Source organism: Melanerpes formicivorus, unplaced genomic scaffold, assembly GCF_026170545.1.
Source record: "Melanerpes formicivorus ecotype bairdi unplaced genomic scaffold, bMelFor1.0.p_v2 SCAF_17, whole genome shotgun sequence".
NCBI classification, from domain to species: Eukaryota; Metazoa; Chordata; class Aves; order Piciformes; family Picidae; genus Melanerpes; species Melanerpes formicivorus.
Genome location: NW_027142369.1, coordinates 14976266 through 15115994, shown reverse-complemented (window position 1 = coordinate 15115994; position 139729 = coordinate 14976266). Strand labels below are relative to the sequence as shown.

Here is a 139729-nt window from a genome sequence, read left to right as displayed (position 1 = left end):
CCGGTCGAGATGCAAAGCAAGGTCAAAAATGCACCAGCAAGGCTCTTACGTCAGAGGCAGCCAAGCATCCCCAGGGTTCTTCCCACTGTTTGCAAGAAGTCCTCACTCTGTGCAAGCAGCAATAGCCAAATAAGGTGTTGGAATGGACGTCTGCTTCCATCAGGACAAGGATGATACCTACCAGATCTGCCCCTGCTCCGTGGAAACTGGGATGCTTTTTCAATGGAATCCCTCAACAGGCATCTTTAGGAAATCCATGAAGATGAGTGGTGCCTTCCTTGCTATAGGGTGGGGGTTTTTTTGTTTGTTTGTTTGTTTTTTTCCTTGTGAATTTTTCTATTGATTTCCTTTTTTTCTTCTTTGTTTCTTTCTTTCTTTCTTTTTTTTTTTTTTTATCTATTAGGGCAGTGGTTGAAACCAGCTGCCTTTGCTCTGGGCAAGCCGGTCAGACTGGCTCTTCCCAGGGTGATTGGCCATGGAAATCTGCCCTGTGCATTTGGGTGCCTTGGCTGGGTGACCGGAGCAGGAAAAGCAGTGCCCAGCCCTCTGCCTCCCTACACAGAGGCTGAGAAATTCTCCAAACCTCCATGTAAACAAAAGCTCCTTATCCTCAAACGCTCCGGCATGGCTGAGTGCAATATGCTCTCAGCTGCTGGCCGGCAACCCCTGCTTGGCCCCTGTCACCCCTCTGCTTCACTGTGGTCTCGATATTCCCCATCTGCAGCTTCTTCCTTAACAAGGGTGAAGTTCAAAAGAAAACCCAAAAAAGGAGAAATGCAGATGCTTGCTTTTCCCCCGGCACTTTTTGTGTCTCTAGCACCTCCCTGCCCATGTCCTCCCTTGCAATCCAGTGCTGCTGGTCCCACTTCTCTTCACACAGGGTTTGCAAGCTTTTTAGTTCTCCCTGAGTTCTTCACAGACATCCCTTAAGTAACCAGGGACTTGGAACATTCCTTGAGTCCCTCTGAATAAATGCATCACTAGAAATAAACTTGGGCAGTGACCAAACACTAGCACAAAGCACTTATTGCCTGCTCCTGCATCTCCGGCATCACATCACAGAATGGGTGGGGGTTCGAAGGGACTTCTGGAGATCATCTAGTTCAATGCCCCCTGCTAAAGCAGGGTTACCCACATCAGGTTGCTCAGGATCATCTCTAGGAAGGTTTGGAATATCTCCAGAGAAGGAGACTCCACAACCTCTCTGGGCAGCCTGCTCCAGGGCTCCAGCACCCTCACAGCAAAGAATTTTCTCCTCATGTTCAGATGGAACCTCTTGGGTTCCAGTTTGTTCTCAGGCACCACTGAAAAGAGTCTGGCTCCCTCCTCTTTCCCCCTGCAACCTTTAGATATTGATCAGCATTGAGAAGATCCCCATGAACATTGATAAGATCCCCACACAGCAGGTCAGAGGAGTTCAAACCACCTGGGTGGTTTTATCTGTGTGTCACTTCATCTTCTTCCACCTCTAAGCACCTTTTGGATGTAGCCAAGATTCACTTCTCACAAATGACCATTTCCCTGCAGAGAGAAGGCCATGCTCCTGGCAAAGGAAACATGCTGGGTAACTGCTTCCTTATTCATTCCAGCCACATTCATTCTTCCCTGATTTTGTCATTTTGGAAATGTCCATGTTCCTTGGCTTTTTCCTCTTCCTGGATGTATGTGCAGAGTCATAACACTGTCAGAGATGTGGAGTGTACCTGTGTGCAGTCACCTGGTATACACATGGAGTTGCTCAGCATCCTCGTAATGAAAGGATGGATAATATTTGGGATTAAGGTCTTGAAGAAGCACCTGAGATGTAGGAGTTTATTATTCGAGGTTGTATTTCCTTCTCGTGATCTTGCAAAGATTATCCAGCACCTCCACACCATGCTGCCCAGCAGCAAAATATTTGCTTAGGACACAACTCCAGAGATGCAGTTCTAACCGCTTTGCTCATGCATAGCTTTCCTCCAGGGCTCATCTCATCTCTGGCTGTAATGTTTTCTTCTGATGAATGAAGTCAGAAGAATTCCCAGGAGCTTGGCTCATCTTTGGACCTGTTTGTAACAGAGCTCAGCACTCTTTTCTGGGCAGGTTCATAGCTGGTTAGGTATCTTTGGGTTTTTCCACCAGCTGGGGGGAAGAACAAAGATGACAGCAGGCATTGGGAGCTGGAGGGGTAAGTGGAGCCCAGGGTTGAACACACTGGGCAGTGCTGTGTGTCTTCACAAAGCTTGAGGGCCAGAGTAGTCTGTAGACTCAGGTTCTCACCTTTCAGATGGGACATTTGTTGTTCCAAAAAAAGTTTGGGCAACCTGTTGTGGAAATGCAGCTCGGTGCTCTGGGCAAGGATTACTGATGCCAAGATCAACTGCACAGAGAGGTGGTGGAATCTCCACCTCTGGATACATTCAAAGCCTACCTGGATGTGTTCCTGTGTGACCTTCTCTAGGTGAAACTGCCTTGGCAGTGGGGTTGGACTCTATGATCTCTGGAGGCCCCTTACAATCCCTACTATTCTGTGATTTTGTGGTATCCTTACTAAGACCAAAAAACATTAATCTTGGAAGGATTATGAGGCCACACCTCTCATTCTGATGGCTAAGGACACATGGGATGAAGCCAGAGACCAAGATTTGGGACTCTCACAACCACCCAGCTAGGTCCTTCGTACCCAAAGGTTACCAAATACATCCCTGCAGCTAGAATAAATCCTAGCTTGCAGGAGAGAGCTACACTGAGATAAGAGACATTGAGCCTGTCTCAGCTACCTCCTTGTTTGGTAAGTCAAGCCAAGCTCCCCTACAGCTACAAAGTCTCATCTCGTTTCCATCATGCATATGTCTAACATGGTGCACCAAAGCTTGCTGGGCTTGTGCCACAGACCAAATCCTGCTGCACAGCTCTTCTCTGTCCCCTCTTCATCTTCTTTACAGGAACCGGGGTCAATTAAGCTTGCAAAGCCTCAGGCTGAGAGGTCTGTTTCTCAGCCTCTTCCTCTGCAGTCAGCTCTTCATAACAGAGAACTCCACTGGATCCCCTGACCTGGAGTGTGTCAGACATTGGTTTCCTAATGACAGTAATCCCTCTGCCATCATTTATCCTTCATATTTCTTCTATCATGTGGTCCTGTCCTTACGATGCTTCCAGCTGCCAGGAGCAGCCTCCACCAAGTGTGACTCTTGCCTTGGCCCAGAAAGGAGACAACATGTCTCCAATAATTCTCCAGCTGTCCCCATGGCCAGGAGGGTCTGTGAGCTTTGTGTCTCTCCAAAAGAGCTGGTGGGTCCTGCAGCACTTCCTTGACATCTGTTTTAGCCAAAGGGAGTTGTTAGCAGAACACTTGAATCCATGTGATGGAGAAATTGAATAAATCCCAGGTACTCAGGCTCTGAACAACCTGATCTAGCTGAAGATATCCTTGCTGATCACAGTGGGGCTGGACTAGATGACCTTTACAGGTCCCTTCCAACCCAAACCATTCCATGATTCTATAGATTTTACCAAACATTGATTCATCCCAGGGCTGAAAATGTCCCTCCTGCTCCTTGCCCAGAGCCTGAGTGTCTCACAACAGCAGTGCCAAGGACCTCACTCCCATCACTGATCTTCCTCTGCATTGCCTGTGTATGGCTCATAGTTTTGGTACAACTCATTATCCTCAGCTTGGACTCTTGATGTCATCTCATGACTTGCACAGCAAACCACCATTCCTTGCACCACTCATGTTCTAGTAAAGGATGAGGCAGAAATGCTGCATGAGGAGGCAGGAATGTGTCTCTCTCGGCCTTTGCTATCCCCAACAGTCTTTCAACCAGCTCCAGGACCTCCAGGGACCTTGAACCATTGCCTCTAGCCAGCCCACTGTCAAGGCTTCCAAATTATTTCAGCAAAACCTGTCCCAAACATAGCTTACCTTGGCCACTTGCACTGCTTCCTGGAGGGTGCTCTCCTGTGCTTGCTGCAGGTGCTTTGTATGGTGCTGTCAGCAAGCAGTTGGTGTAACTAATCTTCTAGAGACCCAGGATGGAAAATGCTGGTTTTGATGAGGTCACCCCACAACATGATCAGTCTGTAGAGGATTTTTTTGCTGAAAGAGACTTCAAAAGGTACTTTACCACACTAATGATTTGCACTTACCCAAGAGAAAAGAGGTAACTCCAGCCCAAAGGTTTAAATATCTCAACAACCCACCCCCTGCCCCCCTTTTCTCCTGCAATAGACAGCATATTAAACCAATTTCTATTGCCCATCAGAGTTTTTGAGCCTTTGCCACTCTCATCCTGGCTCTTCTCCACCTCCAGAAGGCCTCCTATTCATTGCTTTTACAAATACAAAGTACAGGCTGGAAGGCTGAAGCTCTCCCATGGAGCTGAAGCTCAAAGAAACCCCACATGTCACGCAATGCTCAGTCACCATCCCTGGAGCTGGTGACTGCGGGGTGTTAGAAGAAACACCCAGTGTCACCCGCTGCTAGTCAGCAAGAAGGAAAAAACCCAAATCCCTAATAATTCATCTAATGGCTCTGACACCATCATCTGCAGAGCTGGCCAGATAGTGGGAAGTGCCTATTTGGAAGTGATTTACTGAGAAGCAGTGGGGAAAGAAAGAAAAAAATCCGTAATTCACACCACCAGTTATTCCCAGCTGCTTCTCAGGCTCTTTGGGGGCATGATGGGAAGCAGAACTGTGGGAAAGCACCTTGTGCTGGGACCCAGAATCCTGCAGATCCATGCAGGTCATGAAGAAGGGAGGAAAAGTGCCCCCAGCACTCTATATGTTTGCAGAGCAGTGAATCCACGACCATCACCAAGTTCTACAGCATAAACTCCCCACCCTGAGCCCTGGCACTGATGTTTGCTGTTATCTCTCCAGCCCCAGCTCTCCCCTCCCCAACGGTCTGGAGAAACTGGCTCCCAGCCCGTGGGTTTTCCCTCTATCAGCGCAGGGAGCAGCGAGGTGAAGCTCATCCCTCATGCTTCATTGGGGGTCTGAGGCCTGTGGAGGCATGGGGCATCCTTGAGCCAGTCCCAACATTTTCCACCCCTATGGATGCACTCTGCAGTGGGGTCAAAATCATCTCAAGACATGTATGGGTCAAAGACAAAGGCCAGCAAGACTGGATCCATGCTCTGGGCAGGTCTGAGTAGTAAGTCCAGCCATGGGGACTGGCTGCCCAGAGGTCCTCAAGGGACAGGAGGACTGGGAGGAACTGGGATGCTTTTTTTCACCGTGGAAACCCCAGAAATTCCACCCTGGGCTATTTGTCCCATTTGGCTGGCAGCAGCATGCTCATGCAACACTGACCTGCTTGGTGCTGGTATCCTAGTCCTCACCCTGCAGCCCTTAAAACATGTTCTGAGGTAGGTTTATGCTCCATCTCCCATGGCTACAACAGCAGCAGCCTGAAGAGTGGAATGGAGAAACTCAAACCCTGTCCCATGATGTGGAGAGCAGACACTAGTGGTTGGCTGGGGCATACTCATGGACCAGTTATCCCCCAAAACCTCACACCTCCTGAGAGTCATAGAATCAGCATAGAATTGTTTTGGTTAGAAAAGACCTCCAAGATCATAAAGTCCAGCCATCAGCCTAAGACCACCACGGCCACTAGAATCATTGAATCATTAGTGTTGGAACCTCAAGGATCATCTAGTTCCAACCCCCCTGCCATGGGCAGGGACACCTTACACTAGGTCAGGTTGCTCACAGCCACATCCAGCCTGGCCTTAAAAACTGCCAGGGATGAGGCTTCTACCACCTCCCTGGGCAACCTGTTCCAGTGTCTCACCATCCTCATGCTGAAGAGCTTCTTCCTAACATCCAGTCTGAATCTACCCATTTCTATTTTTGTTCCATTCCCCCTAGTCCCATCGCTACCTGACACCTTAAAAAGTCCCTCCCCAGCTTTCTTGCAGGCCCCCTTGAGATACTGGAAGGCCAAAATTAGGTCTCCTTGGAGCCTTTTCTTCTCCAGACTCAATAGCCCCAGCTCTCTCAGTCTAAACCATGTCCACACATTTCCTGAACACCTCCAGAGACGGTGACTCCACCACCTTCCTGGGCAGCCTGTTCCAATGCCTGACCAAAGGAGCCATGTGGCCCTGTCCTAAGAGAGGAGCAGCCTGTCTCCCCCAACCCAACAAGAAGGAATGTGAGGCCAGCAGTCCTGGTCCTACAGAAACATCACCACTTTGTTCCCATTGTCTAATCCCAGAGGCTTCCAAAGCCTTGGGAATAAGGGATTTGAAGGAACCCACAATGGCACAGGCAGCCAGGAGTTCTCCAAGGCTGCAAAAGCTCCATAAATCACACTCGTCCTATAAATCACACCCTCCTGAGAAATCCCACCTCTGTGGCTGGAAGCATCAAAGGCTGGAGGAGGAGGGCACTGAGGACAGAGCTGCTGGGGGCTGGCTGCCTTTGCTGGAGAACACAAAAGCACGTCAGAGCTCTGCGAGCAGGGCTGATAACGCAGCCCCGAGCAAAGGCACCGGCGTCACACGGGCACCAGGATACATGTGCCTCAGGGCAGCGTTTGGCCACTCAGCCCTGATGGAACCATCCTGCTGGCTACCTTCCCCCTGTGTGAATCATCCCCATTTGCCCCAGACTCCAGGTTGTGGGTGCAGGCGGAGTGACCCAGCGCTGTACCCTGTGACGGCACCCATGGGGCTCCCCACAGTGCCTCATGGTGCCCTTCTGCCTTTTTTGTTTATTTTAAAGCAAACACAAGCACTGACCTGGGCAGGTTGGGAAGTTGGGTGGAGGGGAAGCTCATGAAGTTCAACAAGAGCAAGTGTAGAGTCCTGCACCAGTACAGGTGAGGAGGTGACCTGCTGGAAGCGAGCTCCTTGGGGAAAAACCTGAGAGTGCTGGTGGATATCAAGCTCACCGTGAGCCAGCAATGTGTTCTTGTGGCCAAGAAGGCAAATAGTCTCCTGGGGTTCATGAAGAAGTGTATGGCCAGCAGGTCAAGGGAGGTTCTGTTCCACCTCTGCTCTGCCCTAGTGAGGCCATAGCTGCAGTACCGTGTCCAGTTGTGGGCTCCCCAGTTCAAGTGAGACAGGGACCTGCTGGAGAGAGTCCATCAGAGGCTACAAAGATGCTGAGGGGACTGAAGAATCACTGTGAGGAGGAAGGGCTGAGAAAGCTGAGACTAGCCTGGAGAAGAGGAGCCTGAGAAGGGATCTTTCAATGCTGATCAATAGCTAATCAAGAGTGTGGGGACAGTGGTAGGACAAGGGGCAATGGGCACAAACTGGAACCCAGGACATTCCCTTTCAACATGAGGAACAGCTTCTTTTCTGTGAGGATGCTGGAGCCATCTGTCCAGAGAGGTTGTGGAGGCTCCTCTGAAGAGATTCCAAACCTACCTGGACATGGTGATCCTGGGCAGGCTACTGTGGGTGACCCTGCTTCAGCAGGGGGGGTGGACTGGATGCTCTCCAGAGGTCTTTTCGTAACCTGATGTTCTAGAATTCTGTGATATCTTTGCTACTGTTGCTGGAAGTCTCTGGCCAAATCCAGGTAAGGGAGCTGCAGCAATTTTCTCCCCATTTTGCAGATGGAGATGCTGAGGCTGGACACACAGTGGTGACTTCCAGCCACTGAGAATGTAGCTCCCTGCTAGGGCCGGGATCATGTTGCTTGGGGTGACTGGGGTGGTTTGTATGGTGAAAAAAGGCACAACAACCCCTGTATGCAGGTTTGGGGCAAACCAACACCAAACTGTTTCCTTTTTGAGTGAAAACAGGACCAGGAGGCTGCAGAGAAACCAGAGGGTTTAGTGAACTGGTGGACACTGGGCTCAGATTTCCCAGCCACATCCACATCTCTTGCTTTGGCTCTCAGTGCTATGCTGAAGTTTTCTGAGATAAATAAAGGGATTTGGGAACATCAACCAGAAAATAAATACATCTCAGATACCTGAGATGCTTCATGTGGCTGCAGTGGCCAAGCATGTTTGGGAGCTTATTGCTCTGAAGGAAGTTGGAGATGGATGATGCCCAGACAGCTGGATGAGTTTGTGTTTCTTTGGCTTCAGTCTTCAGCAGAAAGGTCAGATGCAAGAGGGATGTTAATGTAGTTAGTGCTGGAAAAAAATAGAGACAGAGCAGAGTGGAGTGGTTTAGTAAGGGAGATGTTGTTGAATCATCTGGGTGGGATGAACTTTACCTCCAAGCAGAGAGGTCTGAGCAATGGGCAGCTCCCAAAGAAAGGGTCCAAGCAGGAATGGGTGATGTGGGGAGGTGTTTGGCATTCCCTAAACCCCACTGAAGCAGGAGTGGGGTGGTGCAAGGCTGGTGAGACACTGTGGGTACCCCTTCCCTGGAAGTGTTCAAGGCCAGGTTGGATGAAGCCTTAAGCAACCTGATCTAGTGAAGGTGTCCCTGCCTGTGGTGGCAAGGCTGGAACTAGATGATCTTCAAGTCACTTGCAATGTTGGGTTGGAAGGGACCTTTTGAGCTCCTAGCAGACACAGCCAAAGGAGCTGTTGTGCACCTCCAGCCTCTGCTGCAGCCCTGCATCTCCTGCAGACTAGGGACAGGCAGGCTCCATGAGGTCCTCACTGGGGACACCCACTCCCAATTCATCTGTGGATCATGGTGAGATTGGAGGATGACTGATGAAGAAAGGTTAGAAGAATTCAGGCTGTTTACTCGAGAAAGAAAGATGCTGATAACATCTTCATGTAGATAAAAGAGGGTTTATTGGAAGAGGGAGGGATGGAATAGGGAGGAAATGCACTTTTCCCAGTTCTCACAATGAACAGGCAAAAAACAATGGGCAGGTCACCTGGAGAAAGGTTCAGGTTAGCTTTTGGGGGAGACTGTATATATGTGAGAGAGTGAAAGACTACAGCTTAAACTGCAGTGTGCTGGAGCTGCTGCCTGATTTAAAGAGCAACATCTTGATTGTAGCCAGGAAGGGGTTGGTCTCTTCTCCCAGGCAACCAGCACCAGAACAAGGGGACACAGTCTCAAGCTGCGCCAGGGGAAGTTTAGGCTCGAGGTCAGGAGGAAGTTTTACACAGAGAAAGTAATTGCCCATTGGAATGGGCTGCCCGGGGAGGTGGTGGAGTTGCCATCCCTGGAGGTGTTCAAGAGGGGTTCGGACATGGCACTTAGTGCCATGGTCTAGTCATGAGGTCTGTGGTGACAGATTGGACTCGATGATCTTTGAGGTCTCTTCCAACCTTGGTGATACTGTGATACTGTGATCATCATTCTCTCCAATGATGGGCTTGAAATTAATGCCATGCTCAGACTTGGTCCAGTCCCTGCTTGCAGGTAAGTCTTTGTGCTCTCCTGCCTGCTGTTCTCAGCACTGAGGATGCCCCAACACCACCATGTGCTGGAAGAATGACTGTCCACTTGTGTTATTGCAGCTATGTGTGGCTAAGAGCTCAGGATGGGGAGCACTTTGATTCTAGATCATCCCATGGTCCAACAAAAATACCAGCAGCACAGAATCACAGAAATACATCCCAGGTGGGAGTGGAGAGGTGGCAAGCACTGAGGGACCAGGATCCTTCATCCCTGCTGCCAGTTAGAACTATTAGAGGCTGGTTTGAGATTGCATCCTGAGATGCAGTAGGATGATTCTCGTGGGATCATGAGGGATCACAATCAGCAGTAATGGAAGGCTGGACACATCTTGAACCTGCTGCTCTCTGGGGAGCAGAAGAAGCAAGCAGGAGGTTGTGTTGCATGTTTTGCAGCCTGGTTGATGCTGCAGCTCTCATGCAGCAGACACAATGAAGAGTCAAGGCCAGTCACTAGGGTAAGAAAGTGCAGGAACCAGCTGGGTCCTGGGAAAGAACAGAAAAAACATCCAGAAAAGAAGTGGCTGTGCCGAGAGCCGAGCGTAAGCGACGGTTGTTTAAACGTGGCAGAGTATCAGAGCACTCGAGGAGCTGGATGTGTGTACGAGAAGAAGGTAGCTGGAGGTGGGTGCCAGCATTTTCTGGCAGCATTGGGCTGGAAATATCCTTGAACTCCTTAGATAGCAAGCTGGAGATTACAATGTGAAGGAATGCACTGCCAACCGCTGCTGCGCACAGCCCTGGGAGGGTGGGAGGAGAAGCCAAGCCCCATGGCAGAGTGATAGGAAACAGCCTGGGAGGAAAAAATCAGGTCAATGTTCTGAAGTGGTTTAACAAGCCATCAGGAAGTGCTTGGGAAGGAGACCAGTGCAGGGGAGGATATGTTGGGTGGGAGGAGGTCTCCATGGCAGATAGATCATGGAATCATAGTGGTTTGGGTTGGAAGGGACCTTTAAAGGTCACCTAGTCCAATCCCCCTGCAGTCAGCAGGGACATCTGCAACTAGAGCACGTTGCTGACAGCCCCAAACTACTTGTCTTGGAATGGTTCCAGGGATGTGACATCTTCCATGTCTCTGGACATCCTGGGCCAGTGTTCCACCACCCTTGGCAAAAAAAATTCTTCCTTGTATCTAGTTCAAATCTCCTCTCTTAGTTTGAACCCATCACTTCTTGTCCTATCAAGATGGGGTGATGGTTATTCCCCATGATGGATGTCATGGTTTCAGCTGGGGTATGGGTGGCATTAACAGAGCCTTCGGGAGCAGGAGGGAGGTTTAGTGCCACCTTCTGGGGGATGAATGGGGATACCAGGCAGGTTTGGAATCCCAACCCAGGCCCCTGCCACCCTCCCATCTTGGCCTGAAAGTGATGAACAGGACCAGGACATACAGACCTGGGGTTCCCCATGAGCTCCCTTATGCAAATGTGCTATTTTCACCTGCTGACCCACTACTGGAGAGCACAGGAAAGCATCTGTCACCTTGTTTGGCTCCCCCAAGCTCTCTACTGCAAGCACCAGCTGCTTTTAGGAAATGCCATCTCAATCTGGCAGCCCAAATCCTGACACATCTGCCCAGATCCTTGGAGGACCATGGTACCCTGCATCCAGCACTGTCCCCCACATTGGTGGTAATGCAGATGGGGAAGGACAAGTTCTGCAGGCTTCTCCATGGCAGGGAATTAGAGGGAGGGAAGGTGATACAGGAAAATATCTCAACTGCATGTTTGACCACAGAGCCAGAAAAATGATATTCCCAAGACCTCATCTGTTTTCCCAACTACATGGAAACACGGCTGGAGAGGAGGAGAGACCTATTTTGGCTGTCCAATGTGCTTTTCTTCCCCAGGGGCCTCTAATCAAGGTCCTGAGAGGCCACTGCAGCTTATGCTGAGCTCGAAATCTCCAGGTCTTTATTTTGACCAGTTTTAAATAACACCAATGTCGGTCTCCATCAGTTCCTTTGGGATCTCTCCAGGAGACTGTGCTGCCAGAGTATTTTTTCCAAGCATCAAGTCCCAAGTCCCCACAGTAGTTTGGGCACTGGAGATAACTGCCAGCTGAGCAAAGATGGGTTATTCCAACATTTGTTCCTTGCAAGGAAACACCTCTGCCTTCTCCTCTGTCTTCTGAGTGATGACATTGGATGATGACAACACCAGGCCAGGAAGGAACAGTGATAGCAGCACTGGAAGGAATAAGGAAAAATGAAATTCCTCCATGTGTCAGTTCACATGGAAATTAGGAGCAAGGAATCATAGAAGTGTGGAGGTTGGAAGAGAGCTTTGAGATCATGACATCCAACTACTTGCCTAGAGCTCAAAATCCCACCACTAATGCTAAGTCACAATCACTAAACCATGTCTCTCAGCTCCCCTTTCACACGTCTTTTAAACACCTCCAGGATGGTGACTCCACCACCTTCCTGGGAAGCCTGTTCCAATGCCTGAAAACCCTTGCTGTGAAGAAATTGTTCCTATGTCCAGCCTAAACCTCCCTGGTGCGACGTGAGGCCATTTCCTCTTCTCCTGTCTCTTGTGTGTGAGGAAAGACCCCTTTTGCCTCACTCCAACCTCCTTTGAGCGAGTTACAGAGGGAGATGAGGTCTCCCCTCAGCCCTTCACCAACTTTGTTGCCCTTCTCTGGACATGCTGCAGCACTTCAATGTTCCTCATGGAGTGAGTGGTCCAAAACTGAGCCCAGTATTCAAGGTGTGGCCTCACCAGTGCTGAGTACATGAGGACAATCAAATCCCTAGACCTACTGTCTACACCATTCCTGATGCAAGCCAGGATGCCATTGGCCTTCTTGGCCACCTGAGCACACTGCTGCCAGATGCTCATCCTGCATTTTGCTTGAGTCACTCCTGGAACTCAAAGGAGATGTTACCAAGGCCGTGTGGGTAACTGGCATGTGAAGGTTGGGTCTAAATTCTGTGTCCTTCCTGGAAAGGACCCCAGTGTAAAAATGGGACCTGCTCTCCAACAGATCAAGCCCCATCTTATGAGAACCTGAGTCCTGGGAACACAGTTGGCATCTCAGGTGGTTTTGGCACATGACATCAAGATTGTCACCTTCTGGACCCAGACAACTTGTGGTCATGGCACTGAGAAGAGCAGCTCTCAGGCTTTGAGGAGGAGCAGGAAGGATACAACTCCTAATTTTTTTTCCTCTGGAAGAGGTGCCAGGATCAAGCAGGGCCACCCTGAAGTGCCAGCTCATGGTGCCCTTACATGTCTTCTGCTGTCAACCAACCACCCAGGGATAGCTCAGATGGAATAACTCTCTCTGCAGCGTCATGCTAGCAGAGTGGCCACTGAGTAAGCCTGGAGTTAATGTCCCAGGCAAAGTTGTAGGAAATGAAAAGTCCTACAAGGGACAGCACAAAGCCTGGTGTGTTTCTGCTCTCCTGCATCCCAGATCACACAAATGGGGATTGTCCAGTGAGGCAGAGCCATTTAATTTGGGGGGGGGTAAAATAAAATAATTAAAAACAAAATAGAAGGAGCTGGTTCTTTGCAGAATAGCTGCTCCAGAGATCATGGGTGACATTTCCAGCAGGGCAAGGCATGCTACATGGTCACGTCCCAGCTAATACGAGGAAGATATGGGCTCGTTTCCAAGCACTCTGGCTTCGGGCCAGTCACTTAACTCTCAGCATCTCAGTTTCTTGAGCTGGAAAAGAGGCAGGTTGTTATTCCTGGCTTCTCTGGCACTGGGAGGTTCTGAGTTTGGGAGGTGAGGATGTGGTGCATACCTACAGCCCCACCACAGTGAGCTGTCCGTGGGATGACACTGGTTTTCAGGAACCCGGTCCCATGCTCACAGGTGCAAACCCATTTTCTGCAAGGTCAGGTTCAGGAAGCATCATTTGAATGATTGATGGTCTGCTTCTGGGGGGAGTTGTTTCCTTCTGTTGGCCAGTTGGAAACTACCCACTGCTAAGGGCAGGATGTCAGGAGCACAGTGTTGGCTCTGACAAAAGCCCCATGCCCTTATCTCGCCCTCTCCAAGGAAATTTGGCAGCAGCAGTGAAGGTCACTGCACTAAAAGCTCTCAGGGACAGCAAAAAGAGACCTGAGTGCAATGATTTAAATTAATTCAGGAAGGGGACATGTCTGTCTGTCCATCCCTCTGAGCTATTTTGCAGCCAGCATCTCCAGTGATTCTAAAAGCACTGTGCTGCAAACAGATCAAATGCCAAGTTTACCAAATCCAGAAGGAACATCTGTCTGAGATTCCCCCAGGCTCTTCATAAACTGTCCAGGCACACTAATCCATGTGCAGAGTGAGCATGGGAGCTTCTGCACAACCTGGCCCCATGTTTCACCACCCTCAGCATAAAAGATTTCTTCCTTAGATCTAGAATCACAGAATCATTTCAGTTGGAAAAGACCTTTAAGATGCTTGAGGCCAACCATTCTCTAATTACCAAGTATGGTGCTAAACCATGTCCCTCAGCACCACATCTCCATCTCTGCATCTTTTAAACACCTCTGAGGATGGGGATTCAACCACCTCACTGGGCAGCCTGTTCAGGTGTTTGAGAACTCTTTCAGTGAAGAAACATCTAGTATCCAACCTAAACCTCCTCTGGTGCAACTTGAGGCCATTTCCTCTTGTTCTGTCACTTATTAAATATCCACCTGCAGATTCTAGTCTGAACCTCTGTCTTTTAGTTTAAACACATAACCCCTTGTCCTGTCATGACAGGCCTTGCTAAAAAACCTGTCCTCATCTTTAAGTACTGAAAGGCCACCAGAAGGTCTCCCTGGAGCACTCTCTTCTCTAGGCTGAATAACCCAAACTCTCTCAGCACATCCTCATAGAGAAGGTCCTATCAAGATCTCTCCTAGGATGAAGAGATTAAACGATTCAGTGCTGCCCAACTGACAATGTAAATGGCAAAGCACCCAAGACCCAGATAAGAATCTTGCTGCTCTCTCTGCCCTCCAGGACACCTAGTCGAGCATCACTTGATGACAAACTCAGCATGAGCCAGCAATGGTCACTTGCAGCCCAGAAGGCCAACTGTGTCCTGGGCTACATCAAAAGAATGTGACGAGCAGGAGGAGAGAGGTGATTCTGCTCCTCTGGTCTGCACCTGTGAGACCCACCTGGAGTACTGCATCCAGTTCTGGTGTCCACAGCATGAGAAGGACATCAAACTGCTGGAGAGGGTCCACAGGAGGCCACAAAGATGACCAGAGGGCTGGAACACCTCCAGGGGACAGGATGAGAGAGTTTGGGCTGTTCAGCCTGGAGAAGTCTCCATGGAGATCTCATAGCAGACTTCTAGTACCTGAATGGGGGTACAAGAAAGCTGGAGAGGGACTTTTCACAAGGGCCTGTTGTGATAGGACAAGAGGGAATGGATTGAAGCTGGAGGAGGGCAGATTTAGACTGGAGATTAGGAAGGAATTGTGTACAGTGAGGGTGGTGGGACACTGGAGCAGGTTGCCCAGGGGGGTTGTGGATGTCCCCTCCCTGGAGGTGTTCAAGATCAGACTGGATGAAGCCTTGAGCAACCTGGTCTAGTAGAAGGTGTCCCTGCCCATGGCAGGGAGGTTGGAACTTTAAGTTCCCTTCCAACCCAAACCATCCTTTGAATCCATGGATCTTGCTGCTCCCTCTGCTCTCCAGGGCACATAGTCCTCCCTTCCCAGGAGCAGAGATGTTTCAGAGCTCACAAAGGCGATTCACAAAGCTGACTGCAAACTAGAAAACCTTATGTCAGGAATAAGTCACAAGGCATCCTAACCAGAAACATATTTGAGGAGTGAGTCAGGGGAAGGGGGAGGGGGGGAAGCAAAAAAGAAAGTTGCACCCTTTAACTTGATGAAAAAAGCAGATGGCAACAGCCAGCATTGTGAACAACATTCCCCACTGCAGCAGCCGAGCCAGAAAGAAAATTCATGACTCAACTCTTGCATTTCATCCAAATATAAAGAAAAAAAATGTCTCCTCCAGGAGGGGTATCTTTGGGGAGAGTCAGCAAGAATGGATTTAGCTGGTTAATTAACTAAATGGCTTGGGGAGGGTGAAATTATTTTGCAGAAGCTTTTAGGCTCCTTTCAAAGCTCTGATTTAAACCCAGCAGAGTGTGGCGAAACAAGTGTACTCTGCAGATGGATGTAAGGCCTGAAATATATTCCTCCACACTCTCATAGAGTCATAGAATGTTAGGGGTTGGAAAGGACCTCCAGAGATCCTCCAGTCCTGCCAAAGCAGAATCACTTAGAGCAGACCACACAGGAATGTGTCCCGATGGGTCTTGAAAGTCTCCAGAGAAGGAGACTCCACAGCCTCTCTGGGCAGCCTGCTCCAGGGCTCCATCACCCTCACCATAAAGAAGCTTCTCCTCACACTGAAGTGGAACTTCCTGTGTTCCAGTTTATACACATTGTTCCTTGTCTTATCACTGGGCACCACCAAAACCAGACTGGCATCTTCACCTTGACACCCACCCCTCAGATATTTATAGACATTAACAGATCCCCTCTCAGCCTTCTCTTCTCAAGACTAAACAGCCCCAGGTCTCTCAGACGTAGTTCCTCCTGGTGCCACAGAATAAACTCGGGAGGACTTCAATGCTTACACGAAACAGCTTGCATCCAGAGCTTCTTCCCCCAAAAGGCTGTGGAGATGTCGCCATAAATCATTGAGCTGAGGAGGCCAAGAATGCCATCATGATTATGAAACATGAGGAGGAATTGGCAAAGCATTTGCTGAAAGAAAATAATAAAAAAATAATAAATCCATAGAGGTCTGATTGTCTGTGAGCAGCTGGAATCAAAGGCCAGGACGCACTGCGGAATGCGGGACCAACTCGTTCTGCAGATGTTTTTCAGGTGCTGGCACTCACTAAGGCTGTTCAGAATCAAAATCCACTGCAGGGAGACACTTGTCTGAAGCAGCCAGTCCTCAACATTTTTCTCCCCCCTCCAAGACTCTGTGGTTGCAGATGTCAAAGCTGCAATGCTCGGTCAGCACTGTGACTTGGGAAAGAAAGTGAAAAATCCCTGGAAAGCAGCTTGGCGATATTGGGTGGGAACTTACTGCCTCCAGGAGATCAGACAAGATGCATTGGTCCCTCCTGACTTGAGCCACCCATCAGTGTCTGAGTTTAGGTGGCTCTTGGTAAGGAAGTGAAGGCTCCTGTTGCAGCTGCTCCTTAGAGGCTGCTCACTGAAAATGGGCTGGAGACCATGCACCAGAAAACCCCCATAATGGGGACAAGCTCAGCAAGGGGTTTCAGTTCCCTGGGAACATATGTGTATGTTACCTAGAGACACAGCTCCCCTAGTTCTGGGAGGTCCCACCTATGCAGACAGGACACAGGCTGCTTTGCAGGACTGTCCCCAGGTCACTAGAACAATGAAATACCACCAGAAGCCTTGTGATAGTCATGCTTTAGGTAAACAGCAGTACCTTATCTGAGGTGCTCTCATGGTGAGCAGGAAGGGATCACTCAACCCTGATGTCCAAGAGGGTGCTGGAGACAGGCAGAGGACTAAGCCCTCATGGGAGGAGAATCACAGAACTGTTGAGGTTAGAAAAGACCTTTGAGATCAGCAAGTCCAACTGCTCACCTAGAGCACCACAATTACTGCTAAGCTACTACTACTAAACCATGTCCCTCAGTACCACATCCACACACTTTTTGAACCCCTCCAGGGATGGTGATTCCACCACCTCCCTGGGTGGCCTGTTCCAGTGCCTGAGAATCCCTGCTGTGAAGAAAATCTTCCCAGTATTGTACCTGAACCTCCCCTGGCACAACCTGAGGCCATTTCCTCTTGTCCTGTCACTTGTTGCATGTGAGAAGAGACTGACTCCCACCTGGCTCCAATCAAGGTTGACATAGTTGTAGTGAGTGATGAGGTCCCCCTCCAGTCTCCTCTTCTAAAGACTAAACAACCCCAGTTCCCTCTGCTGTTCTTCAAAACACTTGTGTTCAGGGCCCTTCACCAGCTTAATTGCTCTTCCAAAGCACAACTTCTAACTTCAGAGCTCTCCTCCTGCTTGCTGCCATCCGCCTTGCACCCACATCTCCTGATGGGAGCATCAAGCTACAACATGTGTTGAACACATGCTGGCTGATATGCATCAGGCTGTTCCATAAGGCTGCCAAGCTTTGCCTTGATTTAATCAGCACTTCTCCTGCATGTTTCTTTCCCCCCCTTTCTTCGCCGCCAACCAAAATGCAGATGTGGTCTCTCCAACACCAAGGAGATGTCAGGTTTCTTTCATAACAGCAGAGCATGCAGTGTTGGAAGGAACATCTCTACCTTCTTCCCTTTTCTGCAGACACCACAAAGCAGCTTCATCTTCCTTCCTTCCCCCTGCTGTATCTTAATACTTTGGTTTAGACAGAAATGTAAAATACCCCTCCCCACACTCAACTGCATGATAGATTCACACAGGGCAGGTCACACAGGAACACATCCAGGGAAGGAGACTCCACAACCTCTCTGGGCAGCTTGTTCCAGTGCTCTGTCACCCTCACAGTAATGAAGTCTTTCCTCATGTTGAAGTTGAACTTCCTGTGTTCCAGTTTGTATCCATTGCCCTTTGTCCTATCACAGGACACCACTGAAAAGAGACTGACCCCTTCTTGACAACCACCCTTCAGATATTTATATATATAAGATCCTCCCTCACTCTTCTCTAGACTGGATTTCAGCTGCTGTTTCAGTACAAGCTCTTCCAGCCATGGACACCAGTGCCACAGCCAAGCTGTTTAGAGATTCCAGTTGAATCTCTCCTTATGGAAACCACAGAGATTGACTGAAGGACCCTTCACAATCCAGCAGATGTAAAACAAAATGGCAAAGTACTGGTGAAATGTAGTGGTGGCATCGCTTGGACCCACTCCTGTAAGACAGTAACTGGGAGATAGATTCATAAAATTATTTGAGTTGGAAGGGACCTTAAAGACCATCTAGTTCCAAGCTCCTGCCATGGGCAGGGACACCTCCCATTAGATCAGACTGGTCAAGGCCTCATCCAACCTGGCCTAAAATGCCTCCAGGGAGGGGGCATTCACAACTTCCTTGGGCAACCTCTTCAAGTGTCTCCCCATCCTTACTGGACAGAATTTCTTCCTAATCTCCAGTCTAAATCTGCCCTCCTCCAGCTTCAATCCATTCCTTCTTGACCTATCACTACAAGCCCTTGTGAAAAGTCCCTCCCCAGCTTTCTTGTCGCCCCATTCAGGTACTGGAAGGCTGGTATAAGGTCTCTCTGGAGCTTTCGCTTGTCCAGGTTCAACAGCCCCAACTCTCACAGCCTGTTTGTTGTGGAAGTGGTTTGTCCTTCTTCGCAAATATTCTTGAGCATTTCCTAACTGAAAGCATACCTAGCAACATTGAAAGTACAGCAAGCTATTTTTAAACCTAAGTATTGGTTGCTTAAAAGTCATTCTGAGTGTGAAAAATACTGACAAATCCTGAAATATGAAACATTCTGGAAAGGTTCTCAGACCTGAGCACGGGCATTTTCAGACCGAACAGGTGTTTGCTCCTCATTTGGCCCTTCAGCACAACAGCAGGGGTTGAAAAGCAGGGAAGAAAATAATATGTGTACATTTCATAGAAACAGAATGGTTTGGGTTGGAAGGCACCTCAAAGATCACCTTGTTCCTACCCACCCCCTACCATGGGCGGAGGTACCTTCCACTAGGACCAGGTTCCTCAAAGCCCCATCCAACCTGACTTTGAACAATTCCAGGGTTGGGGCATCCACAGTTCATCTAGGCAACCAGTTCCAGTGTCTCACCACCCTCACAAGGAAGAGTTTCTTCATTTTATCTCATCTAAATCTCCCCTCTTTCAGTTTCAAGCCATGAACCCTTGCCCCATCACTATGCTCCCTGATGAAAAGTCCCTCCTCATCTTTCAGCTTCTCTTTAAGTACTGATAGGCCACATAAGGTCTCCCTGGAGCCTTCTCTCTCTTCAGGCTGAACAACCCCAAATTTTAAAATCTCAGAGGGTTCTCTTCATCTTGCAGAGGCTTTTCCCATTTTGCATTTCTACACCAATTCACAACAGGGAAACACCGACCCCTGGAGCTAGTGGGGAGCCTGTTCCTGCCCAGCTGGACTTGGAGTGACGAAGCACAGGGCAGGTGGCAAACTCAGGCTGGTTTTTGCAGCATGGCCAACTCAGCATGCCATCTGCTCATGGTTTCATGAGCTCTACAGCCCTGAGACCACAACCATTTACCTCAACTCACCCACCTTTGCTCAATCATTCACAAGTGACTTTTCCACTTACGAGGGCCACTCAAAATTATCTCCATCCCCAGCCTGCTGGGTCCTTACCCTGCAAAACCTGAATAATTGGAGTCCAGAAACCCCAGTGTGTGTTGGTGACTCAGTTCTGAAAACAAAAAGCTGTGAAAAGACACCAGAGATGATGCGGTCTGTCAGCCTCCTTCTGCTGGTAGCACAAACTCCTTTTCAGTTTTGGGTAGGTGTGAGAGGTAGCAGTAGATGGAGAGATATCACAAATTCACAATTAGCAGAGCTGCTCTCCATTCCCCCTTCCTGTGGCTTTGGTTTCCAACCAGTTTGGGCTTGGCAGGCAGAGGAATATGAACAGAAAACCAGCATTCAACCCTCTGCTTGCTGAGAGGCTGCTGGGTGTAAAACAAGCATGGAGCAGCTCATGGAGGCTAAGACAGATCTCAGGGTATCATAGAATGTTTTGGGTTGAAAAGGACCTTGAAAATCATCCCCCCTTACTATGGACAATGGCACTTTTTCACTAGACAAGGTCACTTAAGGCCCCATCCAACCTGGTTTTGAACACTTCCACTTTCATTGGAAAAGACCTTTGAGTCCAACCTTCTCTAACTCTTCCAAGGCTGGTGCTAAACCATGTTCCTCAGCACCACATCTCTGCATCTTTTAAACACCTCCAGGGATGGGGATTCAATCACCTCCCTGGGGAGCCTGTTGCAGTGTTTGAGAAGCTTTTCAGTGAAGAAGTTTCTTTTAACGTCCAACCTAACCCTCCTTTGGTGCAACGTGAGGCCATTTCCTTTTATTCTACCACTTGTTACCAGGGAGAAGAGAAAGACCTCCCACCTTGCTCCAACCTCCTTTCAGGCAATGGTAGAGAGTGAGAAGGTCCCCCTCAGCCTCTTTTACTGCAGGCTGAACAACCCCAGGTTCCCTCAGCTGATCCTCACCAGACCTGTTCTCCAGACACTTCACCAGCTTCATTGCCCTTCTCTGGGCATGCTCCAACACCTCTGTGTCTTTCTTCTAGTAAGGGTAAACATGCATGAAACTCCTGATTCAAACTGGAAGCCAAAGATCTTCTCTATCAAGGGGTATGGTGAAAGGGTAAGACCCTTTAAGAACAGAGTATGTGACCAGTCTGAGATGACATACTGACCTTCAAGGAGATATTGAAAAAGTCATAAAGCCAGCAAGAACAACAAATTTGACCTGGGGTCCTTGTAACTTGCGTGTCTAGACAGGGCTAGAGTCTGTAGAGAAGTTTGCACTTTTCCTGTCCTGTGTCCATGCTCCCAATCAATGAGTCACCAGGGAATGGGCAGAGTAGCTGCAAGAAACAGAGAGAGAAGTTAATCTGTGGCAGATGTCTACAGAATTGTCAAATGGAAACCCTCCCTTTGGATAAATCAATATGGATTTCAAAACCACAAGAGATTGCTTCTGGGACATCTCAAGTTTGCAAGGGGAATCATTGACTTTTCACTCTTGAAGAGAAAGGATTGGCCAAGGGCTGCTAGTCAGGAGCAGTTGCCACAGAAGCTGAGGAGACAGGGCACTTTTTGGGGGGAAAAGGCTGATGTTGGAATTTGCTTTCTAACAGAACCAGGGAGCACTGACCTCTGGGGTGAACTGAAACACTATAGCAAAGTGTGGGTCAAATGGACCTTAAGGGATGCAGGGGAAATCCAAAGAGCAAGGAGCCAGTCTTGGGAGATGCCAGCTTGGATCCACTGCTCGCTAACAGTATAACTTAGGTTGGAAAGGACCTCGAGGATCATCGAGTCCAACCTATCTACGCAGACCCCGTGACTAGACCATGGCACCAAGTGCCACGTCCAGTCTCCTCTTGAACGCCTCCAGGGACGATGACTCAACCACCTCCCTGGGCAGCCAGTTCCAATGATGAATGACTCGCTCAGTGGAGAACTTCCTCCTCACCTTGAGTCTAAACCTCCCCTGGCGCAGCTTGAGACTGTGTGCTGGTTCTGGTGCTGGTTGCCTGGGAGAAGAGACCAACCCCCTCCCGGCCACAACCACCCCTGAGGTAGTTGTAGAGGGCAATGAAGTCACCCCTGAGCCTCCTCTTCTCCAGGCTAAACAATCCCAGCTCCCTCAGCCTCTCCTCATAGGGCTTGTGTTCAAGGCCTCTCCCCAGCCTTGTTGCCCTTCTCTGGACACGTTCAAGTGTTTCGATGTCCTTCTTAAACTGAGGGGCCCAGAACTGGACACAGGACTCAAGGTGTGGCCTAACCAATGCAGAGTACAGGGGCACAATGACCTCCCTGCTCCTGCTGGCCACACTATTCTTAATGCAAGCCAGGATGCCATTGGCCCTCTTGGCCACCTGGGCACACTGCTGGCTCATATTCAGGCGGCTGTCAATCAGCACCCCCAGGTCCTTCTCTGTTTGGGAGCTCTCCAGCCACTCCAACCCCAGCCTGTAGCTCTGCATGGGATTGCCGTAGCCAAAGTGCAGCACTCGGCACTTGGACTTGTTGAAAGCCATCCCATTGGACTCTGCCCATCTGACCAGTCAGTCGAGGTCCCTCTGCAGAGCCTTTCTACCTTCTAACTGACTAACATCTGCCCCTAACTTTGTGTCATCTGCAAACTTGCTGATGACTGACTCGACCCCCTCATCCAGATCATCAGTGAAGATGTTAAAGAGGATGGGGCCCAGCACTGATCCCTGGAGGACACCACTGGTGACTGGCCACCAGCTGGATGTGGCACCATTCACCACCACTCTCTGGGCTCAGCCCTACAGCCAGTTCCTAACCCAGCACAGAGTGCTGCTGTCCAAGCCACGAGCTGACAGCTTAGACAGCAGTTTGCTGTGGGGGATGGTGTCAAAGGCCTTGCTGAAGTCCAGGTAGACCACATCCACAGGCCTCCCCACGTCCACCAGATGGGTCACCTGATAATAGAAGGAGATCAGGTTGGGGAGGCAGGACCTGCCCCTCCTAAATGCATGTTGGCTGGACCTGAGCCCTTGGCCATCCTTCAGGTGCGCAGTTATTGCCGCCAGGATAATCTGCTCCATCACTTTCCCTGGCACTGAGGTCAGGCTGACTGGCCTGGAGTTTCCAGGTTCCTCCATCCTACCTTTCTTATGGATGGGGACCACATTGGCCACACACTACAATTATTTGCCAGTGACAGAAAATGCTCTGTCAGTCACAGGGTTAAGCCGACTGAGGGAAGGCATTAAAAATAAAAGGTGAGGAAAGAACATGCAAACCCTTCCTGAAAGCTAAAGGCATCCAGCTGGGCTTTGCTGATGCTAAGCTTTCTGGAGAAGTCTCAAAGATCACAATGGCAATATGTCTCTTGGGTTTCAAGTGGGTTTAAAAGTTTTTACTTTAGGTCTTGAGTGTGCACAGGTCTTAGAATCATTGAATGGTTTGGGTTGGAAGGAACCTTTAGAGGTCATTTAGTCTAACCCCCTACAGCCAGCAGGGACAGCTGTAATTAGAGTAGGTTTCCCAGAGCTCCAAACAACCTGACATGAAATGGTTACATGGATAGGGCATCTACCACATCTCTGGGCAACTTGGAACAGGGTTTCACCACCCTCAGCACCAACATTTTCTTCCTTCTATCTTGTCTGAATCTCTCATTTTTTAGTTTAACTCCATCACTCCTTGTCCTGTAAAACAGGCCCTGCTCAGAAGTCTGGCCCCAGCTTTCTTACCAGCCCTCTTTAAGCACTGAAAGGCCACCAGTAAGTCTCCCTGGGGCTTTCTCTTCTCCAGGATGAACGACTCCAACTCTCTCAGCCTGTCATCATAGAAGAAGCATGAAGCAAACTTCAATTTCAGCAAAGTGAAAGCAGAAAAGAAACCCAAATAGTTCAGAAGAACTTGAAAGCAACATGTAAGAGAGAAGCCATAATAAAAAATACCTGTGGAAGAGAGAGGAAAAAACAAACCCATGAGAATTAAATGGAGAGCAAACATGGATGTCAAGAGAAGGGAGACAGACTCTTTCCGGTGACAGGACAAGGGGCAAAGGACACAAACTGGAACCCAGAAACTTCTATATGGAGATAAACTTCTTTGCTGTGAGGGTGCTGGAGCCCTGAACAAGCTGCCCAGAGGGGTTGTGGAGTCTCCTTCTCTGGGGAGATTCCAAACCCACCAGGACACTGAGATCCTTGGCAGCCTGCTGTGTATGACTCTGATTTAGCAGGGGGTTGGACTGGATGACTCCAAGATCCCTTCCAACCCCTACCAGTCTGTGATTCTGTGAAAAACATAAGGCTGGAAGCCATCTGATAAACTTGAAAATTGGATTGCCCCACAGGTGACATTTTGAAGAAGATTTAAAAGCTTTTCACAAGCTCAGCAAAGCCAATATAGAGGGACTCCAGGGAAGCAATGAAGACTTGCCACTGTGATTGCAGATGGAGAACAACCAGTAGCATAATACTTGGAAAAGTGAAAATAACTCAGTGGGAGCCTGTCATTGGGACCTGGTGTCTAAAAGCTCACTGAACCACTGATGGTCCTTGAAGACTAGGGACATTCATAGATTCATAGATTGGTTTGGGTTGGAAGGGTCCTTCAAGATCATCCATGGGCATGGATCCACTAGATCAGGCTGCTCAAGGCCTCATCCAACCTGGCCTTGAAGACTCCAGGGAGGGGGCATCCACAGCCTCCCTGGACAACCTGTTCCAGTGTCTCACCCTCCTCACTAAAGAATTTCTTCCTAATCTCCAGTCTAATTCTGCCCTCCTCAAGCTTCAATCCATTCCTTCTTGACCTATCACTACAAGCCCTTGTAAAAAGTCCCTCCCCAGCTTTCTTGTGGGCTCCCTTCAGGTTCTGGAAGGCTACTAGAGTAGGTCTCCCCAGAGCCTTCTCTTCTCCAGGCTGAACAGCCCCACCTGCCTTGGCCTGTCCTCACAGAGGGGGTGCTTCAGCCCTCTGATCATCTTTGTGGTCTCCTCTGGACCCACCCCAGCAGTTTAGTGGCTTTCTTATGCTGGGGTACCGGAACTGGATGCAGTACTCCAGGTGGGGTCTCATAAGAGCAGAAGGGCAGAATCACCTCTCTTGTCCTGCTAGTCACACTTTTGATGCAGGCCAGGGCATGGTTGGCCTTCTGAGCTGCAGGCGCATATGGATGGCATCATGAGATGACCTTGTAAACACCATGGGTCAATAACCTGCAGTCCAATCTCAGCAGAAGAATGATGTGTGGAGGTAGAAAGCTCATTTCCAAGCTAATAACAGAAAAATGAGAACAAGGAATTTCAAATAAACTCGCTGGGCAGAGGGCACGCAAACAGACACCAACTAACTGCAAACAGTTGACACAGTGATTCATGAACTCCACTCGAAAAAAATCAATCCCCACTGCTCAACTGACAAGCAGCATAAAAGAAAACTCTGAAGGAGGAAGAGGTGGCAATCCAGCCCAATACACACAACTGAGAATGTGAAATATTTCAGATCAGCCTAATAATACCAATTAGGAAAGGAGATACAATAATTGAACTTGGCCACCTAGATTATCATGGTGAATGGAAATCTGAGCCCAGTGCCCATCAGTGCACTAAACTCTGGTTTCTCTGCAGCCTCCCAGTGTTATTTTCCCTCATAAAGAAAGCAGCTTGGGGGTTATTTTTGCCCCATATCTGTATACAAGGCTTGTTGTGCTTTTTTCCACCATACAATGCCACCCCCCCCCACCCCCACCCCGTGCCCAGCCATCCTGAGCAACATGATCCTGACCCCAGCAGGGAGCTGCATCCTCGGTGGTTGGAAGTCACCACTGTGTGTCCAGCCTCAGCATCTCCATCTGCAAAATGGGGAGAAAATTGCTGCAGTTTCCTTGGCTGCAGCTGTTTATACCTGGATTTGGTCAAGGACATCCAGCAAACACCCTAAAGCCAATAAGAGTAGCCAGGATATCATAGAATTCTAGAGTGGTAGGGGTAGGAAGGGATCTCTGGAGGTCGTCTGGTCCAACCCCCACGGTAAAGCAGGGTCACCTACAGCAGGTTGCCCAGGATCAGAATGTCCAGGTGGGTTTGGAATCTCTCCAGAGGAGACTCAATGGCTCTGGCCAGTCTGCTCCAGGGCTCCAGCACCCTCACACCAAAGGAATTACTCCTTATGTTCAGATGGATCCTCCTGGGTTCCACTTCGTGCTTTTTGCCCCTTGTTCTGTTGCTTGGAACCACTGAAAAGAGTTTGGCTCCATCCTCTTGCCCCTCACTCTTTAGCATGGAAAAGATTTCTTCTCAAGTCTGCTATTCTCCAGGGTGAACAGCCCCTGCTTTCCAGCCCTCAGCATCGCTTTTGTGGCCGTCCTTTGGACCACCTCCAGCCCCCTAATCATCTTTACATATACAAAGGAAGAGAGGTTGTAGTAAAACCATGACAGAATAATTAGGAGGGAAGTGATAGAATTCAGAGAAAAAGAAAAAAACCAAACAACCCACAAAACAAATACAAATACCCACCCCACAGCCATAATTAATGCTGATTATCTGCCAAAATGACCTTGTAGCAAAAAAACTGTAAGCATGAAATTTGGGCTAAGTTCTCAAGTTTCTCTTCAGAAAACAGCTCAGTATCGGTCAAAGACTGACAACAGTGCAGCGTGTTCCCCTTATCTTGGTTTCTCAAGAGAAACCACCAGTCAACACAGCTTGTAAAGCTAAACATCATTCTTGCAGAAGAAAACAAGTTGGTAATTGGAAGCCAGGACATTCCATCTCTATATTATGCCACAAACCATCTGACCAGAAAGTTTCAAGCGTGAAATTTAGACTGCAGCATGCAGAGACGTGACCCACTCGAGTTTGTGCAGAAGGGAAATGGGGCAGCCCTTTTCCTAACAACTTCAGAGTTTCATTTTCAAATGGTGTTTCATCTTTGCAGGAAGACAAGAGATCTTTTTTGAGGATTAAAATGATGAAAGCCTGCCCACAGCATGCTTGACACCTCTGCATACACTGTAGAATAAATCTGCATTTATTGTTCTGAGGTATGTTTTAACTTTGTGATTAAGAGTGGAGATTTGCAGATGTTCTATGACGCTACAAATCAGAACAGAACCATAGAATCAGAGAATAGTTTGGGTTGGAAGGGACCTTAAAGTCATCCAGTTCTAACCCCTGTGCCATGGGCAGTATCTTCCACTAGACCAGGTTGCTCGAGGCCTTGTCCAACCTGACCTTGAACACCTCCAGGGAGGCGGCATCCATGACCCCCCTGGGCAGCCTGTTCCAGTGTCTCACCGCCCTCACTGCAAAGAATTTCTTCCTAATCTCCAATCTAAATATCCCCTCCTCCAGCTTCAATCCCCTTCCTCTTATCACTACAAGCCCTTGTAAAAAGTTCCTCCCCATCTTTTTTGGAGCCTTCTCCAAGCTGAACAACCCCAACTCTTGTAGCCTGTTCCCATATGGGAAGTGCTCCTGCCCTCTGACCATCTTTGTGGCCTCCTCTGGACCTGCTCCAGCAGTTCAATGTCCTTCTTGTGCTGAGGGCACCAGAACTGGACACACTACACTAGATGGACATGAATACATGTCCATTAACTCGGGAGAAATGTAAAGCAATGAACAGGTATTGATCCTTCTTATCCCTTCTCCTCACAGAATATAATTTACTTCTCAGCTCTGTCTTGTCCCTGATTCACCAAGGTTTAAGTACATAACAGTAGGATCCCATCCCTTATATGGACAGGAGTCAGCAAGTACTAGCACGTTCTGAGGAGAGGGGAACAGCTAGTCCATAAATCTGAACCACACTCTGGACACCAGCAGTTTACACAGACCACAAGAATGACAGGAATTAACCCCCATCTGTTTACAACCTTTAAACTGGGATCTAGTGTAGATCCAGTAGTGGATGGGGATAACACAGCAGCGACGCGATCCAACTCCAGGCACTGAAAACACAAACCATGCACATTTGGAAATGGTTTGTGTCTCTTACTTACAAAAGGGGATTCTCCCTTTTTATGTTGCAGCTCTCCTAATTAGGAAGGGCTGATTAAACAACTTATCTAGGAAGCCAGCAATGTAAACAGAAGCCTGTTTTCTGGAGCAGAGACATCAAGCTTCCACCTCTCACAGGGTTGCTTTAATTTTTTTGTTGTTTATCAACCGAGATAAATACATCAAGCAGGAGAATCACAATTCACTGAGGCCAGAAGGATTTCTTTGCAGAGAGCCACAGTGAAGTGTGGTGCTTTACACTGTCTCAACATCTTTGTTCACTGCATTTATAAATGTAGTTATACTACAGTATAAACGTAGAATGGTTTAGGTTGGAAGGGGCCATTAAAGGTCATGTAGTCCAACCCTGCTGCAGTCAGCAGGGACATCTGCAACTAGAGCAGGTTGCTCACAGTCCCAGACAACCTGATCTGGAATGGTTCTAGGGATGGGACATTTACCACCTGTCTGAGCAGCCTAGGCCAGTGTTTCACCACCCTCACAGTGAAGAGCTTTTGTTCTATCTAGTCTAAATCTCCCCTGTTTTGGTTTAAAACCATCACCCCTTATCCTCTTGCAACAGGGGACAATAGAGTTTGTCCCTATCTTTCTTACTGACCCCTTCAAGTACTTAAAGGCCACCAGAAGGTCTCCCTGGAGTCCTCTCTTCTCCAGGCTGAACAACCTCAATTCTCTCAGCATGGCCTCACAGCAGAGGGCTTCCTGCCTCTGAATCATTGCTTTGACCTCCTCCGGCCCCACTCCAACAGGTCCATGTCCCTCCTGTGCTGAGGACTCCAGAGCTCGCCCCGGTGCTGCAGGTGGGATGTCAGCAGAGCAGAGGGGCAGAATCCCCTCCCTCCACTTGCAGCCCACATGCATTTACAATGGCCATGTAAATTTAACAACGCACATGGCAACTGGATCCCCTGCAAACAAAGTTTGAAGTGAAGTCAAAAGCTGAGAAACACTTGGGACCTAAAAAGCAAGGGCAGTTACTCACCTTTGAGAAGAACGTGACTGGTGTCATTTGTGTGAAACCACAAATATTTATTTTTAATGAAAAAATACTTAAAGTGTGCCACAGTGTCCATAGATTCATTTGAATAGTAGTACAAAGATATGTATTTCTGAGAAAAAGTCTTAACACTGTAGAAAATAAACGTGGTTCTTAAATTATGCCAAAAGAAACCAGTAAAAAAGTAATGTTTTATACACTGGAATAAACCAAAACAATTATTAGAGATAAGAATAAATTATAATTACAGTATTTCAAATATTTGCTCCATGCTTTTGTTTTTTTGTCTTTTTTTTTTGTTTGTTTTTTTTTGTCTTCAGCATTCATTTCTAAACAGGTCAATGTGGAATAATACACCCTCAAAAGCCAGCAGTCAGATGGTCTTTCAATGGAGAAGAGGACGTGGACCTGAATGAAGTCCTGGAGAAATGACACAAGCAAGTTGTTACTGACTGATACAGAAAACATCAGAATATGGCAGTTTTAGGTTTGTCTCTTAACATGTATTTTTGTTAATGGAAATTGATTTAGATTTGATTTGTGTGGGTTTTTTTTTTTAAATCAACTCATCTTTTATACTTCAATGAACTAAACAGTCATTATGCTCATTAACAAGGATGTCACCCAAGCACACCGTACCACTGTGCTTACAGGATGCTACACATTGTATCAGCTTTTTATACAGTCAAACAAGAATTTGGGGTCATTTCAGGGCTAATTAAGCACTGCAAAAACAAAAAAAAAACGTTTAGAACTATAAAGTGCTTCAAAATACAAATTCAGTTTTGCTCTTCAGAAATAGGAAAAAAACCCACACCCAAACATGCACTTAAACCTGAAACCTCCATGCCATACATTACTGCAGTTCCACAGTAAACCATCTGGGTTTGTGCCATTTGCTTTACAACCTTCTTCCCCAGCCCCAGCCAAAAATTCAGCTCAAGTCCAAATTGGATTTGTCAGGCTCTTCTTGGTCCTGTTTGTACATGAAGGTGAGGAGGAAAAGCGCGATGTCTAGAGATGACCAGTAGGCAGTGTGCGATGTGACGGCAGACCAGTATCTGCTCTCCACGAGACCTTCCCTGAGCTCAAAATCAATCCTGTGCTCCAGTTCCACTGGAAAAGGAACAAGAAACAAAAGCATCATTAGAGTTGCACATCAGCAGAATCAAAAAACCCATCAGATTTGGGTTCTGACTCTTCTTGTCAGAAGAGCAACAAAGCTGGCCAACGGTCTGGAGAGGGAACTGGAGTGGTTTAGCCTGGAGAAAAGGAGGCCGAGGGGAGACCCTGCTGCTGTCAACAACTCCCCGAAAGGAGATTGGAGCCAGGTGGGGGTCAATCTCTTCTCCCAAGTAACAAGTGAGAGAACAAGAAGCAATGGCCTCACATTGTGCCAGACAAGGCTTAGGTTGGACACTAGAAAAAATTTCTTCCCTGAATAGGTTGTTAAACCCTGGAATGGGCTGCCCAGGGCAGTGGTAAAGTCCCCATTCCTAGAGGGATTTAAAGGCCATGTAGATGTGGTGCTGAGGGACGTGGTTTAGCAGTGACTTGGCAGTGACCATGTAGATGTGGTGCTGAGGGACGTGGTTTAGTGGTGACTTGGCAGTGTTGGGTTCATGATTGGACTTGATCTTAAAGGTCTTTTCCAATTAAATTGATCTTATGATTCTAAAACTTAAAGCTTGCAGAAAGCTGGCATTTTTAAGCATCTGTTTTCCTTTTAATAGCTACATAAATACACTTAATTTATGCTCCTGATAAGTACAGAGACGTGTCCAGCTAATGTTGAGGCCCTGCTGGGAAGCACTGACGTTCAGAAGCTGGACGCTCAGATCTTTCTAAAACAAATGAACTTCTCACTTCTTCAGTGGCTCCACAAGGAGACTACACCCAACATTAGGAGCCCTTTCTGAAAACCAGCAGTCCCCATGCAGCACCAGCCCTTTTAATTTCCAGATCATTGCAAAGCTCTTTCAGCAGCTATCCTTTCAAGCTCAATGGCTGCTTTGATTAATTCCACATTCAAGGCAATTTTCACTGCATCTTTAGCGGGGCCAATGGTTAACCTATTGTTAAAGGCACTTCGGTGGTTAGAAAAAAACAGTAAGAAAAAAATCTCTACAAGGAGCAATAGAATGAAAAAGGACAAAACAAAAAGCCTGCTCAGCTCCAAAAGCCAAAACCCCATATTGAGTAAAAAATGCAGCCATTTATCAAAGCCAGTTTGAAGGAATGTTAGTTCTTGGCTGGAAGAGCGCAGAGAGGGAGCATGGTGCTTGGGGAACCACATCCCTGCGCCTCTGCACAGGAGCATCGCACACGCAGTGAGGAGAGGAGGTCAGAGCCTTCAAACACCAGGAGATGACCAGACAGAGTCATTTCCACCAAGAGCCATCTGTCCATAAAAGCCAGCCGCTTGGCAGGAAGGACGCCCTGAACGACTCCGTCTGAGAGGCCGTTACGGCAGCTTGGGAGGCAGCCAAGCCCCACCACAAGCCCAGCGGCCGCCCTCTCAGAAGCAAATACTTGGGTTGTGGATTGCATCATTCAGCTCACAGCCTCCCTGGCCTCTGCTCCACGCTCTCCTTCTATGGAGCAGGGACAGGCTTTCAGCAGAGAGGGAGGCAGGAACCACGTAGGCGTGCCTACCCCCCTTCCACTCCCCAAAAGGACCTCATGGCAGCTCCACCATATTTGCTCTCATGCTGCTCTGTTTTCCTCAAGTTTCAAACCAAATCTCTGTCCTCAGCTACAGACTCAGACAGGTTGCCTGCTGAAATGAGCAGTGAAGAACTCGTAGCAATGCATCATGCGGACACTATCACAGGGTACAACATACTTGTGACTCCTCAGATTGCAAAAACCACCCCTCGCCTTGCATCAGTGCCAAGGAGAAGTGTGGAAATAAAACCCACCCAGTATGAATTCCTGCAAAGGAAGTACCTATATTTTTCCATAAAAAGCCAGCTGCAAAAATTGCACATTCTGTTCTGGGAGGTTCACATCAGGACAAGGGCAGCTTCTGTTTCCAGTCATACGTGCCTGTAGATTCAGATTGCTTCAGAATCGTACATGCGTGGGGAAATGTAAATAAATCCACTAATGATGAATAGTGACCCGAATTCTCTGCAGGAATTACTTTGTTTTTCCTAGCAGAGGAGCTATTGATATGCAGAGTCTAGGAACTACTGATATGCAGACCTCAGTAACCACAGTTCATACATGCATACACATACACGACTGGGGTACATGTATGGACAAAACGTAAGATAAGGTAGATTGGAGAGAAGGAAGAAATTTTCTATGCGAGGATGGTGAAACACTGTTCCAGGTTGCCCAGAGAGGTGATAGAAGCCCCATCGCTGTAACCATTCCAGGCCAGGTTGTCTGGGGCTGTGAGCAACTTGCTGTAGTTGCAGATGTCCCTGGTGACTGCAGCAGGGCTGGACTAGATGACCTTTAAAGGTCCCTTTCAATCCACATCATAGAATCATTTTGATTGGAAGAGGCCTTTAAAATCATGATCTTCAACTGTTAACACTATCATGTCACTGCTAGACCACGTCCTTCAGCACCACATCTACATGGTGTTTAAATACCTCCAGGGATAGGGACTCCACCACTTCCCAGGGCAGCCTCTTCCAGGGCTTTATGGTCCTCCAACTTTAACCTGCCTTGGCACAATTTGTGGTTGTTTCCTCTCATCCTGTTTCTTGTTACCTGGGAGAAAAGACCAACTCCCACCTCACTCCAACCTCCTTTCAGGGAGCTACAGGGAGTGAGAAGGCCTCCCCTTAGCCTCTTTTTATCTTGGCTAAATAACCCCAGTTCCCTCAGCAGCTCCTCATAAGCATTGTGCTCTAGACCTTTCACCAGCTTCAGTTGCTCTTTGGACATGCTCCAGTACCTCAATATTCTTCTTAGGAAACAAACAAAAAAAAAACCAGTAAAGCCAGAACAAAGAGTCAGTCTTTGGACAGTCTTAAGATAGGGAAGAAGCAAGCTCAGGTTCAGTATTTATCATGCTAGAGCAAACCAACCTAACCCAATAGTGACAACATTTTATTATAGCATTTTTGGCCTCTCAAACATACAGATGGAGCCCCCCCAAGCTCTCGTTTCCACACGGTTTGTAAGGCAGCCTCAGCACTAACCTGTGGGTTCAAGAAACCCCGAGCTGCTGTGTGGTAAAGGCGGTGACCCAGCAGTTGTGGCCTTTTTATCATCTCCCTCAGCTCCATCTTTTCCTGCCTCCAGTGTCTGTGGGGTGGTTGTGCTAGACCTTCCAAACCTGGAGAAAAGCATCCCACCGAGGCCCTTCCCGATGCTCGCAGCTCCTGCAGTTGGCATGGAGGAAAAAAAAAACCCAAACACAAACAGAAGGGCAGCTAAATCAAACAGCAAATTAAAGTCACTGTGGCACCCATGAATTAGAGTTGAGTGACAGATGAGGGAAAACACCATTCATGCTTTTCTAGGGTGGGAACAGCTTATCTGACTTCAGCGTTCACTGTTTATCATGAGGCTAATCTAGCATAGAAGCAAAGGCTGTAATTTGGAAGCTGTAGTTAGAGGAGCAAAAATACATGAGAAGACTCTTGCAGCAAGAAATGTGGGACTTCTACAGAGAAGAGTAATTCTAGTCTAAGGCTAAGATCAAAATGCTCTATAACAATGTTAGTACCTTCTGCACTTAAGAATCCCATCCCATTTAAGATACTCCTCTCCTTAAGGATCGTTCTGCTGGCATCACCCTACAGACACTGGAAAATGTGCTGCACAGGGACTTTTTTTGGTTGCTCACTAAGAGGGGTATAAAAGTCAAGAACAGATCTAGGATGTTTTCTCCCGACTTTGCTGCCACCTTATGGACAAGCCATTAAAGTTACTACAGTAACAGCAAAAAGCAACCCTGCTTTGAAACATAACCTACTTCTACTTAAGGACTTGACTTGTTTGATTGGGAAGAATCCTGGCACCAGCTTTCCTTCAAATCCCACAGAGAGGGCTAAAGAAACGCCTTGAGTCAACAACTGCAATCGTGTTCTCAAATGTGAGCTCCAGTAAAAGTGAATTTAAGCTCACTTAAACCAGGGCTCTTTTTGAAACAGAAAGCCAGGAGGGGACAGACTTGACATTAAGCCAGCCTGAATGTCCTGTGGTGAAATCATTAGGTAAATGTAATAGCTCACAAAAAGTGATTTTTTTCTTCTATTTGCCAAACCCCAAAAATGCAGTCACAAACCAGACTTCAATTTACCTTTTCCCCCCATAGAGTGGAAATTATTAATTCACCAGGATGTTGCTTCCTTAAGGCAGGCAACAATCATAAATTCATAGAACGGTTTGGGTTGGAAGGACCTTCCAGACCATCTAGTGCCAACCCCTGTGCCATGGGCAGGAATACCTTCCACTGGACCAGGTTGCTCAAGGCCTCATCCAACCTGGCCTTGAACATCTGCAGGCAGGGGCATCCATGACCTCCTTTGGCAACCTGTTTCAGTGTCTCACCATCCTCACTCTAAAGAATTTCAGCCTAATCTCCAGCCTAATACTGCCCTCCTCAAGATTTGATTCATTGCCTCTCATCCTTTCACTACAAGCCCTTGTAGAAAGTCCCTCCCCAGCTTTCTTGCAGGCCCTTTCAGGTACTGGAAGTCTGCTACAAGGTCTCCGTGGAGACTTCTTCTCTCCAGGCTGAACAGCCCCCAATTCTTTCAGCCTGTCCCCATAGCAGAGGTGCCCCAGCCCTCTGATCATTTTTGTGGCTTCCTCTGGACCTGCTCCAGCAGTCTGATGTGCTTGTGCTGGGGTACCAGAGCTGAATGAAGTACTCTAGGTGTGGTCTCACAAGAGCAGAGAAGAGGGGGAAAATGTCCCACTGGTCACACTTCTTTTGATGCAGCCCAGGATATGGTTTGCCTTCTGGGCTCAAAGCGCACATTGCCAGCACACAGTACAGCAGCTAGAACAAACTCCCTGATCTACATCCTCTCCTCACAAGCTTTGACTCCAGCATACATAAACTGTCTTTTCTGCAAAGGAACTATCAGCTGGGAGTTAAACAAGCCATAAACCCGCACATGACCTTTATAGGTACAACCAAGGAGGTTTGAAGTGCTTGTGGTTGCACCTCGACCATCACACCACAAAGCACTGAAGCCCTACAAGAAAGTCCTACACATTCTTTCCAGTAAGGGTAGTGAGACACTGGCACAGGTTGCCCAGGGAAGTTGTGGATGCCCCCTCTGTAGAAGTGTTCAAGGCCAGGTTGGGTGAGGCCTTGAGCAATCTGGTCTAGTGGAAGGTGACAGGGAGGCATTAAGGTCCCTTCCAACTCAAACCATTCTATGAATCTACAAAACAAAGGAGATAAAGCAGAGTTACCTAATATACTTGCTTTGCCTATATTTGTTATAGACTCCCCATAGTGCCGTCGAACCATGACTGGAGAAGTAGTTGGGCTTGGTACAGCCGAAACGCTCTCGCTCTCTGTAACTGAGGTAGTTTCTTTTGTTGGGTTGAGGAAACTTGGCTTCATATGCTCGTAAGGTAGAGGGTTTGCAGTGTTGTACCAGTGGATCTGGACAGGCGAAATGTTGCTGTAGTGTTTCAGAATTAAAGGTTCTAACCTATAGGCCTGCAAGAGTAATTCAGGAAAGAACATCATGACTGGCAAGACTGAAAAACATCCCTCCCCATACAGAGTCCTATCCAACTTCAAACCCAAAACATCTAAGGGGTGGAGCCCAGAATTTGTCAGAATGGTGGTGTTATGTTCCATTTCACTTTTATTTTCCCAGTCTGGAAGATACATTAGCTGTCCAGTTGCTTGTGCATTTACTGTTGCACATTGCCCTGCAACACTGCTTCTACTGCAGCGTGTTTGGAGCACACAAGTTACCATCAACAGATGTTGGTCATCGTGGATGGATAGTGCACACTTTAAAGAGTTCAGCTGCTTCTGCACAATGCAACAGAGAGGGAGGGACTGGCCATGTAAACGTCTTGTCTGATGACTCTTTACATGGTGTGCTTATTAAAACCAATCATTTTCTACTGATTTACCATTTTTAATTTGTTTCATGTAGGAAACCATTCTGCAGTCTTTTCTCTTAAAACTGAGTAAAGTTACTATTTGCAGAGTGGGATCACAGACTGCAGCCTGACTAACCATCCTGAGTGTCCCAGGGGAACTCAGGTTTTGGAGTAGATGGAGCTGAACAAGATCTTGATGGGCAGATCAAGCATGTCTGGATGGAAGTCTGAAGATACTCAGATTCAGGCAGAGTTTAAACACAAAATTACCCCAAATTTATTATTCTAAGATAAACATGAAGTCCCCAATCAAGCTTGCATCAAAGCAGTTGCTAAGGTGATGCAGACCAAAGGCTCCTTGATAACAGCAAACACTGGCTATCTATAGAAGAGTATAAAGACAGGGTTGAACCTCTTCCAATTCTGTCCTTCCAAATATGGTCCCATCCTCTACCAACCTGTTACTCTGGACCCTTTGCAGAAGACAAAAAGCCCCAACACAGTATCAGTGGTTTTGTTTTTCTATAGCATCTTGTAAACTGCTTGTGAAACCTGTTTTTTAACAGCAGTAGTATCTTTGAACAGCTGATGTTTAACAGAAGTCACTAAGTTAAATACAAGCTGGAACTTGACTGAGAAAGATTATTTCTTATGTCTTTGGGGACTAAAAAAGGCAGAGTAATCTTTAATCTTATGCTTATTAATCTGCAAAGGCAAGCAAAGTATCTGGTACTTAAGGCAATTCTCTGCAGGAACTGCTATTGTACAGGTACAATCCCCAAGCCAGTGCATGATAATCATTAACATCATTAAGTCCTGTGCCAGAACATCCTTGTGTTGATTCACACCTTTGAACAGCACACATTAGCACACAGCTGTTGCTTAAAAACAGTCAAGGTAAAAGCCTGCAGCTGCAATTAAAACTCACCACTGGATCTGTTGGATGAAAAATATTCAGCAAGCGGTTACAAATTGTCCTGGGCAGAATGTGGTCTTGACTGCCACTGTTCCCTGGACGGATGCCGCGCAATGCCAAAAACACTGCTAGCGGAGATCCCATGCAGAAGAAATTCTCAACCTGATGAGAGATTTGATCCACGTTAACAAGGATGGAAACGATGTTTTAAACATGGCTGGGCTTGAGCTCTCAACTGATTTCTCCATTTCAACTGAGGGATTTGCACAGTATTGTTAAGTCAGAACGGGGAAGACCACTATCACATAGATATAACATGAGGGTCAAGTTTCCCATTTTCCATTGCTGTGAGGATAGAGATACATGTTGTGGTGCTACAGCAGTGGTAAAGCTGAAAAGCAAGTCAGATACTGGAAGTGGAAGAGGTCAACCAACACTGGAAAGGCTGGAGCAAGAAGAATTTGGAAGACACTAAGGAAATGCGGCAAGTTTTACAAGACTGATTTATCTTGAAACATCCCAAAGCTTACCACATCTCTTTTGTCTTATCCTAACCAAGTATTCCATAGTTTGTTTTGCTGCACCCAACCACTGAGGAAGTAGAAATGCAAGCCACACTGAGCATTAAAGGTGACCTAGAGAATTCTAGTAGCAGTCACAGGCATACAGGCTGGTGCCGTTAACAGAATGGTGCTTGTCAAAGAGTCACCACGTCAGGAGCTGCTGCCAAGGGGCAAGTACAGCACACTGACAGACTATGTGTGCTACTCTCATGTCATGTAAAGCTACTATAACTTTGCTCTAAAAAGACTGCCTCTAGCTCTGAGGCAACTGAGTAAACCTGACCTGCAACTGCTAACCCATCTGACAGAGATGACCATAGGTGAACATAGAACCACAGGATTCCTTTGGTTAGAAAAGACCTTTAAGATTGAGTTCAACCATTCTCTACTTCTACCAAGGCTGCTGCTAAGCCATATCCCTCAGCACTGAATCCCTGCATCTCTGAAGCACCTCCAGGGATGGGGATTTAACCACCTTCCTTGGGAGCCTGTTCCAGTGTTTGAGAACCTTAACACTGGAAGGTGAGAACCCTAATGTAGACTGGGACTCAACAGGGACCTAGAGGTGAATGGGTCTGTATCCCATTACTAACCCTCAGCCATCATCTCCTAGAAACACCAGATGTAAAACTCTGTAGTTATAACATAGAATCATAGAATTGAAGGGACCTTTAAAGGTCAAGTCCAGGGACATCTGCAGCAAGATCAGGTTGCTCAGAGCCCTAAACAACCTGACACGGAATGATGCCAGGAAGGGGGCATCTACCACCTGTCTGGGCAACCTGGGCCAACATTCCACACTTTTGTAAGTCAAAATTATTTTTTAACCTTTAAAGTATTTCCTTCTATGAAAAATAAACTTCACCATTATGAGACCTTCACTGCAGCTTGCCCAGTTTGCAAGGCACTACAACCAAGCGACTCCTAGTGTGCTGCTACTAAGCCAGCAAGAGCAAAAGCTGCATTCTTGCTAAGTGCATGTGGAGGACGCTTGGATTCCCATGTGCCTTCTCTATACATCAGCACATGGAGTGAGGGTGTAGAAATAATAGTCTGTTTCATCTATCAGATTCCAGCACTGCACAAAACATTCCTCCTCCTCTGTCTTGGCTCTGGCACCCCACCTCTTCCTTCCAAAAGAATGGAAACAACCATCTCGGTCTTCAGCAAAGCTATTCAGTGTCATATGCTGCAAAGTTCTGCTCTGTCATCTCCATTGTTACTTCAGTCTAGACAAAGCTTCTCTCCTTTCTTAGAATGAAGCTTTACACAGACCCTTCCATCCTTGCACTTTGGACATCTGAAGATGAGAAAGCTTTTTATAACAGAAGCGGATATTCACCATGCAATCCTTTAAAGTGAATAAGCAACCTTTGGCCCTTTAGTCCATCTGATACTCCTGTATCCACCACCTGGAGCACACAACTATGGTCTTTCTGCTTCAGAAAGAAATCTGAAAGCCATTAGCAGCTTACACTTGCTAGCAGGTTCTTGAAAGATGTTTTCATGATTTCCCCTTAGCCAACTGCAGACCAGGCTAAAATCTTACAAGGTAAATAGTTTTGGTGGTTACAGGGTGCATGGCTTTTGCCCTGTTGTTTCTGTTCCTAGACACAAGATTAACAGTGTCAATGGACACAAGCTTTCTTCTTGGAGAGTGCTCTTCTTTGCTATGTATTTTCTTACACACACCAGCCTTTCAGTGTGGTTTCCCAGCTCTGGAAATGCTTACAAAGTACCAAGAGGTGGGGGCACCTTAATGGGTAGCACCAGACCAACACCAAAGCAGTGAATACTAGAAATCACAATTAAATCTTCCAAAAATAAAGTCCTCTAAATTGCAGCCATTAGACTCTCAGCGCTGTTGCAGAGGGGCTGATGAGAAGATTGCCATAAGATGAAACCCATTGGGAACTAAGGACTAAAATCCTTCTATAAAACATTCATTTTTGTGTTTCTCCTAGAAGCAGGAATGGAGCACTTCACATATAGCCCTGTAAATGTTTAATCACAAGGAAGAAAGGTTTAATACTCAGGCAAGCACTTTTCTTCTGGGTATGATTCATAAACAGAAGACTTAATGAATTTATTTGTATTTTAAGCAGAAGCTGAGCCAAAGAGTCATCCATTCACCTTCAGACTGCAGGATTTTCCAAAGTAAATAACCAAAATCAGCTGAATGAGCTCACATAATTGAGGCAGCACAGCTCTTCTGTGCACAGGTGAATGTGGGGGAGAAATAAATGTTGTTTAGTGGTGATGTTAAAACAGTTACGATTTATGGCTCTGTGTTGTCTTTCAGCCTGAAGTATCCCAAATATCCTCCCAGAATGAGGAAGTAAAGATCTCTGCACCAGCCTCTACCTGTTTCTGCACCCAGAAATGCCCTGCAGCTATGACAGACAAAGGGAACAAAAACCTCTACAAGTGTAACACACAGAGAACTGAACTGGGCAGTGTGTGATGAACTCTATGGCACATTCCTGAATTGGATTTAAAGGCTTCCTCGTCTCAGATAAGGCTGCACATCAGCATCCATTAAGCTCTTGTAATTCTTGTACACATGCTAAATCACTAGTAATAAAAGTAATTTGTGATAGTTATCAACACTGATATCACTGTCAGATGATGCTACATAGAAACCACAAGGTTAAGCACTTGAGCTTCTTTCAGAAGAGTGTCTTTAAGCCTGGGTGAATGAGAAGTGCTAAGAAATCCTCAAGCACCTTGGGCCAGCACACTGACGAGTCCAGATTGCAATGGATTTCCATGTTAGTCCTAGGGAGCAGTGTGTCTTGTTCTGCTCTTCTCAACTGTGACTGAAAATCAACTTTTGACAGTTATTTTCATGCACCACAGAGTCATAAAGGGACAGGTATCACATCATCCTTCATGTTTTCATGTTCTTCAGCCCCTTTAACCTTTCCCTCCAACTTCTCTCGCACAGCTGGTGGGGAGAAGGCTGTGCTTCTACAAAGAGTGTTTGCTTTGCTCCTAACACACGCAGTTCCCATTGATGTAAGTGCATTCAATTATAGCATCTGAGAAGCAGAGGAAGAGAGAAAGATACCTCACCCTCAAGTTCTTGTTCTGGTGCCTTGTGCAATATATTATTACAGTACAAGACACTTCGTATCTTCAGGCTTGGTGGTTTTGTTTCTGCCCCAAAGGCTCAGTCAATTGCAAAGATCATTTCAACACTGGCCAAGTTAGCTGCTGAATTTATTCTTGCGCTTGCCTTGCCAGAAGCAACCTCTGTGCTTGCTCAACCTCAGCAAGCTTAACTTTTCTTAATGTAGGACTAGAGACTCTCTCTCATCCTGGGAAGCTTAATTTGTTGAAGTCCATAAAAGAGGCAACACATCAACACTGCTGAGCCTTTTTCATGACAGTTGTACATGCCCATTAGAGCCTAAGGAGATCAGTGACCAGAGTCCAGTCTCCTCCATCACACAGACTGAAGTAATTGGTCAATCAAGCATTTGTGGTGAATGGCAACTCATGATCAAAGCAGAGCTTTGGTCTGCCATGAAGAGTCAAGGTGCAGGTACCCACAAAGCAGTTGTTGTTGGTACCTACAAAGCAGTTCATTCTCTTTCAACAAGCTTGTCACACTCAGTAAGCTGGACTGGGTTGCTAATGAGCAACTATCTTTCAATCAGCCTGCTGAAACCCTCTTTTGGCAGAAGCACTTTGCCCTCATGTTCATGGAAGGCCTCTCTCTTTCCCTGGAGCTCTGTCTCAGGCATGGTAATTGAACAATTACAGAATCACAGAATGGCAAGGGTTGGAAGGGACCTCTGGAGACCCTCCAGTCCAACCCACCTGCTAAGGCAGGGGCACCCACAGCAGCTTGCCCTGGATCACAATGTCCAGGTGGGTTTTGAATCTCTCCAGAGAAGGAGACTCCACACTCCACAACCTCTCAGAGCAGCCTTTTCAATGAAAGTCACTAGTGTAAAGTTTCCCAGAAACAAAACATCTTCCTCTCAGTCAGGGCAACAGAAGGGATGTACTGCAGTGGAAAACTACCTAGCAGTAATCCTCCCTTTCTCTTCCCCTCCTTTCCTGCTCCCCCTGAAAAACAACTGTTCAAAACCTCTTCAGTTTAAGCACAACTTAGCAGGGAAAATTTTTCACAGAGCTGGAGGAATATTGGTCTGACTCCAGCTTCCTTGATGGTAGAGATAATAGCATGATACACACTTCTGAGCAGTGATGAAAAGGAGAAGGCTATGACAAACTGAATTATGGTTAGCTTTCTCTTTTTTATAGCTCAAGATTGACCTTGGCTTCTGGGAGTCCTTCTGAACTCAGATGGAAAGAAAGAGGGCAGATACAGACACAATAATCTATTTTGTTCTCATCTATCATGTCACATCTTTATGATTTAAAATGTCAGGATAGTTGAGCAACTAGAAAATGGTGTACATCCCACCAAAAAGCTAGCAAAAGTCTTCTCCCCAATACTAAAAAGTTCTGGCAAATTTGTACAGCTGATTAGCAAGCCATTTCTTTCATGAGACTAGAAGTGACTTGTATTAACTGTCAGAGCAGAATAATTTGGGAGGAAAATCCACCACTGGAGGAAAATTCAATCAGGTTTGCTGAGAGCTGTGACATGCTAAAAGTAATCCCCGAGGGAAATGGATTAGTCAACACAGTAGAAGTGAAATTGTTTAAGGTGCATGATGAATGTCATTTGGCAAATGGCTTTTATCTTTCCACACAGTTGTCTTGTGTGTGTAGCAATAACAACTTCTATAAAGGTTTATGTATTTACATATAAATATTTGTAACAAATAATAGATGAATCTAGGAATGTATTTACATTGACACATGGACACAGACTTCAACCAACACACTGGAATGATTCTACCAACATCAACTCTAGGGACATGGAATAACCCCACCCAACCCAGTAAACAGGATCATTCCTATTGCAGATGTGTTTTTACAGCAAGGAGAACATTCAGGAGAAACCTCTCAAATATACATACCTTAAATTTTAAGACAGGTGGTTTTGATATGGTGGATGCCTTTAACCCATATAACCTCTCTTCTATTTCTCTCAACCTAGAAAATAGAGATCTTTCTGAGATCCAATAAAAAATGCAGCCTTAACCTCTCTGATCCAAACAGGCATTCCTGTGGGGTCCAACAGTTTTGTCTGCTGGGAAGAGAGAGTGATGGTGTCAGTATTTCTTGGAGGCAGTTCAATTGATTAAGAATCAGTATATGTGAAATCCTCTTTCTCTGGCCACAGAAGAAATCAATCAACACTTGACAGTTTCCTTGTTCAGCACCCCAAGCATCTGCCTACCCTATTTCCTCAGGAGCAGGTGATTCACCTCCTGTTTCCTCAGTGTTTTTGCAGCTAAATCATCTGGTTTGGTTTGTTTTTCTTATTAAATAAAAAAAAAACCCACCAAAGCCAGAGAAAACTCTGTGGCCCAAGCACTATGGAGGTCTGTATTATGGGGGAATAGCTGGAGATAAGTGTCCCACCCTTTCAACTGGCATTAAAAAGGTTGGGCACCCTCAGTTAGCTTGAGTTTAAAAAGCAGCCACAATAAAAAGCACTCAGATGGAGTGGCAAAACTGTCACCGGTCTCAGAACATAATACCCTTCAGAGATGGGAGACTCCATCTCATAACATTCATAGGTTCATACAATGGGTTGGGTTGGATTGGAAGGGACCTTAAAAATCATCTAGTTCTAACCCTCCCTTACTCAAGTTCCTGCTGCTGCTCAAGTTCCATGTAAGTGTTACAGAAACATTCAGTAAAAAAACAAACATTCAGTATTCCTAAGGTTGGAAAGGACCTCAAAGATCATCAATTCCAACCTGTCACCCCAGACCTCATGACTAGAGTAGGGAGGACACTACTGCCCACTGCAAGCTTTGAACTCACAACCTTCCCATTAAGGGTCTGATGCACTACCAACTGAGCCACTTGAAGGACCCAACAAGTACCTTAAGATTAACCTCTGCCACCCTGGTTAAAAAGAATCAAGTCTGGAGCTAAAACTTCCCAATGATTTCCCAGTACTGTCAAAAAATGGTTGTGTGGTTCAGTCTTTAAAAAGGAAGGCATGAAGAATATTTGACTCTTGTGAACTGTTGTTGAAGGTTTCCAATGCCTGACCTCACACCCTGTGTGTGATTCTACAGTGTAGAATATTTGTAGGTGCTACAACATATCTTGCATAAGCACGTCCAGAAATCCACTCTGTGTTTGCCAACCTTACAGCACCAGAAATCCAGAAGTTACAGGATGTTAGCAGATGTTACAGGATGTTAGTAGGTGCCTCAGGAGCTGGAACATGGTATATCTTCTCTGATGATATGCTAGGGGTAAGCCTGAAGGATGTGCCTGGACAATTTCATTAGAATCACAGAATGGTTTGGGTTGGAAGGGACCTTAAATGTCATCTAGTTCCAACCCCCCTGCTATGGGCAGGGACACCTTCCACTAGAGCAGATTGTTCCAAGACCCATCCAGTGTGGCTCTGAACACTTCCAGGGATGCAACATCCACAAATTCTCTGGGTAACATGTTCCAGTGCCTCACCACCCTTGTAATGAACAGTTCCTTCCTTACATCTAATCTAAATCTCCCCTCTTTCAATTTGAAATCTTCACTCCTCTGTTACCACACTGCCTGATGAAGAGTCTCTCATCTTTCCTGTAGGCCCCGCTTAAGTACTGGAAGGCAGCTAGGAAGTCTCCCCACAGCCCTTTCCTCCTCCATCCTGAACAACCATCAAGAACTACATTTCATGGTTTCCTTCTCTCACAAAGACTGCACTTTATCCAGCCTTGCAGCTGACAAGAGATGTCCTGTACCAATCCATAATTACATAGAATCACAGAATACAAGATTGGAAGGAACCTCAAGGATCATCTGGTCCAACCTTTGATGTACTGATTTCAAGCAGAGCAGGAGATCTGAAGCTGTATTAATGCTTCCAAGGTACCACCAATACTACAACAGGTTTCAAGAAGGAACCAAAAAGAACTGTGACCATGACTGACCCTCAGTTCCACTGGCAAAACTGAAGCTCAGGCTTCATCTATGGGTGTCTTAATAGTACCTCAATACCCAGGTTAGGACAGCTAAGACACCTTAACACTGTGGATACATCATGATGATCTGCAATGTCCTCTAACACCTAGAGTCCCTATGAACACTTGCAAGTTGCCAAAACTAAGACTCTGTCACAGTGGGCAGCGCTGCTTCACACTCCCAATAGGACCAACATTTCTAGATGTGAGCAGGAAGAAGCTGGTAGGTGATCTGCAGGCCAGCAGCAACCCCATAAGCCAAATCCCAGCAATTACATCTGTATCCAGTTGGTGGAGCTCAATTTCTTAGGCTCAGCTTGGAAAACTTATTTTGCTCTAGCAACTTGGGAATTTCACTGCTCAGGCTCTGCTCAGCAGTACAGCTCACTGCCCACCTGTAAGCTACTTTGTTGTGCTTCTCAAGTATCTGAAGGGCTAATGGCCTGACCTTCTCCTTTCTTCTTGGCTATGATCTGCTCCCACTGCATCTAGTCAGTGAGCAGCAGCTACTTGCTTGGTTCTGGTACAGCCCATAGGATGTAGATTTAGAGCTCCTACTGTAGTGCCAGCTCCCTTTGCCTGCTCAGTCCTGCGTTTAGCTTTCACCACAGCCACTCAGGGGAAGAACATCAGCCACAAAAGATAACAGCCATGGTTAAGTTCTGGTAACACTCAAAGAGCACCATCTTGAGATGTGGTTTTCTCCTTTGATAATCAGAAGTGGGTGCATTACCGTTGTTTAGTTACATAAAGCTCTTCAAGCAAACGTTGCTCCTCATAGCTCATCCAACGGTCTTCAAGCTCCTCCTCTTCCTTCTGCAGCAACTGTTCATAAAGCCTGACTGGGTTCCAGCCAGTCATGATGTCGTAGGTGATGACGCAGCCCAAGGAGTGGGACACAATGGAGACTTTCCCTCCTTTCTCCTCGAACTCAGGATTCCGGGAGCAGAAGAGCGTGTACAGCCGGTTCAGCTCCTGCTGCAGCCCTTTCACCAGCTGTTTTGACAGGGTAAGGAAAGGAAGCTTAATATCAACATCTTATCACTCTTGTTCATGCATGCTCACGTACTACACTGACCAGCTTCCCAAGCATGCATCTAGGGTGTCTCTTCACATACATTTGGAAGATGAGTAAAATCTAATGGTTAGCAGCAGCAGCTCCCCTGACTGTCACTGGCTTCAGCAGTTCATCTCTCCCCTCCACACCCAGCAGCAATAGTCACAGAGGACACCTGGTGACCCTACACTACATATCCCACCGCACTGCATTGAAAGAAACCCTTTAACAAATAACATGTCTGCTTAAATTACTTCACAGCAACCTGTGAGGTGAGCAACAGCAAGGTACTTGGTTGTCACTAGTGGTCCATTAGCACAACAGTGACTAATTAACACCACTGTATTTCCCTTATTGGTTGTTTTGCTAGTTTTTCACAGCACTGAACATTTCTCCTGTGTCAGAGGTTTAGCTCTTTTTTTTAACCTAAGGAAGCTGAGCCATACATGGTCTAGAATCGACTCACATCACAACATACTCTCTCTTCTCCACTTACTCAAGTAAGCATCAGCATTCATAGAACCATACAATGGTTTGGGTCAGAATGGACCTTTCAAGGTCATCTAGTCCAATCCCCCCTGCACCAAGCAGGGACAACTGCAACTAGATCCTCTTGCCCTGCACCCCTGCTATTGATCAGAACTGAGAGGATGCCCTCTCAGGCTGCTCCTCTCCAGGCTGAACAGCCCCCAGTCTCTCAGCCTTTCCCCCTCACAGAGATGCTCCAGGCCCCTCAGTGTCTTTGTAGTCTCCACTGAACTCTCTCCAGTAGATCCCTGTCTTTTTTGAACTGGGGAGCCCAGAACTGGATCCAGTACTCCAGATATGGCCCTACTAGGGGGAGGAGAACCTCCCTTGACCTGCTGGCCACATTCTTCTTGATGTACCTCAGGATACCATCAGCTTTCTTGGCCACAAAATGCTAATATATACACATGCAATTTATACAGAATGATCTCAATAATCACAAAAATTATTTTTAGAGATAACAGTTCAAAACTGTGAGATTTAGGAACTAGACAATACATAGGAAAAAGAAAAGGCATCTTCCCTTGTAGAACTCAGCATGGTAACCGAGCAATGCTTCCAGACTGTGGCAGAGAGGAGGACCAACAAGAAATTGCAAATCATCCCCTTGTTAGCAGCAGGAAATTGAAGCTATAGAAGATGTAATTTCAGCATGATTTTTCAAGAGCCTGAATCATTACTGGATATAAATATGGATGGCACGAGGACTGTCAGTGTTTGAGACACATTTGACTAAGCGAGAATCCACACATCCAACCCCCTGCCTAAAAGCACTGTGAAATGATTACCAAAGCCTTCCAACAGCTTGGGGAAATCAGGATTTTAATACCTATTCTCGAGTATTTTTGACTGTGACATTGCCTCATTCTTGTATTTGGCTCTGTACAGACTTTGGGAACTACTTTCACACATGAACAAGCAAGCAGAGGTTTTAGCAAGAGTTGGAGCTGAAAACAGAAATCAGGACTAGCTTTGGCTGGCTGGAATGTTCTCCACTTAGGAAAGTTTTGATCAAAATCCAGAGCACAATAGCAAAGATCTGTTGAAATTGAAGTGTTTTGGGATTCCTGCCAGGAGCTCAGTGAAGCAAGGGAATACTGATAGCCAGCAGCTTGTGTGGCTGGCTGCTGTGGAACCCTCCATGGGAGCCAACACACATCATCCTGCCATCAGGGAACACAACAGGGAGCCCATGACCTCCAGCCATGCAGCTGACACTCTGGATGGAGCACTGCCTTCAGGTTTCAGAGCTGGTGGTGTTAAAAATGCCAAGCAAAGTAGTGCTGGATTCATCAAGGCTTCCAGCATCCCTGACAGTACAGCAGGGAAATGAGTAATGTCATCTTAGAATCATGGAATTGTTTAGGTTGGAAAAGACCTTTAAGATCATCAAGTCAAACTGTTAACCCATCACTGCCAAGTCTACCACTAAACCATGTCACCAAGCACCAAATTTACCTGTCTTTTAAAATCCCTTCAGGGATTATACATTTTTATCCACAGCTTGTCTTTTTGCTCACCCAGAGCTTGCTGACAACTTCTCCTGCTCTCACTGCACCTCCATGCAATGACCTCTGGAAGCCCTTTTCCCTCTGTCTTCCCTGGTGTTTCTGACAAGCCCAAGCCCCATCACCTGCCACTCCATGGAATCTATTGTATCCTTAGGAAGCACCTGCTGGTTTCTACCTGAAAACAGGAAAGCAGAAATCATCCAGGAAAACAAAAAAGGTGAAAACCAGAATGCAACATGACCAGATCCATCTCTCTCTCTTCCCATCTCCCCTCATCTCCCCCCTCCCAGTTCCCACCTTATTTTGGGGACCACTCCAACAACTGTTTCTCCAGCCCCCTTGGCAGAGACATTTTTTGACAGCCTTCCCAGTAGGGCTTTCAGTAGGGCTTGCCTCAAGCAGAGACTAGAGTTCTCTTGGGTTGCTGCCCAATCCATACTGCCATCTCTTAAGACTTCTGCCACAGACAAAACAAGCACAAATATCTCACAAAAGAATAAATGTGACAGCAGTAGACTGAGGAATTTTTTTTCCTCTCTCATTGCAGCTGCTCACACAAATGCTGCTTGCTGCTCTGACTGCTAAAGAGCTGGCTGCTCACTCTGCTCCATCACCCACCCTCAGCTCTTCCAGAAGGTCCAGTGAAATGAACAGCTCAAACCACTGTGACAAAGGGAGCCCTTCCTATTCCTTCAAAAAATCCCTTCCTTCCAGCTGAACTTTCTACCACAGCATTAGCTCAAGCATCAGCTTGAGCATGCTGCAATAGTGGAAATAAAAGTGCAGAAAAATCTTTCAGTGTTCCTATTTTTTCCCCCAGGAAAGGTTCTTTCTCCCTGTTTTGCTCTTTTTAGGGGAAAATTTCCTCCTTTTCCTCCTTGTTTCAGTGCAGAATTCAATGGCTACGAGCCTTGTGGTAGTGCTGCAAATATTCATAGCTACCCAGAGAAAATGAAATGCAAACAGAGCAGGGTTTTGCAATGCCTGAAGCCTTTAATATAATCAAATTTCCAAGACTGATTTTACAGCAAGACCTAATCAGGCAGATGAAGCACCCCGCAGATCTCAGGCTGTAGAGAGAGCCCTCAGGCACTATTAAATTTTCAGACCTGCTTAATTTTGTTTAATATCTTCATCAATGACCTGACAAGGGGACTGAGGGCACCCTCACTAAGTTTGCAGACAACACTAAGCTGGGAGGGAGTGTCAATCTGCTTGAGGGCAGGGAGGCTCTACAGAGGGGTCTGGATATGCTGGATTCATGGGTTGAGGTCAGTGGGATGAGGTTCAGCAAGGCCAAGTGCTGGGTCCTGTACTTGGGGTCACAACAACTTTGTGAACGCACCAGACTTGTAGCAGAGTGGCTGAAGACTGCCCAGAGGAAAAGGACCTTCCAACCCCTACCATTCTGTGATTCTGTGTGTTGGCCAATAGTTGGCTAAATATGAGCCACTGTGTGCCCAGGTGGCCCAGAAGGCAAACAGCATCCTGGCCTGCATCAGGAATAGCATGGCCAGCAGGACCAGGGCAGGGATTGTCCCCCTGTACTTAGCACTGGTAAGGCCACACCTTTAGTACAATACTGGTTTGGGCCGCCCTTTCTCCAAGGACACTGAGGAGTGTGTTCAGAGAATAACAAAGGTAGTGAAGGGTCTGGAGAATAAGTCTTGTGAGGCACAGTAGAGGGAACTAGGGTTGTTGAGCCTGAAGAAAAGAAGTAGGAGTAGGTCTCTTCTCCCAAGGAACAAACAGTAAGACAAAAAGACATGGCCGCAACTTGTACCCAGAGAGGTTTAGGCTGGATACTGGGAAACATGTATTTTCTGAAAGGGTTATTAGGCCCTGGAACAGGTTGTCCAGGGAAGTGGTGGACTCACCATCCCCAGAGGGGTTGAAAAGCTGTGTAGATGTGGTACTGAGGGACATGGTTTAGGGGTGGCCTAGCAGTGTTAGATTAGTGGTTGGTTGGGTTCAATGATTTTCTAACTTACACAAGTCTATTATTCTATGACTCAAACTACCAGAAGCACAGACACTTGACACAGTTTGACAAGGCAGCATCCAGGAAATGGATGCATTTCCTACACATTCTAGTCTGGTCCTAAAGAGTAAGGGAGACTCTCGATTACCAGTAGTCAAAGATCTCACCAAAACACAGTGAATGGAGAAAAGATGTGGCAAAGTACTGTTCTTCTACAAAGTTCTTCTGGGAACACAATTCATGCTTGCTTCACAAAAAGCAGATTGATTACTAGCTGCCTGAAGCTCCCTTTATCAGCTGAAGTTTTGCCAACAAATCTTCCATGCAGGAAACCCAAGCCCACTAGATCAAGTTGCTCAGAAGTCACCAGCTTATATTCTGACAAACAGAGGTTAAATGCTCAATGCCCTTCACAAACCACGTTAGAGGCACAAACCAAATTCTGCACATTCATGGAGAGCCAGCGCCGACAGCCGTGCAGTCTGAGGGGAAGCCAAAAACAAGGCTGTCAACCAAGGACCGGGTTGTTGGACTTGCTCAGGCTGAAAATCCCCTCTCCTTTCCAATGATATGCCTGCTTGGCATATCATTTCCAGGAAGTCAAAAAAATAACAGCCCATTCCACCTGGTCAGGAATCCTGGTGGCAAGGGCCATGTGTTTTACGAAGACAAGACCGGAATCATGAGTCAGATGAGACACACCAGTGTCATTTCCAGCAGAAGAAGGAGCAGTGGCAAGGCTGATAATAAACACTGAAGAATCCTCTCTCTTATCACCTCTTGGGTACTGGGGAACTGCTTGATTGTGATGGGAAAGCAAGTAACTGTGTAAGCAGTGACACACTGAAAGCTGCTGCCTGTCTCAGCTGAAGCCCTTTGGTGCAGAACATTAACAGCATCCTGTGCTGAACTGGAAAAAAAACAAGCCTCTGAGTCTCTGGCACCAGCATCCAACACAGCTGTTCATTCCTCTTCAGATGCAAAAGAAGCTTCACAAGACACCACCATAAATAATCACTTCTGTTTCCTCCAGGAGGAGGAAGAACTTAGAATCACAGAAGCACAGAATGCTTCAGGTTGGAAGATATCTTTAAAAGTCATCTAGCCCCCAGCAGTCAGCAGGGACATCTGCAACTAGAGCAGGCTGCTCAGAGGCGTCTAACACTTTCTCTGGGAAACCTGTACTGGTGGTGCACCACCCTCATTGTCAAAAACTTCTTCCTTTTCTCCAGTCTGAATCTCCCTCTTTCAGGTCAAAGCCATCACCCCTTGTCCTGTACCAACAGGCCCTGCTCAACTGTCTGTCCCTGTCTTTCTTATCAGCCCTCTTAAAGCACTCCAAGACTGCAATAAAGTCTCCCTGGAGCCTTCTCCAGGCTGAATAACCCCTAAACTGATCTTCCTGCTCAGAGCAATACCTGTTCCAGCTCTTTAAGGAAGTGATTAGCCCCTCTGCAGCTAATTGGAGTGAGTCCTGCAAGGTCAGGCCTTTCCATCCCCCCAGGAGAAGCCCCATGCTCAGTCAAGAGGGATTCCACCTTGGGTACCTTGCATACTTTGCCCATTCTAGTGGTCAGATCATTGGGGTCAAAGGGGTTTTTCATTACATGCCAAAAGTACCAGGATAGAAAATTACATTTTCCCTTCAATACCCTGGAAATGAGTTTTTCCAGAGAAAGCAAGGAGTACAAAACTCCTGCTGGGACCCTGATCACAGAAGTAAGTGAGCTGGTGCTGCTCTCTCTCAGATCCTCAATGATGTGCTCACTGCCAAAACTTGAATATAGCACTCCAGACCCAGCCTCTTTGATCTGTCAAAGTCAACAAAACCACTTGCTCTCCTCTTGGACTACGCTGCTTGTTCTCTTCTGAGACTGCTCTCAGCTCTGACCACCCCCTTGTTGTAACTTTCTGAGGTCCTTTGTCTCTGCTGCCTTCACAATACCCTTACCCAATGGGCAATCTTCTCACATGAACAGCTTGAAGCACGAGAGGAAAATAACTTGATAGCTCCATATGAACAGGGAGTGCAGGAAACTTGACCTCTGTACCCCTCCAGCTTGAACAGCTTAACCATTTTTTTAGGCTTTGTGGGAAAGGAATTTTAAGGAGATCTGAAGAACAGTGTTGCAGCAGCTCCCTCCAAACCTCAAGAGAACTTCAAGAGAAAGTGCAAACTCATTTGAAATTCAGCAATCAGGCAATAAGAAGGTGTGTGAGGCAACTAGAGGTGGAAGGTCCTTAAAAGCCAACTAAAGAGCTGCAAGCTCAAGGATGGATTGCTAAGGAGCATGAAAGCAAAGACAAGAAGCGTTTGCTTCATGTGAACCAGGAGAAGGTGCCAACACACAACACGGGCCTGGATGGTGAGACTGCTGACCCTCTAGAATACAAGTTGTCAGGCTTCCTGACAGCATCACTGACGGCTGCCAGGAGAGTGTCACAACAACAGATGAGAGGCCAGAATGACACCTAGCTGTGTGAAGAGACAGGGCTGGCTGCGTGTCTGAGTGATGTGACAGAAAGAAGATCTGCCCAGACCTGAGTCTCTCTCTCAATTAATACTGCTGCTGATGAAAAGCTGAGTATAACTCACTTCCGATCAAGTCACTGTGTTCAAGGCTAAGTGTAGGCTCAGGCAGATCGAGACACCTGCCACTTTGTAAAGTCAAGAGTAGATTCAAGGACAATCATGGACAAGCCATGAAAATGCTGCCAAGCAGCTCCTAAACTATTAGGTTCACCAAAGTAAGCAAAATCAGGGCTGAAATAGTCTCAGTTAAAAATTTCCTGCTTCACATCCCTCTTGTTTTCAAACATGCATAAACCAGTTGCCTTTTACAGCTGAAAGGATTGCTGAAGTGCCTCCAAAGAAAGGCAATCAAGGTGAGGGGTTCAGAGCACAAGCATTGTGAGGAACAGCTGAGGAAATTGGGATTCTTTAGCCTGGAGAAAAGGAGGCTGAGGGGAGACCTACTGGCTCTCTAGAACTCCCTGAAAGGAGGTTGTAGCCAGGTGGGGGTTGGTCTCTTCTCCCAAGGAACAAGCAATAGGACAAGAGGAAACAGCCTCAAGTTGTGCCAGGGGAGGATTAGGTTCAACATTAGGGAAAACATTTTCATAGAAATTGTTGTCAAAGCCTGGAACAGGCTGCCCAAGGAAGTGGTGGAGTCCCCATCCCTGGAGGGCTTTAAAAGCCTTGTAAATGTGGTGCTGAGGGACATGGTTTAGTGGTGGACTTGGCAGTGCTGGGTTAAAGGTCGGGACTCAATGTCTTTAAAGGTCTTTTCCAATCTAAACAACTCCATGATTTTATAAGAGAAGAACATTGCCATTGCAAAACCTCACATCAAAGAATGATGAAGGCTCTAGGAAGAGTTAATATTTGTCCTGACTTTCAAGGGTATAGTCATTAATTCTCCTTTTTAATACAAGTACAACAGGCAGATCATCAAGCCATTCAAGGTAGACAGTGAAGTTTGCTCAAGGGAGCCATACTAGGTTGGCTGAATTGCACTGCATTCTCCCTGGCCTCCTGAAGCCTGTAATGACCCTCCAACACCAAACCCACAGCCACCACATCCCAGATCCCAGCTTCTTCATTTCCTCTCCTCAGCTGGTGAGGAATGTTCAATATCCCCTAGGTTTCCTTGCTCTCCAGCTGTGGTGGAAGTAATCCATAAACATCTCCTACTAATTTTCTAAGGCTACTGTAATATTTGCATTAAATCTTCAGAGCTCTTAGGATGACAGATGCAAATAACATTTATCCTGCACTGAAGGCATTTCCTGCCAAGACATATATCAATAATTTACAGAATTACAATTAGGCTGCAAGTAAGCACAGTGATGATCAGTAAAATAAGCATTTAGCCACATAATGGAGGTGACAACACTGAATTTACTATGCATCAATTAGTCGTCTTAATCTCTCCTACAGCCATTTATTATTAAAGGAATATGAAGCTACAGTGACACAGATGTGAAATAAAGTCACCCACTGAAGACACTCAAACCCAAGATGATGTCAGAATTAAAGTGTTCAACAAGTGTTCATTTAAAAACAGGCACATGTGCACCCTAATATCCCTTTATTGGTTTTCCTTATTGTCTGTGCCATGTTTAAAAAGGGATTCTGTTTTACTCATCATGGACCACTGCAGAGGCGAGAAACTGCAGAGCACAATCCACTTTGCAGCCACACACAAATGCTCTGTTGGCTGCATTCTCCTGACTGAACCCTGAGACCAGGCTGCCTGAGATGTTCACAGGGCTGCACTGAATTATTAATACTTGTCTGGTATCAAATGACATGTCAGAAGTCAGGGGCACTTTTGGGATATTCTCCTACCATGCTGCTGAAGAAACAATACTTGAAATGAGAGAGGGGGTCATCCACCATGCTCCTGTAACACGTAGCAGAGCAACACATCTGCATCTCAAACAGCTCCCTGCTGTCTCATGTGAAAGCCTACACAGAATCACAGAATTGTTTAGGTTGGAAGAGACCTTTAAGATCATCAAGTCCAACCATTAAACCATCACCAAGACCACCACTAAACCATGTCCCTCAGCACCACATCTACACAGCTTTTAAATCCCTTCAGGGATGGTGTCTCCACCACTTCCCTGGGCAGCCTGTTCCAGGCCTTGACAACACTTTCAGTCAAGAAATTTCTCCCTATGTCCAACCTAAAGCTCCCCTGACAAGGCTTCTTCCTCCCAAAAGAAGATAGTGGCTACCCGCTTGCAAATCCCTTAACGAGTTGTTTGAAGAGTGGTCAAAAAGCTTTAAAGAAGCAATTATGATACAAAAAAATCTTGGAAGCAGAGAGAAAATTCCCAGGGAAGTACTGCTGAGCATTGTCAGGTGAACTTCGTCAGCTCTACTCAAGGCTGAACTTGCTGCACTGCTCCATTTATTTCACAACAAAGTTTAATCAGCTCCTTTAAAGATATTTCTAGTTTTTCTGTATGGAAAGCACCCGGAGTGCCTGTACTACACACCAAAATGGTCAGTGGGATGAAGTGGTGAGCAAGAATACTAATTCTGAGCAATGTGTGACCACGTGAATACTTGAAGACAAGGCTCATTCTGAGCTGGAATGTGCACTTGGAGTTAAGTGCCTCAAAAGGGTTCCACAATGAACACAGGGGGAAAAAATCCCACCAAAGCCATTTTTCCAGAAGAATGCTCAACTTGACGCTACTGTTTTTAAACTCTGCAAATGTTAGGTCACAGAAAATAAAATGGGATAAGGAAGTCAAATCCAAAAAAACCCCACAATCAACCAACCATAAACCAAAATAAGTCTCCTTTCTAGAGGTAAAGGCAACATAAAAGGTGAAAAAAACCCCGACCCAATAAATTATTTCAGCTCTGCATGACTCCTGAACCAAATGAGCAGAATCAAACAAGAAGCCACAACGCTGACAGCTCCCTGGCAGAACATGAACTCTGTGGCTGAATGAACAAGAAGAAAACCTGCATCCCAAAGATGTTGACTGCTACACCCAAGATGCATTTCAGAAACCGGCTCTTCAAGGTTTTAGCGTTTCATTTATAACGACACTTTCTGCAGTGGACAAATATATACATGTCAAATTGTACAAGTCTGCTTTGAGAAAGTTGTAAGAGTTATCAAAACAGCCTGAATATGAATCTTAAAACCACAGAATGGTTTGGATTGCAAGAGACCTTTAAAGGTCATCTAGGTCAACCTCCCTGCAGTCAGCAGGGTCGTCTTCTAAAGCTCAGAGCTTGGAACAATTTGACCTGGAATGGTTCCAAGGATGGGGCATCTACCACCTCTCTGAGCAACATGGCCCAGGGTCTCATCAACATCGACATAAAAAATGTCTTCCTTTTATCTAGTCTGGATGTCCTCCTCTTTTTTTGTTGTTGTTCTGTTTAAAACCATCAACCCTTGTCCTGTTGCAAAAGCCCCTGCTAGAAAGATTGTCCCCATCCTTCTCCATCCCCAATCACAAAGGTTGGAAAAGAGCTCCAAGATCATAGTATCATTCAGGGTTGGAAGGGACCACAAGGATCATCTAGTTCCAACCCCTCTGCCATGGGCAGGGACACCCCACACTACATCAGCCTGGCCAGAGCCTCATCCAGCCTGGGCTTAAACACCTCCAGGGACGGGGCCTCGACCACCTCCCTGGACAACCCATTCCAGGGTTTCACCACTCTCATGGTGAAGAACTTCCTCCTCATATCCAGCCTGAATCTCCCCACCTCCAGCTTCATTCCATTCCCCCTAGTCCTATCACTACCTGAGATCCTGAGAAGTCCTTCCCCAGCCTTCCTGTAGGCCCCGTTCAGATACTGGAAGGCCACAATGAGGTCACCTTGGAGCCTTCTCTTCTGCAGACTGAACAGCCCCAACTCCTTCAGTCTGCCCTCATAGGAGAGGTGCTCCAGCCCTCTGATCATCCTCATGGCCCTTCTCTGGACACGTTCCAGCACCTCCACATCCCTCCTGTAATAGGGGCTCCAGAACTGGATGCAGTACTCCAGGTGGGGTCTCACCAGGGCTGAGTAGAGGGGGAGGATCACCTCCCTCGACCTGCTAGCCACACTTCTCCTGATAAAGATCATCAAATCCAACCTTGTACCTACCACCTGCATGACCCATATGGGACAGTATGAACAACTTGTGTGTATGGTTGCAAATGCTTCGAGAAAATTCACTTGATTTGGTAAAAAATCCCTCAAAACAATTTGCAGAGCACACCCATTTGATTGATCCATTCCTGTACCCCAGGGATGGTGACATACCTGAAAAACTGCAGTTGTACCCAGCAGTGAATTAAATTTTTCATGCATTGCTGGCCAGCATACCTGAACTTTACTTGCTAATCTATTTCCCATAAGATGTCCACAGACATGCCAAGCCTCTAATGCAGTTTGAAAAAGAGGCAATTTTAAAGCTGTCAGAAAAGTTTTCATCTCATGTCACAAAAGTTCATGCTGCTCTCAGTTGCATAACAGACAGGAGAAATCTGATATACAAGGGAGATACCCAGGAGCCCTGAACAATGAACTGTGCATCACTGAGCAATGAGAGAGGTTCAGCTTTCAGTGCACCTATTGCTAGTGTTGGAAGCTTAAAAGGTTCATGATGATCTCACCGTCACTGCTGCTATCAGGGAAAGAAGTATTACTGGGTAGCTTAGGCTTTACAATTATGTTGTAGATAGCTCATTTTAATGAAAGGTAGCATCAAATCCACAGGTAAACCATGGAAGTCTCTCCCTGTCCCAAGTTAACCATGCACAGAGCACCAAGGAAGCAAAAAGATTATCATTCCTAGGTGACCCTGCTTTGGCAGAGGAATTGGACTCGATGATCTTTAAGGTCCTTTCCAACCCAAACCAATCCACGAATTTCCAGAGGTCCTTTCCAACCCTTACCATTTTATGATTCTATAATTACTCCATATACAACACAGTTAATACACAAAAAGTCTATAATTCCTGTAGAAATTACTCCTAAAATATCCCCACAGGGATTTCCAGTAAGTGGATACAAAGAGGATGCAACTTGTGTGATACACTGGACATGTTTTCCAGGTGACTTTATCACTTATGCAAGGCTTTTCCCTTCTGATCAATGGGGTCACACTCTACAGCTAAACAAACTGAAGCACACAGGTGCCTACCCAGACATGGCAAGGTAAGATGGGAGCATGCAGTGTATGGACAATCTCCTAACAAACAGGTAACTGAGGGTCAACTTCCTTTTTCTGCAAAGAAATTGTACAAAAAACATTAAAATGTGTGTCCAGCAGGGCCAGGGCAGTACTCAGCACTGGTGAGGCCACGCTTCAAATACTGGGTTCAGTTTTGGGGGCCTCACTGCAAGGAGGATGTTGAGGTGCTGGAGTGGGTCCAGAGAAGAAGGGCAATGAAGCTGGTGAAGGGTCTAAGGCAGCACATATTTGTGAGAAGCAGCTGAGGGAACTGGGGTTGTTTAGCCTGGAGAAAAGGTGGCTGAGGGGAGACCTGGCTCTCTAGAACTCCCTGAAAGGATGCTGGAGCCAGGTGGGGGTCGGTCTCTTCTCCCACATAACAAGCAACAGGATGAAACAGCCTCAAGTCGTATCAGGGAAGATTTAGATTGAACATCAGGAAAAAAATCTTCCCTAAAAGGTTTGTCAAGCCCTGGAACAGGCTGCCCAGGGCAGAGGTGGAATCCCCTTCCCTGGAGGTATTTAAAAGCTGTGTAGATATGGTGCTGAGGCACATGGTTTAGTGATGAACTGGCAGTACTAGGTTAATGGTTGAACATGATGATCCTAAAGGTCTCTTCCAGTCAAAACAATTCTATGAATCCATAAAACTGGCCCAATTGGCCATGCTTGCAGACACTGCCATTCCATCTGACCACACAAAATGACAAATGGCCATAGATTTTGCAAGAGGCAAGAAGCAGCTCACCTCTGTGGACTCCCATTGCTCCCAATAAGCAGATGCATGATAATGCCATAAAAACATTCCCATTCCCAGACTTAGTTTAAACAAACATTTCTCCTCTAAATAAATTATTCCCTTTTATTCCCCAGCTGTTTCTCTGATCCTCTCACTCTCAAAACTCTGTATTTTGACCACTATGGATGACCATCACACACTTGCAAAGCGTTGGTATTCTTTATGCAGGGTGTCTCACAAGGAAACTTTGCTCTCATCTCTAAGCCCAGTTTGTTTCACCCTCTGTGCCCAGCTCTAGTCAACCTTCCATAAACCCACACTTACTTCATCTCTGTGCCCAGCTCTAGTCAGCCTTCCATAAACCCACACTTACTTCATCTCTGTAAAGAGGACTTGTATAATACATGATATCCATCGCGCTGCTGTTCAGCATATCCCTTAAACCTCGGACTTTATCTGGGGTAATGGAGTCCACAGTGTCTGAAAAAAAGAAAAGAAAAAGTTTGAGTTACATGTAGGAGAATGATAAAATCCAAAAAAGGCACAGGGTGAGAACATGACATGAAACTTCTGGGGACAACTTTACAGGCTGAGGGAATTGATTGTCCCCCTGCACGTGGCAGTGGCGAGGCTCCACTTCAAATGCCGGGTTCAGTTTTGAGCCCTTCGCTCCAAGAAGGGCATTTTTTGCTGAAGCATGTCCAGAGAAGGGCAACAAAGCTGATGAAGGATCTGGAGAACAGGTCTGGTGAGGAGTGGCTGAGGCAACTGGGTTTGTTTAGCCTGGAAAAGAGAAGGCTGAGGGGAGACCTCACTGCCCTCTGCAACTCCCTGAAAGGAGGCTGGAGCCAGGTGGGGGTGACAGATTTATAGAACACATTGGATTGGAAGGGACTCTGATAGGTCATCTTGTCCTACCTCTCCTGCAGTCAGCAGAGACACCTCCAAGTAGATAAGGGGCAGGGCCATATCAAGTTTGATCTTGAATGTCCCCAGGGATGGGGCCTCAACCACATCCCTGGGCAGCCTGTTCCAGTATTTTACCACCCCTGTTGCAAAGAACTTCCTCCTAACATCCAACCTAAATCTACTCTGCTCCAGTTTCAAACCATTTCCCCTCATCCTATCACTACAAGCCCTTCTAAACAGGGCCTCCCCAGCCTTCCTGTAGGTCCCCTTCAGATATTGAAATACAGCTATAAGGTCTCCCCAGAGCCTTCTCTTCTCCAGGCTGAGCAGCCCCAATTCTTTCATCCTGTCTTTGTAGGAGAGGTGCTCCAGCCCTCTGATCATCTTGGTGGCCCTCCTCTGCTCCAGCAGGTCCATGTCTCTCTTGTGTTCAGGACCCCAGAGCCAGACACAGTACTCCAGAGCAGAGCGGCGTAATCACCCCGTCTGACATGCTGGCTGTTCTTCTTTTCATCTTCTCCCTAGTATCAGGTGATACAAGAGGAAAGGGCCTGAAATTGTGCCAGGGGAGTTTCAGTTGGATATTAGGAAAAATTTCTTTTGTGAAAAAGTGGTCAGGCATTGGAACAGGCTGCCCGGGGAGGTGTTCAATATATGTCTGGCCATGGCATTTCAGGCCATGCTTTAATGGCCACGGTGGTATTGGGTTGATAGTTGGATTTGATCTTGGAGATCTCTTCCAAACAAATCCATGATTGTAGATTGGAACAACAAAAGAACCAAGTAAGTAATATACCTCCATCAAGGGTGAGTTTTGACCTCCATTCAACCGGGAGAAATTCAACATGCGTCGCAAGATTGGAAAAATACTTTTCTTCTATTTTTCGTGCGGTATCTCGCATCCTGTGGAAACGAGAAGAGAACATGTTCCTGCAAAGACTGCTACTGGTGGCTCTGTCACATACAGCCACTGCACCCAGGAGCAGCGTGTCTCACACTTCGACTCTTCAAGTGTGGCGATGCCTGCGTACTAGCACTGGCAATGACCTCACCTCATGCTATTGTCACGAAGTAATTAAATTCTCAAATAACAAATAATTCTGTGCATTACAGGCTCCAGAGAAAGCTTTAAAAACTTCAAATGCATCAACGCCATGGGCTTAACATAAACCACCTAAATTCAGCCAAAAGATACCTCTCAACTCTGGGGGGTTCCAACCCTGAATGATACTATGATACAATATGACTGAAAATTAAGAATTTTATCACCGCCTTGAAATTTTGAATCCAATGAAATCAACCATTTAGAGCAGTATGGAAGGAAGATAGAACAGAACAGAATAGACCAGACCAGGTTGGAACAGACCCTCAAGATCATTGTGTCCAACCTATCATCCAACACCACCTAATCAACTAAGCCATAGCACCAAGTACCCCATCAAGTCTCCTCCTGAACACCTCCACTGATGGTGACTCCACCACCTCCCTGGGCAGCCCATTCCAATGGGCAATCACTCTCTCTGTGTAGAACTTCTTCCTAACATCCAGTCTGAACCTCCCCTGGTGCAGCTTGAGACTGTGTCCTCTTGTTCTGGTGCTGTCAGCAAAAAGTGAAAATCACCATGAATTGTACTCTTAGCAAAACATGCATGCATTCTGCCATAATCAGGCAGTGACCAAACTGAGAAAGCATTCCACTTTCCTTCCTTTCTATGACTCTTGGCCCCCAATGACATGGCTGTGTTTGAAGATGAGCATAACTAAACCTGACCAAAGGGCAACTGTGCTGGGTTTCCAGCAGCTGTTGCCCAGTTCCAACCATTATTTCTGAGGCAAAGCCCAGAGTTTCAACATGGGTTGTTTTTATACCTTCTTCTTTTCAAGGCAAACTCCTTTTACTGATTGCTATGACCAAAGGCATGATGACATTAATCTTCCATCTGTACTTCCACCAGTCCAAATGCGGTTTAGTGAGCTTAGCCCCCTCGCTGAGACACTTCCCTTAAACACATCAACACTCCTCTGGTCTCCTTCAGTAGAAATGAGACAGTTTAACTTAAATCTCTATCAACACCTAAGACAGTAATCACTTAAGCTGCTCCATTTGATGAGCACTTTCTGCACCAACGCAACATCAACCATACATACACAGAGATCCCATACAGACAACTCTGCCAAGCCTGAGTTTCATCCCCCTTTCGAACAAAGGCAGCAGGACACAGCAGGGAGCTGCAAGATGAAGTCAGGAGCTGCCCAAATCTCCTCTGGACCTGACAATACAGATAAAACGGAAGGGGTATTGACAAAATTTGTTCTTCATCTCCCGCTGTAGCTGTCATCCTGCCTGGATGCTAGTGGGATTTAGGCTGTGCAGAAGAGCTGAAGGCAGAGGTGTCTGGTGGAACACAGATGAATTTCAAACATCAGTGGCAGCTCCTGGGGGCTGCAGAGAGATTTCATGGCGGCTTTGGGCAAAATGCCTTCTATGTTTTCACTTCACTGCACAGTGAAAGAACACTTCTCTGAGGAAGGGGTATAAAAGGCAATGCCCTGCAAAAACATTTTCTGCAAAGATACTGAATTTTTCATCTTCATCATATTGTTTCATCAGGAAAAGGGAAAGCCCATCATGGTACTAAAGAAGCAGATCACAGGATGTTAGAGGTTGGAAGGGACCTCTGGAGATCATCTAGTCCAACAATAGGCCAAAGTTTTGAAGGAGGCAATCAAAACACTTTTCCACAGGTGTCACCTGCTTTTTGATGGGGCAAGGGAAAAAACCAAAAAAAAAAGGAAGAGGAGCATCCTTTACACCCCCTGGCCTGACCAAATAGCTAAGAAACACAACTGCTCAGCAGCTCTATTTTTCAAGGCTGGTTTGATTGCACTCCTAATCTCCCAGTCTCTAGTACAAGATGACCAAGGTTTAAGTAAAGCAGAATGCCCTGCCCTTGATGAGGAAAAAAACAATTCAGCAAGAGGATCTGCTTAAATTGAGGTTGACTTAAGGCCTGAGCTGACCTAGCTTTGCAAAACACAAAACCACCCTCACCACCCCCACCCCACACAACACATCTACTCAGGCCATTTTTTGGAGAGCCCAACTTCTAAATTATCAACAATGTAAAAAAAAATATAAATCAGTAAATACATGAATATGCCTGGAGTCCCCAGTCAACCAAAGCAAAAGAGGAACATACCTCTCTGACCCAAATCAGAAGATTGCTAGCACAAGTAATTGCAGGGACCCCAATTTTCAACAAACCTTGTTTGGAAATGCAAACAATTCTTTGGTACTGCCAAGTCAGCTTGACTTTCTCTGCATGGAGGAGGATGGTGGCCAGCTCAGAGGAATTTCAAACCAGTTAAGTTTAGCAGGAAACCATCCAAGCAGCAATCTAAAGCTGCCAGGCTAAAAAGCAGTAACAGCATAAAAATGTTGTATGAATAAAGCACAGGATTCTACCCAGGAGCTACTAGTATAAATGAAGGAACCAGTAAATAACCTGGTCCTAATAGTGCAGGGAAAAAAACATCCAAAGTATTTACACATCAGTAAACATTATGAAGAAATAGCCATTAGAGCTTTTGACATGCCTATATTCAAATATGACAGCTACAGGGTTTCTTCTTCAAAATGGTCCAGGTCTCACTAAAGCTATTCATAGGCAATTTGACTTCCTCCCGGCCTCCCCTTCACTAAAGCTTCCTTTCTAAAGCTAGATAGATGAGTTTGGGAAAAAACACTGCAGCAATTCTGCCAGAGCTTTTGGGAAAAGCGTGAAGACTTTCCTCCTAAAATCTATGCCAGCTTTGTTTTCTTACGCAAAATACTGCGAAATGCAAAACCTAATTTTACCCAGATCTGGAGGGCTCTTCCTGACATCAGCTGAGGTTGTCCAGATAATGCCCAGCCTTGGGCAGAATAGTCCCAAACTTCTGCTAGAATGGGTTATGGACAAACATTCAAAAGCCCTTGGGTACATTAGAAAACCAAACCTCAACACTGTGTGAGCCTTCCCTATGCATGGCAAAATCCATTCTGACAGAAATGCACAAGAACTCTGCTTCAACAAATTTGGTTTATTGTCCTGGTTTAGGAGAACAGAACTAATTCTGTTCAGTGATTTAACTTTTCAGCTCAGTCTCTGCTAAGTAAGTGCAGTTTCTGAAGTTCACAGCATGTTTTCACAGACATTGGTTGCTTCTCTCAGAGCTAATGCTGACATTTAGAGCAACTGCTAAGGACTGGTGTGCAGCACAAGGTCACTGCTAAATCCTGTGTGCTGTATTGGAGGTGCAGAGTAAAAGGCTGCACCTGCAGGGATGGGCAGACAGTTCAGGTGACCCTAAACTGATCAACAAGGGATTCCATTCCATATGCATATTTGGTATAAAGCAGAGGGATCAGCAGGGTCAAGTATCTTTTTCACTCTTCTTTCAACAGCTGGCGTCCAAGCATCTGCCTTTGATCTCTGTCCATGAGTTCCTGAAACCAATTCCAGAATCTGGTTCCCATCTGCTGCTGAGTCCAGTCTCGCACTTCCCCACTGCCTCCCCACAGTATCAATGGTGACAGTGACTAATTGCCATCAGGGGGCTGTGTTTGATACTGGTTTGCATGTATTTGTATGCAGTTCATTTTGTTGTTATTATTTCCATTGAAGCTGATTCAGCTTTCTTTTCCAGCCCATCAGTTTCCCTTATTCCCTTTCTCTTCCCTTTGGGAAGGATGAGGGGTTCATGCAAAGCATCTTGTCACTGTTTTATAATCCTAGAATCAACAAGGTTGGAAAAGACCTCAAAGATCATCAAGTCCAACCTGTCACCACAGACCTCATGACTACTAGACCATGGCTCCAAGTGCCACATCCAATCCCCTCTTGAACACCTCCAGTGATGGTGACTCCACCACCTCCCTGGGCAGCCCATTCCAATGGCTAACAACTCTCTCTGGGAAGAACTTTATTCTCACCTCAAGCCTAAACTTCCCCTGGTGCAGCTTGAGACTGTGTCCTCTTGTTCTGGTGCTGGTTGCCTGGGAGAAGAGACCAACCCCCACCTGGCTGCAACCTCCCTTCAGGTAGCTGTAGAGAGCAATAAGGTCTCCCCTGAGCCTCCTCTTCTCCAGGCTAAACAATCCCAGCTCCTTCAGCAAGGCCAGCCCAGCCCTAACCCTTGACATTGATACTACAATTTCTGAAGAACACTGTGGTGTCATTGCCAAGTGATGTGGCTGTTCTCACACACAAAATCCCAGCAGGTATACCTGCTATACACATCCTCATCTGTCCTGATATAAAGGTGTTTGGTTCTTTCCTCGATTTTCTTTAAAATAAATATTTTGAGCTCTTTTATTAGCTAGCAAGCCATTCCACTTATTTGCTAAGTAACACCAAGTGAAGTAATAAATATCCACCTAAACAGAGAGAGAATTATTCTCCTTTCTAATAGAAATGAAAGCTGGAATATCGACCCCAGAGAAACAATTACTTACACCTTTACATTGAAAAACATTGTAACAACTAAAACAACTAGGAAAAAGAATGAACAATTCAGGTGCAGATACACTGCATACCTTTGAAAGCATTTTGACATATTGCTGTTTTCCATGCAAGAAGTTAAGGCCAGAAAATAGATACTTTGAGACTCCCCATAAATAAAATGTGCTTGGCTGCCTTTCTCTGATTAAACTAATAAATAATAAGCTCCTATTTTCACAAGCATATTCCAGAGGTATATTAACATATTTATGATCCTTGCTGGTTTATGCTACAAAATTTACTCTGGTGGAACATTCACAAATACTACATTAAAAAGTGGAGAGCTACAAACAAGTTGACTTCAGCTAGTTCACCAGTTTTGTAAAATGACCTTGACAGCTGGGAACAGAACAAAATGCCTGGAGGCTGGAAGATGTTACTCATTTTATTCCCAAGTCAGCTTTGCAGGCTCTCCTCAGTTAGATGATAAACAGCCAAGAAAAAGGGAATGGTTTAGAATTTAAAAAAACATAACACCAGCCAACTTCTTACTCTGAACTCTCGGTTTCAGAGATAGGCAATTGAGATGTCCCCATTAAAAAAACCCCACAAACCTAAACTCTGGCTACTGTCTGCAAAACTGTGTGGATCCACTGCTGGACTTTGGTTGCACTGAGTAAATTATGCTCTAAAGCACTTCTCAACTCTCTGACGTTCATAGAATGGTAGGAAGTGGAAGGCACCTCTGGAGATCAAGTCCAACCTCCTCCTGCAAAGCAGGTCTCTTCTAACAGGATGCCCAGCATTGCAATGTCCAGGTAGGTTTGGAACCTCTCCAGAGGAGGAGATGTCACAGTCTCTTTGGGCAGCCTGCTCCAGGGCTCCAGCACCCTCACAGAAAAGACATTTCTCCTCATATTCTGATGGAACTTCATGGGCTTCACTTTGTGCTTATTTCTACTTGTCCTGTCACTGGGGACCATGGAGTAGAATAGAACAGAATAGAATAGAATAGAATAAACCAGGTTGGAAGAGACCTTCAAGATCATCGCATCCAACCTATCATCCAACACCACCTAATCAACTAACCCATGTAACCAAGCACCCTGTCAAGTCTCCTCCTGAACACCTCCAGTGACGGTGACTCCACCACCTCCCCGGGCAGTCCATTCCAATGGGCAATCACTCTCTCTGTGTAAAACTTCCTCCTGACCTCCAGCCTGAACTTCCCCTGGCGCAGCCTGAGACTGTGTCCTCTTGTTCTGGTGCTGGCTGCCTGGGAGAAGAGACGAGACCAACCTCTGTCTGTTTACAACCCCCCTTCAGGTAGTTGTAGAGAGCAATAAGGTCACCCCTGAGTCTCTTGACTCCCACCCTTTAGATCAATACAAGCACTGAGGAGATCTCCTCTCAGGCTGCTCTTCTCCAGGCTAAACAGCCCCAGGTCTCTCAGCCTTTCCTCCTCACAAGTATTCTTCAGTCCCCTTGGCATCTTTGTAGCCTCCACTGGACTCTCTTTAGTTCTCTCTCATTAGTTCCCTGTCTCTCAAATGGAGCACAGCATTCACTGCATCTTTGAGGAAATAATAACAGGACTTAGTAAGGAAACTCAGGGCTGGCTTGAGCTAGATTGGTCAAAGTGAGAGTACTGGGCGTAAGTAATCGTAGAAATGGAGATCTGCTGAAACCAGAGGAAAAGAAAGGGAGGCTGTTTTCAAAAGCATAGCTGCATTGCAGAAATGCAAACTCAATCTTACTCCAGCATATTTCAATGAGTCTCATCTAGTTCCAACCTCCCTGCCATGGGCAAGGACACCTTCCACCAGAGCCAGACTAGACCTGAACCATTAAGACCTCTGCTCTAGGACACACACAGACTCATTTTACTTCAGAAGAAAGATGGAACTTGTAGCATGTAGACAAAATAAGCATGACTAATTTACACTACATCCTTCTCAAGAATAACAGGACTGTGCAGGATCAAAGAACTCAAGCTGCTTGGTTAAGCGGATTATGGAATCCCTGAGACAAGCTTGAGGAGATTCAGGTGCTCCAAGCATGACTCCCTCCTTGGCACTGCCTTCTGAACGGCAGTTAAGTTTGTTGGATGTAGCTTGCAGCAATCTGGTCTAGTGGAAGGTGTCCCTGCCCATGGTAGGGGGGCAATTAAAACTAGATGACCTCTGAAGGTCACTTCCAAGCCAACCGTTCTGTGATCGAGGTAGATGTTGTCTTCCTTACATCTACTCTAAATCTCCCCTCTTTTAGTGTAAAACCACCACTCCTTGTCCTGTCACAAGAGGCTCTGCAAAAAAGTCTGTCCCCACCTTTCTCATAGGACCCTTTAAATACTGCTGCTAGGTCTATGCAGAGCCTTCTCTTCTCCAGGCTCAGCAACTCCAACTCTCTCAATCTGTCCTCATAGCACAGGACACCTCTCGTTAAAAGGCCTCCTTCAAGTACTGAAGGCTGCAATAAGGTTCCTCCTGAGCCCTCTCTTACATGTTTAGGAAATCTAAATCCTTAAGAGGCTGTTGCAGCTCCTGTCCAATCTGCAGTCCTGTGTTAGGTAATTAATAAACAGACAGCTCTTATGGAAGTACTGAATGCCCTAACTATCACCTTTTACCTCCTGGGTTGAACTTCTCACTTAACTTGCAAGACAAGCTCAAGTTGTAACCTGTAAGTCAGTTTTTACCCCTTGGATACTTCATTTCAGAAGAACATGCTGTTATTACCAGCACCATTGGAATGTGCTGCCCAGAGAGGTAGTGGAGTCACCATCCCTGAAGTGTTTAAAAGGAGACTGGATGAGGCACTTAGTGCCATGGTGTCTGTGTCCAGTTCTGGGCCCCTCAGGTTAGGAAAGATGTTGACTTGCTTGACCATGTCCAGATAAGGGCAACAAAGCCTGTGAGGGGTTTGGATCACAAGCCCTATGAAGAGAGGCTGAGGGAGCTGGGGTTGCTTAGCCTGGAGAAGAGGAGGCTCAGGGGTGACCTTATTGCTCTCTACAACTACCTGAAGGGAGGTTGCAGCCAGGTGGGGGTTGGTCTCTTCTCCCAGGCAACCAGCACCAGAACAAGAGGACACAGTCTCAAGCTGCACCAGGAGAGGTTTAGACTGGATGTTAGGAAGAGATTCTTCACAGAAAGAGTGATTGGCCATTGGAATGGGCTGCCCAGAGAGGTGGTGGAGTCACCATCACTGGAGGTGTTTAAGAAGAGACTGGATGGGGCACTTGTTGCCATGGTTTAGTTGATCAGATGGTGTTGGGTGATAGGTTGGACTTGATGATCTCAAAGGTCTTTTCCAACCTGGTTAATTCTGTATTCTATGACCAAGGAATGGAAACCAGGCATACAATACATATGCCATGTAAGCAGTTAGATGGAAATAAGCAAAAAATAAAAATAAATAAGCAAAACTACCAAAGATCTGAAAAATTAAAAATGACTGAAAAAAAAAATCAGACAAAATTTTGTTTTCAGATTCCAGAAGCACATATTTATTGCACTGAAAAGCCTCTGAGAGCCTCTGAACTTCATGGGGGCTTGTGTACCACTGGAAATCTACCAAAATAGCTATTCTGATGTAATTATTATAATGATATTCCACAATTAAAATGCTTTCTAATGGGATTTGCCATCAACCTGCAATTGGTGATCATGGAATGCCAAGATGATGTCAGCTGTTCAGACATCAATTTTTGTTCTATGAGCAACAGTGCAGGCAAATATAATTTTTGAATCAAAACAGGAGTTCAGGGGTAGACAGAGAACAGTTTAGGGTAAGAGCAGCCAAAAACTGTCACAACATTACAGCTACTATGGAAATACAATGAACAGTTGCTTTTGATTTTCCAGCACTGGAACTAATGAAATTTAGAGGGTCAGTCTAAGAGTCTGACCTTCATCTAAGTCAAGTAAAACAACAGGGTTATGTCTAAAGCAGGTTGGAAACGTGGATAGCAACATCCCTAAACTCTATTTAGTATGGGGCAGGACACCCCTTCCCTCCTACTCTAGAAGCATAATTCAACTAAATCAGAGATTAAGCTTCAGTGAAAAACTATTTCAAATGACAGGAGAGTGTGTATAGTAAAATAAAAGAATATTCCAAAGTAATTTTAGGTCAGCATTGTACCTTTTCTGAAACCTGGCAATGCCAGCGTACTGCACCTGATGGCAAAGAAACCCCCTCCAGCTACGGACGTGATGCCATAATATCTTAGTTTATATTACATAGAAATACAAAAACTCATGGAACCACAGCACGTTCTGAGTTGGAAGGGACCTTTCAAAGTCATCTAGTTCAACCTCCCTACAGCCAGCAGGGACATCTGCAACTAGAACAGCTTGCTCACAGCCCCATACACCTTGACCTGGAAAGTTCCAAGGATGGGGCACCAACCACCTCCCTGGGCAACCTGGGCCAGTGATGTACCACTCTCTACATCAAATATTTCTTTCTCCTCTCTAGTCTGAATCTCCCTTTTGCAGTTTAAACCATCACCCACTGCCCTGTCACAACAGGACCTGCTGAAAAGTCTTTCCCCAGCTTTCTTATCAAAGCTTTTAAGTACCGAAAGGCCACCTGAAGGTCTCCCTGGAGCCTTCTCTCCAGGCTGAACAACTCCAACTCTCTCAGCCTGGCCTCACAGCAGAAGGCTTGCAGCCCTCCCATCATTGCTGTGGCCTCCTCTGGCCCTGCTCCAAGAGGTCCACATCCCTCCTGTGCTGAGGACTCCAGAGATGGCCCCAGCACTGCAGGTAGGGTCTCAGCAGAGCAGAGGGGCAGAATCCCCTCCCTCCACCTGCTGCCCACACTGCAGGACATAGCTGGGTCTGGGCTGTGAGCACGCAGTTTGAGCTCATGTCCAGCTTTTCACTCACCAGTACCCCCAAGTCCTTCTCCTCAGAACTACTCTCCAGCCCTTCATCACCCAGCCTGTGTTGCTACCAGCGTCAGTCCCAACCCAAGTGCAGACTTCACACTTGGCTTTGTTGAACCTCATGAGGTTCACACAGGCCCTATTCTCAAGCCTGTCTTAAATCCCTCTGGGTTTAAGAGGAGGATACCCTATCTTTAAGGAATTAAATAACCCCCACCCCGTGCTACCAAAGTGGCTCACACCATGTTATTCTGCTCACGTTAGGTCAGCTGAATCATGATTCCAGCCTGGAGGATGCACAGTCCCTTCCCAGATGAGTTCTGCACTTAATATCAACACTGACAGGAACAGCTTGCTGTACCAGCTGCTGTGCTACATTTAGATAATAAATGTGTTTAACTACACTGTGAAGAAACAAAATCATGGCACATCTACCAAAGATCTGTGCAGTCAAGCATCGATAAAATGCATTTTTGCTATTTACCTACTTACAGGACACTGTGCAACCACAGCATCTAACCACATTAATAATTAGAGTGAACTCCCCTTCCTTAATGAAATTAGTGCATATAATGTTAAATTACCCTGGAAGAAGAGTTCTGTTTTTACCTCTGTAACCAAGACAATCTGTCTAATGATGCAGATGCACCCACGTGAACTGCATCCATTTCTTCTCAAGGTGGTAACCTGAGGACAGAGCACATCAAATGCTCTGGCAACAGGACATAAGGAAATGGCCTCCAGCTGCACCATGGGAGGTTTAGGTTGGGTATTTAGAAAAATATCTTCGAAGAAAGGGTTGTCAAGCCTTGGAATAGGCTGTCCAGGGCAGCTGTGGAGTCACCGTCCATGAAGGGATTTGAAAGCTGTGTAGATGTGGTGCTGAGGGGCATAGTTTAGTGGCGATATGGCAGTGCTGGGTTAATGGTTGGTTGAACTCAATGATTTCAAAGGTCTCTTACAGTCAAAACAGTTCTATGACTATGTTACAGACTTAGCATGGCTGAAACCACAGGTTTGCTACTAAAAAATTTGCACTTAAATGGACAAAACCCAAAAACAAACAAACAAAAACCCACAGCAAAACCCTGGAGTCTTTTCTCCTTGTCTCCTAAGTGTGAATGGTCAAGAAATATTTCTCCTCACCCATCTTATCTTTCAAAAGGCACCATCTGATTCCCTGTGTCCCTATTGCAAAAGCATGTTAAAAAAATAAATTAAAATGCACACATCTACTGTGGATGAAAGTGCTAACAGAAAGCACTAGCATGGCTTGTGTGAGCTGCCATTGTGCTGGCCTGACAGACATTGCTTCTAAAATCTCTTCCTAGAACATATGGGATGTTCCTCACTGATAAGTTTTAAGCAAGGAAAAAAAAAAAAAAGAAAAGAGAGACTTCAATCTAAACCAAGGCTTTCATTTGCAGATTTTGTACAGAATACACCATTTATGCAAATAATTAGCATTTGAAAAGGCTATGCAATACTGTCTGATATTTCATGAGGCTCTGAGTGAGATCTACTGAAGCACAAAATGTCTTGTTTCCTTTTTAGATAAAAGATCTCACATAATGGGCTGTCAACTAAAGCAGGACTTCTAGAATAAAAATGCTTATACATTGTGTCCTGAGCTGTTAATTCATCCATATGACCCCTGTTATGTATGTTCAGTTGAAGACAGGCTAAGGAGAAACAAAAAACAGAATCATAGAGTGGTAAGGGATGGAAGGGACCCCTGGAGATCAAGTCCAACCTCTCTGCCAAAGCAGGATCACCTAGGGCAGGTCACACATGACAGCATCCAGATGGGTCTTGAAAGTTTCTAGAGAAAGGGACTCCACAACCTCTCTGGGCAGCCTGTGCCAGGGCTCCAGCACTCTCACAGTCAAGAAGTTTTTCCCTCATGTGAAGGTGAAACTTCCTGTGTTTCAGTTTGTATCTGCTGCCCCTTGTCCTATCACACGACACTGAGAAGAGACTGGCTTCTTCTTCTTGACACCCACCTATCAGACATTTGTAAGTATTAATAAGGTCTCCACTCAGTCTTCTCTTTTCCAAACTAAACAGCCCCAGGTCTCTCAGCCTTTCCTCATCAGACAGATGTTCCAGTCCCTTGACCACTCTTGTAACCTCTGTTGGACATGCTCTAGCAGCTCCTGGTCCCTCTTGAACTGAGCATCCCAGAACTGGACACAATACTCCAGACATGGTCTCACCAGGGCAGAGTAGACGGGGAGGAGAACCTCCCTTGACCTGCTGGACGCAGTTCTTAATGCACCCGAGGATAACACTGCCCCTCTTGGCCACAAGGGCACATCGTTGTACCATGGATAACTTACTGTTCACCAGGACTCCAAGGTCCTTCTCCATCTCCTCAGAGATAAGAATAAATGTATGGAGCAGCCAGAAGGAGCCCAGAACTAATGAGCAGGCCAGGCATACACTGCACATTTGATCTTTCCACCAGGAGCAGTGGGAAAAGCAAGCCAATGAGATTTAGAACATATTTTCATTGTTCTGTAAAAGGGACTGCTCTGCAAGCTGCATACACAGCTTTGGTGGGTCTCTTCCAATGTGCCCACATATGCCTGTGTCTGGGTTAATATCCCCAAACAGCACCCCAGTCAAGTTCATCTGTTCCGGATCTGCAGTGCTGATGGCCTAGGCCCCTCAGAAAACCTTAATAATTCTAAGGTGGAAGTTTTATTTCTCATCACTGTTAAATCAGCAACCTGTATTCAAGGTATTTGCATCCCTAGTAATTGCATCCTATAAAGATGTCACTTTTTACATTTAGTGATAAATTCATCCTTTTATCTTTTTCTCTTTGGTTTTGATTGCTTGCTGTTAAACACCATGAAGAATGGAGCAATGAAGTGACAGAACAAGGGGCTTAGGGAGTAACAGATTGTTGCTTTGAGATGACAAATGACATAGTGGTGAAATCCAGAGGTCTGCTCTACCACTCCAGAGGACACTGGAGTGAACAATCAGCTGAAGAAGCACAAGAGGCTGCTGACATGATTGCACACACCACAGCAACTGCACAGCAGCACTGACCTATGTTGTTATTCTGGGTTTAAAGGGAGGTTCACAAAGCTCTTACCATGAAATCAGCAATATCAGATATAAACACACTTTCACAGGAGTCACTGGTAGGTCCACTGTCAGCTTTGGAACTATTTGGGACACAGGTATGAAACCATCTGCACAATAGGGATGTGCAGTTAACACTTTAGCTCTTCTTTCAGCTAGTGAAGGATTCCTTAACCCAGTATTCCCCGCACAATGCTGTTGTCATCATTTGACAATTTCTTCTAATATTAAAAAATCTTTTCATGTTTAGCATTCTCAATAACTCTAGAGTTTCTCTTCCCATTCACCAGCACCCAAAGTGGCCTTCTGAGTCAGCTCAAATGTCAAATCAAAAGCCATCAGCAAACCAGACTTCACAATAGACATTCAATTAAAAGATTTGGTGAGCTTTCAATCACATTTTATTGTTCAACTGCTATCTATGCTCAAAACCCCACGAGCAGTCCCACACCAATAGCTTCCAACTGCATGAAGTAAGTGTCCTTTTAGCAATGCCAACATTCCTAACTTAAAGGGGGCTTATAAGAAAGATAGGTACAATCTTTTGAGCAGGGCTTGTTGCAACAGGACAAGGGGTGATGGGTTTAAACTAAGTGAGAGATTCAGACTAGAGAGAAGGAAGAAATTTTTGATGCTGAGGATGGTGAAACACTGCTGCAGGTTGCCCAGAAAGGTGGTAGATAGAATAGAATTAACCAGGATGCCCCATCCCTGGAACCACTCCAGGCCAGATAGTTTGGGGCTCTGAGCAATCTGCTCTAGTTAGCAGACTGCAAGGGGTTTGGACTAGAAGACCTTTAAAGGTCCCTTCCCACCCAAACCAATCTATGATTCCCGCTGAGTCCCCACTTCCCCTCTTTTACCAGTATGCACTTGTCCACTGTTCTGGCAACCAGTAAGAACAAGGTTTCCCTTGATTTTGACCAAATGAGAAATGTCTTTCTTGCACAAAGCAATTGACCAGAGCTGCTAGAAATTCACAGGCCAGTCTCCTAGAAGGCTCAAGTGCTGGTCATGAAAACAGAGCGTACCTTTGGTCTTCCTGCTTTTCTGGCTTGCAGCTGCTCCCACTAAGTACACACATTCAAATTAACACAGAAAGTAGCATATCCACAACATTAAGACTAATGACTCAGGGGAAGAGGAGGAAAAGGAAACAGGGAAAGATACAGCCTAAAGCAAGAAGTCTGATTGTCATTTAGAATAATCAGCCTTAGATTCAGGCTAGAGTTGGTACTGTAAATATTACAGATCACTCACATAGCTGTATTTTTGATGATCCTTCCTTGGTCCATTTTCTGCCCAATACCATGCACAACAAACACAATGTGACTAGTTTGTGGTGGCTTGTCCTCTAACGTAGCTTCTTCTACATAGCCTCTATGTAGCCTTGTCCCACTACTCGAAGCTGTAGAAAAAAACATCATCCTATATTAGTTACATTCTATGAAGTGTAATGGTCTTATATGCTGACAGAAGCTTAATTTTGCTCACACCAACACATGCTGTAAAGAAGATTATACGTGAAGGAGTAAGACGTATTTTGGAATAGCTGCAATTTTAACCTCTTGAGGGATTTGAGTGAGTAGGAAATACTAATTGCATGGATTCATTACCAGGCCTTTTCCACTGTAAAGATAATTTCAGAAGTGTTTTGAAAACCACATTTTCCATAGCTGTGCGCTTTTACAACACAATACTCTTCTCCTGTATGTCTCAGTCATTAAACTTCTTTATATATCTGCCTTACTCCCACAGCATGGAAATACCACAGAAATGTCTGGCCACCCACTGTCACTTTCTCTGTCCCAATTAAGAAAGCTTTACAGTTTTGATGGGGAAAACCTCTGTTTGACTTCAAGCTGATCCAACCTCACATTCTTCTGTTCAGTGGCCAAATCAATAATCAATTAACCAGGGCAAATCTGGGTGCTGAGATGCTTGAGAAACCTGCACAGTGTGTCTCCACCCCCCTCTAGTGACAGACCCCTAGAGAGGACCACAGCCACACTGAGTCCAGAAACCCCTTCAGAGGGTCATGTACAAGGTGGCAGCATGGTTCCCCACCACAAAAAATGGGAAACAGCCAACCTGTTTTGTTTTAAAAGAGAAGAAAAACACTACAAAACCCTGAAGGGCAGATTTTTTACACAGGATAGGTTTTGCCTACCAAACGGAATTCTATTTGAGATTTCCCCCTCTGCCAAAATTGTTTAGGACAGGTATTATTTGTTGCACAGTAGCGAAATAATATTCTGGATACAGAACATTTACTTTTTTCTGGAGCTGAAGCACTGAACTATATTAATTTGGGGCAAACAGTAATTAAGTATCCACCCAAGAACCCTGTGGGGTAAAAGGACAATAATTACAGGACAGAGGTATGGAGTTTAAAGCCAAACTTATTACCTGACCTTGCCTCTTCAGAGACCAAGGAACAAACTAGATGTGTATGTTCTTGGTTTTGTGGTTGTGCAGGAGCATGAGGCCAGAGAGGACAAGTTCCAGCTTTCCAGGTTGGCAATAAATTGCCTTTTGGTTGACAGAGACCATCCCAGCCTTGCTAGCTCTATGATTAGTAGTTTTGAGCTAAACCAAGCCTGGATTCCTACTGAAAACAATTCCTGTCTAAATCTTTCACTCCTCCTCTCAGTTGGTATGTTTAAGGAACAGAAAAAAAGGCAAGAGGTGGTGAAAGATGAAGGAGCGATAGTGTACTTGAGGAATCCATCACAGCATGCAAGCACACACTGGTGAAGTTAAGGTTGCAAAGGGAACTGCAATTCTCTTACTGTGTCTGTGACACTCTGACACTGTAATAATTTCATATCATTGTAATGCTGAGTGCTGCATCCAAAACAATAATATGCAATAAAATTAACTCACAGCCCACTCACATCTAGTTATGATTGTGTACACCCACCTAAAGACCCTAATCTACTCGTCTGTAAAAACTACCATAGTTATTCACATTATTCTTTACAAACTCTGAGAAATACTACCTTTGGAAAACCCCAACTTCTGTGTAACAGTTCTTGCAATTTTAGATGTGGTTGCATCACTGTAAAGATACACTTCATCCACACTGTGCCAGTCCACATGGTTGCGACTCAACTTCAGACTATGAATAGCTGCAGCAAAAAGAAACAACATTTAATTTAGATGGGTAAGATTAAAAACAAACAAACAAACAAACCCTCTTCAAATAGAGACAAAAGGATAATTCATCAACAGGTCAAAAGCTAAAGCTCCCTTATACCTAAATCTGTATTATTTCTTACCTTGGAAAGGTTTTTAACATTTAGGATTAATCTGCCCAGGACAAGCAGCAGTTTGGACACCACTTCTGAGGACATTTCACATCATTCTCCTCCCACCCTTATTTTGGGTTGGCTGAAGACAAAACCTAAGTGGAGGCAGGGCAAAGCATCCTGAACTACTGCAGGTTGGTGGGACGACTGAGGGCTGCCCCACAGACTCTCAGCACTAGAAGAAGACATTTCACTCCTATCTTCTCTCTCCTGGCTCTGTATGGTGAGATCCTTGGTTTTGACTGCACTCTGCAGTGACCCAGAGGCGTTCAATGACTCCATTACTCGAAGGCTCCATTGCATTTCTTTCCTTTCAGAAATATCTAGGAGCTGGAAATGTGGTTGAATGAGCAAGCCTGTGAATGAGTAATTTCTGGCACAGAACAGAATCTAGCTCTTTGAAAAGCCACTAAGAGGCCCAGTGTTTTTTGTGCAGTTATTGTGTTTTCCAGATTCAGAACTGATTGAGCGCTGGGACCAACCTCATGACATACACTGCCTGATTGTCAGGATTAAGCCCAGCAGGCATGTTATAATGCAGATCAGAATGTCTCATCTAAAGCTTGGAGCTTGCAGGAGCAAAGCAGTACCACAGCTGTATTAGTAGTAATTTGGATTTCACCTTGAGTTTGGAAATCTGCTTCATAGGTCTCATCTAACATGGGATACACAGCATTTGGAAAGCTGACAACAGCAATAACCCTGTGACAAAAAAGAAGTGTTACTTAACTGTCATCAGCCTTGCTCAAAAGCTCAAAGTTGTGGAAAACACCCAGGAAGGCTGCTTTGGGTTTGTTGGTGTGTTGTTTTGGGGTTTTTTGCCATAACAAGCAGAGCTCTAACCCATCTCCTACTTGAAACCACTGAAACGATTTTTTTTTTTGTACTCTTCTAAAGCATTCTGAGAAAGCTTGGGCCATCATAATTTCATGTTTTAAATGTGCTACAGCACAAACCAACCACAGGTTGTGACCCTTCTCCTGTAGCATGTTTGGTTTCTTTGCCAAGGTCTGACCTAGTCTGATGAAAAAAACTAAATGAAGTCTGTAAGAAGCAAGGGGATTAGAAAAGGATTACCCCTTCAAAAAACAAAATAACATGAACTGTATTGCTGTTTTACACTGACAGAGCGAGAACAGGAAAGGAAGAAGCCTGGCTTTGAAGAGCAGACATCAGCTGAGGGGAATGACTGACCAGAGCAAGAAGTAATCAATGAACATGCTTTCATAAACACCTTTGCAGGCAGAGAGATGGGTCCAGGTCTAAAAATCTCTATTTAGAACTGGAGCAAGAAAGGAAAAGAAATTCCCAGCAAGCTTCCCCTTTCAGACTCAAAGACAGTGCAACAGACACTGATGTCCTGAGATAGGCACACAGTCTAGTGGCAAAGGCATGACACTGCCCTGCAAATGCCTCTGCAATGTCTTGCATCCTCAACTCCATGACAAACAGACTTGTTATGCATTGTTTAGCAGGTCCTTAAAAGCTGTTGTGCTAAAATTCCTCCCTGAATATGTTCCTGGGGGAGCTGAGACAAAAGAGCTTGAAGCTTGGTACCTTGGGACGTTGTGCTCAAGGTCCAAAGCATGCAGAGGCAGAAAGGCCCATGGCTGAGTCACTTGTTACTACTGAAGAAAAGCACTTTGGAAAGGAGCAACCTGAAACTCTCTCTGGACTCAAGTACATGAAAGAATATACAGGGAGAAGCAGGTTTTCCTTACCCTGCATGAATTACTCTCATTAGGGAAGAACAATTTCTAATTCTTACTCTTATGGTGTTCCTCAAACACATGTATATTGAACGACACATCAGAATGAAATACAACACATGCAAGCACTGAGGAACTGCAGATGAAATAACCAATGTCATTTCTCTGCATATTTAGCAATGCTTTCAGAAGGGAACCTGAAGAATTCAGTCTACTGTTAACAAAAGCTCCACATGAAACAACCAGAAAGCTTGAAGTAGGAACATACTTCCCTGTCTCTTGACAGAGAGACTTACTTCTCTGAGTTGTATTGTTAATATATACAGAATGACAGAATGGTAGGGGTTGCCAGTGACATCTGGACGTACTGAATTCAAGCTCAGATCTTTTTACAGGCCTTGGACTACACAATTTTCCTTTCTGCCCAGCACCCAGTATAAAAAGACAAGTGTTTATTTATTCTTGCTTCTCAGTTTTCCTTAAACCACAAAGCATCAGCAGCTTTTAGGGAAGCAGTAGGATCCAGGACATGTGTACGGACAGTGCCTTACAGAGAATCTACCAATTTGCCAGGGAGATGACAACTTTTGCAACTTAAACTGACATATTTACATTTTATTTTGCATCTCTTCACAAACATTATTTGCCAACACCTTCACTGCTTTGCTTTTCAGTGCCTGTCCTTGTGCACACTCCTGAGCAAAGCCCAAACCAGCAGTATAAAGGCTCACTTACTGAAAAAAGTGAAAAAGTTGTCCTAGTGGAGCCACATCTGGAATACTGGCTCCAGTTTTGGGCTCCCCGGTTCAAAAGAGACAGGGAACTACTGAAGAGAGTCCATCAGAGGCTATGAAGATGCTGAGGGGCCTGGAGCATCTCTGTGAGGAGGAAAGGCTGAGAGTCACGGGGCTGTTGAGCCTGGAGAAGAGCAGCCTGAGAGGGGATCTTTTCCACAACCAGCAAGAGCTAAAAGCAGGGGGCAAGAGGATGGGGCCAGACTCTTTTCAATGATGCCCAGCAACAGGACAAGAAGCAAGTATCTTCTTACTATGGTGGGGTGGGACAGTGTCTTCTCTTTCTTAATTTATAGTAATATTGAGAAGTCTGTTCATCCTCAGATCCTGGATGTGATGTCAACCATTGGAACAAAATCCCCTAGTAAGGGAAAAATGTATCACTGTGTCCTCCAGGCCCTCTTGATATGCAAGAAAATACATTAAAAATAGAATAGAGACCCAACTTGACAACTGTTGTTGTGCATTATCTTTACTAAGACTGTGTCGTAGCAATGACAGTATCTAGGGAGGCAAAAAAGGTACAGACTTACAGATCTGCATGGCAGAAACCAAACTCAGAGAAGAGCTGAGATCAGTCACAAGGATGAAGGATTCATAAGTCATGTATGCAGGCACATCTAGGTAAAGACATTGGTTTTATGTCACTATGAACAGGAATCATAGAAGGGTAGGGGCTGGAAGGGACCTCTAGAGATCAAGTCCAATGCCCCTGCCCATACAGGATCACCAAATCAGGAGATACTCTTTAAGCAAAAGAACCCCACCCCTGCAACAAGTCTCCTCCTCATGAGGGCCTTCACTGCACCAAGGATGGTGAGGAGATTCTCAAGACTCTCAGGAGTCCAACCAAAATGTGCTTCTGCTGCCACCAGACCCAGGGTGTTAATAGTGAGGCAGGAAATGAAAAGAAAAACAAGAAAAACTGTCTTCGGAGAAGATTTGATTGCAGTCTGAAAATCATCATCCTAAAAAGAAATCAAAATATGGAAACTGTGCTGTCCAGGTGTGGCATAACAAGAGATGCTATTGCTGTTTTGAAACTGATCACAAAGAAAAGAAAGTTGGTTTCTCCTGAAGATGATTAGGTAACATGTTTTACATTCTCTTTGCAGAACAAGCAGTGACTGTCCTAGAAATCTCCTGCATGCTGCAGAGATGGTAAAATTGACAGCTCAGGAGCTTTTCATAGCAAGAGATCTCACAGAGTGTCAGGAAGTCACCAAGGCATGCAGTAGCATGGCTGAGGAAGCCAACTTGCAGAATTCAGATTAGGCAGTGGGTACAGCACAAGGGAATGCTCTTTGTGTTAGTAGTTCTGCTTTCTGGGTCCTTCAGGAACATGTTTTCCATGTTTGTGGATTCTCTCCAGAGCACCGGGCCAGGGTATTCCTGAGCTTCACTGAGGTCTGACTGCAGCTACAACATCTCTGAATGTCAGGCACAGAAAATGCAAGGTCTCCTGTAAAACCATGGGACTGGAATCCCTCTCTGGTCTGGACCAGGCTTCTCACAACTTTATATTGACATGAACTGCTTCTCTAACACTGACAATATACACAGACTCCTTAGCAGGTGTCTCCTGAGGTGCATTTTCCCCAGTTGCAGAAAACCCTTGGTATTCTGCACACTGCTTACTTTGGGACTGAAAGCCAAGCTCATGGAAATCAGATCAAGTTTTGAGTTCCTGTGTAGCCAGGAAAAAAAAGAAAGGGAATCTTCTTTTCAGCAGTATCAACCAAGACAGACACCTAGAATATGAGTATGGGGAAGGCACAACTCCACTGTATATAGAAGACAACCTGATGCTGAACAGGAGTGAGCAAGCCATGCAAAACCAGGGAGAGAAGCCCAGGAGAAAGGAGAGGAATCGAGAAAGTACTTCCTCCAGGTGAAAAAACTGATGGTTGCTACCACACAAACCTTCCATTTCACCAAGAGAGAAAACCTTTATAGATGAAAAATGAAGAGTTAAACATAAAAAAACAGAATACATATTCCTAAAGCCTTGAAGAATCTGATCTCAATAAGACTGTAGAAACTCATCTTGAATCAAAGTAACTGAAGAATAACTGAGGAGCAGAAATTCTGCACTGTTTTTGATGCTTATGGAGAAAGCTGGAGATATGCACATGTAAACATCCTCCCAGCTGGAGTGCTTGAGCAGATGAACACCTCCAGCATCAAGTGCAGACAGACAGGCACTTGAACATGACATTTCACCATGGCATTTTAAATTACATCTTTTTTTAAAGCAAGCACTTGTGGGTTTTTTGACAGGATACTTTCATCCCTGCCAAGACCAAAGCATGGGGTGATTCTCTTCTAACAGAATTTGACTGTGCTCAAAACAAAATTAATTTAGAGGAAAGCATCTTTGAAGTGCTGAGAGCTGATCTTACCTTCATCTCCACCACAAAGGCACTGTCATTCCAGGCAGGGCTAAAGACCAGAAGAGGGATATGTGCTGTCTGAAAACCATTTCTGCCTTCTTTTTTTACCTTTTTTTTTAAATGTATTTTTATTTAAATGTAGGTGCCTTGCCATCAGTAAGCAGTGGTTTCTATCCAAGAGCCTGCCACAGGTAGCTAAGAGCATAATTTGACTGGGATTGTTCTTTCTTAAACAGCTCCAAAGCTCTGATACATAAACCTGAGGGACAGTTGTAGATTTTTCTTATTTATGTAAACAACAACTAAAAAAGACAAACCACTAAAAGGACTGCTGCTCTTAATTAGAAAGGGCTGTTTCACTTTGCTGTCATTTTCATACTGCACTTTACCACCTCTCAATTAATCAGTGTCACTTTTTGTTGTACCAGCAATTACTTTTAAATTGAAGCACACTCATTACCACAACTGAACATGATTTGGAGGAAAAAAATAAGCAAAAATTGCAATTACAATTACAAAACAAAAGGTAGAAGCTCTTTCCTACTGCTCCAGGCAGTAACACTTAATCACCATTAGGAGATTCGAGCTCCATGTGTGAGAAGAGACAGGAAAAAGTTTACTGTCAAAAATGTTTATTTAAAACATTTTCATTTGGACCAATTTATAGGAAAACATAATGAAAGGAAACAAAAAGGCAAACATTCCTGCATTGTAGAATAAATTCTCATACTTTACAACATCCCCAAGAGCTAGAAGAATACATGATGTGACAAGGATAACTCTAAACCTACCTCGAAACATTTAGATTTTAAACCTAGGGTGCATTTTCCAGAGGTCTAGGTCCACAGCCACTGAAGTCTGTAAAAGTTTAATCACTACTGGCTTTAATGGTTGCAGTGAAAGACCAGTGACAAGTACTTTTGAGCCTCTGCAATCAGTAACAGCTCCTCTAAGATCTGCTCCCAATTTCAGAAACAAATTTGCATGTCAGCTGCTGCAAAGTTCAAGGGTTTTACCACCTGTTTTATCAGCCTTTCCCTTTTTATATTGTATGTGCAAAGACTCATTCCATTCAACTAATATAGAAGCTGCAGTAAAAATTATTTACAACATTAAGGATGCATGCACTATCCAGAAAAAGTGACAAAGATTACCTAATACACCCCCCCATGCTCTCTCTGACACTACCAAACTTCAAAATGTTGCTTTTTGTTTATTGAAAAAGCCAAACCACACATAAAGAGCATAAGAAGCAAACTTTTGCAGATTTCATTGCACTCACAAACAATTATAATAAGGATTACTGCAGGACAGTGTTAGCATCTACTTTGCTCTAAGATTCACAAGGCTTCTACTTTTTCTTCTAAGATTTATGATGCTTTTTCCTTCCCTTTTGGAGGAAATGGCATGAATACAACTCAAGAAATTGAAGCATGTAAATGTAACACATTTAACTGGGATAAGCAAACTAGGTTTTCAAGCTTCCTAAGCCAGGAGTACTACAGGAAAAAAAAGAAATCTACAATTACTGTACCTTGGGAATGCTTTCGCTTAAGACATGCAGCCTCTGACTTCTCCTTATATCCTCTCCATTTGAACAAAGAAGGGAGGGAGAAGGGAGGGAGGTAGTAGAGAACTAAAAGTAAAAACACTGAGCTTCAAAGTAAAATTTTTAAAAGGGGGGTAATTTTCATTAGTATTTATCACTTTTAGGAGGGTGGGGGAAAAAAAAAAAAGTTGGCACATTTTCTGTATACACATTAAAAAAAACCCCTCTGGTTTTGTAGCAAAAGTGTCAGGTCACATTAGCCAAATCTAAATTTTTCCCTCTTCATAAACAGTTATGATAGCACAACAAAGCTAAAGGCATCAGTAAAGGACAGCTGGGACACAGTACAATCAGGTTCACCAAATGCCTTTGCATTTATACTTACAAAAGCACAAATGATCTATTTGTATAGGGTAGACCCCAGTAACCCCTCTTAAGTATATGCTAAACATTTGAGAAAGAAGCAAAAAGCAACTTAATTTTAAGCACACCTCTATAATTTTCCCCAAGGAGTGTAAGTGGCTCATTAAAAGCTAGATTAGCCAAAATAACCCTACTCTGCCCTGCTCTGTAACTCCTGTTTTCTGTGGTGAAATGCAACAACATGGTTTCATGCCTTGCTGCTGAGCTTCTTGATGGTAAGACAAGTCCACAGCTTCTGTTAGACTTGCAATCATCTTTAATTTTACTCCTCATGAAGATACCGAAATGCTGCACAGCAATCCAAAGGATTCTTTTTTCAGGGACTTCTGTATTGTGTGATTATTGAAGGAAATATGGAAGTGTAAGTGAAAGCTGCTGCTAAGGAGCAGGTCAACCTATGTTAGCAGGAAGAAGCTGCTCTTGGCACTCCCACAAGAGAACTTGTCTTCACTGTTAACTCAGGCATAATAGACAGATACTTTTCCACTTCTTCAGGGGTTCCTGAGCAAGGCCAAAAGTCCTACAGATCTACACCTGCCCTTTTCTGTGGGCCCCTCACTCACACAAATCTTAATTTCAAAATGTTTTAGTCTCAAAAAACCTGAGTTAGTCAAGAGAACATGTTTAAAACCCAGTGAGAAACCAAGACTGTCCAGCTTGGCTTCTGAATCCAGTCATTAAGCTGTAAAATCAATTAGGAGAGTGGGGAGAAGTGAGAGTGAATGACATCTTCCCTTACAAACACCAGGTGCAATTAATACTCCATGATCCAGTAACTTATGCCAGCATGAGTGATATTCCCTGGTTGTGTCAGGGGCTTTGGTGATGGTCCAGGATCCCACATCTTCACAACCTCAGCTAACAGCTCTGTCAGCAGATGCCTTAATGCAGATGCAAGTGAAGTATATTACTATTCACATCAAAGGAGAAGAAAATTAGGCTCATAGCTACTGCACTTGAGACTTCATGGAATAATTTAGTCTGTAGAATATTTTACTGCCAGTTCAACACTCAAGGAGCATGTATACAGGAAATCCAAGATGACTACAGGGAAAAAATGATACAGTGAGTGTTAAACACTAGAACAGACTGGTTGGAGAGGCTGTGGAGTCTCCATTGTTGGAGGTAGTCAAAACCCCACTGGAAACATCCTGAGCAACCTGCTCTCATAGATTGTGTGGCTTTGAGCAAGGAAATAGGACTAGACCATCTCCAGAAATCCCTCTTGATCTGTGTGACTCTCTTACCTAAAGGTTAACCTTAGCAGGCTGTGACAAAAATCTATATACATTTTATGAAAAAAGAAAATATTTCAAACATAATTACCCCCACACACACTCCCTAACTATTCCAAATACAACTTCTGTAGTTTTTGTGGTATGTAACCACATTCCACAAAAAAAAAAAAAAAAAGAAATTCCAGAAAAAACCCAATACATTTATACCCTTTCAAAAAAATCAATGCATTAAAAAAATTCTGATTCTGACCCACAGGATTTTTCTACAATTCTTATCATCTATCACAGAATCATAAACTTGATCACAGAATAACTTCTGTCAAAGGGAGTTTTGGGGCTTGTCTGCTCCAATCCTCTACACATAGCAGGACTGACTTAAAGTTGGGTAAAATCCATTTGGAATCAGGTTGCTTAGGAGTTCTGAGCATCTCTCTGTGCAAATACACTGAAGGACATCTATTCCTATCATACTATCACATATATTAAGCTTCCAGCTTCACTTCATCCTTAATTAGGATTGTCAGATCATACCTCAAAAAGATCATGGAGTAACAGATGATAGGTACTCAACTGTAGTTGTGATAGTAACAAGTATTCTTAAGGTAGATATGGAATTACAAACCCATTCTGGTTGAAAAAAAGATCTTTGAGATCATCAAGTCCAGCTGTTAATCCAGCACCAACAAGCCCACCACTAAACCATGTCCCTTAGCACCACATCTCCATGGCTTTTAAATCCCTGCATGGATGGGGACTCCACCACTGCCCTGTGCAGCCTCTTCCAGGGCTTGGCAGCACTTTCCATGAAGAAATGTTTCCTAATATCTAATCTAAACCTCCCCTAGAACAACTTGAGGCCGTTTCCTCTTTTCCTATCACTTGTTACTTGGGTGAAGAGACAGACCCCCAGCTGGCTCCAACCTTCTTTTGAGAAGTTCTATAGAGCCAGAAGGTCTCCCCCTCAGCCTCCTTTTCTCCAGGCTGAACATCTCCAGTTTCCTCAGCTGCTCCTGTCACGACGTGTGCTCTAGATAAACATTAGAGCTGCTAGAGAGTATTATTGATACCAAGGGTCATTTTATCACATACCCTTTGAGCCACTGCTCAGTGGTCTTGAATGGAACAATCACAACTAGCCCTCATGGTAACCTAGAGCAGTGGAAGAAACCATTCACCACTACCCCTCAGGAGCACGCTGAGCTCTTGCTGTTCCTGCTCTGCTGTTTGACACCACCACTGAGACATGGAAGGTAAGAGATGATAATTTTACTGTGGCAAACCACTGAACCCACAGGTTGAACCTGCAGATGAAAGTCACACTGTGACAAAAGTTACTCATCCATCTCTGACTGCCTTCCTGTGCTTGAAACAGTGGGCACCTGCCTACTAACATCTCTGTGCCTGTGGAACTCACAGCACAGGATATGTGGGCTCTGGACACAGAGCAAGAGAGAAAAATCAACAGTGAAACAGTGACTTTGACCCTCCATCAAGAAATTCTTGGTCTGAACATCACTGCCTTTATTGCAGTTAATGCCGTTAGCAAAATATCTACACTGGGAACCCTTAGGAATCTGCTATGATCTGAGTTCATGGTCTTGTTTTATCTTACAATGGCCTTGATATTACTGAAATCTCTTGAGAACACTGCTCCTTTGATGGACTACTTTAGCTAAGTCCTGAACTCACTGTCTGCATCAAAAGCCATTTCCAAATCTTATGTGGTTCTGTAAGCTCTAAGCTATATTGACTGCTAAAAAAGTACTACAATACCATTTGCCTAGTCCCTTCCAAGTGGTTTCAGCTGCAATACTTCTTCACAGAACAAGTATTATAATCTAGGTTTTTCTCAGAAATATTTATGTAATTATTTTACAATAGTAAGTGTAATCAATGGGTAGATGTAGTATGAGAAGGGTCAGTGTTCCTGCACAGACATAAAACCCATTCCCAATCTGATCACATAAGCACCTCACATGCTTCCAGATCTTAAGGACTGAAGTTCGTATCCCATATTTAACCTTTGGAACCTAAAAATGTAGATCAAAATGTCACACCTTCTGTTGCAGAATCACTGATTATAGGGGTTGAAAGGGTCCTCTGGAGATCATCATGTCCAATTTTCCCACCAGAGCAGGATCATCTAGAGCAAGTTGCACAGGACAGCGTCCAAGTGGGTTTTGAATTACTACAGACTTCATCACCTCTGAGAAACTGTTCAGTGCTCTACCACCCTCAAATTAAAGAAGTTCCTCCTCATGTTCAGATGGAACTTTCTATGTTCAAGTTTGTGCTTGTCATCCTTTGTCCTGTCACTGGGCACCATTGAACAAAGACTGGCCCCATTCTCCAGACACCTACCCTTTAAGTATTTGTAAGCACTGACCCCCTCCTCAGTCTTCTCCAGGCTAAAAAGCCGAAGTCCCTCAACCTTTCTTCATGTGACAGGTGCTCTAGTCCCCTAATTACAGTCCTTTGCTATACCCTCTCAAGCAATTCCCTGTCTTTTTTGAACTGGGAAGCCTAGAACTGGGCACTACTCTGGGTGTTGATGTTAATTTACATATGTTAAGTTCAAAGAACAAATTTTTCTTAAGGACAGGCAAAGCTAATAGGAAAAAATAGTCTAGTGTTACTTGGATATAAAAAACAAGTACCAGACAAATTAATTAGAGGTCTTCAAATCTTCCCCAACATGGTCTGTCTCTCAACAGAGCCAGCAGATCAACAAATCAGACCTGGAAGCCCACATGCACTCTTACTGCAGTGCAGCATCTCATTTAGGGGTTAAGGTGTCATCCCAGTTGACAGCTTTTAGCACAGACTGGAGTGGCAAATGCCAAGCTCTGCTCCTCAACACAACTACAAAATGGCAATAGCATGACTCTCATTCTGCTCAGAAAAAATATATACAATTACTTTATGCAAAGACAAGCCAGTGCCTTCCTGAATCTGTCAATATGCAGATTTGTGCAAATGTGTGATTTGCATTAAATGCAGGCTGCAGACACTGAATTTCCCAACAAAGCAGATGAGATGCAGCCAACTCCCCAGTTCCTTATCCTCATCAGTGTGGTTTCCTCTTGGCTACTCTGTCTTAAAGATCACAGAATCATTTTGCTTGGAAAAGACCTTTAAGATCATCAAGTCCAACCATTTATAGCAACATCCTTTCCTTTATCAACAGCAAAACATTTAAACTGAAAAACCTATGTGGAATTTGGTCAGGATCAAAGCAGACTCCAGGATAGTAAGATGTGAAACAGTGCAGTCAAGCTTTGGAGGAAATGGGTGATGACTTGCAGCATCTGCTTGCACCAGGACTTCAGCAGTGTTCCTCTGGCCTGGTTTTAGGAGACAGAGCTCCTATATAGGGTCAATGAAGAGACAGTTTCATGCTCTCAGGATCCCTCCCTGACATGAATACAATTCTGCTGGTCTGTGGTGGTCTGAGGAGTCAGCTGTCACATGCCAACATCTATCATGGACACTGTGCTTCAGAAATCTCAGCAGACTTAAACAACCACCACCTTGATGGGACCGTAATATGTTTCATGCAGGATGCAATTACAGCAAATTGTAGCATTTAAGGAATTTATAACCTGAATTCAGCACTTCTCCAACTAATTATGTTTACTTCACCAGAAATAATTCAAGTTGTAAAGCTTCTCCCAGTGCCACGTGCAGATGGCAATCATGGATGCCAGATAATCAGAGATGTATTCAGAGGCATATTGTAATGACAAAAAAAACCCTATTCACATTTACTGGTAGCTGTAATTTTCCTGCAACTCTCCTATTACTGTGAAAAAAAAAAATCAACTAAATCTATTAAAAGCTATTGGAAACTTGACAGCCCAATTTGCAGCAACTGCACACATAGATTGGGATTTTTTATGTGTGGGTTTTTTGTGTGGTTTGTTTTCTTTCTGTGTTTTTGTTGTGTTTTGTTTGTGTTTGTTTTTCTTGTTTGTGCTTTTTTGGTTTTGTTTTGTGCTTTGTTTTCTTTCAACTTCAGTTTTAAAAAATACACTGGTGTCTGACTTTGGAGGGTTTTATTTCCCCCCCTAATCTTATATTTGCATATGTATTAGGGATTATGTCTTTTTCATCATTCTTTCAACCTCAAATCTGAAAATTTCTGCTCCACAGACCAGACTTTTTCTTAAAAAACCTGAACTCTCTTCCTTACTCAAGAAGAATACAAGTACAACTGAATCATTCTTTCCCTCCTTTCCCTCTTTATCTTACTCCTTCCTTCCTTCCAGAATTAAGCCACCAAAGGCTAGAAGCACTCAGCAGCATGAAAAGATGTGTTTTTCATGCAAAAGCATACTACCCCTACCAGAAACAGGGTGCAGCTGTACTAACAATGCTGAGCTTTGTATCAGTACACTGGAACAATAGATTAGTACAAATAGACAGAAATACAGGTATAAATGCCTTTTAAAAGGGTAGTTGCACTGGCATGGTGCTATAGCTCAGGGCTCACATCATTTTATGCATCTGCTTGACAGAGCTGTTGAAGGAGACTGTGCTGTAGGCATGGCCAGAGGAAAGATCTTCTAAAGTGGGATAAATAGGAAAAAAAAATATTCAGAGACTCCTTTGTAGCTTTAAGGGGATTTAGAAACTTAGTTACTCTCTGTACTGTTGAAAATGCTCCCTGATTCAACAAATTGATTCCTGTTTTTCCTTACAGTAATCATAGAAGCACCACAAATCCTTCCTTGCTCCCAATTTATTTACAAGCTTGTACTTGTGTGGTCCATGCAGCTCACATATAAGAGCTCCTCCATGCTCAAGGCCAAAATACAGCCACTCCTGCACTCTGTAACTGCTTTCTACACAGTTTAACTGAAAGAGTTTAAAAGTGAAGTTGTTTTGTAAATAATAACACAACAAAACTCCTGCTCAAATATATTGTGAGGCCTCTGCACTTGCAGCCCCCAGTTTGTAGATTGTTCACCAAGTGACAAGCAACAAACAGAAGTGTGAAAGCCAAAAATACTGAACTTACCCTGAGCAATCAATGTCACTGTGTCCTTTAAGTAGTAGATAAGACATTTCAGATGGCTATTATCAAAAAAGTTAAATGCACTTGACTGAGATTCCCAGGAACACTAATTGATGTCCTCCACCTGGTCATTAAAATATAAGGACTTCCATAAAGGAATGAATGTCCAAGATTTAGTATAGCTGAGAACTACTCATCACAGACTGACCAAGACTGGAAAATGCAACGTGATCTGTAAAACTGATACTCCTTTCAGGGCAGAATTAGGAATGCTACCCCGAGAGCTAACAGCCGCTTTGCATTTGGAGACTGCCTCTTCTTGTTCCATCAAGAGATTTCAGCTTCGAGTGAGATACAATTAAAAGATACATGTCATGAAGCAAAAGAGGAACAAGAAGTTTACCCATAAATACAGTTCTCAGTGTTCTTCAAGCATGCTGCAGCAGGAAATCCTATACCACCAGCACTGAAAAATGGGAGAGCAAACTGATGCCTGTCACTATATTCACCCACTATGTTGAATGGAGAACATCACAGATCACATTCTTACTTAAGACGAGTTTGGGTGGATGGACTACATGACCTTTAAAGGTCCCTTGCAACCCAAAGTGTTCTATGAGTTTAAAACCAGGCTCCAACTTTCCAGAGAACCTACTATAAAAATAGTGAATGAAACACAATCTTACCCTCCTTCCCATCAACAGGTTTTGATACTTCCATATCAAAGCTCTCCTGCAGTTGCTGGCCTTTGAAGCGGTTGAGATGCTCCTGTTCTATTAAGTTGCTTTCCTCTTCTTCCAGAGGTTGCCATGTACCATCAATAAACCACTGTCCACGCATTACAGGGATCTTTTCTGTTTCTAAAATTCAAACAAAAAATAGTCATTTTTTTAATGCAACAAATCATAAATTGACAGCAGAGAAGGGAAAGGGAATTGTGGTTCATGTATTGCTCAGAAAGTTACCTTGCTGCTGCTGGGACCCCTTACAAGGCAACCACAAATGACTTGGGAAACACAGAAACACACACTGGTGGGGGTTGGAAGTAACCTATAGATGGCATCTAGTCCAACCCTTGTGCTAAAACAGGGTCACCCAGAGCAAGTTGCCAGGATCACACTGTCCAGGTGGGTTTGGAATCTCTCCAGAAAGGCAGACTCCACAACCTTTATGGGCAGCCTGATCCAAGGCTCCAACACTCTGATAGTGAAGTAGTTTCTCTTCCTGTTCAGGTGCAGCCTCCTGGGTCCCAGTTCATGCCCATTACCCCTAGTCCTTCCACTGGGAGTTAGGACAGGACCTTCTCCCCTGGGGCTGAAATGAGTAGTGAAAGTAATGTTCATCTGCAAACATATGAGCTGATGAGGCTAAATTTTCAGTGTGTGAGGATGTAGGAGCTGTACAAAGATGCAGATTCTGTAAAATTTATTAAGGGTTAAGCTCAAATAGCAGTCCAACTTTAAGGGGATACCAATCCAGTTGCCCTGAATTCTCAACAAATTATCAGCTTGGCAAGACTCATGCTCCACTATAAAATCTGACAATAACCCCTGGTTTCAAATTTATCAAGGGGATGCAGAACATGCAGGAGATATAAACCTAGTGATGCTTACCCTGACTGCACAGAGCCTTGTTTCCTTTGGGAACTGCACTTACAACAACCTAAATCACACATCAATCACCTTTAAAATCACCCTTTGTGCTAAAAGGTGTTATTTATGAAAGCCAGTCTTTCACCAAGGGTTGGTTTGGTCACTGTCCTTCTCATTTTGGCACTCTGAACAAGGAAGCTGAGTGCCTGGCATTTCCTGTCCATGTGAACAAAGAGAAGTCTGTTGCTAATTCTTCATCAAACTGTGCCTAATAGCCCACACTAACTACCAGAGTTATATTGAATAAGACTTCTCCTCTTAAGTTCATCAATGCAAGCAAGTTGAGACAGTAACATTCAATAGCTCAGCTCAGAATTTCTCCATCATCTGGAAAAATCAAGAAGAAAAATGGTGTGTGCCTGTGCTCCCTAAGCCTGTAAGACCCCAACCTTCAGCTTCATGGGACCAGCACCAACTCTGCTGAGACCTTAGAGCAGCTGGACCACTGACCTCCAGTGCATGATGATGTGTGCTGCTGTATCTTGCTTACATATTGAGACTTGGCCAAACGCAAATATCTTGTGTGTGGGCCCACTAATCACACAAGATTAGCTCTCCAAAGCACCTAAGAACCCAACCCCAAAGAAGAAGCTGGAAAAAAAATGGAGTTTAAAAAAAAAAAGAAAAATAAGAAAGACTTTACTACTCAAAGATCTGCCTATAAGGTGGGAAATAAAGCTGGTAAGGACATCTTGGAAAAGACACATTATAGGTAAGGAAACAGTTAATTAAAAATAGGTAAAAAACAAACAAGAAACACTGGAGAGCATGGAGATTTCAGTGTTACTGGGCAAAAGGCAAAATCTATCTGATCTATCTCCAATACACAAGCAGCTGGACAAGATGACCCAGGCAAGGGCAGAAACTTTTAACCTGGTCACACTGCTCTGTTAGCACAAGCACCTACTTCACAGAGCACTAGAGTGGCACCACACACGTCCCACTCCCTTTGATGGTAATTCAGAGAATCACAGACTGGTAAGGGATGGAAGGGACCTCTGTCTATCACCTAGTCCAGCCCCACTGCTAAAGCAGGGTTGCCCAGAATCACAATGTTTGGAATCTTCCCAGAGAAGGAGTTTCCACAACTTCTCTGGGCAGCCTGCTCCAGGGCTCCACCACCCTCACAGCAAGAAGTTTCTCCTTATGTTCAGACAGAAGCTCCTGGATTCTCATTTGTGCCTATTGCCCTGTTGCTGGGCACCACTGAAAAGAGTCTGGCCCCATTCTCTTGCCCCTAGCCTTTTGGATTTTGATGAACAATGAGAAGATCCCCTTTCAGTCAGCTCTTCTCCAGGTTAAACAGACCCAGATTCCTCAGCCTTTCCTCCTCAGAGACAAAGGTTCAGAAGTCACTGAACATGCCTGCACTAGTGTTCATTGTGCCCCTGGACACTAGGGTATACCAGAAGTGTATACACACTAACTGCTTGCAGGCAAGTATATAATAGAGAATTACAAGCCATCTCCATAATTTACTTGGAACCTCTAAACTATTCTGAATTCATTCCTCAGACGACTGCAGCTACAAGCTGTAAAAGCAAAAGGAAAATCCCTCTGCAATAATCTCCCCACAGGGCAAGCAACAATCAGAATGTTACGAAGCCAATTGCAAAACCTTTCAAGTAAGAGATTTAGAGGAAAACACTGTTTCCACAGTACTAGAAGGGATGATAAGCTCTTAGCACCCTTGTAACATGGGAAGGGCATATTTGTGGGTGATGGCATCCTTCAGTTGGTCCTGCAGTGGTCAGCAAGGACAGGTGAACAGCAGGAAAGCCTGTGGCAAGGAGGGAAGAGAAACATGGAAGCAGATGATCTGGAGCAAGGAACCAAGATTAACACTGTCCCTCACCTGGTGATGGCATATGTGTTCTTTCAGTTACCCAAGTGTTCTTGTGACTGGGAATCCTGCAGTCAACCCTATAAAAGAGCTCCCCTGTGTAACATGGCACAACACAAGGTGACTTTCCCAAAACAATGGTTCCAAGCACTGCCAGCATCTCAACTTCTCACAGGTCTCTGTTTTCTCTGCAGGAATCGAATGTGCCAGTTCGCCCCTCCCAAGTCCCCCAAAGCTCCATTCAAACTCTTTGATCTCCCTGCATCCTCAGCTATAAATAACACAGATGACTCAGGTCTTGTTGGCCTGACCAAAATGCAGACAAAAGCAGTGCAGGACCCAGTTCTGCCATTCAGCTTCTGTCTGCACTGCTAAAATAGCTAAGCCAGAGAGAAGCCACTTGCTATGCACTGAATTTCTAATGTTGATGATCCATCAGATGAACAAAGAGGCTGGACTGTTCAAACAGTATGGTTATTTAATGAAAATTAATCCCAAATATATCAGAAGAACAGAATCATAAAATTACAGAATGACTTAGGTTGGAAAGGACCTTAGAGATCATCTATTCCTAGCTCCCTGCCATGGGCAGAGACACCTTACTCTAGCCTAGTTGCTCAAGCCCTCATCCAACCTAGCCCTGAACACTTCAAGGGAGGGGTCATCCACAACCTCCCTGGGCAACCTGTTTCAGTGCCTCATCACCCTCACAGTAAACATTGGCAGCCATGACAAATGACAAAGAAAATTCAACTGTTTATGAGAACTGAAACTAACTTTGGAGTCTGCAACCCATCAATGAAGTGTGAAGCAAGAACATTTAGTTTTCCTGAAACCAAAGTTAATCACAGTCCTCTTGTCACCATATACAGTAGACTCTCACCATGAATTTCTCTGAACCTTTGTTGTATTCCTCTAGAATTTACACCTGCCAGGGATCCACATTTTTCAGTACAGTTAATGTCCACAGACCCAGTCAGGCTGCCCTTACAAAGAGAGCACTGTCTGCAGGAAAAAAATGAAACGCACATTATGTGTGAGGGTAGAGAAAGGAACCCATTGTCGGTGAAGCAATGATCCTTTCTGGGAAAAATCTGTAAGCAATCCCTCAATTCTTGACTAAGCATTCTGATGAGGCTCCATTCTTCAAACCCACAAAAAGATAATTTTCCCCCCCAAATATAAAAAGATTTTTCTTTAAAAAAAGTAGCTCTAACATGAATGCTATTTTGTACTCCAAACTGAATTAAAACAAGACACCTCTTTTTCAGTTTTGAAGGGCTTTAAGCTTTTCACATGGGAATTTCCACCTACAGATTGCTAAAATTCTAAATGTGGGACATAAGAATAAACATTCTGAGGCTCTTTTTTTGCCCAAGAGAGACTTTCCCATAGTAGTTCTTTACAAGAGCTGTCTGCAGCACTCAAAGGCATCTCTCAAATGTAAGATGGGCAGTGCCTTTTCCAGAAAGGTTCAGCCAGGGAAAATTGGCATGTCTGAAACGAAGAAAAAAAATTGTAAAATCTTCACAGGGTGGTTTACATTGAGAATAAAATAAACTGTGGGATCTCACTATGGGTCTGGAAAGGGTATTTATATGGAAATAGAAATAATTTCAGATCCAAAGACAGATGATTAGGTTGGAAGGGTTTGGGTTGGAAGAGACCTTAAAGATCATCTAGTTCCAACCTACCTGCACTCAACTGGGACATAAAATCATAGAATGGTTTAGGTTGGAAGGAACCTTCAAGACCATCTAGTTTCAAACCCCCACTATGGTCAGGGACACCTTCCACTAGACCAGGTTGCTCAAGGCCTCATCCAACCTGGCCATGAACACCTCCAGGGAGGGGGCATCCACAACCTCCCTGGGCAACCAGTTCCAGTGTCTCATCACCCTCACTGTAAAGAGTTTCTTCCTATTCTCCAGTTTAAATGTGCCCTCTTCCAGCTTCAATCCATTCCCTCTCATCCTGTCACTAGACGCCCTTGTAAAAAGGTCCCTTCCCAGCTTTCTTGTAGGCTCCTTTCAGGTACTGCAAATTCTTTCAGTTGTTTTTGGTTTATGGGAGAATTAAAAACTTGGACATTTACATCTTGTTGTAATTGAACTTATTTTTCTTGACAATACCAAATTCCAAATCTATACTCTGAAGCATTGTTTATCTTCATCCCTACAATCTTGATCCCCAGGAAAGGATTTGCCTTGATTTCTTTACTGCCTTAATTAAGTCTTACACCACATAATCTGCAGTTGGCAGCGCTTCAGACTGAAAGATACCAAAATATTTGGCCAGTTAAACACTTCCATGGTTTATTTATTCAACAATATTCAAATAAATATCAATGGCAGGGATTATGAGCCAATGAAAAGCACTTTATTTTAATTAGTCATACATATTTTACCACTTTTAGAAGAAAAATAGTTTATGTGATCTAGACTGCAACAAAGGATTTATTTTTTTACACAAAAAGGGTTTCTTTCCCCTAAATCTATAGAATAAAAGATACAAGTGCTGTAATTAATGACGTGAAAAGACATTAACATGCATGATTTGCATTATGATAATCACCTAAATCTTCCAAAGAAGAAAAATAATGTTAAAATAAAATCTGTATCGTAGAATGATGTCCCCTCCCTGGAGGTGTTCAAGGCCAGGTTGGATGAGGCCTCGAGTAACCTGGTCTAGTGGAAGGTGTCCCTGCCCACAGCAGATGGTTTGGAACTACGTATCTTCAATGTCCTTTCCAATCCAAACCATTCTATGAATCACAGAATGGTTTTGGTTGGAAAAGACCTCTATGATCACTGAGTCCAAGCGTCAACCCCGCACTGTCAGCATGTCACCAAGCACCATATCTACAAGGCTTTGAAATCTCTTCAGAAATGAGGATTCCACTACTTCCCTGGACAGCCTATTCCAGAGCTTGACAACCCATTCAGGGAACCCCATTCAGGTTCAGCCTAAACCTCCCTTGGTGCCAACTTGAGGCAATTTCTTCTTGTCCTTACTCATTTGTTACTTGGGAGAAGAGACTAATGCCCGTCTCACTACAGCCATCTTTCAGGGAGTTGTAGAGAGCGAGAAGGTCTCCCCTGAACTTCCTCTTCTCCTGGCTAAACAACCCCAGCTCCCTCAGCTGCTCCTCATAAGACTTGTATCTGCAAGACACAGCAGACATGTAGTGATTTATCTGGGTGCCCCAGCTACTCCTTTTTTGCAAAGATCTTTAAACTGCATCATCGCATCCAATATAAACTGCATGAAAAATCTATGGACTCCATCAGAACACAGTATGAAAAGTAAAAACTGTGCACAATTTGCCTTCATTTTTCATCTTGTACTACTACATCAATGCTATCATTTGTTCCCTGCCACCACACTGGTTGAGACAGTGTACACCTGTACAGCTTGACCTGTGGCTTACATAACCCTCTTTCACCTTACTTCATTCAGAATCAGGAAACTGTTGCAAAACTGAGATAATACAGAGACAATTAATGGGTAACAAATAGAGCTTAAACCAGCAGCCCAAATATCTGCTTAAAAAATGCCAACACCAGCCAGCATGCAACTTGGAAAATAAATAGAATAACGGAGAGCAACCAAGTAAACTTCTGTTTGATTCCTCTCCAAAGCTGAGGTCCTGTTCAGATTCATAGGTTCACAGAATGGTTTGGCTTGGAAGGGACCTGAAAGATCATCTAGTTCCAAACCCTCTGCCATGGGCAGGGACACCTCCCAATAGACCAGGTTGCTCAAGGCCTCATCCAGCCTGGCCTTGAGCACCTCCAGGGAGGAGGCATCCATGACCTCCCTGTTCCAGTGTCTCACCAGCTTCCTTGTAAAGAATTTCTTCATAATCTCCAGTCTAAATCTCCCCTCCTCCAGCTTCAATCCATTCCCTCTCATCCTATCACTACAAGCCTTGTAAATGATGGAAAGTTAAGGCACTTCTGGCACTCTTCACTCATTGGTCTCAAGGCAGCTATAATAATTTACCCACAAATGAGATTTAAAAGGTTAATATAATATTCAAAGGCTCAGAAATTTCAATTAAAGCTGGTCTTTTGCTGACATTGACAATCCCCATTTCCCAGCTTTGCAAGCTCAAAGCCAAGAGGGTTGAACAAGAAACACAAGCTCATGAAGTGCAGCCAGCTTGAGATGCTTTTCCATGTAGTAATTTCAGATTCCTGGTTTTCAATGTATGCCTGTTCCTTAAATTTTACTTCCTTATTACTAGTTGCAAACAAGTTGTATGATGATAACATCTGCCCAAGCTGAAGGCAACTGTGAAGTTACCATAAGTGACATTTCAAGATGAAAGGTATTTGAATATTGAAGTGCCCACAAATTCACCAAGGGGAAAACAAAAAACAACAAAAACAATCTGGGGAAAAGAGTTTTCCTTTTTTTCTTCTTTCTCCCATTTCTCTCCACAAAGGCCTGCTAAAAGTGCTGAACATCACATGTCTTGGAGCCATGAGCCCAGCAATTGTAATACATGCAGGAACATGCAAGAATGAGGTTTAGACTGGACATTAAGAAAAAAAGGGTTGTTAAGGCCTAGAACAGGCTGCTAAGGGTAGTGCTGGAATTCCCATCCCTGAAGAGATTGAAAAGCTGTGTAGATGTGGTGCTGAGAAACATGGTTTAGTGGTGGTCTTGGCAGTGCTGGGTTAATGCTTGGACTTGATAATCTTTAAGGTCTTTTCCAACCTCAATGGTTCTCTCATTCTTTGATTTTAACCTGACTGTTGACATTGGGCACAGAAAGAGATCTATTCTGGAGTAACATCAACAATATTACTGGAGATTTCAAAAGTTGCTATCCATTCCTACTGTATCAGTCCTACAGCTCTATTTTGGGTATAGTAACTACTGTACAGCCCTGAAGACTTTTCACTAGTGCAAACCTTGTTAAGTATAAGGTTGGGTATTTCTTGACCCTTGCACCAGTGTGCCTCTTACCCTACCAACAGCCACAGCACCCACTGAATCCCCAGCAAAAGCGATTTGCAGATTCTGTTTTTGTCAGTGCACAGCTTGCAGTCTGTGGTCTCTTCTCTCCGGCAACCAACACCAGAACAAGAGGACACAGTCTCAAGCTGCACCAGGGTGGGTTTAGGCTTGAGGTGAGGAGAAAGTTCTTCACTGAGAGAGTCGTTTGCCATTGGAATGGGCTGCCTGGGGAGGTGGTGGAGTCACCATCCCTGGAGGGGTTCAAGAGGGGATTGGACGTGGCACTTGGTGCCATGGTCTAGTCATGAGGTCTGTGGTGACAGGGTGGACTTGATGATCTTTGAGGTCTCTTCCAACCTTGGTGATACTGTGATACAAGGGCTGTTCTTACTTAAGTTTCCTTCTGGTTGGGTTTGTAGAGTCTACAGAGGAAAATAAATAAATTAAAGAAAGAAGAACTCATGGAGACAGGAAGTTTTGATTGTGAGAACAGAATATTACAGAAGCTGGGCATGAGACGGAAGATTTCACAGATTCACAGAGAGGTTTGTGACCTTAAAGATCACCTAGTTTCAAACCCCCTGCCTTCTGCATTTTACTGTCAGTAATATGATCTTGCATGCTGAGTGAACAAACAGACGTTATAATAAAATAGATCCAAACTAAAATTACATTATTTCATGTTTGCTAGGTAATATTAGAGACTTCTGGTCTCTTTTAATAGCTTTAAGTTCTTGATCTTTCTAGCTATTCCCTAACATATTATTTCAGAACAGGGCAGGTTACTAACATCTAAATAAACAGAGCCACTCATTTAATCACAGCCTGGGTGACCCCCCTTTGTTTAACCACTAATGCATGCAAATCTGATCTGCTCTCTCAAAAGTGAAAATGTAATCTGAAGAGGAGTTCAAGGGTGAAATCCTGGCCACAAAAAACTTAACAGACCTATATGAATTTACAGAGCCAGACAGGTAGTTTTTTATTCAGTGTCTGAGATGAAAAGAAAGATTTCATTCACCGAGTAGTAAAGAATATGATTTTTCTGGTCTATCAAATAATTCTGAATTGCTTTAGTGAAGCAATTTCAAAATTACAGGTAGAAGTTACTTCTGAATTTCACAGAGACTAAGCACATTATTAAGAACAAGCTGATTGGCATAGATAGGATTTTCTTTCCATCTCTGATCTAGAAAGCAGCCACACATGTGAGCCTCCACATTTGTTTCTATGTTAGACATGGCAACGGAGGAACTCATGGTTTGTTCTGCTGTGAAATTGCCTCTTTTTGACCAAGACTGCCTGAAGTATTCAAGTACCAGCTTGAAACTGGTTTTCCCTGAACCATTTCTAATCCATTTACACTATGAACTGAGCATTCCAAAACAATAACGAAAGGCTGAACTTCAGGGCTGGTTCAAATATCAAACTCAGAAGGAATGCCTCTAAAAGAGATGAAAAAGTCATCTCTCATTTCAAGTGCTCTATACCATCCCAAAATATAGTACATACTGTTGTTTTCGAGAATGATTTTCCTGGTTCAAGATAGTACTTTAATTAACATCTCTACAATAGCTCTTTATACAGACCTGAACTTGGTGGTCTAAGTAAAAAAAAAATAAAAATCACCTGATGGTCCAAACAACAAAATCGTAAAGCTCATCTTCCTAGCCATATCAATGATCACAGAATGGTCTGGGTTGGAAGCAACCTTAAAGATCATGTAGTTCCATCTCCCCTGCCATAGACAGGGACACCTCCTACTAGACCAGGTTGCTCAAGGCCTCATCCAACCTGGGTCTGAACATTTCCAGGGGTGAGTCATCCACAGCTTCCCTGGGCAACCTGGTTCAGTGTCTCTCCACCCTCACAGTGAAGAGCTTCTTCCTTACATCTAACCTAAATCTACTTTCTTTCAGATTAAGACCATCACCCCTTGTCATAACAGACCCTGCTCAAAAGTCTGTCCCCATCTTTCTTCTCAGCCCCTTCAAGCACTGAAAGGCTAAGAGAACGTCTCCTTGGAGTCTCCTCCAGGCTTAAGAACCCCAACTCTCTCAGCCTGGCCTCACAGCAGAGGGGTTCCAGTCCACACCTAATTTCTATAGCCTCCTCTGGACCTGCTCCAACAGGTCCATGTCTGTCTTATGCTGGGTGCCCCAAGACTGGTCACAATACTCCAGCTGATGCCAGCAGAAAACTCTAGATTGCTATAACATGAAATATGCCTATGTTTTTAAGTTTAGAGCTTTGTTTTTATTAGATTGTTACCAACTGAAATATTTACCAAATTTCAATACCTCCACCACCACTGGAGTCAGTAAGCTATAGGAGCTGGTTCATTATCAGCTCTTTTCTCACCCAGAGAAACTTTGGTTTTTTGAAAACCCCTTTTAGGTAAAAGTTAAACTGCTCCACAAAAAACTGACTGGGCCACATGACAAACATGTCAGCACCTCCTAAAATGTAAGCATGTGCCCAAACCCCATTGAAAGTCATGGGACCATTGCACAATCAGACCCTCAGCTAAAAGCATGTGTGGCAGGCCTTCATCAATTGCCCTTTGTTAGTGAGCTACCACCAGCACTGAGCAGCACTGATCAAGAAGGGGCAGTTTGAGCAAGTAGGTTCTCATAAGGGAGCATCTTTTAAAACAAGAGCAGCAAGATTTTTCCTGCACATATCTCAAATCTACGGCTAATGAACTAGATTAGTAAGATGGCCTTCTACAGATAGGTCAACTAGAAAAGGAAGGTCAAAGAAAATGTTCCTCACAATGAGCATAGCTAGCAAGCTGGTAACAACAGACGAGATGTAATGGTTTTAAACTAAAGAGAAGAGATTCAGACTAGATAAGGAAGAAATTCTTGGTGCTAAGGGTGATGAAACACCAGCCCAGGCTGCCCAGAGAAGTGGTAGATGCCCCATCCCTGGAAACATGCCAGGTCAGGTGGGACAAGGCTCTGAGCAATGTGGTCTAGTTGAAGATGTCCATGCTGATTGCAGGGGTGTTGGACTAGATGAACTTCAAAAGTCCCTTCCAGCTCAAAACATGATTCAAGGGCACACTAACCTTTGCTCTTAACTCATTTCCTCTTCCTCCTCTGCAGGGACTTTTTTTCCTGCATTCTCCTTCAAACCTTTATTTTTCTGTCTGCTCCACCCCACCTCCAGATTTCCCTACACTTTCATCCCCAGATTTTAATTTTCCTTCAAATAAAATACCACTGCCTGGGATCCCACTTGTACCATGTACTCCATTCACCACAGCACTTACTAACCACACTATTTACAACACCTACGATCTCTAGAGCTTCTTCGCTCTAGCTCCACAGCAGACATTCTCTAGCATGGCTTCAGCTGCTGGCAACCATCTCAAACAAATCATGCCACAGTAGAGACCTTTTCTCTGGCCAGCACTCAAAGCTACTACTACATCTTTGTGTTTTTCAACCTTACAGATACCACTGACAAAATTGCTCATGCTTCTTATTTTAATGTCTTTCTCTTTTGGAATTTTTTCTTCCATCTAGTCCTTCTGCCTGCTAGGTTACACTGTCAGCTCCTACAGATTCTCCTTGTGTTCCTCTCAAGATAAAATGTAGCTCTGCCCAAGGTCTCTCTTTGCCTTCAGTATTGTTTTTTTTTCTAGACTGCATCTCCCACACACAGAGAGAAACTGACCTGTCATCTCTCTTTGATCTAGCCCTGTCACTTCCAAACTAAATCTCATCTTTTTTATTTGGTAATACCACAGTCAAACCAGTATTTAAGCCTGAATTAAGCCAGAACAGAAATCCTGATCCTTCTCATCCCACAAACATTTTCTGCTTTCTCAGTTAACAGTAGATAACACTCTGTCACCCACAACTTGTAACCCAAGTATTCCCTGTATCTCTGCCCTCTTCTTTGTTGACCACACCAAGGAAAGTGCTAGACCACGTGGAGGGGTGAGCACAACCCAGTTTCTAAGATGAGTCAATCCTTCAGTACTCTGCTGTTGCTGACACCATCTGCCAGAAAGCAATTCTGTGATTATCATTTGCAGGAGTAAGAGAACAGATTCATTTTGCTTAAATAATGCTTGTAAATCACAAAAAACAAGCTGAGATCATGGAAGAAACTTGCCCTTAAAGACACATCCAAGCAAAGTGCTGACATCTCCCATTTGTTCCAGTAAAAGCATCCTAAATGTCATAAATTCTGAAAAAAGGTACCAGAGATCATAACCAGAACATACATACAAACAAGGGTAAGTTATCATTTAATACATGGAGCACTGCAAATCTAAAAATCATTCCTTCTCTGTGTGTGTCTTAGGCCTTCTGCTCAGAAAGGAGTTGGCCAAAAATAAGCTATACAATATCTTTAGAGGGCTGGCATGGTAAGAACAGAAGCAAAAAAGTAAAATCCAGGAAAGACTGAGCAGCTAAAGTGATGCTCTACCTTGCCCTGTAAACTATTGGTATTTTATTTGCAAAAGAACAATCCAACTGGAAAGAAAAGCGAGAAAATAGCATTCAGGAATTCAGCTTTTAATGAAAAGGTCCTTTACAGAAGAGAAATTGTGTTGACCAAGGTCAAAGACTGTCCAACACACCAAAAACAATGTTCTAAGGATGCTGTAAAGCAACTAGAAATGTGTTCTGCTGCTAAGAAGAGAATAAAACTAATGCAAGCCACACAAGCTGATAAACTCTTAATTTCAAACCCTTAGCTTTCATCTTACTTCATGAATCTGTTTCAGTACCATTTGTTTCAGAACACAAAACAAACATGCAGCCTCAGAAGAAATAACAGACATTGATTAAAGCAGCCAGGAAAGAAGTCTAGTGGAGGCTTAAGACAGGTTTAAGGTTGCCAGTCTGTAAAGTGTCAACACACATGGCAGCTCTAAGGAAGGCAGAAGCACCCTATGCTCCTTCACAATGCAGAGAAGCACTCACAGCTCTGAAATGTTGATCTCTACCCTTGACAGCACAGCCTAAAGAACCATGAGCAGCTGAGGGACAGAAAGCTAACATCTATCCCCTACATCAAAGCAAACCTAGGATTAAAAAAAAATATATATAAAAATTCACTAGGAAAATAGGCTTTTTAATCATCTAGTGTTAGGCATTAACTTCTACACTCCAAGACTTCTCAGTAATCTTGAGCACCTCTAAGTTCAGAGGGCAGATAACATTGCCCTAGCATTCACATCTCCTTCTGCAGAAGATGAACCTGAAGAGGCTTTTCACAAGGTGCTGGTGAGTGCCTTTTCTTCCAGCTTGCAAAGCAGCTCACAGGAAGCTCACAAAAGAAAACATGGGGCCTTGAAGAGTTCAGTCCAAGCTTAAAGGTTTGGAAACAGCCTCAAAAATCTGCCCAATTCCAGCCTAGGGATACAAATTCTAAAAATAAGGTTAGCACTCTGTATTGGCAGGTATTTCCAGGCTAAGGTCAGTAAAGTATCTCTTCTATCAGTAGAATGGATCTCAGGGATGATGCTGGTGAACTACTTTTGTCTAAATACAACAGGAGGTATTTTACTTAATAGACTTCTGAAACTCTATAAGGTACAAAAATATATGTTATGAAAAAACAAACCAAAAAAACTTCTTATCAAGCCTGTATCTGGGTGTGGTTTATCCTTCCCTAGAAGACAATGCTCCAGAGGCTCCCCAAGTGGCTGCAGGAACACACGTTTTTCTTACTGTTTCTCTTCAGATACCACCAGATTTTACTGAAGTTTTAGAATCATAGAATAAGTAAGGTTGGAAAAGACCTCAGGAATTATCAAGTCCAACCTATCACCCAACACCTCATGAGTAACTAAACCATGGCTTCAAGTGCCACATCCAATCCTTTTTTGAACACCTTCAGGGATGGTGACTCCACCACCTCCCTAGGCAGCACATTCCAATAGCAAATTACTCTTTCTGGGAAGAACTTTCCCCTCACCTCCAGCCTAAAGTTCCCCTGGCACAGCTTGAGACTATGTCCTCTTGTTCTGGTGCTGGTTGCCTGGGAGAAGAGACCAACCCCCATCTGTCTACAACCTCCTTTCAGGTAGTTGTAGAGAGCAATAAAGTCTCCCCTGAGCCTCCTTTTCTCCAGGCTAAACAACCTCAGCTCCCTCAGCTTTTCCTCATAGGACTTGTGCTAGAGACCTCTCCCCAGTCTCATTGTCCTTCTCTGGACACGTTCAAGTGTCTTAATGTCCTTCAGTTTTAAATGCTGTCACTATAAAACAGACATGAGATGAGGCAATGAGCATCCCCAACACACAGTCAGAATTCAAACTGGAGAATACACCGGGATGAAGACCTGGAGAGTGAAGTGGTGTAAGAAAACACTGTCTGCAAGAACTAAATACAGTTCTGCAAGACAAGTATCAGCCCAACTCCAAGTTACTCACTAATCTGGATGCCTACACTAATAATTTTTGTCCTCTTGCGCTGTCTTTGCAAATTTTATGATGCTAATTAAATAAATCCCAGAGGTCACAAGGTAAGGATAAAATTCTCAGTAATTAATCTGTTCAAATTGTTAACTCAGGCTGATAGTCCTGATGTTACAAACATCTCCTGTAATGAGCTTAATGTATCTGAAGATGTGGAGTGAAAAAAATATGTCAACATATACCAAGCTATAATCAACATTTTTTTGATGTCATTAAGATGCCAAAATAGCTGAAGAACTGTCAGCACGTTCAGTAGCGATAGCAGCCTTCCCTCAAGTATAGCTCTTATGTGAAAAAGGACAACAAAACAGGCAAGAACAACAAAGGGAAAAGCTTTTGACCTTTGCTCTGAACTGAAAATGTGAATCAGCAAAACCAGAGAGCAGTTTCTGTACTCTTTAATGTGCACCTCAGCATATTTTAAGTCAGTCGTACTCATTAAACTTCATGTTCATGGAATCAGAGTGAGAGCTCCTTCCTCACTCATGGGCTTCACTCATGTGGGATCTGGTTACCAACCATGAACTTTTCCCAGCACTACAGCAAACCAGTGTAGTAGCTATACTTTGGATCCACAATTACACACGCACTACCAAATGGGAACAACTGGGAATAACAGCTACATCAAAGTCTACAAAAGCACATGAGACTGAATCCTTGGGATTTCACCCTGCTGTTTTCTTAGCTGTGGGCACAGTAGCTGGAACGAAAGAAGGAGAGAAAGGCAAGAGTACACAGGGAATAGAAGCAAGGAAAAGTGCAAGTGAAAGAGTTAGACCAGCGGACACGGACAGATCCTCAAAACACCAAAAGTTTATCTCAGTCTTGAGAAGAAGTGGACTTGATAGTAAGAAAAGACTTGAGCACTCTCCTTAATCAGCTTTCTGAGGACTAAAAAACATCCCCATCATTAGTCTTCTCAGGTCCATGAGTTTATTACTCCCCTGCTAGCACTGCTTCTGGTGCTAACCTCAGAATCTCCCTCTCCAAGCATCAGAAATCTGCACAGCGTATGCTGTCACTTGGAAACATCTGCTCCTCAGGCTTAATGAGACTGAATCAGCTTCCAAAATGGACAAGGCACGGGGTCAAGAAATTAAACCTTTAAGCTGCTGATGAGGACAGTCTCATGCTCCCATTACCCACTGCCTCACCTGACAGCTCTGCGCACTTGCTCTCCTCTCTCCCTGTGGCACAGTCACAAAAGGGATGGTAGCAGTTTCCTCAACCTTTGGACAACCTGCTGTCATCTCTTGCCAGTAACCATGTGGGAGATGCATCAAGTACTAACAGCAGGTTGTCCAGGGTGGTGACAGGGAGAATCATCTCCACTTTCTGCTCAAGGAGCTGTGGCCAGGTTCCTCCAACTCAAAATATGTGTGGACCAAGAAATCTGTTTGTTCCTCAAGTTCAGTGTCTCTCTGCTATGACAATGATTTGAAAGACAAACTGTCACACCCCAAATGAATTGTACCACCTGCTATTGTTATTCATGGATCTTCTTTCCCATAAAGATGCTGACAAAGAAGAAGGGAAACAAAAGCTAACCCTAGTTTTCATAGCTCACACAGTTCTGCTGTTCATCTGTGACTCCCACCTGAGTCTCAAAATTATGCAGAAGAGACAACAGAAACCTGTCTGCCCCTCTCCCAAGCGCATGCCTGGACAGTGTCCCTTGCTGGGCTACTCTACATCTCTCACTCAACTGCAGCAACTCACTCAACTTCCTTTCCTTGAAGGAATGCCATAGGAAAGCAGGGAGGGAGGGTGAGCAGTGGCACATCTTTTCTGCTACAGGAGAGCAGATGGTCACTTGCCCAGTGAGAGAGTCTGGGAGACATTCCCTCTAAAGGATGAAGCATAGGAGCTGAGGTGTATGTTTTTCTTTCAACTTTGTTCCTCAAGGTCCCCTTCTCCAGTAAAGGGCACATGAAAGCAAGGGGAAGGGTGGAAGATAGAGCGCATCACCACCTCATTTTGAATTTCAAGGGGTGAAACAAATTCCTCTCTATTGGAAGAGTAAGAAGAAAGGACTGCGTTATCTAATATGCCTGTTGCATCCCCTCCAGCAGAGTCTCCCATTTCCTGCCCACTCCCAGTGGATAGGTGATGGGGAAAGGAAGAGAAAGCACCTTATCATCAGTTTCCTAGCACAGAGCACAAGGGTAGCAGATGGGAAGCCAGGTACCAGCCCTCTCTTCCATTGCTCCTAACTAAAGAAGAGCGACCAGAAGTGTTAGTGTGGTAGGGAGGCAGCGGACAAAACTGCTGTTTCTACCCTGCTCCTTCTGAAGGAAGGGTGTGCATATTGAGGAAAGGCGGGGGGGGGGGGGGGGGGGGGGGGAGTGCTGAAAGCAAAATACCCTGCCTCCCCCTTTGTTTAGCAAAAGGGGAAGCATAAGCAAGAAGGTCCGCAGTCACATTTCCCTCTGCCTTCTATGCCTGTCAAGAAATAAGAAGGTGCCCAGATCTCCCATTCCCACCTCTCTATATGCCAGGTGTGACTGCCCAGATCACAGTCTCCTTCAGGTGCATTTGGGCAAGGTGGGTGAGAGGGTAATATGTCTAGTTCCCTTTGAAGCTGCAAGTGGATGAAGACATGCTCAGTACACCCTTCTTCCATGACCCTGCACTGCGGGGTGAGAGGTATCCAGTGCCTGTCATCCTCTGAGTGTGTTATGGGGGGTGCTGGGGGGGTAGAGTGTCCCACTCTCTCAGGTGCATGCCCATGCCACTTCCCATATGGATGTGCCTGGGAGGGCAGGATGCCCAGTACTATCATTAACACCCCATTTCTGAGACTTGGAAAGGAAATTCCCAGTCTTTCTTCTTTCAGGTGTATGACAGCTGGGCACTGTCTCCTCTACCTGGAGAATATTTCGTCCTGTATCCCCAAGTGCACACGGGCAAGCAATGCCCAGCCTCCTTGGCCGAGTTCGGTATGATGGGGAATGCTCGGGCCCCTGTTTTTCTGTGGGGAGGGGGCAGAAGGCTCTGCCTGGCGTCCCCACGGTGACCCATTGCAGTGTCCCTGTGCGCCGAGGGAATGCCCAGAGTCCCTCGTTGCGGACAGCAGGAGGTGACAGGCAGCCCAGGTGACCCCCGGGGCCGGGGTACGAGGACACCGAGACACCCCTGGACTCCGTGGGAGAAAAAAGAGCGTCTCTGGTCCCCAGGGCAGGGAAGGCAAGGCCACCGGAATCCCCTCGGTCCGAGTGGGAGGGGTAGGGGCGCTCCGCGGTCCCCACGGGAGGGACTCCACCGGTCCCCGTCGGAAGAGAAGGGGGAGTCCCAGGTCCCCAGGGGAGGGACGGCGGCACTCACGGTTCCAGTAGACGGGGTAGCTTTCCGCGTTGACCACGTCCACCTCGTATAGCCCGCTCCGCACGCACACCGGCTCCACCGCCGCCGCCTCGCCTTCCCGCTGCTCTCCGAGGGCGCGGTAGGCCAGCTCGATCCGTAACGAGTCGTAACCGATAAAGGGCTTCCAGGTTTTCCTGTCTTCTCGGTAAAACCAGCGCACCTCCTCGGCTCCCAGCTCCCGCACCACTTCATAGCGGGGCCGGCCGCCGCCCGGTCGCCTCCTCTCCGCCAGCGAGAAGCCGCTGCCGCCGCTCTCGCTGCTCGCCAGCCCCGCTCCTTCACCCTCGCTGCCCTCGCCGCCCGTGCCCGTGGAGTAGCGCAGCGAGGCGCCGGATTCAGCCGAGTCGAAGTCACCACTACCGCCGCCGGCGGCCTCGTCGCTCAAGCTGGGCTCCCGCAGCAGAGCGACCGCCTCCGGTTCCCCCTCGGAGGAGGACGTGGAAAGCGTGGCGCGGAGCAGCGGCGCGGAGCGCTGCTGGGGTAGGCGAGAGGGGCGGGCGACGGGATGCTGCAAGCCTTGGTTCGCCGCCTCTTCCTCCTCTCCGCGGGTAGGTCGCTCGTAGTAGCCGGTACCGTCGCCGGGCAGGTCCCAGGTGCCCTGCGGCGAGCCGGGCTCCGGGTAATCCATGCCGCAACCTAGCGGTACCGCCTCGTCCGCCCCCACACCGCACCGCCCCGCTCACGCCCGGCCCGCGGCTGCCGCAGCCGCCGCCGCCGCCGGCTCCGTCCGGGCGGGGGCGGCGCCGCCGCCGCATCGTCACGCGCGACGCGACGCGGCCGGGGGCGGAGCGCTGGCACGCGGCCTGCGGGCCCGCGGGGGCGGGAGGGAAGAGCGAGGAAAGGCCTCGGCAACCGGGTGCGGCAGAAGGGGTTCGGAAAGGGCCTGCAGCGCCCGGTCTGTGTGCAACGCCTTCAAACGCAGCCTGCAGCCCCAGGTCTCTATGTGAGACAGCTTCAAACGCAGCCTGCAGCCCCAGGTCTGTGCGAGACAGCCTCAAACACAGCCTGCAGCCCCAGGTCTCTATGTGAGACAGCTTCAAACGCAGCCTGCAGCCCCAGGTCTGTGTGAGACAGCTTCAAACGCAGCCTGCAGCCCCAGGTCTCTATGTGAGACAGCCTCAAACACAGCCTGCAGCCCCAGGTCTCTATGTGAGACAGCCTCAAACGCAGCCTGCAGCCCCAGGTCTGTGTGCAACGCCTTCAAACGCAGCCTGCAGCCCCAGGTCTCTATGTGAGACAGCTTCAAACGCAGCCTGCAGCCCCAGGTCTGTGTGAGACAGCTTCAAACGCAGCCTGCAGCCCCAGGTCTCTATGTGAGACAGCTTCAAAAGCAGCCTGCAGCCTCAGGTCTGTGCGAGACAGCCTCAAACACAGCCTGCAGCCCCAGGTCTCTATGTGAGACAGCTTCAAATGCAGCCTGCAGCCCCAGGTCTGTGTGAGACAGCTTCAAACGCAGCCTGCAGCCCCAGGTCTCTATGTGAGACAGCTTCAAACGCAGCCTGCAGCCCCAGGTCTCTATGTGAGACAGCTTCAAACGCAGCCTGCAGCCCCAGGTCTGTGTGAGACAGCTTCAAACGCAGCCTGCAGCCCCAGGTCTCTATGTGAGACAGCTTCAAACGCAGCCTGCAGCCCCAGGTCTCTATGTGAGACAGCCTCAAACGCAGCCTGCAGCCCCAGGTCTGTGTGAGACAGCTTCAAACGCAGCCTGCAGCCCCAGGTCTGTGTGAGACAGCTTCAAACGCAGCCTGCAGCCCCAGGTCTGTGTGAGACAGCCTCAAACGCAGCCTGCAGTCCCATATTATGTTAGACAGTTTCAAATGCAGCCTGCAGCCTGCAGCCCCAGGTCTGTGTGAGACAGCTTCAAACGCAGCCTGCAGCCCCAGGTCTGTGTGAGACAGCCTCAAACGCAGCCTGCAGTCCCATATTATGTTAGACAGTTTCAAATGCAGCCTGCAGCCTGCAGCCCCAGGTGTGTGTGAGATGCCTTCAGACACAGCTTGCAACCGCAGCTTGAGAGCTACCCTTGGACACAGCCTGCAGCTTGTATATGAGACATCTTCAGCTTACAGCCCACCTGTCTGCAAGACAGTGAGCTACAGCCTGCAGCCATATCTTCCTTGGAACACCCTCAAGTCTACAACTCCAGCTCTGAGTGCAAGGCACACTTAAACAGTCTAGAGCCCTGTCTTGTGTAAGACATGCAAACACAGCTTACAGCCCCATCAGCGTGTGTGAGACACCCTCAAACACAGACCCTAGCTCCCTGTGTGACAGGCACCTTGAACTGCAATCTGTATGCTTGAGATGCTTAAAACCCAGCCTGATGCCTCATGGACATGTTAGATGCCCACCAACGTGGCCTGTGACTGACTCTCTGTGTGGGTAAAGTACCCTGATAGGCAGGCCAGCAGTCTGAATTGCAGTCAGACAGCCAGGGAGTGTAAGACACTCAAGCATAACCTGCAGCCTCACAGGCAGACAAAAACACCCTGTGAAATACACCCTGCAGCTGAGTGTGTGAATGGTGGGCACTTTCAAAAAGCATAAACCACAGCTTGGTGTATTAATGGGAGGTACCCCTAAAACAACCCTCTGTGAGTGGCAAACAACCCCAAAATGTATGTCCTCCCCCAGTTCGACATCCTGAGGGCTTGGCAGGAAGTGGTGGTCAGGTTTGACCTCTGTTTGTTGGTATGACATCCCTTTTCCCTTCAGTCAGCCACTTCTTGGTTGTGTGGGGTATGTGTGAGACATGCATACCCTGAACACACTCTGAAAAATAACAGGGGCAACAACCCTTGTGTGAGAAAGACCTCACTCCTTCAAATGCTACTCTGCCCTCCCTAATCATAGAATTGCTTCAGTTGGAAAAGATCTCTAAGATCAAGTCCGACTGTCAACCCAATGCACCATGCCTACTAAACCATGTCCTGAAGTGACTCCACCACCTCCCTGCACTGTCTGTTCCAATGCCTGACCACTCTTTCAGTAAAGAAATTTTTTTCCTAATGTCCAACCTAAACTCCCCTTGGTGCAACTTGAGACCATTTCCTCTCATTCTACCACTTTATACTAGGGAGAAGAGACACCTACCTCATTACAACCTCCTTCCAGGTAGTTGTAGAGGGTTTGGGGTTCACCAGTGCTTGTTTGTGTATGTGACTGGGAAGCAACTGCATCCACCCCCAACAGGTCAACAGGAGAGGGTGCTGAAATGTATATCAGGGTGATAAAACACCTGGCAGCTTGGAGTAGGAATAAAGACAAGGGAGGGTGCCTGGGTTTTACTCTGCTGTAAGACCAATCCTGGTCCCAACCCATACGCTAAAGCCAAGTGAGGGGCAGTAATAGATCACCTCTGCAGTGCCAGTTTCCCCTTCATCCTTTCTCATGCAGTGAGCTTTGTTGCATGTGTGGGAAAGAGAGAGACTCCCAGAAACACACCCCTGCTTACTGGGGTGGGGTCACCTGTTTATGAGATGCCTCCCCCTTTTCGCAACATGCCCAGGAGGAAGGAGGTGGTGAGAGGGTATGTCAGTGATACTCCTATCTCAGTTCCACCTCGAAGGGTGAGGGAGCCGATACCTCTGCATCTGTTACATCTCTGTGTACTGTGTCCATGTTTTCTTACCTACACATCAAGGCTGGTGGGGCAGGGTGCTAGTCTGCAACCTTTGGCCATGCACAACCTGCAGCCTTACAAGGGGATGTGTCTATGCATAGACTGTAACCCCAACCCAATCTTCACACACACGTAATTTTTCCTTCAGTAAGAACAGGAGAACAGGGAATGACTGGATGTCATTTCTGCCCAAAACACCCAATTACCTGTTGTGGCATGCAGTGGATATCTGGGTTTTACCCCACCTAAAAGAGGCATCTAGTGTGTGTGTGTTTGTGTGTGCACAGTCAGAATGCAGAAAGGAAAGTAGTTGAGTGTCATGTAAGTTTGCACCTCCACTGTCTCATTCCCCTTGCTTTACAGCAAAACCCTTCACACAGCCCTGCTGCCAGCTGGGGAGAAACACCCAGAGTACACTGCATGTGCTCTCTGGTTCTGCTGTCTCCTGCACACTCTGCTTGTCTCCATCCTACAATCTCCAGCGACAAGGGGACTTCTGTGTACTGCATAGCACTGTATGTCCACAAATAGGTTTGTGCCCTACCTCCTACATCTGCTTTCAGCTGGGGAATCCTGTTAATGGAGTGTGTTAAAACCCAGAGAGAGGCCAGCTGAATTTCAGGTGGGAAGGGTAGGTGAAGCTTTTAAAAATGTTCACTGCCAGTGTGTTGTTTCCCTGAGTCATTAAAATCGTGCTGAAAGACTGCATATGGATTCTTGAATGCATCACCAGCACTTTTCAACCCCCAAATCTCCAAGAAGTCTGTTAGCATTCATGAGTTCCCACTGCAGGAGCTTTGTGTGTGCTTGTTTCACCTTCTCAAATGGGTAAAGAGAGGAGATAAACAAGGTATGAGCAAGAAGTCAGGGAGGAGGCTGTGCCAGGGTGTTTGACCACTTTGCTGTAGCAACAGGGACATGAGCTGTTTATCTTTTGCATTTCTAAACAACTCCACAAGGTAATCTCTCCATGAAACCTGCCCCAGTTTTTTCCTCACAGTGGGGAAGCAAAACAGATTGTCACTTAGCTTGTAGATTGCTTTGAAGGCACAGATTGTAGCACTCTCACTTTTTATCCTCATTTTCTTTAAAACCAGGGAGATTTCACCATCTTTTCTCTTTCAACAAGTGTTTCATATCCTACTCAAATTCTCCCTTTTTGTCGTTGTTTGAGATCACAGAAGCACACAGAATCACAGAATGGTAGGGATTGGAAGGGACCTCTGAGTCTAGTCTAACCCAATTTGCCAGCACAGGTTCATTTAGAGCAGGTTGCACAGAGCAGCATCCAGACAGGCTTTGAAAGGCTCCAGAAATGGAATTGTTCCACTACCCCTCTGGGCAGCCTGTTCCAGTGCTCCACCACCTTCAACATAAAGAAGTTCTGCCTTATGTTTAGATGGAACTTTCTATGTTCAAGGAAGGATTGTCCAAACAAACATGAGGCACTTTAAAATGTTCTTTACCCTCTTCATGTATTCTTTTAGATTATGTGATTTATTTCTTGGTGTATATTTCTGGGGTATGTGTCTGCTCTCTGTATGCAGATGCTACAGTCTTGTGCACAGTGTCCCTGTAGACAACAGGCAGGAAAACTGAGCACTAGTGGTGCATCACCATCCAGCTGAACCACAGAGAGCTGCAGTGTTTCTGTTCTTCATTACACCCATTTTGGAGACCTACAGGGACCCGGGGCCTGAAAACAGGTTGCACAGAGCTCTGAGCAACCTGCTCTAGTTGAATATGTCCCTGTGCCCTGCAGGGAGGTTGAGCTAGATGACCTTCCAACCCAAAACATTCCATTATTATATGATTCTATGATTAAAGGCAAAGTGAAAGGAAGTCATAGTATCATAGTATCAGTCAGGGTTGGAAGGGACCACAAGGATCATCTAGTTCCAACCCCCCTGCCATGGACAGGGACACCCCACACTAGATCAGGCAGGCCAGAGCCTTGTCCAGCCTGGTCTTAAACACCTCCAGGGATGGGGCTTCAACCACCTCCCTGGACAACCCATTCCAGGGTTTCACCACTCTCATGGTGAAGAACTTCCTCCTCACATCCAGCCTGAATCTCCCCACCTCCAGCTTCATTCCATTCCCCCTAGTCCTATCACTACCTGAGATCCTGAGAAGTCCTTCCCCAGCCTTCCTGTAGGCCCCCTTCAGATACTGGAAGGCCACAATGAGGTCACCTTGGAGCCTTCTCTTCTCCAGACTGAACAGCCCCAACTCCTTCAGTCTGTCCTCATAGGAGAGGTGCTCCAGCCCTCTGATCATCCTCATGGCCCTTCTCTGGACACGTTCCAGCACATCCATATCCCTCTTGTAATAGGGGCTCCAGAACTGGATGCAGTACTCCAGGTGGGGTCTCACCAGAGCTGAGTAGAGGGGGAGGATCACCTCCCTCGACCTGCTAGCCACACTTCTGATGCAGCCCAGGATCTGATTGGCTTTGTGGGCTGCAAGTGCACACTGAGAGCTCATGTTGAGCTTTTTGTCCACCAGCACCCCCAAGTCTCTCTCCTCAGGGACTAGAGCCCTTCCTGGAAAAGTCCAAAGGGCTTTGATTTTATGACAAAGATATTTGCTGGAGTGGGCTGGTGTGAATGCAGCTGAAAGATCAGAAAAAGGAGTCTTTTCTGGTTTTATTGGTAGTAGCTCTGAACTTACAGGTGTGGAGTAGCTTGAGAATTTCTGTCATGACATAGGACTCAAGTTTGATCACCACAGAGTCACGAGAAATGAAAAATAAACCCAAATGTATAAACTTAATGTACCATAGATTTTCCTTAGAGTGGAATAAATGCGAAAGAATGGAAATGTCTATATGGAACTTTGAAAGCAAAGCTATTTTTGTTTTGGAATGTCATTTAGGTAGCACTATGAATTTCCATGCAGATCAAGAGCAGTGGATGCTGTGGTACTTCCATCCTGAGACCTTCACAGAGAACTTCCATAGCCATACATATGTAGAAGTTTCCTTTCTGCAGAGTTAATGCAGTTAGGAATTCCCTGGGAAAGACTTAGGGCAGTACCATGAGGAGTTGCCAAGGACCTCCCTTTGTCCAAGAGAAAAAGAAGTGCCATGAAGGTAGATGAGGAGTTTCCCAGGACCTCCCTTTGCCCAAGAGAAAAAGAAGTGCCATGAAGGTAGGCAGTATGCATGTGGTTGAAAGTCGAACACACTACAAATAATCTCTGGATATCCTCCAGTTTTTAACATTAAAAAAACCCAAGCAAACAAGAAATGGACTCTGAACTTCTGCAACAATATCACTAAAAATTAAACCCAGCAATGCCTCCTGCTTGTCCTGAGGTTCCTGTTAGCTACAGCAGCCACAGCATTGCACTAGAGTTAGCTCAGCACAAATGTCCCTGACTCACAGTTTTTCACAGCACACTCCACTACTTTCTAGGATATGGACTAACCAAGAGGCACTGCTACATTTAGATGTTATCCTGGAGTCATAGAATCACAGAATGCCAGGTTGGAAGGGCCCCCAAGGATCATATGGTCCAAGCTTTCTAGGTAATAGTATAGTTTAAATGAGATGGCCCAGCACTCTGTGAAACTGAGACTTGAAAGTGTCCAACACGGGGGTCCACTACTTCCCTTGGGAAATTATTCTAATGTCTAACTGTTCTCATTGTGAAAAATTTGCTTCTGGATTCTGGCCAGAATCTCCGCAGGAGTAACTTGGAGCCATTACCCCTTGCCATTTCCATGTGACTCTGTGTAAAAAGGGGGTCTCCATCATCCTGGTAGCCATCCTTTATGTACTGGTACATGGTAGTAGAGTCTTCTCCAAGCCTTCTCTTCTCAAGGCTGAACAAATCCAGTTCTCTCAACCTTTCCTTATATGATAGGTCTTCCTGTCTGTCTATATGACCCTGCACTGTGCTGGATATTTGTCCCAACTGTGGGATTTTCCACTTACCTCTCCTAAGACTTCCTTTAACTAAGCTCATTTTACCAAGTTCTCCTGATTATCCTCATCCTAGCAGTCTTTGTTTGCTGCTCCCTGTAATGCCATTTTAAACAGCATAGTCATTTTTGAAACTCTTGGTTCACAAATGATGCAACCATCTTGTGCTTTCTTGCAGATCTGAAATAACATCCAGTGAATAGCACAAGTGCAAATGCCTGTGAGAGTCCATTAGAAACAGTCTTGATCCATTGATGAATCCTTTATAACAAAGCCATTTAAAGGTCTTCCCATTGGCTATTTTTAAACCATTTATTAGGTGTATATATTGATTTTGTATTTTTTCCCCTCTAATCTGGATGCTGTGCAGCACTGAATCAACACAGTTACTGCTATCAACTGTACCTATGATTTTATCAAAGAACAAGATGAAATTTGCTGTCTGATAGGAACCATTTCCTGCAAAAAGTGCTGATTAGTGTTTCATTACACTCCTACTCTCCACCTCCTTATTAACTGGTACAAATCCAGTTCAAGAGAGACAGCTACTGGAAAGGGTTCAGAGAAGTTTATGAAAGCTATGCTGAGGGGACTGGAGCATCTCTGTGAGGATGAAAGGCTGAGAGACCTGAGGATGTTTAGCCTAGAGAAAACCAGCCTGGAAGGGGATCTTCTTAATGCTGATCAATATCTACAGGGTGGGGGCTGACAGGATGGGGGTAGATCCTTTGCAATAATGCCCAGTGACAGGACAAGGGACAATGGGAACAAACTGGAACCCAGGAGGTTCCATATGAACATGAGGTAAAGCTTCTGCTCTGAGGGTGCTGCAGCCCTGGAGCAGGCTGCCCAGAGAGGTTGTGGAGTCTTCTTTTCTACAGAGATTCCAAACCCATCTGGACATTGTGATCCTGGGCAACCTGCTGTGGGTGACCCTGCAGGGGGATTAGACTAGATGATTCCCAGAGGTCACCTTCCCCAGTCTGTGATTCTGTATGATTCAGTGAAATCACTTCACTGTACCTAGTTCAGGAGCACTCTTGGACTAGCCAGCCCGAAATTACGTGGGCTTGCCTCAGGCGCACTTTCCAAATATTGACACTGCACTGTTTTCCTTCTCAGAATTGGTCTCCTGGACTGTTTCTCAACTCTCACATCCCCACCTCATGTGGGGCCAGCTCTTAAAAAGCTGGTGTTCAAGTCTGCTAGATATGCTGCTTTTAAAACCTTCGTTGTACTGTTTGATATTCTTATAAAAGTTTCTTGACTGGGAGTCATTTTGTTATTGTTATATAATGTGGAAATGGCATTCAACTTTGTCCCAAATAGAGGCAGGAAATATTTATTGAACACTTCTGCTTTTTCATTTCCACAGCTATCCAAATATGTTTGGATACACTGAGAGTGTTAGTAATTGGACTCCACTAAAACATTGTTTCATCAAATTCAGCAAGGTTTCCAATAATCTTTGCTTACAACATGCTATTTTCTGCACAGGGAACAAAACCTCTCTGGCTCTTTTAGAAGGGGCCTTGGTCAATTTGGTTAAAAATCCCCCTTGTGAATGCTTTACCCTGTCAGACATGGGGTGCTTGTTTGTTTATGTTTTTCTTTCCTTGAACACCGGCACTGTTTGTACAGCTCTTATGCCAAGGTCAAAAGTGCCTTTTGCTAGATCTGAAATGTTCTTCCAAAGCCATATCTCTGTATTCCCAAACCCTTGCTGCCAGCAGCAGAAGAATATTCCCCTAGCTCCAAAAGACAGGAATTAAGGAGCAAGGAGAGGGTAATTTCTATGATACCAGATACTGTCTTTCTCAATGCTGCATTGTGAAATTGTGCAGGCTTTCCTCTTCCTTTTTTCCCCTCTTCCATTTTTCTTTTCTTTTCTTTTTTCTTTTCTTTTTTCTTTTATTTTTTCTTTTATTTTTTCTTTTCTCTTTTCTTTTCTTTTCTTTTCTTTTCTTTTCTTTTCTTTTCTTTTCTTTTCTTTTCTTTTCTTTTCTTTTCTTTTCTTTTCTTTTCTTTTCTTTTCTTTTCTTTTCTTTTCTTTTCTTTTCTTTTCTTTTCTTTTTTCTTTCCCCTTTTCTTTCCCCTTTTCCCTTTTCTTTCCCCTTTTCTTTTCCCTTTTCCCTTTTCTTTCCCCTTTTCTTTCCCCTTTTCCCTTTTCTTTTCCCTTTTCTTTTTTTTCTCTTTTAATTTTTTCTTGTTTTATTTTTCTTATTTTCTTTATTTTTTTTAATTTTCCTTTTTATTTTTCTTTCTTTTTCTTTTTCTTTTTCTTTTTCTTTTTCTTTTTCTTTTTCTTTTTCTTTTTCTTTTTCTTTTTCTTTTTCTTTTTCTTTTTCTTTTTCTTTTTCTTTTTCTTTTTCTTTTTCTTTTTCTTTTTCTTTTTCTTTTTCTTTTTCTCCTATTGTTCCAGGGTAAACAAAGAAAGCAAACAAAGTAATGATCCCTGGCAGAAATATTTACCCTTTCAGGCTTTGATCTGCTGAAGTCCTGGTGTTCCGTGTTCACCTGCATGTTGGTGTGACTCACAGAAAGCCATGCACAGGCAGATTACTGGCACAGCTTGCAAATAAAAGGCTGAACAGGAGATGTGCTGCTGGTATGGGCTCAGCCATCACATCTCCTCCTGGCTCCTCCTTATCTTCTTCACCGGGGTAGGAATTTTCCCCTTCTTGCCGGAGTGAATGAGAACAGGGTAACTTGTGTAACAAGGAAAAGTAGGGTTGATGAGACTTAGAGAAGAGTTCCTGATGGTAAGCCTGTCATCACACAAACTAATACCATCATAGGGATGTTGGGCATGAATTATTGCCCACTCTTTGTTAAAAAAAGTCCTGGCCTTGCACTTGTGCTCCTGATAAAGAGAGGGCAAAGATAAATACATCAAATGAAGGGGCTGCACTCATTTGTTTAGCCAAGACTTCTTCAGTGCTCTCCTCAAAAGTGCCTAAATCAGGTTAGTTGCAAAATGTTAGTTACTAAAATTATGTTCTCTGTGTGTGTGTGGTCACAGAGATGGATATAAGGCCTCTTCCATAAGCATGACTGCACTCCAGATGTGTGTGCTGCACTGGAGAGAGCCCTTCAAACCCAGGTAGTTCTCACAGAGCATTGACACAGCCCATTTCCCAGGATGCCAATAGCTGTTCTGTGTCCCATACACAGTGCCCCATAAATGATGCCATATCATTTCTGGGATATTTCCCTTCTTTCCAGAATGCTCTCCCAAGGGACTTATATCACTTATCCATTTGCTCTGGGATTGGGGCACTTCTTGGTATTACAAGAGTCACTATTGATTATTTTTTTCCTTACTAAAGATGGTGAGCACATGGATGAAAATAATGTAGAAAAGGTGGGGTTTGTGGTGGTTTTTTGACTCCTAGTTGTAACAGGACGCAGGAGGTGCACAGAAGTTACACTTTCTCCAGGTCTTTCATGTAGCCAAAGTCTGTAACATATAATCCAAGAGTAAACATATTTCTTCCCATGGTTGTTTTGTGATTTATTTTTCTTCCTGATGAGATCCTATGAGTGTGGGCACATGAAAAGCAAATGAGTTTTGTAGATCCAACAACAAATAATGCTGGCACAGATAATTTTTAGGGAGCGGGAGATGGGTGTTGTGTAACATTCTGGTTAATCTTGACTGTGGACTTGACCTGATCAAGGTTGAAAATAAGGTTGAAACTCTGTATTCACAGAATCACAGAATCACACAACAGTTTGAGTTGAAGGGACCTTTAAAGATCATCTTGTCCAACTCCCCTGGAGTCATCAGGGGCATCTGCAACTAGAGCAGGGTTCATCCAACCTGACCTGGAATATTTCCAGGGGTGAGGCATCTACTACAACCCGGGCAACCTAGGCCACTCTCTTACCACCCTCAGCATAAATAATGTCTTCCTTCCAGCTAGTCTGAATCTTACTTTTAGTTTAAACCATCACCCCTTGTTCTGTCACAACAGGCCCTTCTAAAACATCTGTCCTCATCTTTCTTCTTGGCACCTTTAAGTACTGAAAGGCCACCAGAAGGTTTCCCTGAAGGCTGAACAACCCTAACTTTCTCATCCTGTCCTCACAGCAGAGGGGTCCCAGCCCTTGGATCATTGTTGTGGCCTTGCCTCACCCACTCCAACAGGCGAATACTGTGCCAACTACTAAGCCAAAAGATGAAGCACAAAGACCTTCCAGAGGAAACAATCACAGACCTTTGGGAAAATGGAAACCTGGTCCCTTTGCGTAGACACTGGAGTCAAGAGATAGGCTACTGTTTCTCCCACACACCTTGCAGCTGGCTGTCTTGAAGGACACACACAGCACAAACTGGGGAAAGGAGGAAGAAAGGAAAGGGGGAAAAGGACAAGGCAGGAGAGCGGAGGGGAGGGGAGGGGAGGGGAGGGGAGGGGAGGGGAGGGGAAGGGAAGGGAAGGGAAGGGAAGGGAAGGGAAGGGAAGGGAAGGGAAGGGAAGGGAAGGGAAGGGAAGGGAAGGGAAGGGAAGGGAAGGGAAGGGAAGGGAAGGGAAGGGAAGGGAAGGGAAGGGAAGGGAAGGGAAGGGAAGGGAAGGGAAGGGAAGGGAAGGGAAGGGAAGGGAAGGGAAGGTTTTGTGAGTGGCTGAAAAGCCAAGAACAGAGGAGGTTACAAGTTGTCAAAAACTCCTGGAGATAGGGACTGTGAGGGATCATGAGGAAGTAAACAAAAAATTCTCCCTCATTTACTTGGAAAGGGTTGGCTGCACAAGGCCAGGGTAAAGAGGATTTTGCAGAGGAGTGTGGCTGTGCTAGAGTTCACAGCTGAGGATCTTTGACAGCAGGGTCAGATGAGGATGAAAACATTTCAAAGCCAACTGTGCCAGAGTCACAAGGTTGGAGGGTTACACAGAAGTGTCTGGTCTCATAATAACATCCAAAAGCATTGCTGGAGTTGCAAGACCTCGGGAACACTTGGCACTAAAAGCAACTTTAAGGTCACATGTGAAATCCTGGCTTTACTAGTAGAGACTCATGTGAGTATTGTTATTGATTTCAGCAAGGTTAAAAATTCACCTGCTCTCTCTGGTTCATCCTTTCCTCTCCCAAGTGTTTTTTATTGTCAATTGATCACAGTCCACTGGATGTATTTCTGGCTCAGACTTGAGATAACTGTTATGCACGATGAATCATAGGAGATACAAAATATATTACCTAGTCCTCACAGTACTTGCTGTTCTAGGACAGCAGTGCTTGTGGTTGCCTCCTTGATGGAAGCACTAAGGGACATACTTAACTTCAGGCATGAGAACATGAGAAATTACTTATCTAAAGTCAGGTACTGACTTTACTATCTTACTGAAATAGGGTCTGATTGAGAAGACTTTTCAGCCTGCAGAGTAAGATGGTAAGATGACACCTGACAGCAGGTGAGTGACCTTGGATCAGCTGACGCCATCGTATTACCCTGAGGGAATGGCCTCATGACTTGTGTTTGAGTAGGTAAAATGGGCTCTTTGCTGCTGGTGGCTGTAGCACGTGTGAAGGGTTATGGAAAGCTGCTATGGTAGCTTGAGGTGAAAGACACTGTGCTGTCATCTGGCTGGAGCTGTCTGTTGGTCAGGTGACACCTAGAACCAGATTCCAGCTATAAATATACCACATTTTAGTTACCACATCAAAAGTCTGGATCTGCTCCTTGCTGAATATTCCAGCTATGCCATTCTGCATCAAGCCCCAGATTTATTCACTTCTCCTTAATGTAAAGTTGAAAGGTTTCCGCCTTTATGTCATGTCTGGCAGATAGATTTAAACTGTAGTTTTGGAAGCCGAAGAGAGATTGAAAGCCAACTGTTTCTACAGCCCAGGCCAGTGGTGTGGGCAGACCACCTTTCTGTTTAAGGTGGAAGTGCTGTTAGAGCAAGTAGTAAAGGGCCTGACAAGGCAAGCCAGGAGAGGGGCCTTGAAGAGCGTGATCTGTACCTGGGTACACTTATTTACCCTTCACTTTATCCAAGATCACTGCTGTGAATGAGACAATCTGTACACATATGGTACAGAGGGATAAAAAAAAAAAAAGAGAGAGAGAGAGAGAGAGAAAGAACAAGCATCTGATGTGGAAAATCTTCCTGTAGTAAAAAATCTAACTCTAGTAGGAAACTTGACTGTGGTGGAAGTCTTCCAAGGACTCAGCTGATTGAAAAGGCCACATGCAGCAGTTTTCTCCCTGTTTCTTTGTGGAGATAGACAACCACCAAAATCTGAAAAATCCCTTTTGCTTCCCAATGACTTACCTTCTTTTATATCAATGTACCATCCCAAAATATCCCTTTTATATAGTGCATGGTTCAGTCTGGAGAACATGAGGCCCAGGAGAGACCTTCTTGCTCTCCGCAGCTACTTGAAATGAGGTTGTACTTCTCCCAAGTAACAAGTGACAGGACAAGATGAGACAGTCTTAAGCTCCACCAGGGGAGGTTTAGGTTGGATATTAGGAGAAATTTCTTCCCTGAAAGGGTTGTCAAGCCCTGGAACAGGCTGACCAAGGAAGTAGTGGAGTCCCTGTCCCTGGAGGGGTTTGAAAGCCACAGAGCTGGCAGTGTTGGGTAATGGTTGGGCTTGACAAAGCTAGAAGACTCTTACAGCCAAAACAATTCTATAATTCTATGTAAGAGTATTTCCAGCACCTCCTGCCTAGGTGGTGTGGATGGGGACACTGCAGCACTGCCCAGGGGACAAGATTCTTCCTGCTTCTTACCTGCAAATTACTCCCAGGGCTGCATAAATGCAGTAATTGCAACCTTTCAGAATATTTCAGTAGGTAGAATCATAGCCCTTTCCAAAACCTTCCTAAGGAAAGTCTTATTGGCCATTTAAGTCCCAGGTCACTGTAGATTTCTCACCCTAGGTGAACTAGTTGAACAAGAAGCTTACAGTCATGCATACCTTCTTTGTAAAGCAAGGTGCAGTGGGTGGATCTGCAAAACTGCAATGTCTTGAGTGATCCTTGTCCTGTTCCCCAAACAGGTAGTTGCACAGGGAAATAGGTGACAGCCCTCTCAAATTGGCTCAGTTAGGATGTTTAGGTAGGTGAGGGATGAGCAAATGTTTTGTGTCACTCTCACTGCATCTGATTTCACGCCCTGATCTGAGGGTTTGTTTTTTCCTGTGGGACTTCATCACTTGGCTGCTAGGTGGGATTTGTAAATCATAAGGGAGATTCCAGTAAGAGAGTCAGATATTCAAAGCTGGCATCAGCACTGCGATTGGCTGGCTGAGCAGCATGAGCAATGGCAGGTTTCATGATGTGCACATCTGTATTGACAGCTATGTCCCGTGCCTCACTCTCTTTTTGCAGTGATTTTAAGTCAGCAGTTCATGATATGAGGGAGTAAAATCAGAACCATTCCTCCTGGCCTGAGTGGGTGGCCAGCACTGCAGATTGCGACTTGGGAATCTGAAGTGCAATCAAGCAAAGTACATGTGCTGCAATTGGAACTCTCTGGGCAGATAAAATTCCAGGCAGAGGCTCAGTCTGTCCATCACTTTCTATTCAGGTCCTTCAGAAAATGGAGAGAAGAACATTTCTGTGGGGAGGTATCTGGATAAGCTTTATCATTGTGACTTCCATATCCACAAAGAACTGGTCTCCTAGCGAGTATCAAGGTGCTGGCATTGGATTGGCCCTCCCATTAGCTCCTGTTTCAGACAGACTCAACTAAGAGTAGTTCAGTGAAAGTGACCTTTCTGCTGCCTTTTACTCTGACCTGAACATTGTTCAAAATGCAACACAACTTCTCCTCTTACTACTGTTCTTGTGATTTTTTCCCCCTTCTCCATCTATTGCATAATCTTTCCTTCTTTCCTATCCTACGCCTTAGCAAAGGCAGCCAAGAATCCACATTTTGCAACTTGGTGTAACTCTTGTAGCTGTTTCTGATGCTGGGAAAGCAACATCCTAGGAAAGAGGCCATAGCTGGCAAAAATGTGTCAGGTTTCAGGGCTGCTGATAAGACGGAGAAAGTGTCTGTTTCCCAGCCACCAAAGCACAAGTGACAGTTGAAATCAAGCAGTGATTTCTATTTTTATTTATCTTTTCTCTCTACTTTACCTGGCTTTCATCACATCTTTCTGTAGAAAGAAAGCAAGGCCAGGTTGAGCGGGGCCTTGAGCAACCTGATGTAGTGGAAGGTGTCATGGGGGTTGGAACTAGATGATCTTTAAGACCCCTTCCAACCCAAACCATTCTATGATTCTATTGCTTGTACTGCCTGGAGGAAGCCAGGGGTATGGTTTTTTGGTTGGTTGGGGTTTGTTTTGTTTTGGTGGAGCCTCTATTTGTGGGACCAAGAACAGAAATAAGGCCATCATCCTTCTCTGGAGACTTTCAAGACCCATTTGAATGTGTTCCTGTTTCACCTGCCCTAGGTGATGCTTCACCTTCTTTAGGTGAATCTGCCTTGGCAGTGGGGTTGGACTTGATGATCTCCAAAGGTCCCTTCCAACCCCCACCATTCTGTGATTCCATAATTCTGTGACATCACCCTCTTCTATTACATGGCAGACTAAATTCCTACAACATGGACTGACTCCCACAATCTGTTTTTTGTGGGTTTTGATTAAGTCTCATGGTCCCCTGGATCAAAATATTAGCTTTTTTTTTTTTGTTTGTTTAGGTTTTTTTATTCCTGTGGCTGTGATTGTTATCTGTGCTTTGGGAAGATTCTGAGCCTCCTCACCATGTGCTTTTGGGCTAAAGACTGCAAAGCCCTGACAACCATGTTGTACCAGCAGTGGGCTCATGGCCACAGATTTGGGTACAGCTACACGAGGAAATACAGGGACCACAAATATGCTGTCCCTCCTTTATCATAGAGGATTCTCTTCATAGAATCAGAATCATGGAATCATAGAACCATAGACTGGTTTGGGTCAGAAGGGACATCTTCAGCTAGAGCAGGTTGCTCAGAGCCTCAAACAACCTGACCTGGGGCATCTACCACTTCTCTGGGCAACCTGCACCAGTGTTTCATCACTCTCAGCATAAAATTCATGTTCATTATATCTATTTCTCATGGCAATCACTGGTGCTAATGGCTTTTGCCAAATAGTTTTCCTCATTTTTGTGGTCAGCTTAAGATTATTTATTCTCTCTAACAACAACGCTATGCTTAGGCACAACAACCCTCTGCCTTGTGACTTTCTCTTGGGGCTGTGCTGCCTCCCTTTCTCTCACATCCAGCTTTTTCTCTTTATGTGTCTAGCAAACAATAGCCATCTCTGTGTCTGTGCTCAGCATTAACAGAACAGTTGCCACACACAGCTCAGCTCCCACTGGCATGGGCTGCTGCTCATGTTTTTGGTGATGCCCTCTTCCTCTGACAAGAAGCTTGCCTCCTTCATGAGTTGCCTCCATTAGGTCAACTTGAAAGCCCTTTGCTCAGAGCAGCCAGAAGAAGTTCCTTGTTTTCACCTTAGGATGCTGGTGTTGTAAATCTGTTGATAGTGCTTTAGTGGAAGAGACTCTTTGACTTGATGTGAACTCATTAGTGAGCTTCTCTAATTGTTTGATTCAGTCAAGGCAGCAGAAGCCTTTCCAGGAGCTTCCATGTGCTTCAGGACAAGCCCCTCTTGCTTTATTTATTTTACTCCACTCTTGGTACCTGAGGCATTGCCAGCAGCTGCCCACTTTACTCTAAAGATAACATGGGGCCTTTTCTGCCTCCTTCACCCAACCTTGCTGTGGGTTTTCCTCTAGTTGTGCTGAAACAGTCAGAGCAAATCTTTTGGAACCAAACCCACCCATCACCCTGGAGGCATGAAACTGGAGGAGGAAGAGTTGCCCCACACCTAGCACCTAGCCTTCTCACTGTCTCCTCTCCTGCGAGGTGAGATGAGGAAGTCCAGGAGGACAGAGGGCTCCCCTAAGAACTGGCAGGCACCAAGTTGGTCCACAGAATGAGGGGAGAGCAGGGCAGGGTAATGCCATGAGCAAATGCAGCGAGCAAATGCAGCCACCATGAAAGCAAACCCCTTTATCATAGAATCATAGAACTATTTTGTTTGGAAAAGACCTCTAAGATCATCAAGTCTGATCATTGACCCAACCCCACCATGACCATTAAACCGTGTCCCAAAGTGCCATGTCTACACATTTTTTGAATACCTCCAGAAATGGTAACTCCATCACCTCCCTGGGAAGCCTATTCCAATGACTGACTGATGCTGTGGAGCAGCACAGATCATGAAAAACATCTCCATTGAGCCTTCTCCTTCCTTAACCCCTCAGCAACCCATCAGACACTACCTTAGTGCATGCAGGAAGATGACTCTAGGCAGCAAATGTAGTAATTTCAGGCTTCATTCTGGATTGGTTTCAGCCTGGCAGGTGAAGTGCTGCTTGGTTCTTTAAGATCTGAAATGGTTTTCATATCACAATTTGATTGGCATGTGGTGATGCTCATTTATTTCAGATCAGGCTTTTCCGCCTTTTAGCAATGCCATATGTGGTGATCCAGAAATCCCTGGTCAGGTTGGAATGTATCTAGTATGTCCAGGAGGCTTTCATAGCTCTTAAAAAAAATGGAAGACAGATCTTCTTGTGGTCTTTCAGTACTTAAAGGGGGCTGATAAGAAAGCTGAGGACAGACATTTTAGCAGGGCCTGTTGTGACAGGACAGGGGATGATGGTTTGAGCTAAAAGAGGGGAAATTTGGTCTAGAGATGAGGAAGTAGTTTTTATGCTGAAGGTGGTGAGGCACCAGCCCAGATTGCCCAGAGAGGTGGTAGATGCCCCACATTTGGAAGCATTCCGGGTCAGGTTGTTTTGGGCTTTAAGCAACATGTTGTTGTAGTTGCAGATGTCCCTGCTGACTGCAGAGGATTTGAACTAGATGATCTTTAAAGGTCCATTCCAAGCAAAACCATTCTGTGATTCTATGATTATGAATGACTTAAAGGCTTTAACCAAGACAGAGCACCACTGCATGGAGTGTGGTGCCAAAGAGAGAGGTGTAACCATGTTTTCTCTCTAAAATGTGTGAGCTCTAAGGAGAAACTGAAGAATCAAGAAGAAAGAAGTGTGCTAACATGTTGGCAGAGAATAAAGTGAAGCACTGAATTATTGAACAGTTTGTGGGAGGGCACATGGGGCTCTTGCAGAGCCTGGATGTGAATCCAGATCAGAAGGTACCTAACTACTCTCCAAGACTTCTGGCAGTATGAGCTTTGCACAAATAACAGCTGCTCCCCCTCTCACATCTGTTTTCTAGGGCACCTCTTAAAGAAAGAGTGGAAAAAAAAATCTCTGTGATGAAAACAGCACTGGAAGAAAGGGCTTGAGGACAAGTGTGCCTGTCTCCTGAAGCCCTAATTCTGGCCTATCCTTCTCCCCGCTTGGCAGGTTGAGAGCATTAATGCTGGAGAAAGAGGAGATTAATGTGTAGACCAGCTCAGGGAAGGCACAACTGCATCCATGCTCTGCAAAAGGCAAATTCGAACATGCAAGTACAGCTAAGCTGGCTGCATTTCTGTATTAGATAAATGCTCATTGATAAAAAGCTGCCAAGTGTGTAAATAACTGCCTGAGGAATCTGGTCGGTTGGGGGTTTTGGAGTTGGCTATTTTTTTCTGCAGCAAGACCATCCCAAGCATTTGGAAACCATCTGCAGGCACTGTGCACCCAATGTTGTCCAAAAGGATGTGATGGAAGGATCAGAGATTTAAACTTCCCATCCCCTGTTGCTCTTTACAAGCCCCATTCAAAGCAGGCACTTCAGATTTACACTACCACAATGAGACCCTGCTTTTGTCCCATCCCATCCCATCCCATCCCATCCCATCCCATCCCATCCCATCCCATCCCATCCCATCCCATCCCATCCCATCCCCACATTTTCAATTCCAGATTTGCCCCTTGGTGGAGAGAATCCCTCATGGAAAGACAGCCCTTCATCACTGTTGGCAAAACACTGAGTCTTTTTTGTGTGTCATGTAGCTTCTGTGAAACACCACCAGGACATAGCACAGTGAGTGCCTTTAGAAATCCATACAAAAATCCTAGTGATGGGTCTAATTATAGCAAACCAGCATTTATCTGCATCTCACACACAGCATCTGTGCTTTTCAGAGGTACCTTTTGGTCTCTGCAGGAATCTGACTGCAGAAATGAAGGAAAAGAAATACGTGAGCAATTAGAACCCTTCTTTTTGTGGCACGTTTTCTTCTTAAGATAATAAATCTCCTGAAGACATCATCTGCAGCATACAATAATGAGGAATGCAGAACAGTCCTGAGGAACTGGAACTGTGCCCAAATCCTTGCTCTGCAGAGAGCATATAGCTCTTTTCAGTGCAAAAAAAAATGGTATCATATAGAATTTCTTGAAGGTCAATGACCATAGATAGAAATTTTCTTATTAGGCAATGTTAATCAGCTCGAGCCTGGTCTAATCAAAGATGTGAGGAGTCGGCTTCAGCTCAGCTTGGCAGCTCAAAGCCTGCTAATCCAAGTACCACAGATGCTGAGACATTCTTTCATATGGTATGAGCCAAGTTCTGCACACTGCCAAGTGCTTCCTCTGAAATTCATGGGAACCCAGGAGTGTGTGGCACCTGGCAAGACCCAGCTTGCTCTAAAAACCCCTTTGGAACGGTCAGGATTTGCATACCAGAACTTGGTGTAGTAAACTGACTTTGGTCCCAGCCTTGCTATTTGCATCAGGAGCCAATATCAAGATCATGTTGGAGGAAAGTTTGTGAACCAGGATGAGGAACCTGCAGCCCAGGGATTTACAGCCTGGAATTTCATTCATACAGCCCTGATCACATGGCTTGTCCTTCCATGGTTTTACATTAAAATGTTGGCTACTCTGTTGGTAAAGCCTATTTTACCCTGAGAAAGGAAGAGGTTCTCCACCATTGTTGCTGGAAAACATCAGATCCACTGCACAACTTTGTTGGTAAACATGCTGAGGCACCCAGCAACCACTTACCCAGCCTGTGCTTGGCTTGACTTTGTAAGCACCACAAGAGGTCTGAACTTGATTAAACCTTCACACCAAATCCAGAGAATGGAAAAAAGACAAATTTTTCACTCTTCTGCCTCTGAGTGTCATCTTTGTAATCTCCAAAATCCAGATGCACAAAGCTAAACATGCTAAATAAGACATACACCCCCATGTTATGAGAAGGTCTTCACAGCTCACCAGCACCTCAGCTTTGCAGAAAGGTAGCTCAGAATACTGCTGGAGTTGTAGTAGTGGCTAGGAATCATGAGGAGAGAATGAAATTTGATGGCCAAGGCCAATGACAGAACAAAAGAATCAAATTTGCTGGCATTTTGGGTTTTGAGGCTCTTCAGTACTTTCTTGAGGCCAAATCCACCAGTGTTGTCATGAAGGTTTTCTTTAATCATTTCTGCATCCCAGCGTTGCTACAAACCTTGCTTACCTGGCAGCTAAGATCCTTTCCTACTGGTGATTCTTATCTCCAGGTTGAGCAAAGTATGTGAAATACGCTTTCATCTGGAAACAGGTCGAGCTAAGAAGGAACTGTTTGGCCAGAGTGAGATACAAAGATGATCACAGGAACCTTGCATCAGCCCTGCACAAACATCAAGCTGGCGATTGAGGCAAGAGAAGCCATAATCAGGGTTCACCACAAGATGTTTGGTGGTCCTGGTTTGCTGGGGATGTGACTAAACCTCTGGCATGAGGTGTTTATGAGGTTCAACACGGATCCTCAGCTGGTCTTCTTCCAGTGTCCACCTGGGTCCTGCTGTGAGTGGCCATGTTGGATGCAGGGCCCAGTGTGGGATTGTCTGCTCTTGGTGCTTGGTTGGGCAAACCCTGGTCCTGCAGAGAGAAGAGAGATTTTTTTGGTGGTTCTTTGTGGATTCAGTGTACTTTCATGCAGTGGGCCCTATGTGACTTGCATTTTTCCATTTTCTTGTCTCCTGCAGCCCACATAAGCTGGACAATGAAATTTGACCTAATTCTGAGGACATGTAGCATTGTCTAACTCTCTGGAGCACTAGAAGTCAATTTAAACAACCTCCTTACACGTTCTCTGCTCTATTTCAGCCTGTAGATCCCATTAATTTTGTTGTTTGCAGATCCCATTTTTTTTCAGGGGAAAAGTTTTGGATTTGACTGTTATCATGAGATGTGAAGGTTTGATCCAAAATCTACTTCAAATGAGAGAGGTGTGTAGAACGAAAGTGGCCTCATGTGATATGAGGACCTTACACTACACAGTCAGGAACATTTTGTTGTGGTGACTGGTCCAAAGGTCCTTCTGAAGCATGATCCTCGCTTTTCTTTGGAGACACTCAAAACACAAGTGCTCTTTTTGAGGATTTTCTATAGGCCTGGGTTGAATGCCAGGGGTTGAAGGTCTAGAACTTAAACACAGTGTCAACCCGTAGCCCTTGGCGTCAGAGATCAGTCTTGTCTCAGAAATTAAGTGGCACTTGGGCAGGAGTTACGTGACTGGCCATGCATTGCTGTTTAGTTGTATGTAACAAAGCAATGGTTGAAGTGGCAAATGCTTGCTGGACATTGCCTGATGGCTAGAGATGTGGTGACCTACAGCAAGTATAGAGTGTACTGGTGGACAAGATCTTCTTCATTGGCCTTAATGAGACACAAACATCCATTTGGATTATTTGCTGAGTTATTATTGTGACACATTTGTATCAGCATAGTCATTTAAGGCAAGTCCTCCTGCAGACAGCAAGCAGACTTCCTTTCCTCAACAATGAATAACATTCGTAGAGCTATTGTCTTGATTTTAAATTAAAAAATAACTACTTTGACAGTTTAACCAAGCTTCTTGCTGGACTTCATATTTTATCAGTGCTGGGGAAGGATCTGCTGGGTGCTGGGCCATCTCATTTAAACTATATTCTTACCCTGAAAGGCTGGACTAGATGATCCTTGAGGTCACTTCCATCCTTGTATTCTATGAATCTATGACTGTGTGAATCTATTGCTCAAGTTCAGTTTCTCTGCAGAAAACCCTGCATATCTAGTAACTCTGACTTACTCCCCAAAGGCATGCTTCAAAGAAGACATGATTTAGACTACTCAGGCACCTGGCACTGCACACCATGTTTGCCACCGAACTGGTACAGATGTGTAGCTGATAGACCACAGATACCCAAGAGATGACGATGGGAAGCAGGATACATGAACAGTTAAAGCAGTGGTGAACCATGCACAGGGCTTCTATCCCCCTTGCAGCAGAAGGAATTGTCTTGGTGGGCCATCAGAGGAAGGAGCCAAAAAACCATGTCTCCAACTCAAAAGGGCTGCAATGTGCAGTAGCTTGGCCCTCTAGCTGCTTGGCCTGCTGGCTTTCTAAACCCTACAGTGTTCTGAAGACTCTTGGCCTGGAGTGGTGGGCTGAAGGGTATGAACCAGGAGTCAGGAGAAGGCAGCAGAAAAGTTTAAACCTGAGTGTGTAGCCGAGCACTGTTTGAATTTCCCTGGAGCTCTCAAGGCTGACAAGCAATGTTAAACACCTCCCCTCCCTTAGAGTCCACCTCGTTCAAATGTCACTTGGTGGAAAATAAAGTATCCTCTCTAATGTGTGGTGAAGAGGCCAAAACCACCGTGATTCGGGAATATGATGCTTACAACCAGAAATTTCCCAGAAATTTCTGACATTACCAATCCTGGAAAAGTACTGCTTGAGCCATGAATGGTGGTAGATCGGAAGGAAAAAATGGGAAGATGTCTTCTATGACCACGAGATGGCAGCTGGAGCCTGGGAAGTGTTTTGCAGCCACAGTAGCTCCCGTGGAAAATTTGAGTCGTTTGCCAACCCAGTTTGAAATCCCAGAAGACAAGAGCCTGAAGTTGGGAATATGCACCTGCACTGCTTTGGCTTTGAACATTCCATGCCAGGGCTCACAGCAGGTGAGCTGTGGAATATCTGATTCCCCCTTTCATCCCACCCCTTCTGAGCCATCCTCGATTAGTCACTATCAAATGCATGGTTTAACCAATGTAATCCCTGTTGATAGGAAACCAGCACTGCATCTGTTTTGATGCTGCTGTTACAGTCTACTGTGCTCCAACACCTAATTCAACATAAATCTGAGGCCAGATGCTCTGCCCACCTTGTGCCATGACCAATTCTGTCTGCAGTTCCTCCTGGAGCTTTAAATGGTTGATTGTGTGTGGTGTTAATCAATGATTGTGTTTTGATCCAGAGCAAACCACATTTCAGCAGCCATTTATTCATAGATTCATAGGCTGGGTTGGGTTGGAAGACACCTTCAAGACCATCTAGTTCCAACTCCTCTGCCATGGTCTGGGACACCTTCTACTATCCCAGGTTGCTCAGGGCTTCATCCAACTTGGCCTTGAACACCTCCAGGGTGTCCCTGGGCAGCCTGTTCCAGTTTCTCACCCCCCTCACTGTAAAGAATTTCTTCCTGATATCCAGTTTAAATCTGCCCTCCTCTTTGATCCGTTTAAGCAATCTCTAGGCTGCCCTTTGTCTCTGCAATGTAATTCAGTTGGGCTTGGGCTCTGCAAAGGCCCGTTATATGGAGCTGATCTCATGAGTGCTGCCCTCACCCAGAGTTAGGTGATGATTCACAAGCCGAATATTCCTTGATACAGGCAACCTGAGGCCTGAGATTTCTGAGCTTTGTTAAGAGCATCGAATCATAAAATAATTTTGTTTGGAAGAGACTTTAAGATCAGGTCCAACCTGCACTGCCAGGTCACCACTAAACTATGTCCCTGAGGACCACATCTACGTGGATTTTCAGTCCTTCCAGGGATGGGAACTCCATGACTTCCCTGGGCAGGCTGTTCTGGGGCTTGACAACCCTTTCAGGGAAGAATTTTTTCTCAATGTCCAATCTAAATGTTCCCTGGTACAACTTGAGGGTGTTTCTTCTCTTCCTGTTCCTTATTTCTTGGGAGAAGACACTGAACTCCACCTGGCTCCAACCTCCTTTCAGGGAGCTGGAGGGAGCAAGAACATCTCCCCTCAGCCTCCTTTATCCCTGGCTAGAAAACCCATTTCCCTCAGCATCTCCTCACAAGACTTGTGCTCACCAGCTTTGTTGGTCTTTGTACATGCTCCAGCACCTCAGTGTGCTTGTAGTGAGGGGCCTAATGTCATTCTTGCAGTGAGGGATCCTCACAAAGATCAGAGAACTGGAAAGTGGAGGTTTAGGGCAGAAATTAATTATTCTGGATGGAAAAAGGAATGAGCATTGACACATTTACATAGATGGATTTTTAGACCACAGAAGAAGCGCATGCAGCGGTCAGTGTAGTAATTGGGAAGTCCTGCTGTAAAACCATTTGGTTTAGAGCCAGCATCCATGAAAAGTGTCAATGCGTTTGGCTGCTTTCCCCAGAAGTGACAGCACAGAATGCTCCATCCCCACCTTTTGCAGCTGCTCAGCATATGCTGGTGCCGTGCGGGAATCCTGTCCTTTGCATGATGGAAAACATGCTCATATTTCCCTGTTTCTGCCTGGGGGAGATCTTCACATGATGGGGAGCTATCACTGTCCATCTTCATGCCATTCCTGCTCAGTATTTCCCAGCTGAGTTGTTTTTTCTTCTCAGTTGGGGCGGTGATAACCATGCCACCAAATTCCCATCTCAGAAAGGTCATAGCACTGCCTCTTTAGAACCTCTTTTAAAAGCCAAAGATAAAGCTCTTTAGTTTGCAGTTTGTTTTGTTGTCACACTCTGTACTGCTGGTTGACACAACTTGAGCTAAAGAGGGTGAACTGATTCATCCACACCCCAAACTGGGACAGACCTGTCCACCGTGCATGGTCTAGTCATGAGGTCTGCGGTGACGGGTTGGACTCAATGATCTTTGAGGTCTCTTCAAACCTTGGTGATACTGTGATACCTAAAGCCTGGTACCCCCCAAACTGGGACCAATCTTTTTTCAGTGGCACCCGCTGACAGGACAAGGGATAATGGGCACAAACTTGAATGTAAGAAATTGCATCTAAACATGAGGACAAACTTCTTTAATTTAAGGGTGATGGAGCTCTGGAACAGGCTGCCCATAGAGGTGGTGGAGTCTTCATCTCTGGAGGCATTCAAAACCCACCTGGACCTGTTCCTGTGTGATCTTCTTTAGGTGAACCTGTGTTGGCATGGGGGTTGGACTCAAGGATCTCCAGAGGTCCCTTCCAATCCCTACCATTCTGTGATTCTGTGATGCAGCCACACCATCCATGATACCTCCTAGCAGTGGAAAACTTACCTGTTCCTCCTCCCTGTATCATCTTGCTTTGACATGCCATATGCAGATGTTTCCTAGGAGCTGTCACACTTCGTGCAGCAGCAGGAGGAAAGCCTTGGGAGTCAGGAGGTGGTAGGAAGCAGTCACAGTAGGAATGTTGAACAGAACAGGAATCCTCATGGTGATTTCTGCACTTCTTGATTGATTTGGTTAGTGGAATGGAAGCTACCACCACTCTGGGTGAATTTGTTCAGCAATATTCCCTCTTTCTTCAGAGCCTAAGCTTATTTTATAGGACAGGAGAACACAACCAGATAAGAGCTCTCAGTTTCCTTCCCTGCCCCACCCCCCCCAAATTATTGTTTATTTTTTCCTCCTGAGCTATCGTGAGTTATTTACAAAGGTTTAGACCAAGTTAATGCAATGATGAATTTATGAGCCTGCTGCTTAATATCTTGCAGCTGCTCTTCTGAGGCCCGATCCAAAGACCAGTAATGCTGCCAGGCACCATCTCCCTGACATCAGGGGGCACTAGAATGGGATTTATGCATTTGGAAGAGGGGTTTGAATACTTCATTTAAACTCTGGAGACAGCAACAGTGATTCCAGTCAAGTTAAGGTTTCAAGATTTGGTGTCTGCTAAGTGCCAAGTCTTGTGGGATCACACGTTTGTAAAAGGGGCACTAACCTTGTGAATGATGCAGTCCTGATGAGAAAGGGACAATTCTTACCCAATTCTCCCCTCTTCAAAGCTGTTGTATCCCCATGGCATCCCCTTGCTGTCTGTGGAGCTTTGTGGGCTCTCAGAAGCCAGGTTGTAGAGCTGGTGGATTCACACTGCTCCTGTCCCACTGTTTCCTGAACGTTGTCTTTAAGCAGAAATTAGACTCTCCATAGATGCAGGCAAACACCAGCTTCTTGAGATGATTCACCTGTCCCATTGGCTCTGTGTGTCTGGCATGGTGGTCTTCAGTAGGGAGCAGTGTCTTCTTGCAGTGCAGGGGGCTGTTTGCAGGCTGCAGTGATGTCCCTGGGAATGCAGCTTGATCCTGGGACACTGGAGAAGGAGTGGGGCTTTGTTCCGCTGGGGAGATCTTCTGAGGCTTTTGGGTTCCTCTCAGTGTCTCCTGAGCCCCATCCCCTGCTGTACAAAGCAGACATGCATGGTGACTCATGTATGCATTTGATCATGGAATCGTACAATTGTTTTGGTTGGAAGAGACTTTAAGATCACCAAGTCCAAATGTTAACCCTGCACTGCCAGGTCACCACTAAACCACATCCCTCAGGACCACATCTACATAGCTTTTAAATCCTTCCAGGATTCCAGCCCATAGCTGGAGTGAGGTGCCTGTGGAACTGGAGAACTGTGATTGTTCATGCTGCAGAAATGGAGGCTGAGGGGAGAGCTTTTGGCTCTCTACAATTCTCTGAAAGGCTGGAGCCAGGTGGAGGCTGATCTCTTCTCCCAAGTAGCAAGTGATAGGACAAGAAGAAATGGCCTTAAGTTGCACTAGGAACGGTTTTGGTCGGACATTAGAAGAAACTTCTTCACTGAAAGGGTTCTCAAACACTGAAACGGGCTCTCCAGGGAAGTGAATGAATCCCCATCCCTGGAGACGTTTAAAAGACACAGAGATGAGGCACTGAGGGACCTGGTTTGGTACGAGACTTGGTCAAGTTAGATAATGGTTGGACTCAGTGATCTTAATGGTCTTTTCCCACGAAAATGATTCTCTGATTCTATGAAACTGACGCATGCCACCCTCTCTTCAGCCCTCCAAGGAGAGTGCGCTCCTGCCATCTCATGGACATCTTGGAGAACAGGGCGGAATTTCTGCACAGGAAGAGGAGGTTATGAAGACCTTTTCTTCGAATCTGCTTCAACAGTTGAGAATTTAGCTAAGTATTAAGCAGATTATTATTATTATTATTTCTAATTTTTTAAACTCTTATTTTCCCCCCTTTTATGTAGGCTTTTGATTATGCACTTTTGGTAATGAACTCAATGTGGTTATTTCCGATCTGGCCCTTGTAGCATCTGGCAGAGAGCCTCTGTCTGAATGGGAGCCTTGCTGCATCCAGATTAGATTCCTTTTCCTTGGCATGACTTTCCCTCCTGCTGATGGAAGCTTAAAAGAAAAAAAGAAAAGCAAAAAAAAAAAAAAAGCTAAAAAAAAAAAGAAAAAAGAAAAGTACCATGAATCTGAAACTCTGCCAAAATCCATCAAAATGCTTTCTGGCTGCCATCTATTGTGCAATGCAAACCTCTTAAGATTTAATATTTCTAAAACTGTGGTGCACCTGCTTGCAAGAAAAACTACCTTGTCACATGATGGCATGTTTTCTTAAATCACTTCTTCTTTATTTATTAGCTTCGGAATGTGGGCTTCTCTCCTCTCTCCCTTTCTTTTGTTTTTGTTTTCCTCCTCTACCCCAAATTTTTTCCATCAAAAAGCCCACAACTTCCTCCGAGAATTTTAATCTCTAATTATATAATGCATTTCCCACCCTCTGGTTTTGACAGATCCTTGTCTTCTGACTGCGGCGACCGCTTTGATGGCTGGATACATCTGGTTGTGTCCTGATGGCATTGCTTCTGGCTACCCCCAAGCACCAGATAAACCCCAGCTTGGCTCAGCTGGGAGATTTGGGTTGCAGATGCCCCCTCCCTGGAGGTGTTGGTTGAGACCTTGAGCAACATGATCTAGTGGAAGGTGTCACTGCCCATGGCAGGGAGGAGGGAGGGGGAAATGGGACTAGATGATCTTTAAAGGTCCCTTCCAACCCAAACCATTCTATGAATTTATGAATCTGTGAATTGCCATTGCCTGCAAGGTCACTTTGGTTCAACCAGCTTTTCACTACCCACCACTGGACTGAAGAGGGCTCTGCTGTCTGGCCAAAGCAAGCTCTCCTAGCTGCCTCAAAAAAAGCTTTTCCTTCTGTTTGATTATGTTTCAGTTGTTTTTTGAGTTAGATTTCAGCTCCACAGGTGCTTTGCTGGTGTGGGAATCTGGGACAGAGCTGGATGTTTCAGGTGGGCTTAGGTGGGCCAGGAGAGCTCAGAGTGGAGAGGTCTCCTGAGAAACATGTGGGATCCCTCCTTTTGCTCCCACCTGGCAGATCAAAGTATTGCTCAGCGATAAGGTCTAGCAAGTCGCCTTCCAGGTGTTACAGAGATAAGGTGCTTTGCTCGGGTTACACTGAGCTGTTGCTGGTGCTTGCTGTCACTAGAGCAAGCACAAACAACATGTGCTCACTTTGAAGATCCTTCTTGAAAGACCTTTTCCTAGTTTTCAGAAGGGTGGCAGCATGGTCTCACCTCTATCACCCTTTTTCCAATTTTTCAACACCCTTCATGCCTCTTCTGCCCTTGGAAGGTGACACAGAGGCTGGAATTCTCCATAAATAACTAAAAAGTCATACTGCTGTGCTTCATCCAGTATCTGGGAACCTGGTCCATGGGAGAGTTTGGTCTGTGGAGTCTCTTGAGCTACAGCACCTGGGGGACCCCATCATTTTTATGGGCACTGGTTTTTTTCCATTGTGTTTGCCTGTTGCACAATGGCAACCAGTAGAAATCCCTGGAGGAACAAACACAGCCTCTTTTCTTCCATGTTTGGGCCCTTTCTGGGATATTTAAATTGTCTATTGAGACCATGGTAGGAGACCCTCAGGGGAGTGTAGGATCTCCAGGCATGTGGCCTCTGGCTGCAAAGCTTTTGGCTTACTCTGACCTGTCAGCTCCTTCCTCTCACAACCCACAAACTGCTTTTGATTCTCCACAACTAGAAAGGCAAAAGTGCTTGTTCAGGTTCCTTCTTCTCTCTGTCCCCCTGGCCTTTGGGAGAAGGATCATGGGGAGCTTTTGGGTTACATGACTGTAGCTGCTCCATCTGAAAAAAAAAAAAAAAAAGAAAAGAAAAAAAAAGAAGTTAAAAAAAAAAAGTTCTCTGTTGCTCTGAGGTGCTCCAGAGAGAGCATCTAAGCAGCTGAATGTGGTGACCCTTTATTGTAAGGGTGATGGAGCCCTGGAGAAGGCTGCCCAGAGAGGCTGTGGAGTCTCCTTCTCTGGAGACTTTCAAACCCATCTGGATGTGTTCCTGTGTGGCCTGCCCTAAGTGATCCTGCTTTGGCAGGGGTGGTGGACTAGATGATCTCTAGAGAGTGCTCTTCCAACCTCTAACACTGTGTGGTTCTATGATTCTACTTTGCAGGTGAGGAAGCTGAGACAGAAGGCCATGAAGTCCTACAAGAACCCAGCAGCAAAATTTGGTGTTCTACCTCCTTCTGGGTAGGTGTTATCAGCCTGCAGTGTCTGATCTCTAGCAGCAAACCAAAGCAAGGAGGAGTTCACACTGGAGCTTTGTGTCTGTGTCACCAGCCTCTGTGATACTTTAATTAGAAGAGGAGGACACGGGCATCCTCTTCCTTGCTCTTGGCTGTGAGTCGTCCTAAGAGTGGGTGGCAGCTTGCGGTGACAGACAGATGCACCAGGCTACCAAACCACCTGGTGCTTTCAGCAGCTGCTGAATAAATGGAGATCCTTGGGAGGTTTGTCAATATTTATCCTTGCTGCATATAGCAGATGAGTGTTGGCTAATTACAGGCTGTACCACCACAGACAGGCAGGCTCTGGTTGTGTGGAGCTGGGCTTGCCAAGTGTCCTCATTGATGTTGCCTTCATCAGCTGTGCTTGCTAGTAAATCAGCCACTTCAGCTCACTGTTTGTCTCTCTGGAAGGGCTTGGAATTCTCTCAAACTGTTGCAGACATTCTCATGCAATCCAGAGCAGCGTGGTGATACAGAGATCGCTGTAGGAGGATGTAACTTGCTCTGCAGTGGTCTGGAAAACACACTGGACCTCCAGAGAAATGGAGCCTACCCTTGTTGTCACAGAATCATAAAATGCCATGGGATGAAAGGGACCTTTAGAAGTCATCTACTCCAAACCCCCTGCAATCAGCAGGGACATCTGCAACTAGAGCAGGTTGCTCAGAGCTCTGTTCAACCTGACCTGGAATGGTTCCAGGGATGGGGCATCTACCACTACTCTGGGCAACAAGGTCCAGTGTCTCACCACTGTCAAAAATGTCTTCCATCTATCTAGCCTAAATCTTCCCTCTTTTAGAGATTCACAGATTGCATTTCATCAAGTTGGAAGGGACCTTCAAATATCATCTTGCCTAAACCCTCTGCACTAAGTAGTTTTAGTTTAAGCCCATAACCCCTTGTGCTGTCACAACAGGACCTGCTAAAAAGATAGTCCTCATCTTTCTTATTGGCCTCTTTAAGCACTGAAAGACCACCGGTAAGTATCCCTGGAGCCTTCTCTTCTCCGGGCTGAACAACTCCAACTCTCTCAGCCTGTCCTCAGAGCAGAGGGCTTCCAGCCCTCCCATCATTGCTGTGGCCTCCTCTGGCTGCACTCCATCAGGTCCATGTCTCTTTTGTGCTGAGGACTCCAGAACTGGACCCAGCAATGCAGGTGGGTTCTCAGAAGAGCAGAGCAAAGGGACAAAATCCTCTCCCTCTACCTGCTGCCCGTGCTGTGGGGATGGACGACTGGATCCTGGGCTGTGGACACATTTTGCCAGCTCACGTGGAGCTTTTCATCCATCAGCACCCCAAAGTCCTTCTCAGGAACGTTCTCCACCTCTTCATTCCCCAGCCTGCACAAAAGACCTGTAAAATGTCCTTTCCATTCCAAACCGTTCTGTGATTCTATGATCCCATGGATGTCATCCTGACTCCTCTCCTTGTGCTTGCTGGCACTGAATCAGTGCCTTCAAATGACAGTGAGCAAAAGGGAAGATCTCCCCTCCTGCCTTTTCCACCGTGCACTTGAGCAGACACAACATTTCTCTCCGTTTGCCAGAGTACAACACAGGTCCCCTTTCCCATATTGTGAAGCCCTCTGCCATAAATCAGGCTGATAGGTTTATTCTCTACGTAATGGGAAATTATGACAAATGCAGCTGTATAATCTAGTTAGTAACTCACCATAATGACTACTTCTGGGGTGATTTATGGGTTTTGTCATATGTGAGCTTTCAGAACATTAGAGATTACATTTTTCACACTTTTTTTTTTTTTTTTTTTGGGTTGGAATCTCAGTTTATTAGGCTTCACTGCAGCATTAATCACTTGCAGTACAACCCCGGACTTCACAAATGTATCAGATCAGCATGAAAAAGGCAGAGAAAACAAGAACTGTTGTGAATTAATGAGCTGAGTAACACATGTCTCACAAGCATGTGATGAAACAACCTGTGTTCTTCTTCTTCAAGCCACAACAGAAAGCCCTGAAGTCTGTGACTGTACTTATTATTTTTTTCTTAACACTCCCTCCCCCCCCCCCCCCCCCCCCCCCCTTTTTTTCTTTTCTTCCACATAACAACAAGCAGCAGCAAGGAACTGAAACCGCCACAGCCAGGCTTGAAACCTGAAAGATCCTGGAGGCTGAACCTATCCTAACTAATGGTAAAACGATGTGTGAAACTGTCCTAAATGGTCAAATAAAGAAGATTGATTCCTGGTTATAACCTGGTTATATGGCTTATAAGCAAAACACTAGGATTATACAGGAGAAGTGCATGGCTTGTGAAACAACTGATTAATCAAGAGAGACAGTTCCAAGGTCTACTGTGAAGGTCTGGGAAATGTTCAGAGTTGCTATCTAAGGAGTTTCATAGAAGGGTTTGGATTGGGAGGGGTCTTACAGATCATCTAGTGCTAATGCCCATGCCGTGGGTGGGGACACCTTCCCCTAGACCAGGTTGCTCTCTCCAACCTGGCCTTGAGCACCTCCAGCAAGGGGGCATCCACCACCTCCCTGGGCAGTCTGTTCCAGTGTCTCACTAGCCTCACTGTAAAGAATTAGGCTCGAGGTGAGGAGAAAGTTCTTCACAGAGAGAGTTGTTAGCCATTGGAATGTGCTGCCCAGGGAGGTGGTGGAGTCACCGTCCCTGGAGGTGTTCAAGAGGGGATTGGACGTGGCACTTGGTGCCATGGTTTAAGTCATGAGGTCTGTGGTGGCGGGTTGGACTTGATGATCTTTGAGGTCTCTTCCAACCTTGGTGATTCTGTGATTCTGTAAATTTCTTCCTGATACCTAGTCTAAATCTGCCCTCTTCCAGTTTAAAGCCATTCCCTCTTGTGTGTGGGAACCTGGTTTGATGTGGGAGAAAGCAGACCAAAAGGCCAGCACTACCCAAACTGC

General features: G+C 45.3%; 1 protein-coding gene across 2 annotated transcripts; it reads right to left on the bottom strand.

The window, feature by feature from the left end:
- Positions 1–28028: 28028 nt before the first annotated feature.
- Positions 28029–107390, bottom strand: DDHD1 (DDHD domain containing 1). 2 transcript variants are annotated; one of them, XM_068149065.1, is made up of 13 exons: positions 106703–107390; positions 89157–89330; positions 81778–81879; positions 75039–75167; positions 73297–73444; positions 59360–59466; positions 58028–58134; positions 44872–45134; positions 42069–42144; positions 36518–36667; positions 34939–35191; positions 32706–32888; positions 28029–29661 (listed from the first exon to the last, which is right to left on the bottom strand). In XM_068149065.1, exons 1-13 carry the CDS (start codon positions 107367–107369, stop codon positions 29480–29482), a joined length of 2541 nt encoding a protein of 846 aa, XP_068005166.1. In that variant the 5' UTR covers positions 107370–107390; the 3' UTR covers positions 28029–29479. The 2 variants fall into 2 exon arrangements, with proteins under 2 accessions (XP_068005166.1, XP_068005167.1); XM_068149066.1 differs by lacking the exon at positions 81778–81879 and having other exon boundaries at positions 28030–29661.
- Positions 107391–139729: the final 32339 nt, after the last annotated feature.

Coding starts and splice junctions, on each gene's coding strand:
- DDHD1 (XM_068149065.1), bottom strand. CDS start 107,369: ATGGATTACCCGGAGCCCGGCTCGCCGCAGGGCACCTGGGACCTGCCC. Junction 73,445..75,038: donor GAAGTTGGGGTTTTCCAAAG/GTAGTATTTCTC, acceptor TTTTTTCTACAG/CTTCGAGTAGTGGGACAAGG. Junction 29,662..32,705: donor GGGGTTTCTTGAACCCACAG/GTTAGTGCTGAG, acceptor TTCCTTTTCCAG/TGGAACTGGAGCACAGGATT.